Below are 137,564 nucleotides of genomic sequence, written 5' to 3' on the forward strand. Positions count from 1 at the left end.
AGACATAGCTTAACTGTTAGCAAGTATTCTTTTCGATATAATAATACCAATTTTGAACTACACAGCAAGGAGAGAGCAAAACAATGTATGTTGAACTTGATCATTAGCAAACTCCATTCCGAGTCTGCAAGCAACGATTGGGCTGAATGTCCTTCATGTTTGACGATCGATTTGGTTCCTATACGCTAAAGCTGTCAAACAGTTCCATGCCACCAAACAGTTCAATTAAGGATAACAATCTTCGTCTCTTTCAACGAAAAGGCAACGTTTTCATACGAACTTTTGCAAATTGAGGTGACAAATATTGATAGTGGAAAGAGAAATGGAAAGAAATTAATGAAAGTTTCTTTAAAACTTGTTCGATTTGAAGGAGAATAAATAAGTTGATGACGTAATTTAGTAATCGAATAATTAATTAAACAAACCCAAAATTAACAGCTAATTAATCCTTCTCCGTATGAGTCAAAATCGGTGGGATTTTCCATTCAAATGTACCCTGTCATGTGTCTGAAATCTGAATGCATGACGACATACTAGAGCATCAAATCGATGTCATATTAAGTAAGCCGAAGAAACATATCACACACAATAAATTTGACATTTTGGTTGTTGACAAAAAAGATTGTACGTCGATTAATAAGTTGAGTGTTAGCCAATACACTTGTCGCGTGGGGATTGTCTGGCTACCAGCATTGCCATTGGTGGCGCTGTCATCCACTATTAAATTCATTACCTTTCACATGACAGGGACCATGCATCAACCTGATCATGTACGTATTCTCTTCTTTCCCTTGGGTGCCAACTTACAATATTTTCCAACCGATCATCGTGTATTAGTGTTAGAAATGAAAAATTGACAATTCTATTTCCGCAAGGCAAACGCAACACGATTTAGAGAAGGAATCGAATTAATTTTCCGGGCTTTGAGACCATATTATATGTATCTGATAAGCTCAAACTTGCTTGCTTAGACAACTACTGACTGGTCATCCATGTCCAGCCGTGCTAATAAAACTGATATTCAAACTATGACCGATAATATTCCCACGTCTCCCCATTTCTTGTGAGTTGTGAGTAAAACTCTTGGAACAGGGTTGATGACTTTGTTTGAAAAAGATCGATGCCTATAAAAAACAAAGTTGAGTACTGGTACGAATGAGCATTTTGATTGTGTTGGAGTAGTGCGCATTAGGAAGCTAAGCATTTTATTTTTGCCTTTTTTTCTTTGCACGACAAGATAATCATACGGAATGGAAATGGTATTGCAGATGCATTGTTATTGGAAGGAGTAGTTGATGATGAAGCAGCAGTGTTTTATGGTGTGACAGGAACCGGGACAAGATGCTGAGATGCACTAAAGATACATGGAATCTCATACCTCAACACATGAAATAAGTAGTGATGCTTCACTTTAGTGCAACAATGACTAATTATTTTTGGCATGTCCACGGTTCTATTGCTTGGGATTTCAGTGGAGGCAGCTGGGGGCATACCCTTGGCAATGGACGTTCGCCCGCTGCCTCTTTTTATATTAATAGTGTCCTAATTGAAAGCATTTTCGCAAGCCCTGTCTACCTTCTTGGGTTTTTGTTTTTTTCCATTTGATATGTATGACAACTTTTGACTAAGATTAGTAGGATTAAACTGTTGGAACTTAATTTATATATAAGCTTTTATCACTTAATTTGTCTGATTTCCCCAACATAGAAGAGGGTAGAATATATATATATATATATAAAGCAAATGCTCGAACTTGATCACACTTTTAAAATAGGATAAGTTTGAACATATATAATAATAATAATGCGGTCTCACCAATAGCTAGGAACGTACTTGACTTTCAAGTTATGGAGCACTATATATCAACTTATTGTATTGGCAATTTATACTAAGAATTCCATTAAAATAAAACACTACTTACACAATCTTACTTCATCAAGCTCCATTCCCTAATGATCTCTTCATCTCCCCCAAAATTTGGCTGCAGAAGCCAAATGTGTCCTTCATGGATATTAAATTGTATGAACATAAACATGGAAAACACTAATAACATTGAGATCAAAATGAGGTCGCCACGCTACTCAAAGGAGACAAAAACCACAACAGATACCAAGTTAAAGAAGGCGTTTGCTCTGAATGGCCACTAAGATTTTTTTACCAAAAGCTGGAAACTTTCCAGGAAACAGTCAGAAACATTAGTGAAAGTAGGCAAAACAAGGTGATCAAATAAAGAAAGTAAGATTGCATCTTGCACTACTCTCTCTCCAAGTCTACGTATCCATGAATATTTTTTTTGCATTGCATTTGTGTCCTTCTCTCTGGTGATTAATTCCCCACTTGTCTTCTTTCCGAATACATGAATGATCCTACAATGGCACCACACATCTAAACCTGGTTGTTGCCAAATTTTGATGGAAAATCTCACTCTCCAGGAGGAAACTAAATCCATTCAAGAAGAGGTTTGTCTGGGTTTTTTTTTTTAAATTTTGTTCTCCTTTAGGAGTGGCCAAGACCATCCATATACTGCTAGTAATAGATATAGATTGAGGTGGCCAGCTATTGCCTTGTTGAAAATGACTGGGGGTAGACGCCAGCTCAAAGTGATGGGATGAGGTCAGACCTCAAGTTGTTGATAAACATTGAGAGAACATATCCACTTTTTACAGTCTCATCCAAGTTTCAAACATAAAATGCTCTTTGCTTTCATTGGCCTATCATCATCACCTAGCTTTTTTGGATGGCAATAGAAGCAGGCTGCGATTTAACATCTTCTCCTCATACCCACAATTAATTACTTATAAATTAATGATGGATGGTTCCTGGCCTTTGCTTTGCCTGAAACCTTCTTTATCGATTTACTTACTACTAGTACTATGTATGTTATTTCCTTGAACAAAGTCTTCTTTATGCACAATTTTTTATCCCTTTTATCAATTTTTTTATTTGTTTTTTCAACTTTTTCTTCTTGAAAAGTTATATACTATATTAATTGATTTTATATGTCGGCGGTGAAATATTTAAATTTTACGAACATATTTCACATTTAATATTAGAAATAAACATATGATCGAAATCACAAAAAGATGAATATGTACAATAATAATTATTTATGATATAAATAGAAATGGTTGATGCTAATTACAATATTCTAGTGGAAAAGATGACCTATTGCAAAATGCGAAAGTCATGATGCGCAGGAGACCCACAACTGCTGACTCCTACTATGGTACTCTTCTTTATTGGGATTTGTCTTGCCACGTGTAGTGATCAAATGGTGATTAGAATCTGGTCTCTACTTTAATTTATTTTTTCAAAGAGAAAATCTATATTAAGTAATTAAAACAATATAATTTATTGAGTTTTTGACAAAGAGCCTGGCACTTGACCACTTTAGATTCTTATGTAGTTGTTATAATCCAAGGCATGCAATTTTTGGTATTAAAATTAATACATCCTTGTTCTTGGACATATAATAATATATAGTTGTAAAATATTCATTAATTAGTTAATTAATCATGCTAATAGAATTAGAAAAATCCCATTGAGTAAAGAATCGAAGAATTAGGCCAATCAAACCAACAAGAGAAAAGAGATGATAATTTAATAAATGATATTTAATTAGCAAGGGGAGAAATGGAGATAATTGAGAAAAGCAAGGCACTAAGACAGTGTTAGTGGAGAGGTGTAAAAGTTGCAACGCGTCTTCCTTAATTTGATGGCAAAGTGGAAAACGATATAAAAAGGAGGAAGGGGTTGCTGCAAAGCAACGACACTTGGCAAATGTACAAGACCCTAATGGGGTGCCAGAGAATCAAATTTGCTGTGGTCTACAGTAAAAAGTTCAAAACATTAAAGTATACAAAGTGGGGAAAGATCATGTACTAGCTACAGCTACCAGATATTTGTATATAGAATCCAAAGTGTGCATGGGATTTGGGAGTAACCCTGGATTGTTTTTTAATTAGTGCATTAATAAAGGTGATTATTAGATATTCATCTAAGTAAGTGCTCTTAATTATTAATTTAATCAGTGACAGTTGTATATGTCTAATCTTGAACTGTTAAAAAGATTTTTTTTACAGTAGTCACAAGATTGGATGCATTGAAAAATATACATCGAGTCTTGATACCTAGAAACCTGCAAAAAAAAAGAAGAATATTCGAAGAAATTGTCACATAAAATCTTTTTGCCGTACAAGTTAATGAAGGGTTTACAATTGAAGATATACATCCATTAATGTTGACATGAAAATTTGAGTTGAATTTGGTATAAAGAAAAGTGGATGGTCATAGTTGGAAGGTGGAGATCAGAGTTGGGATTGAAAATGAGGATGTAAAGTAAGCATCTAAACTTGGCAATTGGAGAGTCTACGAGGATACCTGGCTGATTTTGAAGCAAACAGGAAAAGCAGAATGAATGAGGTTGGAATAGTTATGGAAAGAAATGAATATTTTTCTCAATGTCAAGGCTCTCCTGCAGGATGCTGATTTCATATCCGATATGTCCAAATTATTCCAGGAATTCCATCTATTTCCCTGAGCTGTATTCAAAACCATTGGTGCAGTTTGGTTTCTTTTGTCCATGTTCACCTTTTGTAGATGATGCAATGCAAAGGGAGCTATTGTATATAGCATAGCTAGTGCAGTAATTGAGGGTGAGGATGATCATATGACACGTGTGTTGTTGAGTGATTAGTGTTACATGAATAAGAGAGAGAAAAAGAAACCAAACAAAACAAAAACACAAACAAAAAATAAGATAGCATAGAGGTTTGGAGGATGTGGAGAGCTGACGGGTCGTTGAGGGAGGGAAGACAGCAAAAGTCGTCTTTTATAGGAAACACGACACGACACAATCTGGAGCACTACCTCTCTCTGTGAATGGGAGGCTGACACCTGCAAGCACCTCCGCTCTTTTTTCTCCTTGAATGAGCGCCCCAGAGCCACAGGAAAGAGAAAGGAGATAGATACCTCCCCCTGGCCCCTGTTCATTTCGTACTCCATGAAGTTGAAAGCTAACAAAAACCCAACAAGCAAAATAAAAAATAAAAACATAGGGTTGGGTGGTTGGCTGGTTGGGGTTCTATTATAGTCTATTTCACACCCAACACCTCACTTCATGATGATTAAAATCACCACCTACATTATCACACTGTTTTTGCTCTTCATATCAAAATAAATCTACTCTTTATATACTCTGATTTCTCTGCACTATTTATAGTTTTCTTTCAAACCTAGCAACTATTACTAGTCTTCTCTCTTTCTTTCTCATTTCGGATTTTAACTTGAAACTTGAAATCATCTCAATATAACTAGGAAATAACTTGAACTGTGAGTAAACCGATCCTAAAATAACTTAAATCTTGAATTGCTTCAACTTAAAACTTTCAAAAAAAAAAAAAGTAATCCAAATGTGTTTATTATGCGTCTATTTTATGGACGGAAAGGCAATTGATATTAAAACGAATCAATTGAACAACATCAAGCTATATAAACGTCCAAGTAATTTTATATGTATATGTACATGGATCTACGTTAACTCATTACATTTTACATTGCACATATCAATCACAAAACAATTTATTTCAATTAAAAATTTTATTTTTAAGAAATTATGAAATGTTTCATAAATTGATTTTTTTTATTCTTAAATTATGGGCGATGACGTGATTTGAGATGGAAGAAATGCTCTCCAAACACGTAGACAAGTGGAAAGGGCAGAGCAATCCACGAATACATCTCCCTTGGACCTCCCAAAACAAACCCTCTTGGCTTAGTATATAGTTTCCTCAGGCTTTGCCCTTACGCCATCAGCCATACCTCAGACTCTATTTCTCGTGTGCTTTCCTCACTTTATTAACTCACATGACTTGTTCTTGCATGTGAGTCGTGATCAGCCCTCTCCGATCCTCCTCCTACTCTTCACCTCTCCACCCAGCTCTCGATCGCCATTACTCTCCTCCTACCATCTTCTTAATTCCTCTAAAAAACCATGATGCCCCCTGAGCAAGAAACTAGCAATATCACCATCCATAATAGTCCGGCCAGCATCATCCTCACAAACAGGACCGAGAACAATGTTTCTGTCCATGCTGAACCATCCGCTTCATCCATCAACGTTGTCCCATGTTCTCAAGAGCCAATCCCTGCCCATCAACAACAAGAACAACAAACTCCACTTCGGATTTCAGTTCTACGCGAATCCTTACGTCCTGTAACTCTTAAGGTTCTGTACACTCTCTAGTCTCTTGCACATTTGGCTAAATATGTGTAACAGTGGCTAATTATGTGTTTACAACTTGTTAATCACATTGCAGTTTGAAGAAGTAGCCTACAGCATCTATTCGAATACCACAGCTAGAAGGTGTTTATCCTCGCAAGAGCCGAAACCCAGAAGAAGTGTACTCAACGGTGTTAGCGGTGTTGTTCGACCTGGTGAGCTACTGGCAATGCTTGGCCCGTCCGGTAGCGGTAAAACCACCCTCCTGACAGCCCTTGGAGGTCGTTTAACTGGAAAGCTATCCGGCACCATAACATACAATGGGCGGCCATTTTCTAGCTCCATGAAGCGCAAGACAGGCTTTGTCTCTCAAGATGACGTGTTGTATCCCCACCTCACAGTGTTAGAAACGCTGACTTATGCTGCTTTGTTGAAATTGCCAAAAGAGCTCACCAGGGAAGAGAAAATTGAGCAGGCTGAATTGATCATAGTGGAACTTGGCTTAGTAAGATGCAGGAACAATATAGTGGGTGGGCCTCTTCTTCGGGGGGTGTCGGGTGGGGAACGTAAACGTGTCAGTATTGGCCTGGAGATGTTAGTGAACCCGAGTCTGTTGTTGCTGGATGAGCCCACTTCAGGACTCGACTCCACCACAGCGCAGCGAATTGTAGCTACCTTACGCCGCTTAGCACGCGGTGGCCGGACCGTGATCACCACCATTCACCAGCCCTCAAGTAGGTTGTACAGGATGTTTGATAAGGTGTTGGTGCTATACGAAGGGTGTCCCATTTACTGCGGGCGTGCCGATCAGGCCATGGAGTATTTCAGTTCCATTGGTTTCACACCCGGTTTCAATTTCTTGAACCCTGCTGATTTTCTGCTTGATCTAGCTAATGGTAAGCAACTCTTCCAACTTAAAATTTCTTTTAATTGATAACAGAAATTGCAAAGTGGGGGAGGGATTAGAAGTTGGAATGACCAAACCCAGAACTTGAAAGAATGATTATCTGTCAACTTATTTAATTGATCATTCAATCCATTGCTGCAACCTTACATGCATATTTTATTTTATTTTCTTTTCTTTTTTAAGGTTATTGAATATATTAATTTAAGTTCAAACTAAATCCTTCTTCATATTTTATGGTTTCAATCACTGTCATGATGCTTATGTGCTGTTAATATCAGAAAAGAAAAATGCTAAAGCCCCAGCAACAAAAGTATCATATATAACATGAGATATGACAAAGACAACTCTAAGTTTAGATATCAATGTTGCGTTGGCTTGGGATTTAATCCATTTTCGACCACACGTACACACAACCAACCATTAAAGTAAATAACCTTTTAGCATTTATATGTGTAACTAGGAAATTAATGGTCCCTCTGGCTCAACGATTTTCAGCATTTCTGAACCTAAAGCTACCGTATTGGTGAGGTAACTAACTAAGATAGGTTTTTTTCCCCCTTTTGCAAGAGAAGCCAGCAGCATGTTAACCAGAATGCACTCTAATTGAATAATCAGTCATATATTTTAGCTTTGAGCAACGAAGGCTAATAATTTAAGTCAAAAAGGTTGTCAATTAATTATTTAATTCGGGGTATTTATTTTTGTTTCTTTATCTCTTATATCTTTCTTCTTCTTCTTCTTCTTTTTGACTGGGATTTGCTTATTGATAATTGAAGCTCTACCATTCACTTGATTTCTAATAATAACTTTTTCATCTTTTTGGCCCTTCCCCACTTTGCAATTATTTAGCTTTAGTTATATATATATATATATATATATATATATACATGGTGGATTTGAATAGTCTAAAAAGTCAACATAAGGACATTATTTTAGAAATGATTGTTCAATCAGAAAAATAATGAACACTAAGCTCTTTTGCTATGTGAAATAATTCATATGGAATGATCTAAAGATTTTTAGCTATTCAGAGGTCTAATAATTTATCTTATCTGATTCCTCTCTGTTTCCTGCTAATTACATGACTGTTTTGGACAAGCAGGTATAGCCCCCGACGTAAAACCGGATGAGCAGCTAGAGTTCCATGGCAGAGTAGACCACCATGATGATCAAAATTCCACTAAACACTACCTAATATTGTCTTACAAGAAGAATATATTCCCTGTATTGAAGGCTGATATTGACCGAAACTTGCATGATTCGTCTTTGTCAACAGTAATATCATCAAAATCAAGTAAGTAAAAAAATTATAGTCTGCCAACAGGTGCAGCTGTATGCGATTACCATCAGTGCTTGTGTCAAAATGTGAAAGTTCTCTGCTTGCATGCAGCTGCTTTGTATTTATTTGGCAGTGATCATTAGTTTTCTTACAGGGTGTGAGGTCCGATGGAACACCACCTGGTGGGAACAATTTAAGGTCTTACTGAGAAGGGGTTTACAGGAGAGGAAGCATGAATCCTACTCATGCCTAAGAATATTTCAGGTCATGTCAGTTTCGATTCTTTCAGGCCTTCTGTGGTGGCATTCTGATGTTTCACACATACAAGACCAGGTATCGATATCATGACCCTGAATTCTTTCCTTCAAGCTCTCCAAAGCATGAAATTTGGCTTGTGGGGGCCGTTTGGTACTGGTAGTAAAGTATATTCACTATTTTTCCAGTAACAGACCCTTGGAAATTTTACCTGGACGTTATGAAATTAAAGGATCTACTGAATTTATATTTTCAATTAGGCTGTGTATCACGATCAATAAACATTGATAACAAAATAAATATTTTTACAGGTGGGACTGCTGTTTTTCTTCTCAATATTCTGGGGTTTTTTCCCTCTGTTCAATGCCATATTCGCATTCCCTCAAGAGCGGCCAATGCTAATCAAAGAGCGAGCCTCGGGGATGTACCGTCTGTCCTCATATTACTTTGCCCGAACAGCCGGTGACTTGCCAATGGAGCTTGTTCTTCCAACAATATTTGTTACCGTCACATATTGGATGGGCGGCCTCAAGCCATCACTAGTCACATTTGTACTAACCCTCTTAATCGTACTGTTCAACGTGCTGGTCTCTCAAGGGCTAGGACTGGCACTGGGAGCCATTCTGATGGATGTAAAACAGGGTACAACCTTAGCTTCTGTGACAATGCTTGTGTTTTTATTAGCCGGTGGATACTACATTCAGCACATTCCTCTTTTCATAGCTTGGTTGAAGTACATTTCTTTTAGTCACTTCTGCTATAAGCTGCTGGTGGGGGTGCAGTACTCAGTAAATGAGGTGTACGAGTGTGACATTGGGATGCATTGCAAGATAATGGATTTTCCTGCAATCAAGTATCTTGGTCTTGACAATAAGTTGTGGGATGTCGCTGCTTTGACAATAATGTTAGTGGGATATAGGCTCCTGGCTTATGTGGCTCTAAGAATTGGGCAGCCTCACTGACCATGTCTATCTGTCAATGACTCCTCCAGCAATTTACTTGTTGAAAGTCGAGAAATTGATGAAGATGGTCTGCAATTTGATTGCATAATCATGAATTCTGACAGAATCTGTGATCATTCAAGACATCTCTTGTCACATTATTTTAAGATTCAGGTCATCCTAATGAATTAAAGATTAGCAATTTTGTTGTCTATTTACATGGAACTTGTGCTGGTAAAGTGGGTTAATTATTATAAGAATCTGCTTTCTTAAGCTTTTATCACGGTCTTAGACCAAATATGCCGCATTATCAGAGGAGAATTGGGTAATTAACGGTAAGACAGAAAACATTCTCTCAAAAGAGAGAGTTAAGTTAACCGGTGCTTGGATAACTCCCATCTCTGTAAGATTAAGCTCCCTAAAAGGGGTGAAGCATGCTAATTATTCACCAAAGTTGCTGCTTACTGTACTTGCAATAACTAATTTGATTCTTTGAATAATTTAATGAATGAAATAATTCTTTTCATAATGGAAAATGCGAAACAGCAGCAATTGGCCAAGATGGAATAGAATCAAGACACTTGATAACTATTTCTTTTAATACAAACTATAAATATTAGCTTAAAACAACTTTAAAAAAAAAAAATATTAGCTTAAAACCAGATAGCAGAACAGGCCATAGAAAAATCAGAAAGAAACAAAACAAAGACATCCCAAGGAATGATCGATTATAAGAGGCCTATCATGTCATCGAGCATGAGATTTTTGAGATGAGAAAAACTTGTCCCAGATTATTCTTGCTTCCCAATTCAATGAAGATTGACATTTATTAAGAAATACTACACATTAAGTTTTTGATCCTTAACTATACAGATTTTTTGTTTTTCTATTTCAAAAGCAAAAGATTAAAAAAAATTAAAAATGAGAAACAAAAAGAGCCTTAAAATTTTTATGATCATGCAGGTATCAATAAAAAATGCACAACAAATCTTAGTTAGTCATGTCAAGTAGATGGTTAAATGATGCCCTCACGTCCTGATTCAGAGCTTCTTGGCCTTGTTTTAGAAGTTAGAATAAGCATCCATTATTAATGAACAATGAGAGTGAAATATGCCAAAGCAAGGGTATCTGATACAAGCATGAGCATCTCCCCACACCTAGCTCTCCAGCACAAGGTTATTCTATTCTGTAAGCTCCCATCAATCCACCATGCCTCCACTAAGTTGAACTCACTCATCACTGATATTGGTTCCTAAATCTCAACTATAAATTTGAGTTTGTCTTGGTTAATTTGTGCAACAACTGGAGTCCAACAAATTAAGGTAGAGGCACCTCTGGTTAATTTCTGTGGTAGCTAGCAGGACAGGAAAGAGGAATGGCATCACTCAAGGCTGAAAAACCTGTTGGCACTCCATCCTCCGGGTCGGGGCAGGCCAAGAAGGAGCCCATCAAACCCAGCGGCAGTGCACCCAAAGCTCCGATCTCCAAGCCGGCCCCTAAGAAGACAGAGCAGAAGCCTCGGGAGCCTAAAAAGAAGGTACATATTATTCTGTTTATTCACTTCCCATAGCAAATTGATGTATCCACTTTTCCAAGCTTTTGGGAGCTTAGTTCCAATTAATGCACTTTTAATAATCAGTGGCAAGGGACACATGCGTTAATCAATAAATTTTCCACGGTTAATTGATACAAAATTTGTTGCTTTAATTATTATTTTTGTGTGACTGATGTGTCTTAACCTTTCCTTTGGATGAATTGGCAGGCATCGGGAGCAAAGTCAGCAGCTAAAGTAGCCAAGTAGGAATAGGAAGACAAGAGCTTCATGAACAGGGCATGGAGCAGGAACTTAAGTGGTCAGGATGGTGATCATTGTTGGAATTACAAAAAATATTGCAAAGCTCTTGCCTTGTAATTATTTTTATATATATGCATGAATATGTCTCTCTTTTTAAGCTTTACCTAATCAATAAAAAGTTATTCCATACATATATATATATGTAATTTCCAAAGGGTCTCATTGTTTCCTCTTTAATCATTATAGATTGAATTTGACATTCAATTTTATTAAAACTATAATTATTCATAACTAGAAAGATTTAATTGAATCATTGAAAATATCTACAAAAGCAATAAAAAACGTTCAATTTTATTAAAATTATAATTTTTTTAACTAGAAACATTTAATTGAATCATTGAAAATATCTATAAAGCAATCAAGAAAGTCTTGTTCTTTCTCATTGCCTTTCAAAAAAAAAAATAATGACAAAATAAACACTCCAACTATGTGGCATATATATATATATATATATATATATATATATATTTACATATTTTTAATTTTGAATTTGAAAAAAAAAAAGTTAAAACCTTACTTTTAAGAGAATATGTATCAACCAATTAACCAAATGTTATGATCCATTTATATATGAAATAATCAAAATTTAAATTATGATAAAATAATAATTAAAATTGAAAAAAAAAAGGGAAAAAACGAAACTTAAATGTCACACTCACGTTTGTCTCCCCACCAGCAGCGGGGCAGTGCTTGATTTGAGTACCTTGGACTAATATGATGTGGAGCTGAAGTTGGAACAAGATGGCTGGCTACTAGTAATAATTAACAATGCTATGACTGTTCTTTCTTTTTTGTTGAAAAACATGCCATGGTCTGTTCTAACGACAGAAATACAAGTTGAGAATGTGTTAGTTTCCATCTCTACGAAATTAAGCAATCAAAAGGCCTTGCTTGAAATTTAGCAAAACAAACAAATAAAGATCGATTTAAAGAAACAAACAAAGCCGAAGAAAAAGAAGAGGTGATGATGATGATGGAGAAAGACCCTAATTAATTAAGATATATAGCTACCTAGGCACGTAGGTCATTTTAACAGACACGAAAATCCCCCATTATTAATTGCTAGCTCCCCCTCCCGTCCTCTCCTCTCCCCGGCCGCCCAGGTAAACTTTTTATCACTAATAGGTCTACAAATAATAATAATAATAGCTTTAATCCCATCAACATTCATTTAAAATTTTGTATGCGTGCTTTTTGTTCTTGTCAATCGCTTCATCTTGATATTAACCTAATTATTCCTTTACAAATTATAATCTTTATATTCTTGCGTAGAATTGAGTTACGAGGACGCTATATATGCTAGTAATATCAGCCCAAAATTATTCTAAGCAAAGCATCTGATTCTGTAAAATAATAAGGCTTGAAGTTGCTGTCCAGGTCGGTTAATTATTCCATTTCTTGTCTTCAACTTCCACCATCCACTTATCACCTTCTGCTCAGCGATTCTAATTCCTTTGCCACACTTAAGCACAAGTCTTCTATATATACAGACCATAGAATTAGGGAAGAAAACAACAATATATATCTAGTTTGTTTCTTTTGCTACTTGTCTGGCAATGGCATCACTCAAGGCTGAGAAACCCGTTGGCACGCAACTCTTTGGCCAGGCCAAGAAGGAACCTGCCAAGGCCAGTGATGGTGCCTCCAAACCCGCAGCCAAAAAGGGCGTTGCTCAAAAGCCTCAGCAACCTAGTAAGAAGAAGAAGGTATATATATTATCAGGCCATAAAAAAAAAATACGCTTTTTTATTTTATACTATCTATCTCTTTTCATGAATGAATACCATTAATCATCCTATGCTTGATTTATGCTTCATCTGCAGGGCAAAGGTGGGAAAGCAGCAAGCAAGCACTAGCTGCCTGGCAACTCAAGTGCAGATTTTCTTATGATTAGAGATCCTGGATATCTAGATGTTATTTCTACTTATTTATGTTATGACTTATGAGCAGGGGAAGTTGATAATTTAGGGTTCTTGTAAGTTACAGTTTGACAAGATTGCGCTAATGAAATAATATAGCATCGGGAAGGGAATGAATTTATAGTAGCACCATCAACTTTTTTATTTTTTGGAACACCATCAACTAATTAAAGATTAAAATTTCAGTTAAAAAAATGATACTTAACCTATTTAAAAGGTCATTATGGAATTGTTTCAACATATACATGTCACGGACTTAAGTTTTCAATCTAAAAAACATGCTTAATAAGTTAAACAAGACTCATATTTATATACCTGAAATCCATTCCATCTTTTATTGATATATATGATTGGAACATTCATATAGCCTTTGATGCATGCCTCATGTCTCTCCGAGTACTTTCTGTCTCTCATCTTACTTCCATTTCATCAATTTTCAAGTTTCACCTTGTTGTTATATATATAAAGTTAAAACTGCAACAAAAAGAAAGAGACAAGCATATATAATAGGACGGCGTATCTACAATCTAACATATTATATTGTTAGTGGGATTCAGCTTGACACTTCTTCCTTGAGCAAAACAAGGAAGAAACAAATGTGCTGCTGGACCTTCTACAACTGTAGCCCCCAGCATGAGAGCCTCACCTTTAAAACAGAATATTAAATAGGGTACAGGCCTAGCCGAATATTACATACGGGCCTTCAAAACTATAGCAATGCAATGCAATGCAATGTTGAGTTTTCCACCATTTTAGCCCCAAATTTTTAAGAGATGGCTACCTGCCTACATTCTATGGTAATATACCCATTCTCCCACAATCCTCCCACAATTGATGCCAAGTAACCTCTTCACCAACGACACGAGAAAGAGGGGGAAAATAAGCATGGTAAAGATTATCTATAAAGTAAATATATTTCCATTGTGATATGCACATGTACATTTGGTAGTATATGCCTTTCGGGGCTGACAGATGAGCAATGGTCAAATGGCTAGAAAGGGCTGACACTATGAGCCAATTTCAACATGAATTCAGGTACAAGGCGTCTTCTTGGAGGAGCCACTGCATCTCTTGCAAGGGCATCTTCATCACCAGCATGTATGATGGCAACAAGGTCTTCAAACATCTCATCTCTGCCACCTCTCATGGGATCCTGAATAATATGTCGGCCAAATATATAACATGTAAATATTTCTCCTCAGTGAAAGTGACATATCAATGGCAAAAGATCCTGAGATCTGAGGCTTATGTGTATAGACAATTGCAAACTTAACAAGACAAGTTGGTGCTCAATAGAAGATAACATACAAATCATGCATTCCTTTCTGCTCTTAGGTCTAGGCTAAACAAGTCTTCCCCATCCTTAAAACCCTCATTCCTAAACTCCAGAACATTTTACTAGAAACTAAAGGACCTCAAACATTTTTTAAAACTAAACGGGCTCTTACTCAGTTTAAAGGACCAAACATATCAAGAGGATATACATCTAATGTCAGCAAAGTCTGCAGAGAAAGCGCACTGGTACATCTAACACACAAAGCATTGTTACATCTTCCATTACCTGAAGAAACAAATCCGTGTGAGTCTTTCCATCATACAATACGGATTCTGCTTTCCCTCCAAGTCTTTGAAGAGTATCAGCAAAATTTTTACTGCATGGGAAGCATGTTATAAGAAGTTTGTATAAATCACTTGGAACATTTGAATAAGTTAAGGCCTAACCATGCAACAATTATTACTCCAAAAGCATCTCAATACCGCTGAGAATGACAAAACAGTAACCTGATCTAACATTCATAATCCACAAAATTGACAATTAATTATGCAATCATGTAATTCATCAAAGAGGAGATTTAAACCTGGCATCTGAAGGAATGGAATAATCTCCAGTCCCATGAAAAAGAATGATAGGAGGAAGGAGAGAAACAGCATGCTTAATGTTCAAGTCCTGTACCAATACTTCAGGAGAGAATCGACGCATAGAATCTTCCCCCTCCATAATGCTATATGAAAATGCAAAGACATTTGTTCAAATTAGGGAAAAAGCAGATAATAGGGCAAAACAAGGTTTCGTGTATGTAACTTAAAATGAAAGTACTGACCTTAAAAAAATCGAACGGTATAAACCCCGACTATGGAAGTGATCTATAAGGTTAAAAAGATTGTACCTGTTGGGGAATGTTAATGATAATTGAGCATCACAGAATCAGCACAAAAAGGGAACTACTTTTATTACATAAAAATTTGCTTGAATATATATTAAGAGTGAAATTTTGAAACCAAAAACTATTCAATTTTTACTACTAAAGTTATATTCATCATCAACTTAAATTTCAGGAACATAAGGAAAAAAATTGAGCTGTATTGTTAGAATGCCCATGTCCATTACGTGCTGAAAAGAAAATTTCCAATGGCATGAAATTTTTAATAAATATTTACCCTCCAGACAAACCAAAATAAGCCTTTATCTGGGACACACTCCAAGAAACACTGTCGCCTTCACCAGCCTCTTTGATTGCCTGCTCAACAAGTGAACAAGCAGCGATATGTGCACCAGCTGACTGTCCCATAAGATAAATCCTGTTAAGACAAAGCATGAACAGAATACTAAATATAATGAACTGAATTAAAATGGAAATGTTACTAATCCCATGACCCATACCTGTTGGGATCACCTCCATATTCAGCAATATTATTGCAAACAAATGAGATACCTTGAGAAGCGTCCTTCACCATTTCACTTATTGTGCCTTGTGGAAAATTTCTGCATGCAGATTCCAATTATCAGAAGTAGGAAGGTTACACACTTGAAGCATAAATTCAAACAAAAATTAGCTACAGAGAGGTGTCATCCCAGAGCAGTATCAAGGGACTGATTCTTATAACATCCAAATATCATCACACCACATAAAGTGGTCATATTGTACTAATCCAACAGTAAAAAATTATTATCCAAGTAATTACATATTGTGCAATACATAAATTTTTAGTTCAAAATCCTTCATCAAAATATAACTTGCCAACTTTGATGAAAAATGGAGATTATAGTCATTTTAGAGATAAAAACACAAATGCTACTTATCATGAACAATAAAAAACAAATGCAGCCTTTTAAATGTGTTCAGAGTGCATCAAAATTCTTTCAGATGCCAATACCATTACAAAGTAAGTGTAACAGTTCCCAGTTAGATATTTTCCTTGCTAAACGGTACCCTAACCACCTTCAAGTTTTCAAAAGAAAGAAACTAGGAAAGAGCAAAGGGCCAAAGAAGGGGGAAAAGGAAAAGAAACGAAAGAAAAAAAACAGGCATATATTCTTTCAATTTTCAACAGACTTTCTCCAGATCCAATGAAATCCAATGATTCATATGAAGATGATAGCTGGTCAAGAAAAGTTAAATTCAAATTTGAGAACAAAAGATATTTGTAAAGGAAGACAAAAGGCAACAGTAAAGTCAATAAAAATGAATTACAGGTAAGGCATTCGCAAGAAGTTTGAGGGGGGACCAAGTGAAAATAAGATAATGAAATTGTATTATAAGATCATCGCATGCCCAAATAGACAAATAACTGCCCCACCAAGAACTTTAAAACTAAACAAACCAAGAAAAAATCAGTAAATAACATCTACTAAGACATGAGCCCCGCTGGTGATAAAAGATGAGAACAGGTTACATTTTGCAGTTACCAAATCACGAAGGTTTCTACATGTAATTGTTGAAATGCTTAAAAGGCTAGCTTATAACAGTAGTTATGATACAGTTATAAATTCTCTTTAGCATATGATATGGAGGTCAAAGTATAATTTATAACTTAATCAAGAATTATAATTAAGTATTAATCCAGCAAAGTACTGTCATGTTCTATGACAGAACGTTGCCTTAAAGGGATATATTTCACCTGTAGTCTATGCATGCCACCATGATGTCTCTTTCTGACAACTGTTGACCTAAAAGAGAACCCCATGCTTTATAGCTGCATCAAGAAAAAAAAAAAAAACTCCATGAAACAGATCAAGGATAGCAAGCACAAATCAAAAGAGGAGCCAAAAAGGGTATAAATATAACGACAGAAAGCGTAGACATAAAAGTGATCAGAATCTGCTTTGGAAACGGTAAAGAAAAAGGAGAAATGATTAGTATGTACTTCCCCATCTGTTTATGTCAATTACTTATCATCTACGAATAGTTCAGGTATCTTTCAGTCCGATCACACAACAAAATAGAAGCTTTAATCTTCCAATAAAATTAAAAGGGAGCTAGCTGCTGGTACATCAAAAATTTCTATGACATGTCCAAACATACAACGTCAAAATACAACAAATCACTCACCCAATTATCCAGGCTCCACCAGTTATGAAAGCTACCACTGGTTTTGGCCCTTGGCTGCCTTTAGGTAAATAAAGATCAAGCCTGCAAACAAAATTTAAGCTCTCATGACTGAAATTCTAATATAATTGCAATGATATACATATTAAATGCTTGGAATGCACAAGAAATTGACAAAGACCACCAACTTTACCTATTTCTTGGCTGTTCACCATATATTATGCTCCTACGGACCTGTCTGGAGAAGAAGTAGTAATAACCAACTGCAAAAGACGAATAGGCAGGTTATGCTTTTTCAGATCCATAAGTTAAATATAAACTGATGAGAGATGTCATACAAGACAGTGTCAAAAATTAAGACTTTGTTTGGTTGTTACTTTTGCTGCTTGCTTTTTGCCATTTTCCTTTTGCTTCCAAAAATATTGCTATAAAGCAAAATCATAATTGATGAGAAATGACCAAATGACTAAAATCAAACATTAATTCTAACATGATCATTCTATATATATGTAAAATCATGCATTCTTTATTCAAAATATTTACAATTTTAGTTTTTAATTCATCAAATATATTGTTTACTTTTGTGGGCAAATGAATTTTTTGCTTTTTACGACTAGAAGCAAAAAGCAAGTAGCAAAAGCAACAATCAAATGGCACTCAGTAATAGATGAATAGGAAATATATGGTTGACTTTTTCCAATGATCCAGTTAACAACATGGACCTTGAATAAAACCCGGCATGAGTAACAGTGCATAACAACCAAGGGCAAGAAATCTTGTGATCCATCTGTAGCCTACCCTGAAAATAATCAATGATCAGGAAAAATCTCGTAGAAAAGTTAAACGTAAAAGTGATATAAGCATCTCAAATAACAGTAGAATACAAAAAGAAAATTCTGAGTCCTTGAGCAACATATAGACAATAAAAAGATACTGATCTTAAAGTTTAAAGCCTCACAAATTGATACTTCTTCTCTTCTCTTTTTACTAACTCTAATTAATTGAGTTTGTTACATAATTATATCCTCTTAGGGAACTCATTAATATTCTTTTCAAATTAATCAAAATTCTATTTGCACTCCAGCACATACCTTGCACAGCCTACAACTCATGAATTTCTGTTCCTACATCTGCTCTAGTCAGCCAACAATTCATTTTTAGATATTCCCAATGAATTTACCATTAATACTATTTTAAGTTGAATTTCAGCTTATGGATCCCCATTCACTTTTGTCCTTGCTAAACATTACCGTACCAAAAGATAGATTCTTTTCTTTTGGGGGGGCAAGAAGACATTGATTTCCAATCTCTAACCATTTGTTTCATAATTCACTAGCAACATACACACGTATGTGTGTAAAAGGAAATGGAAAGTGTTTCTGAAAATATAAAATAAATTCTTTTTTTTAGAAAACAAAAAAGGAAACTAGTGAATGGGCAATTGTTGAGTAAGTGGGAGGTAAAATGAATATTATTCTGTAATTTTATTTATCAAATTAGTAGTATATACAAACATGATTCTTGCTGCATGCACAATTAGCTAAAGAATATAAGGTTTCTGTTAGATGAAGATGCTAAATTTATCATTGAAAACTTTGAATGGTTCTTAATTAATAAGGTAGATTTAAAGCTTCTTTAATAATCATTAGCTTTAGATTTCTCAACATAGGATAGTTGAATGCATCAGGAGCAAAACCAACTACAGAATTTTGTCTCAGGGTCATAGTACAGAAACCTCCACATAAATGGTCATCAATAAATATCATAAAATCTCACAGATGAGCTATTGACTCCTCATCCAATAAGTTACATCCTTTACTGCTCAAGGAATTGGCTGCAGCACATTCCCAACCCCAATTAGTCAGTAAAAGGAAAACAGCAACATAATCCAAGACAGTTATGAAAAGCAAGGGGGCCATTAAAACCGAATATTTGTTCCTTCTTTCCCCATTTTTAAGTCAAAATAGGAGTAGCAAAAGATTTTAGCACTATTCCCTATCATCAGATCATCCAATTCTTATTAATTTTTCAGACACCAACACAATGTACCACATTAAACCACTCTTATGAAAGCTAAAGATGGATCTCAGGGAACAATCCTTAAGCACAACAAAAAAGCATTTCCTGGAACATATGGAACAAACATCCGTGCCTCTCAATCAATCAAATATCAACTCTCCCAATATAAGAAAGATCAATCCACGAAAACAAGAAATACTACTTGACTGTCAATCCATCAAAACAACATTCTTTTAACATAAACATACAAGTAGTCCAAAGAAAAATGAAAAATATCATTAAAAAGAGAGCAATTTCACAACAAAAGAAGGGTACCCGAGATATCTTAGAAGTTTCAAACTTAAGCGAGTGATGAGAAACGTCTCGGCAGCAGCATGGCCGACTTCCCGGCTTATAGACTGGCGGGGACTCTCATCAGCTAGCAAAGCAAGCGAGCTATCGCTGGCAGTCCGGCGCCGCCTCTGCTGATAGTTGATGAAGGCATTAGAGTTGTTAACATTGCTTGTGCTGTTGTAACTTGAAGCTCTAGGTAGAAGAGGCTTAATGGGAATAGCCTTTTCAGTGTCGAATTGTGAAGAAATGAGGAGGCTCGTTGATGGGTCAGGATCGATCTCAGCTTTCAGCAGCATTGTGGCTGCCGATGCAGAGGACGGATGGTTTGATATGGGCAAGATTGGAGATGGCATTATATTTCTCCTTCTTGTTGGATTTTTGTTTCCTCACTTTGGTTTTTGGGAAGTTTGAGGATTAATCTTGGATTCGTTTCCGGTAGCGAACCTAGCGCTGTCTTTTGCTGTCCAATTCAAAATGTTTGTTGGTTTAATTGTTCATGAGGTTGTTACAAGAAGCAAAGACTTTGGTGTCCCGGAAAATTGGGAAAACATGGGATTCGACAATACTACCAGTACCAATCAAGATTGAAGAGGAGATATGTTGACCAAAACCCGGGCTGGGCAGGGCAGGGCCAGGCAGTCCCCCGGCGGAGAGAAATTGGTCGGAGGGAGGAATGATAAAAGGAGAGATGGAGGGGCACAGAGCAGGTGTGTTGCCGGTTTCAGGCTATAGGCTATAGCCCCATTCTGGTTTGCCACATGGACGCATCCATTATTAATAAATATTTTTATCAGCAGCAGTTTTTGGAATTTGATCTCGTACGATTTGAACATTTGGAAGTTGGAATTGGTCCTTGTCTTTATTTGCCCTTTTAGACTTCCACGCCCCAAACTCTTCCCTGTTAAATAAATTATTTTATTAAATAAAATTAAAATATTAAATATAATTATGACGAATATATTTACCTCTAAAATGTTTGTTAAATATATATAATAAATGAGTCATGAATGATAAGAATACACTATTAATTAAATAAATGTATTTTAAATAAGTTAAACAAATTAGATGTGAAATTTTTATGTCTAAATAATGTGGACAAGATTATTCTAAATTCAAACTTACTTTTTAACCTGATGTGGTGTACAAAATTACTAGTGGTTTGACAAAATGTGGTATACAAATAATTAGACGGCACCTATGCAGAGGCGGAGCCTCCGTATAGGATGGAGGGCCATTGCCCCCAAACATTTTTAAAATTTTTTATAAGTTTTCATAATGATTTCTTAAAATAATTTTTTATTTAATAATTAATATAAATAAATAATAATAAAATAATTTTATTTACTTGATTCAGTTTTAAAGTTTGCTTTATTTTTTAATTTATATTATTATTTATTTATTTTTATTTTATTTACTTATATATTCTAAATCTCTATAGATTTTTTTTTACAAATTTGTACAAACCATCAATCACATTCTTTTTTTTTCTTTTTTATTATGTCATATGTGGATTTCATATTTTATTTATCATTTTCTTCTTCTCTCTGTTATGTGAATTTTATTTTTTATGATTTTAATTTTTAAAATAAATAAATTATTATATAATTTTTAAATATAAATTGTAATGTTGCGCTGTTATTTAAAATTTTTAATATATCATTTTTTTATTTAGAATAATCAATTCATTCTAACATGTATATTATAAATTTTAAGTAATAAAAATATACATACAAATTGATAGAATGAAATACTTGTATTTCTTTTGTTACAATTTTATTTATTATATGTATTTTTAATGACTCTCAAAATAATTTTTTATTTAATAATTAGTTTTATTCTTCAAATTGTTTGATAAAATTAGAGTCATTATAATTAGCATATTGTTAGTTAAATCTAATAAATAAATTCTAAACTAATATATTAAGCCTATCAAATTTTAAAAAAAATAAAAGTCTACTAATCTAACCGATTAAATGTTAATATAAATATAAACTTATTATAACATATTATATCTTAACAATCCAACATAATAGTTTATCATAACATATTATATTTCAATAGTTAAATCCAATAACCTAAAATGTTAATTAGCAACTTAAGAAATAAATAAAAATAAGAAGAGAGGTAGAATACAAAAAGTAGAAAAAATAATTTATTTGAGTTTAAAAAATTATTTTTCCTTTCACTTTTGCTCATAAAGATGCAAAGAGCGAAAGAATTTTTTTTATACTTCCATTCAATCATATATATATATATATATATATATATATATATATATATATATATATATATATAAATGACATCATCATCATTATTAATGTATATTTTTTTATATATCAAATTTATTTAATTTTTTAAATTAATAATAATTAAATAATATATAAAACTTTTAAAAAATATTTGATATCTCTTTTTATTTGATCCTTTTCAAAATTGTTTTAGCTCCGCCTTGCACCTAAGGATTGGTTTGTCGGGAAATGATCATTTGCTGGAATGGGGTGGGGGGTTTCTTTGGATTTAGGAGCAAATAATGTGGGGATGGATTGTCCTTAATGTCGGGGTTCAATTTCTTAGGCCTCGTTGAAGTTGGGCTTGCTTACAGTGAGAAGGTTGTGGTGGAAAAAGGCCAATATTTACCGACGCATGAGCAAGGGTTGCTGATGGCTTCTGCTTCCACGCAAGTGAATGAATAAAGGGGATGTACAAGGTATCCAGACCTTCATCTCCCTTCATTTGTTTCTTTCCAAACTTGGCCTACACCCTTTTGCTGCTTTTGTTTGTTCATACTAACTTCTCCCATACTCCAAATCCCACCTTTTCTGTCGTATTAGAATCCCAACTTGAACTCAATATTTTTCTAAATTTTAAAATAAGATACTCTTAAACAAGATTAATTTAAATTATAATATAATATCTATCTCAATTGTATATAAAAATTGTTAATTTCGACACTCTTATTATTTTCATGTTTTTCATTTCTCTCAAAATGTTTATTAAATTAATGATAATTTCTGAGATAATTAAATATACACTCAAGTAATTAAACTGATGAAACTATTGTATGTGCTTGCCAAATTAATCCAGAGGATCATCAAGTAATTAAAATGTTGACAGCCATCCATGTGTTAATTACCTGTTGGGAGGGGAGATACGTTATTGGAGGAATTAGAAGAGAGAAAAGATAAGGTATATAAAATGAATTAATCATGGCATTGCCGTTGGGCTAATGCATGCTTAGTCTGCATGCCATTAAGCCATAAGATAAGGTTTGAAGTTCCTGCTATACCTTGCTTGTCCAATTTTCCACCCTCCTCTAGCAGTTCACGTTGAATGCCATTCTACGTATCTGATATGCAATGCTGTGTCGTAGAAAACTTTGTTTGATGATGGGAAACGTAGACTAAGCGATTACTTTAAATTAAAAACTTGTAATGATCAAATCCAGCTCATCATCCTCTGCTCTGCTTGTTTAGTATTCCTACACGAAACTAACTTTAAGTCACACCGATGTCAACGAGGAGGAGTAAATTGTATTATTTGTCAATGATTTTTTTATAATATTTCATTTTCATAGCGAAAAAAATAATAGTACTGCAATTACTCTACATATTGATGAGAATTAATTAACACTGTTGACCACCGTTGATGTTTATTGACCATAAAGAGATGAATAAAGGAAAGATTAGGCCATAAGTTATTCACATCTTGGGAGATAACCTTTAGGATTAAATATTGAACAAATGGAAAACGACCAAACATTAATTACTTGTTTCAATTCTTTTCCCATGTTTAGAGGATAGCTGAAATAACATACCATGGATCTTTTGCATAAATATTTTGCATCGTGCCATGGGAATGAGGTGCATGATTCTACGCAGGCAATGTTGAATCCTTACAGCCGAAGATTGCATACCGTAATGGTGTAGTATTATCTTTGTAATATGATAATAAAGAAGCTAATTTTTTAAAAAAATTAAATAATATATTCATCTAATTACAATTTGATTCAAGTATGATATTTTCAATTTCGAAAATAACAATACCTACATCAAGAAAAAAAAAAAAAACTATACAATTCACTGGTATTCACTTGCCTCCTTATTTCCTGCCAGTTGCCCTCCAAACAAAAACAGCCCCTTAACTTTCCAACAAACAAAAAAGAGCTAATTGAGACCACACAAAACAACTAATTGAAAGGAATCATATGTACATAGCAATAAACAGTATTAGATTAGATTTACCCATTTGTATCATAATATTCTTTTCAAGATTGCGATTCTTAGACATCTAAGTAAGAAGAATTTCAATCACTTACCATAAATGATCCGAAAATTAGAGAGTAATATATACTTGAATATGTTAATAAAAAATTCAAAGATCAACACTGGACATATCGAATTCATTCGTTTAGTTGCATATCATATATATACATTTGTATCAATCTTTTCCATCTATTTCTATTCCCTTTCCAAATCCTTGCACAGCATTTTTGGTTACCAACACGTTTGATAGAATTGGAATCAACCAGCCATTTCAAAACCAAGGGGATGACGATGGTGGAGGTGATTGTGTACATGAAAGATGCAAAGCAAGAGCATGTACTTGGCAAATATCCCGGGTGGCCTGGGTCTACTTTGTTGTACCAAGCGTGATTTGTGAAGGTGGAACAAAGGCTAGAATTTTTTATGATCTTTTAAAAGTATTGTTTCTCAAGTATATGCCCCCCCCATCAATGAATCATATGGAAGGGATAGGATATCAATCCAATTCTTGAAGTAGACAAGATGGGAATTTTCCGTTAAAAGTATAGGATATTCCCTAGCTAGCTCCTTTGTTCTTGCATTTACCACCAAAGTTAAGGTTGTTCTGGCGTAATAGTAGTCCAGAATCGTATGCTTGGAATCATCTTCACATGCTTTGGAAGGTTGAACCAAACATTGTACACTCAAATTAAAGGGGAAATGAAAAAACCAGAAAGAAAGAAAGAAAGAAAGCAGTTGGAGAATTAGCAGGTATATATTGAATGATGGATGCGTGGTAATCAGAGTGTATAATTCAAGACAGGCATCTCATTCTCGAAACCATATGCATGCAAAAGAAGCGATGATGGTTGAGGTTGTGCTCATGCAAACCTTATAGACTTTTAATTAGAATGAAATTAAGTAAATTAAGTTTCAAACTTAATTCCCTTTCCAAACAATTTAGACAAATTAAAAGAAAAGATGAAAAAAGAGAGGAGAGGAGTAACAACAAAAGTAAAAGCAATCGAAATCATTAACGTGGCTTTGAGGCCTTATGATTAAACACGGTCATTGGTCATAGATTGTGGGGTCAAAGGATTCTGTGCAACAGAGAAAATGAGATGATAATGTAATTAATATGAAGAGGAAAGGAGGGTGTGAGGTGGGCTTGGGTTGGGTAGCTGCAAGGGCGCACCCAAAAATGCTAATCTGAATCAGATCATCATTTTCATGGCTTGTCATTGGCTCGGTTGACCTTAAGGCTTTAGATTTCCTGTCTACCTTTTCTTTCCCCTTTTAACTCAATGTGTTGTAAAGTGAACATATGCATGCTTTTTTCTCATTTTAACCATGGAAGCTTTCTATTTTCACCAACATCAAACTTCCTTCATCTCCACATTCATGACTCGTGGGTTCAGTTCAAAATTCTGCTCAACCCTGACACAGCTTGTTTTCGGGCTGCTTTAGGAAAGAAAACGCGTGGTTTGAATGATTCTGTTGAATTAATATCAGGTGCAAAGGATTCTTAACGTGGCTTAGCCAAACTATTGTTGCTGCCTTATGGAAAACTAAGAATGTGTAAAGTGAAAACTTGAAAAGATGTATCAAAAGAAGAGAGAGATGGAATGGAGAAGCGTATCTTTGAGTCAGCCACCTTGGGCACGCTGTCAATTTTCCACAACTGCAGTGTTGATTTTGCAATCCATGTCTGCAAACAAAGAAAGTAAAGAGAGAGAAAGAAAGAGAGAGAAGAATGGCTTGAGATTCTGGAAATTGTAGTTTCTGGTGGGATGGGAGGTCTCATTTTGACAAGTTGTGCGGAGAATGGGAATAGAACAATGGAACCTTTCTTCTTCTTTCACAAGAACCACCAACTGCTGCTAGAATTAATAGCAGCCTGGCAATATCTAATTATGCCATACGCTTTTGGGTACATTATTTCTGCAATAATGTACGCAAAGGAATGTTATACACTCTCCTAGCTTCTCATAAGTACAACTTAAATGGGAATGATATCCATTTACTTTATCCTGAGGAATAGTCCCACCCAGAATTGAGATCACATAACCGCGTACGTAAAGTTGATTGGTTTCCGGTACTAGTTAATTAGAGCTAATTGATCACGATATCTGAAACACAAGCATCCTAAACCTGGAAATAAATTAACAAGCACTGCAGCTTAATCCAACTATAACCTTTCTTCCCAAACAATGATGTCGATGGAAAACGTCCTACCACGCTGTCTGTGTCTGGTATATCGTCACTGCTGCATCTTTACTGACAGAGCAAAAGAAAAAAAAAAAATAAAGGCATTGGCATTGCAGCAATAAGCCTACAAATCAAGCAGTCAAAGACTGACAGTGACATCTATATTGATCAGTAATCCATCAGTGACAGATTCGTTTGTATAAGTTTAATACATCCTAAGTTGTCTCAGTTTAATATTTCAGTCTGGAATCACCAATTTCTTATTCGAGTGGTGCCTGGAAATAATTGAAACTTTTGGTTATCCTGAATTAGTGGAAATCAGGTTGGTCTAATAAGAAGTCTCCTTTGTGTAAGCTTCATTTTTCACAAATGAGCAGTTCTTGACTTACCAAAGAGACCCTGATTCTTGTAAATGACAAATTATGGCTTGTTCAGGATCACTGTTCACGAATATTTTTGAATTCTGTATGGTCCCACTGCCATCCACTTTAACTTCCCACTCTGTCTATATCTTCATAAGAAGATGCTAGCCCAAGCAACAATTGATTTCATCTGGTGGCGGTTTGGTCATTTTCCGGCGAAGCTGACCACCCCTACATCTTTCAACCTACAATATCAAGTGGACGAGGCATAGGATATAAGGGCAAGGATATTTTAGAATGTGCTCTCAAGCATCGGTACGGGCACATCGATCATATTCCTTTTCCTCTCCATAAATAATGTCTTCAAGGGCTGCCATTAAACACTCACTCGGCTCCCTACATCTTCTGCCACCACTTTTTCTGCTCTCACAAGATTTGCTTCAAGAGAGAAAGATGGTCAAGTTCTCTAAGCAGTTCGAAGGGCAGCTTGTCCCCGAATGGAAGGAAGCTTTTGTTGATTACTGGCAACTCAAAATGGACCTCAAGAAAATCCATCTCCTTAACACCACTAACAGCAACACTGCCTCCAATACTCAAACTACTTCTTTAGCCAATAACCTCTTATCTTCCATAGGGAACTTCTCGTGTTTTGGTCGCCAACGTAGAGACCATGGTGTCATTCAAGTACTCTTTCCCTCCCTGATCTCTCTTTTCACATGACAGTTTCTGTTTCTTGTTTTCCTATCTTTTCAATGATAATAATCAAGCTGACAGGCGAGAATTAATTAACGTGGCGTTTCTCTGTGGACAGGTTCATAAAAGACTCGCAGCTTCCGCTAGCAAAGGAGATCTCTATGAGACAGAATTGCTAGAGCAGTTTGCTGATACTGATGCTGCGAAAGAATTCTTTGCATGTTTGGACATGCAGCTTAACAAAGTGAACCAGTTTTATAAAACAAAGGAGAAAGAGTTCCTGGAAAGAGGAGAGTCTTTGAAGAAACAAATGGAGATTCTCATTGAGCTCAAAACTATTCTCCAGCAACAGCAGCGCAGCAAAGGAGCTTCTGCACAGGACTCCAAGGAGGACGCCTCCATTTCATGCACTATCTCATGTGGTATGTCATATTTGACTCATTCTCTCTATTTCGATGCATCTGAAATGTAAAGCAAAATACTACTACCATGTACTTCAGCTTTGACCTGTTATACCAAAAAAATTCATTTGGCTCGAATGACTTTTGTTTATAAGAGAAACACATTTCCTTTTCCTCGCATCCATCCACGTAATACTGCATCTATTGGTTTCGCATGCTTTTTCATGAATGCTAGACTGTATGGAAAGGACAACAACAGAAAAAAGATCAAAGCTAGAAAACGTTTTCAAGTCCTACAATTTCTTTGAATCCTGTTTACAGAAATGATATGCAGTAAGTGAGTCACTTTAGGCAGGACTGAACCGATAAAAAAGCAGTGAAATTATTATTGATTCATGACCTTTTAAATGTACAACTCGTCTCTGTTTCCTTGTATGCAGAGGAGGATTCTGTTAAGGACAGAACAGACCAAGAACAATTGCAAGACAGCTGCACAGATGAATTGGATAGAAATGATGTGTCCTTTTCAGACTCTCCGAGATCAGATGAGATGGGAAAATCAATAAGAATGAAAAGAGAGGATGGAAAATTAAGAACACTCTCAGGTCGTGTTTTCAGTTGCCAGGGAAAGAACTTAAGAATAAACATTCCTCTGACAACACCATCTCGTACCTTCTCAGCTATCAGTTACGTACTTTGGGACGATTTAGTCAACCAGTCTTCAAAGAAATGTGGACCTGAAGGAACTAAGCTGCATATCAACAAGACAAAGTTGCATCATGCAGAGAAGATGATAAAAGGAGCTTTCGTAGAGCTCTATAAAGCATTGGGTTATCTCAAAACTTACAGGTATTATCATCAGAACTCAACATGTCGAAGACACTCCTATTGTATTACTGAGCTCAAAATGAGAACGAGATTCTTACGTTTTCTCTTTTGCAATTATGATTTTCAGGCACTTGAACATGCTTGCTTTCATAAAAATTCTGAAGAAGTTTGACAAAGTAAGTAAAGGACTTTTTAGAGTTCTGCAGATATTCCATTTCAATTTACGTAACTAAAGACGAATTCTCTTGTCTCCGAATGGCGCTTTCAGGTTACTGGAAAACAAGTTCTTCCCATTTATCTTAAAGTTGTTGAGAGTTCATATTTCAACAGCTCAGACAAGGTAAATAACTGAAGCAGAAAAACTACCAAGTAAAAGTATCAGATGCCTATTAGGCATAGGTCTGCTACGGAAAATATTCTCATGAATGTTTTGATGTTTGCCACTAGCTATCCGTTCATCTGATTATTTACCGACAATATTAAGTGGCTATTGATCCTGTAACGTGTGTCTATGCAAAGCATATCTGAGATTTATGTAAAATCAAACATGGATATGCTTGTCTGGCATTTATACCTGATCAGTAAAACTTTGTTCACCTGTTAAATTTGCTTATTGGTCTCGGAAATGACAGGTAATGAAATTAGCAGATGAAGTTGAGGATCTATTTATCAAACATTTTGCTGAGGAAGATCGCAGAAAGGGTATGAAATATCTTAGACCACGTCAACGTAAAGAATCACATGCTGTAACCTTCTTCATTGGTGAGTTCCTTGCAACTTCTGCAAAACTAGGATTAACAGCAAATAAAGTAGTTTCTCTGGAAAAAGGAAAATAACAAACAAAACTGTAAAGTGATATTTTCCATTAACCAATGCTTTTGGTGGAAAGCTTTCTAGCATGCTCACTTTGCGAAAATATAGGTTTTAGAGAAGCAAAAGCATGGCCATGGACCCATTAGGGCACTAGATACAAATGAAGGCAGTGTCACTTTTTTTGGGTGGACAAACATGCACAGTTTCATGCTAGACCATAATCATGCTTCAGACAAATTTGACCGTACAGGGATTCAACCTTTAAACGAGACCATTAACACCTGCAGCAAGCACTATTCAGTTTCCAGTGTGCCTAGCAATGTACATCGCATCTTGCTTGGACACTTCTAAATCTAGGACTGATCTCTATGATCATGTTGTGCACAACAGCTAGTCCCAAAAATATTTCATACTAAATTTGCCCTTTACTTTGTCCAGAAATCCATAAGGTTTCGACATCCATTTGCATGTTTATTGACAAGTGCTTTTCTTTGTGCATAAAGACTAGAATCTAGATGATATCTAGTATATTTCCACTATACCAGATCCAGACATCCCCGGTTACACTAAAGAGCTTAAATATCAATGGAACAAATTTTTTACGCTTTACGTTCTGTAGTTTTAATGCAACACTTCTTATCCCAGATTACCTAGGCTGAATTAGAATTGAATTAATGTGTTTAAACATACTCAGGACTCTTCACTGGGTGTTTCGTTGCCCTTCTTGCTGGATATATCCTTATGGCTCATCTCACCGGGATGTACAGAAGAAAACCAGATTCAATCTATATGGAAACAGCCTACCCTGTATTTAGGCAAGTAGCACTGAGTTTCATTCTGGGCAACATATTTTATGATATAGAGTTCTTATCACTCCCATAAACTGTACAACGGCAGTTCATCTGATCAATTCTCTCTCTGCAGCATGTTCAGCCTGTTGTTCCTACACTTCTTTCTGTATGGTTGCAACATTTTCTTGTGGAGAAAAGCTCGCATCAATTACAGCTTCATCTTTGAGCTAGCTCCCACCAAGGAGCTTAAGTATAGAGATGTTTTCTTAATCTGTACCACTTCATTGACAGCGGTTGTGGGAATCATGTTTGTTCACTTGTCACTGCTTACAAAAGGGTATTCATTCACCCAGGTTCAAGCAATCCCAGGTCTCCTGTTATTGGTAATTCCCAAACTTATGGCACTTCTTTGGAGGCCCATATGATGGGCCAGTCATGTTGCAGAAGTTTCTAACTTTCTTTTCTATGTGCAGATGTTCTTATTATTGCTAGTCTGCCCCTTCAATATCTTCTACCAATCAAGTCGATATTGTTTCCTTCGTGTGATACGGAACATAATTTTATCACCTCTCTACAAGGTACTTTGTTATTAGGGTAGTGAAACCAAACCGTTTCAAGTTTGAGAAATATGAAAATCTAACTCTTAATGTAAGGACAAAACTAGTTTCCTAACAAATTACAATTACTTGCCTGCAGGTTGTCATGTTGGATTTCTTCATGGCAGATCAGCTTTGTAGTCAGGTTGGTTTAACTGCTGATTAAGTAGTAATAAATACCCTTTTCTGTGAAAGGATAGAGAATCCTGATAACTAGCGAATCAGATACCTGAAATCTAACTGGATCACTTAATTAAAACTGCAGGTACCGATGCTTAGGAACCTCGAGTATGTGGCTTGTTACTACATAACTGGAAGCTTCAAAACGCAAGACTACGGATACTGCATGAGAGCCAAGCATTACAGAGATCTTGCTTATGCAGTGTCCTTTCTACCCTATTACTGGAGAGCAATGCAGGTATATTTTTGCTCCTCAGAACTTTGCATGTAGGTAGTACCAAGATTTCCTTTTCCATGGAAAGTTGTTTTATTTTTGGTTCAACTAAACGTACTGTTTTTTGAAATCAGTTTCATCTGACAAAAATGCCTTTTCATCGGCTTGCAGTGCGCTAGGCGGTGGTTTGATGAAGGACAGACAAATCACCTTGTCAATCTAGGTAAATATGTATCAGCAATGTTAGCAGCAGGGGCCAAAGTGGCCTATGAGAAAGAAAGGAATATCGGATGGCTGTGTCTGGTTGTGGTCATGTCAAGTGCTGCAACAGTGTACCAATTGTATTGGGACTTTGTAAAGGATTGGGGCTTGCTTCAAATGAATTCCAAAAACCCTTGGCTAAGGAATGAACTAATGCTACGTCGAAAGTACATTTACTACTTCTCCATGGTATATGTTATGGCGTCCTCTCACTCTCTCCCTGCTAGAAGAAAATTAATACCCCCTAGATTTATGGGGCATTGGCATACAACTGGCATACGAGCTAATATTACACTTAGTTTGATCGAGAATCAAACTGGTGGATGCAAGCACTAGTTTGCTGTTCTGATTAGACAGGCTCACAACCAACTTGTCCATTTTATATGATTAAGAATTCAAGATAAGTCAAAAGGAGGAGAACAAACATATTCTTAAAATAAATACTGATAATGCCGTTTCACGAACAAAAGTGAGATTCTTAGTCTCACTCTGAAAACAAAGCAATAGATGTTGCAGTTTTCTGATCGAAGAAACAGATATTGTCAGAATTAAAATGCACATAGTGAACAGAGCTCACTATCTTTTTGGATTAGAAATACAGATTATCTAAAATAATCTAACTTGTCTTGAACAAAATTTTGCATGACATGCAGGGATTGAACCTCTTCCTCAGGCTTGCTTGGCTGCAAACTGTTCTCCATTCAAGTTTTGGACATGTTGATTACAGAGTAACAGGCCTGTTTTTGGCGGCACTTGAAGTCATTAGAAGAGGATTGTGGAATTTTTTCAGGTAAAATACTGATTGGTCTTTAGTATTTCCTTAATTCTTGAACCTGTGCAAGTGTAGCTATTTATTCCCATCAACATGCGCACTTACTTTGAGCAGACCATAGCGTCTTCACTAGCTCTAATGAACAAATCTATCAATGGTCCAGGTTGGAGAATGAGCATCTAAATAATGCTGGCAAGTTCAGGGCAGTCAAGACAGTACCACTTCCCTTTCATGAAGTAGATGAGGAAGACTGATGCCCATTGGCAAAGGTTGCTCTCAGAATTCGATTCGGGTCAATGGAATTCTTTTATCGGTAGAAATTTGCCAGGTGGAACCATGTTGTTCTTGTTCTGGGTGACTAACAAGACATCAACTTGCTTGTTATTGTTCCAAGGACATTGGAAAACAGTTTATACTTGTATACAAATTCTTCAACAAGGAATAGAAATTGATGCAAATCACTTTCTGTTATCAACCTGTTAGCAGCTTATTAGATAAACTACTTAGGAAAACTCTTCCTCAGCGGCACGTTTGATCATTAATGTGCTACATAACAGAGTGGCTAGTTGATGCCATGTTACATACAAGTGTGAAGCAAACAGATACTATGTCTGTATACATAGATGCTAGATTGAATCTAAATTCCAACCAACTGGCAAATGAAAATGATCATTTCATTACCTTTTCCAAGAAAAGGGGAGGAATTGTTCTCCAGAGATGTTAAAATTAAAAAACAAAATCAACCTCATGGCTGCACGGTAAATAACAAAATAAGAATTAAAAACAATAAATAAATAAGAAAAGCAAAAACCTGGGTCTCCGACTATTAATTACGGTACATACTGGCACCGGGTAAGCTAATTCATACTTACTGCGAGTCCAACTCCAACAGCTACAGCTACACAATACCATGGCTTCAACAATGTGTAATATCTTCTTCTCTCTTTCCTGTCCAAAACTTACCTCTCACAATCACAAACCCATCGTTTCCCTTCCATACTCCAACTCCTTCAACCCAATTTCCAGGTAATCCTGTCTGGGTGTTTCTTTCTCTTCTCTCTCACCTTCAAATTTCATTCTTTTTATGTTACTTCGCCTTTTCTTTTCTGCTTTTCACAGCCCGAAAGTTGCACGTGCGTCGGCGGTGCCACCAAAGCGAGCATATCGGGTTTTGGCTTGTGATTCTACAATGGACCCGCATGAAAATATGAAAAATTCGAACTCGGTATGCCAATTTAAGTTTATGAGCTTAGCTTAATTTTTCTGTGGTCAATTTTTGAGCTTCCATATTCATGCTTGTCTTTTTCTTATATATATATATCTTGGAAATATATTATTGCTCTGGGTATGTGAATTTTTAAATAGGTAGACAAATTTCAGAAAGATTAATCTGTTTTGCAATTTGGAAAGTGAATTTGAAGTGAGGTGAATCGTTGAAAAATGATATCTTTTGAAAAGAGGGTACTTTTTAGGCGATTAAGTTTGGAATGGGGAGAATGTAGAAGAAGATAATTTTATTGATTTTACATTTACCACAACCATCTCACCTCATTCTTTTTTATGTAGAAACACAGCAGAGTAAATATGGAAACCAATAAATCCATAGAATAATTCCATACATAATCATCACAATCCCCTTGGGATAAACTCAATGTGATTCCCTCTCTTCAACTATAGTCTTTCATTCTCTTCAGTATTGCCTTATGGTATCTGGTTTTATCGTAATTTGCAATTTAAATTAGCAGAGGATCAGATTGTAGATGATAGGTTGCAGATGTTTGGACACAACGTATATAAAGTTTTAGGAATACAGTGTTGTGAATTCAAACATTTTTTACAATTCTTGGAATATTTGTGCTTGTTGAGAGTGGCAATTTTCTGTGGCAGAAGAGGAGTGGGATGTTTTCAAGTGGATTTTAAGATTCAAGAAAGCATGTTGTGCTAGTGTTCTCCTTGCAGGTGAATTAGGGTGGGTTTGTACATTATGTTGCTAGAGGTCAAGCAACATATACAATCCTAATTGTTCAACAGTGTTTGCTTTGTTATGTTTGATCTTTGTGCAGGATGCAACTATTGACATAAAACTGCCAAGAAGAAGTTTGTTAGTTCAGTTCACTTGTGGCGAATGTGGTGAAAGAACAGAAAGACTCATAAACCGCTTGGCATATGAACGGGGACTTGTTTATGTACAGGTACTTATTTCTTTCTCTTTTTGTTCTCTTTTTTCTTCGCAAAAGATTCTTGTTGTATGTTTCTGGATGATGAAAAAGATATTGAAATCTCCATCCAATTGAATTGTTTAAGTAGGATTTTTTATTGCTTAGATTGATTTTTGTTTATATTTTATAAAAAATTGAAGATTTGTATCAGTGTTAGGTTTGCATACATATATTTGATTTTTTTTTTTTACATCTAGTAAAGGGTTAACCTAGCACTTTCTGTGGGGAACCCTTAGGATTGAAACTGTCAAAATTGTCAGTATAACTTTATTTAGAAGACAGAAGACTTCCTATACCAGTATAAAGCATGGCGATGTAAGACTCATATTTGATTTGGTTTACATTATTATTCTCCATTGCAATATTAGGCTTTCAGTTTTGTTGTAGTTCAATTTGTTTTCCAATTTATAGGCTAGTATAATACTGGTTCCTGTTATGGTGCTTAGTGTGTTTGGCATGCCATTATTTCATCCCATAGTTGTTTTATTCTTTAACATGACTATTAGCAACACCTGATTTCTACTAGATCAAAGCTGTTACATACCTCAGTAAGAGTTAGGCAAAAAATTTAACAATTTACTTTGTCCTGCATTAACCTGTAAGTGTGGTGGCCTCCTATGTAGAAAACAAAGTTCAGATTTGACATTATGCAGTATGTCTAATCTTGAAATTGAATGCAGCATGTTAGGTGCTGCATTGATTTTTTGCATGTGCAAAATAGATACCTAACTTTTATCTAGATACCTCTAGAATTGATTTTAAGATTTTGCTTCATGAAAACAAAGCTTTTTGTTTAAGCACTTTAGGAGTGAAGTAATAATTGTGTTTGTTGGCAGAAGAATTGATCATAATTCTTTTAATTAAGAAAAATATTTTTGATGTGACCAAAAAGCAGTGCTTCTCATCAGTGTGCAGGATGTCTCCAATATCACAAATTAGCAGACAATCTTGGCCTTGTGGTTGAGTATGACTTAAGGGATGAAATGTAAAGACGGATCAAGTTCAACCAGCAACACTGAATGTATGTAGTCCACATTTTTTTCCTACTCAACCAGCATCATGACGGTTATGATTCAAATTAATCTTCATTGTCAATCAACCATGTAATAATAGGATAAGCAATTAAAAAATGCTACCAATATTTTGGTTTTTCAACTTTGGTCTTATTCATATCTATTCTATTAAAATTTCAGTTTATCTTACTTTTTGTTATACAAATGAAATAATATTCTCAGTCAGATATGACAGAGAAAAAGGAAATGAGAAAAAGGAAAAGTATGACAAGGAAACACGCCTCATTTTATAAGGTTCCTAGAAACTATAGCCTGTAATAGCAATCAAAATGGCAATTGTTAATCCTGTCCTTGCCCACAAAGACTTTCCTCCTGCCAGAAACAAAGAATCTCCTCCATTCTGTATGCCAGAAAAAAAAATGTTAGTCTCTGCTATAAAATCCTTGATTCATCCTTATCTTTTTACAATAAATAAGAAGAAAAGTAATTTTATTTATTGATAGAAGGCATTACCAAGTTGAGACTTGGTGATGGTGCTGGCGTTGTGTCATCTGTAGTTGGTACTGTTGGCGGTGCGGGGGGGCTTGGGACAGTTGGTGCTGGAGCTGGTGCATGGTGCCTCCTGTGCCTGTGCCTGTGCCTTCTCCTGTGCTTGCTAGGAGCTGGTGCTGGTGCTGGTGGCAAAATAATGGGTGCAAGTGCTGGTGGCAACTTTGCTGGTGCAGGCACTGGTGCTTCCTTGGCTGGTGCCGGTGCTGGTGGTGCTTGGGCCGGTGCAGGAGATACTCGTGGTGGTGATGCTGGTGGTGGTGGCACTGCTGGTGGTTGCACTGGAGCTGTGGTTGGAGGAGTTTGGGGTGGTTGTGGTGGTGGAATTTGAGGAGGTGGGACTGTTGGGCTTGTAGCTGGTGCAACTTTTGGAGCTGGGGTTGTTACAGGTGGGGGCGTGGTTGCAGGTGGCTGTGCTGGTGCTGTTGGTGTGGTAGAAGGTGGGGGTGTTGTGGTTGGTGGAGGTGTTGCAGTTGAAGGCGGAGGTGTTGCTGTTGGAGGTGGTGGTGAAGTTGAAGGTGGAGTTATGGTGGTTGGTGTAGTGGAAGGTGAGGCAGCCGGTCCCTGTGCATTTGTAATGGCTAGTTGAAAGCTGAGACAAGTCAAAATGAGTGCCCAAGACATTGGAGCCATTTTGTTTGAGATGGGAATTGCAGCAGAGAATAGGTTGTAATATATAAACAGAGAGGAATCAAAGGTTTGGACGCAGAAAATGTTAGGTGAAATGTCGGAGGGAGAGACGTAGTCTTCGTTTGAATGTTATGTCCCTTCTACTACCTGATTTGGCCAGATAATTGATTGCAAAATTTTGCAAAACAGGCTGGCAGCTTGGTTGGTCTAAATTCTTGCTTGCTATTATGGCTTTTCTGATTACCCGATGAGTAGGCAGGGATATAGATTTTGTTTTGCTTCATCAGTTATCATGGTTGGAAGCAGTCATCTGCTGCTCAAAAGACTGGTTTAATTTTTGTTGTTTTTTTTCTTTGAACAGCAAGTTTTTATGATTTAGGTGCGTGTGTTATTCTCTAATATCTATGATATGATGATTGGGAGATATCTGCGGAAAGTGTTCGCTAAGAAATGGAGTGAAATGAGAGGGAAAGGACGGAAATGGCAATCTTAACCAACCTGCACCTACCATTCATGGACCAGGAACCTAAACACTGGTCAGCTGTCTCCATCAAGTTTAAGTGCAGAGGCAAGGTTTAAGAGTCGAGAACTTTCCATTGGTATCTCTTGCTGTTTTATTTAGTTTGCACTTGAATTTTTACCCTGTTAATGAAGCAATGAGTGTTAAAGAAAAGCTTCCGAGAGGCATTGAGATTTGGGAGTACCTCATTTGTTGGAGGCCTCATTTTGATTAACATCAAGCTGGCCCGGCTAAGATTGCTAATGTTGACATGCAAGTGCAACACAACTGAACCATTTTGTTTTGATGCGAACACATTATCATTCACCAGGTTGGCATTGCATAGCTGCATCAGATCAGATTTATGGTCATCTGTCACGACGCTCAACTCTATAACATTTCTAACTCCTTAGTCATTACACCTTACAATTCCTGTCATCAACTTTCCTTATTTGCTCAATTAAATAAGAGGAATTGAATTTGATAAAAATTATTATTGTGAAGGAACTAAAGTAAACATGTGCCATAGTAGGACTCCTCCACAAAGTCAACCTTATTTTTTCCACTATCACAAGTCCCTGAAGGAAATATAAACATGTAAGAAGAGCCAATAATGATGCGGCTTTGCCAATTGCCCCGCTCCATGTTGAACACCTGAAACAGCAATGGCCAGAATAAACCTGCTCAGCCGTAATTATCAATTCTTTCAAACCCTCTTATCTGCCATGTTCATATAGCAGACGGCACCAGATCTTTGTGAAGCACACACTATTACTCAAATTTGGTTTGAGGGCAATTAGAATTAGAGTTTCCAAAATACTTCATACAACCTAAAAGAGTTCGTTGGTTTCCTACTCTCTTACAAACAGAACATCACATGGAAGATATCATGCATCTTGGTAATGATTTTTGATGGGTGGCTTGTAATGGGAAGACAAGATGGTGATGGCGGCCGCTCAGCATTCTTTTCCTTATTCTTTCTCCTAAGCTGGAAATATTGCTGCATTGTGTCTGCACATTCTGATGCCAATATCCCACGTCTGATTGTCATTTTCGGGTGGAATGGATGGACTGGAGCTGCTGGCTTGTCTGTCGGTTCTGAGCCATTTCCTCCTCCTCTCCCATCAGGAAAAAGCCTGCAAATATAGGGGAATTGCCTCAGAAAAATTCCTCTATTTCTCTAGCCGGCCTTCATATGAAGACCAAATATTACAATAAGCAGCACTTTTTTCCTTTTCTTTTTTATTGGAAAAATTGTTATGTTGCAATTAATTAAAATTAGGGATTAGGGAAAGCAGAAATCATATATAACAGCTTTATATGTGACAGTGACACATTACAAGGTATTCAGGCCATTTCTAGCTGGAAATATAGTGTCTTCATATTCTACTGACATGAGCAACACTCCATCCTTGATAAGTGATAAGTGAACTCTACTCCATTCTTGGTCCAAAAAAGAGAAACACTCTCCACAAGGCATAAAATGATATTGATAATAAGGCAGAATTATATTTGTTCTCATATGAGATTACACAACTCATGCTTCAAACATTCAGTCAGTATTCCAATAGAAAGGACCAATGATGCATCTTTTAGTTTTAAGGCACTGGCATTCACAACAGTGAAGCATTCAAAGACAAGAACTCTGCTGAAAAAAACAGTTGAATCTTACAGTTATAAAATTCACAGGGACTAGTAACAGGTAAAGAATTCATTGTCATACCTAATCCAGCTGCCATCTGCTCCTAGAAGCTTATTGGGAGCTCCCCACACGAGAGTATCGACTCTTGCCTGAAGTATTGCTCCAGCACACATAGGACATGGTTCAAGTGTGACATAAAGTGTTGTATCCTAGAGGAGCAAATGATTCAATTACAAAAATGCACCACCAAATGGCTTGACTCAGGAGTCAGGAGAATTAATAATTTCTAAGATACATATCAAGTGAACCTTCATGATAAATCATCATTTGCATTAAAATTGATGCACCCTTAGAAAATAGTAGCAGATATCGATTAGCAAGTTCATCAAACCTTCCCGCTATAACTACAAAGCTAACACTCTTTAGACAATTAAGTCCATTGTGAGTGAGGAGACTGCCTTGCTAATTACTGCACTCCAAGAGAAACGGGCAGGCACAAGCATTTTGCTAGGGCTATTTCTCTTTTGTCAATAAATCGTAGTTGAACATATGTAAATTATCATACATATAATCAGAGAATTTTAGGTGCACACATATTTTAGATGTTTTCCCACCCATTTCCTGGTTATAGGTGAATCTATGAATCATTGAGGAACCACATCTGTAGACATATTGGCATCCCCCTCCATAAAAAAAAGGGTTAATAGACTTAAGAGCAAAAAGAAGAAATAGTACCGCAAGCCTCCATGAACGTATTGTGCTTGAAGCTTCTCGTATGCAGATCATTTCTGCATGGGCAGTTGAATCCCGTAATTCCTCTACCCTGAAATAAAAATTGCATAAACAATGTTATAAAATAGTAAGCAGCAATCAAACAGCAAGCATGTCAGTTTATCAAACTCACAAGTTGCGCCCACGGGCAATTATCTTTCCGTGCTGCACTAGTACTGCCCCAACAGGCACCTCCCAAGAATCAGCAGCTTTCTTGGCTTCCAGCAGCGCTTCTTTCATAAACATTTCATCCATTTTTCGCTGCTCACGTTCAAGTGTATATGCTTCTTCCCATTCATCAAATTTATCTCTAGGGACTTGCTTGACCCGTTGAAGCTTTCTTTGTTTCAATTCCCCATCCTTAACCTGAGACCCTGATGCTTCAGTTAATCTTGCACCAAGAGGCCGTTCCATCACCCCAATTGAACCACTTCCAAGGATATCAGTTCTATCAGTTTCTGAAATCCCCTCTACAACAGGAGATCTTCTTATGCTTCTAGCTGGTAATGGTTGTATAGATGACTGTGCCATCTCCTTGCCTGAGGCTATCACAAAGCTACTTCCATCATGTTTTTCCTTCTGTGAAGTCAAGGAAGTACCTTCTGATGCAGACCCGGTGTCCAACATATTTGAGGATGGTGAAATATTCCCTTCAAGCTGTGTTATTTTGTCAGTTGACCTCTTTGAGTCAGAGACATCTCCTTCACCTTGAGTCCCTGGTCCCAGCTGATAAGTTATGACCTCTGAAGCCATGCTGCCTCTTTCCCTTCTCAGATTCTCTTCACTGTTTTCATCTGGTTCACGACCAGAAAACCATGTCTCACTGCCAGCAGACTCATTTGGTGAAGTCCTTCCTCCAGATCTTGCACCTGAGCTAGGGGTCTGAGCACGTGAACCCCATCGTAATCGAATGACGTCTGCCATAAGGCTCCACAAGGACCTGCCAGTTCTCTTCACGACAGCATGCTCTGATGTGGAAGTCTTTTGTAGGATTTCCACTTCAGGCAGATCCTGAACAGATGGATCTGTTACATCCCACATTTCATCAGAGGGCCCCTTTGCTCCAGAGCCCTTCGATGACTGTCTCGAGTCATGCTTTTTCATCTTAAGTTCTTCCTTGCTGTATTGACCTAAAATATCTTGCCCTTGCTTATCAGCGTTATATGCTGAATTAGAGTCAGAACTTCTGTTCCCCTGTTGCACCTCAGAAGTCAAGACATCATGCCTTGCCTTCTCAACAAACTCCCCAACAAACTGCAAGGATGATTCCTCCAATCGTTGAGCAGAACCCAGAGAATCTTCACACATTGTCAAGTTTATAGACTCCCCATAAGTCTCACTCATTTCTCTTTTACATGGTTCATGGGGTGCAAATGTAGTCCTTCCAGTTGAATGCAGATATGAGGAAGTAGAGCCACTTTCCGAAGTTTCAAAGGAAGCCTTCTGAGTGGAAATCCTAGTCATTGAGTCATCGCACTGGAGACCTCCAGCTATCACTTGAGACTCGGGAGGCATCAAAACTGCCTGTGTGCTTCTCTTTTCTGTTCCCATTACATCAACATCCAACTGTTGTTCTCGTGCTTCTGAAACTAAACTCAAAGATGATGGAAAGCTAGAGGCCTCTTCAGCTTCTTCCCAAGAACTTGATACACTTTTCCCATTCTCTTTTCTTGATTTTATTTGCTCAACTCTACCATTATGTCTTTCGCTTCTGTCACTAATCAATCCCAAACCTGATGTCAAATTACTTTCATGTTCAATCAATCTTTTTCCAGAACTTGTTTGAGAATTGGTAACCATCTCAATATTGTCAGCATGAATAACAGATATATTAGTAACAGCTTGCAATCCTTTCCCTGACTCAATTCTCTGAGGAGGTTTTTGATCCTTTCCCTGCTTCTTTGTTTCAGGATTAGAAGTGAAATATAAACTTGAAGTATCATCCTGTTTTTTCTTATGTGTTTCAGACTGTAATATTGAGGTCTTCTTGTTCTTGGCTTCATTAATTTCACTTAAGCATTCAGATTTTCTTCTCAATTCAAGTTGCCCAATGATCCTTTCACCTTTTTGCTGGTGTTGCTTTCTTGTCTGCTGGAATGAACTCTGAGCCATGGTTGTATCTTCCTCCCAAATCTTCTTTCTAGATTCAGACCGACTCTGAACCAGGGTTGTATCTTCTTCCTCGATCTTCATTCTAGATTCAGTCAGCCTCTGACTGTCTCGTATTTCTGACACTTTCACATTTGCTTCTCTGCCTGTGAACTGCAATTTTTGAGAAGTTGCCCCAGCATTACTAACATGGATCTTTGATATTTCTGCAACGTCCTGGCTTTTCTTTCTTGATTCAGACTGTCCAATAACTTGATTGTCCGTCTGAGAATGCTGCTTTCTTATTTCCCAGCCCTTGTCATCAAGTTGCTCATGGGAACTAGATCTTTTCTTATAGGCACTTTCATCATTCTTCACCCTTCTTGAATATTCTTGTGAGGATTTTGCTCCAGATTGTATTTCTTCAGTAGATACTTCAGCGAGCTTCTTCTCTGACTTCTTTCTCAAATCCCAATCAACAGTACTCCCTCCCACATTATCCTTCTTGAAGCCTTCTGCCACCCATCCCTCAGTTCTGCTATTCTCATTTCTTATTAATTCTGTCACATGCCCACTTAATGATTCTTCCACAAATTGCTCCTCCTGGTCTGGGAGATCAGTATCACTCTCTAAGTCCCCTGAAGATGACAAAGAGTAATAAGATGAACAACTAGAACTCTTTGTCCTTCCCCTACGATTCTCAGCTCTCAAAGCTGACGCTCTCTCTGTTTTCCTTTTACTCTCTTCCCTTGACTCAATAGTGATGGACTCATTTTCATGCTTAGAATCACTCCCTAACAAACCTGACCCAACATTTTCATTCTTCTCCCAATCATGTTTATTGACATGGCTCCCTCTCTCCTCCACTTGCATCCTTTTCTTATTTCCATTGTTGCATTGACTAACATAACTCCTTGTCTTCTCCACCTGTTCTCTTTCTTTCTTCTGGCTAGAGCACTCACTATCATAATTTTTTCTCTTCTCCACTTCCACTATCTTATATGAAGTCCTATTTTTCTCTGCAGAAAAACAATCTGCATCCACTTCCTCACTCAATAAGCTGATCATGCCCTCTGCGGCATCTACTCCACCTAACCAATGCCTAGCACTATTTTCCTCCGAAACCATACATCTAAACCTCCCCTTAGTTTTCCTCATAACAAAACTGGCAGTGGAAACCTCAGAAGGAGCATGATCAAAATCACAACTGGGAAACCGCAAAAAGTAGCGGCGTCGAGCAGGCAAGATGAGCCTCCTAGAAGGTGAGCACTGAACAAGGGCAGATTGCCTTAATCCATATAAAAAACTAGAGGAAATGGGTAGTGCATGGGTGGCAAATGTGGCACAGCAACAACCACAACATGAGCAACACGAAGAACAAGGTGATGTGGTTTTCTCAATTGATGAATTCAACAAGTTGGAAGAATAGTCATTGAATGAAAACGAAACAGACCCATTACTCCTAAATGACAACACACTTGAACTAATACTATAAGAGTTGTACATGTCTCCTTGATATCAAGCTTTTAAGATTTTACCTTTTACACCTTGATGAAATGGAATTCTGCATTTTGGAGCTGATGGAATTCAGACTAAATCTGGCCTGCATCCATTTTAGGCATGTAGAGATCAGATTCTCCTCATCACTCATTAGATTATACCAAAAATAAAATAAAAGAACGAAAAGAAAGGACTTTTATTTGATTAGAAAAGATTTCAAAGTTGGACCCAAATGGACTTAAGCGGATGGAGAAAGAAGGATGATGATGATAGATTTAGCGGCGCAAAATCGCTGAGTTGACCCATTTGTGTTGGCCAAACTCGGGAGACTGAGTTCCAGTAGGATTTTCGAAGTGTTTTTTTTTTTTTCATTTTGTGGGCTTAATGGCCTTGGCATTTGCCTGTTAGACCCAACTCAGACTTGAAAATGCAAGCTTGAAGTTGGGCTGTTGTCCAGCAAACCTGTGATTGGGCTGCCATTGAGGCCTTGGAAGCTCTGCACAGACTGTGCTTCCAAGCTTATAAATTACAACATGACAAATATTTAACGACGGAAGGAAGGAAGGAAGGAAGGGGTATAATTAAATAATTTTATTGAAAAATATTGATATTCGGCTAATAATTTAAAATGTCTTTAAGCATAGTCATTATCGATTTCAATATAAAAGAAAAAGTCAAAAATGATATTTTCTTGGAACAAGAGAGATCAGAAGAATGATTGAAATTGTAGTAGAATTTTTTATAAAAGAAACAAGAAAAAAAAAAAAAGAATAGAAATATCTGGTTCGATTGAAAATGAAGAAAGCAATAGGTTTGTTGGATTGTTTCAGCCCCAAGGGTGTTGACCAATCCAATGCTTGGTGTCTCTACTGTAAGGTGCGTGCGTGCGCTTCCAAAGCCAATCTATACATAGAGAGAGCCATTCAAACATACCACACTAATTACTACAAAGACGAAATGATGGCTGATGTTAACACGGAAAGGAAAAGCTCTATTGTTTTATTTTATATATATATATATATATATATATATATATATATATATGTTTACTTTGCATTTCTTCAACTCCCGATCCTCATTCCACCCTGTTTGCTGCTGCTTTGACTTACAGTTTTCATTTAGGTTTAAACATAGAAATTTTCAAAAACCTGACCAACTCTGAAACAAAATTATTAATTTCCTTGTATATTTATGAACCAATAAAAAATATGGAATTTTCTTTCAACGAATTTAGTTGAATTTCCATTTGCCATTAAAGAATAAGAAAAAACATTACCAAGTTTGTTGTTTTCGAATGCAAAATCATGACCGTATACTAATATACACCCATGTGGTTTTGATGGGCAACAACTAGCTGTCCATGTCCTACTAATTCTCTCCTCCAAGGAAATGTGCTTTCCAAAATCTCTGTTGCCTTTGATGACTGGGTTTTGTATATATATTTATGTTGATTGTCAACTCCTGTTGGGCATGATAATGTAATTGCATACGACATTCAAAGCTGATGAACCAGACCGCCATTGCATGCAATGATATCGATCCTTTCTCCATTCACCCCCTCTGTAACATGTCTTTGCGATTTGTCTGCTCTTGAATCTTGGTAACAAACTGTTGTTATTAATTAGTGGGGTTAGTTGGGGACGCTTATAAAACAAAGGTTTGAAATCTCGGTTGGGATAAGAACACTGATGAGTGATTAGGTCACCCAAGAATTCTCAAGTCCTTTGCCATCTTTAATTTCTCCTTTTCTTAGGTAAGCATTAACTTTTGTGGTGCTACTTGACCAAAATTAAATTAATTATTATATATTTTAACATGGCCTAAACTTCCAAGATTCATGACCACCTTTTAGAATAAAAAAAAAAAAAAACAACTAGAGTTACCATATATAGATAGCATATAAATAAAGTAGGATCCATCATTTCATACCTTGGTATATCTAATATAGGAGCAGCCTGATTCACGTTTTGGGACTGAATAATCATTTCCCACGTGTTTTAGAGATAAATCAGATCATGGAAAATGAAACTTTAATTATTCAAACAATTATATATACTTTTCAATTATCCAGAAGAAGAAAAAAATGGATCAGGAAATGTGTATCAAAATCAATCACATGCAGTACACACCTCCGAAATCTGATCAGAAAACGAGCTGATAAATTTGATTATAATGTGTTTTCCAAGCCACATGCACATGCACATGCATCACTTGGATTTTATATATACAAGTCGAACATAGAATTGATCACTTCATTAATTTCCTTGTCAGCAGGAGGAATAATCATTCTCATCAACCTGTAGAGGTTAAGGAAATTTCCTTTTCAATATTACAACAAACCAGGCAGAAACATACAGAAAGAGGCAGAGCCGCCCACCCACTTTGATAGCTACGCCCTCTCAAGTCTCCAATACTACTAACAAACAAAAGTCAACAATCGTTTCCCATAAATACACAATGCCATCTGCCCATCACCAACGTACAATCCGATGCCAAATATACCTATCTAGTGGCTGATCTTGTAAACATATCTCAGAAGGTACAATCCATATATATATGTACATTCGTGGATGTGACTTATAGGACAAAAAATTCCAAAAGAGTGACTCACGACTTACCATTGTGAAAATTTGATATCATGTATGTAATTATGTAGCTATCAAAGTGATGACCCCAGCCCCCGGCAGCAGGTTTGCCATTATTGTTGGAGCTGCTTGATTCACATGAATTTTTCAATATAAAAAAGATGTATGTATCCATCACTCACTGTTTCATCCTGATGGGCTTTTAATTTCATCCAAATTCCAAGGGGAAGATGAGGATGAATATATATCCATCGATATCTGTAAGCTATTTGATTGGTTTGGCATGCGTTGCATGGGAATCTTCCGGGCTAGCTAGGGATATTTTCATTCATTTCTTTCAGGGGTGTCCCACTCACACAATATTATATATTCGATGTGATGATGACAAAATTATATATATATATTATTCATCAAGGACCCTACGCTCCACCATCCAATCAAACACAACATACATTTTCAAAATTGTTACGTGTTACCAACCCAAATTATAGTTTTGATTAGTCAGAAAAAAATGTTTTGGTCTCAAAAGGCGACCATCTACTTAAGTACAGACAATATCGGTATCACCAAATTCATCAAATGTATATTAATCTATAACTGCATATTTGGTTGGAAATAATTGTTGATCCCCTCCGTTACACATAAACATTGAAAAAATTAAGCTAGGAACATGTCTTGCTCCAATTAATGCCAAATTTACTTATTTACTTTGCCAAACTTTATTTTGGCCCTAATTTGCTTACGTCTTGTCCAATTTGCCAACTGTTTCTCGTCTCAACCATGAGGTCTACAACTAATTCACTATATATATATATATATATAAAAGTTTTGATGAGACTCTACTATATGAATAGATCAGTAAGAGAGTATTGTAAGTAAAAAGAAACGATCAAGTTTTTCACATAAAACCATTAAAGGAAAATTGTTATGAGATTTGATTTTGGGCAAGCTGCATCACTAGTAACCTGAACGAGTGGTGAGTTACAATTGACAAGACTTGTCACTCAAGTCGAATTTTAGTATATATAAAAAGGGAGATAATACATAGGAAAATATGAGAGAAAGTACATGTTTATTTATTTATATATATATGTGCACACATTATTAAAATATTATAAAATTAAAGCACCTCATCTCTTGTATTTCTAAGATAAAGAAAATAATTTATGCGGTTGAAGATTGAAGCTGGGGAAGCCTAATTAAGACCCTTAATTATGAGAACCAAGATGAGCCATAACGATAACAACCTAAGCCTATCTTATAGGATTTGGTATCCTATTTAGGATATTGTAGTAATTTAATTACTAAAGTTTGATTCCATCGGCATTCACCAAGATGATCTCATTTATCATTAATGATTGAATCATTCTATATTAATGAATGGTTGGTGATCTAAAATTAGGACTCTTCAAAATTGGAATTGTGGGCCTAAATAAAAAGACGAGCAAGCAAGTAAGAGTTAAACGTACACAACAAATTTCAACTATATATAAGTATTGAAAGAAATATTTGTTGAGTAACGTCATTACAGTATTACTCAATCGAGTCTCGTATTAATTTATATTACCAATAAACTTACTTCTAAGACCATGGTAAATTTTGGGACGAAGAAATAAAAACACATAATTATTAAAAGAATATTTGACATATATAGATGTATATGTATTATGATTAAAATTAATTAACACAAAATTTCTATGAAACGTGATAATATAATCAAGACGAAGTTTGCGGAGGTGAGGTTACACCAAACACTAATTGAGACATGATAGCCATAGGCACATGCGGGTCTTTAAACTTGGATCTTGTTTCTAGAAGGAGAAGTACATCCATCTTTGTGTCTCATCTAACCCCCTAAACGGGCAAACCCCAAAAGTCTACTTTGAGGTACACGCTTGGTCCATGTCTTTGCACATTGCATTGCCTTGGCTTCTACACACCTTCGTTTGGTGAGCCCCAATCATTCTCCTCTTCTCAAAATGCTTATTTCATGAGATGACTAGAGTTATCTCATTTCTATAAACTTATTAAGAACTCGTTATGATATAAAATTGAAATATATTTTTTTAATTTTTTTGAAATATTTGACGAGATTATATGTAGCACATTTTGATTTTTAAATACAAATTAAAAATTCGTAATTATAATCAAACATAGTTATTTACTCTCAAAAAAATTACATAAGGCAATTAACAATTGAAAATTGAATAATGGGTTTTTTTAGAGAGAAAATAATGTGTTTGTTATTAATACAAAATATATAAGTTTTAAATAAAATAGTTGATATATAGTTATTTATGACATATGAGGTGACGGCATTGCAATTGTAATTTGGGACTGTTGAGCCATCCCCATCCCCATCCCCAGTCCTCAGTATCTTCTTCCACGGCGTCTTCTTAGAATTGGGACACCTGCCTCATGTGCTCAACTCCTTTGCTTTTTCTTAGTTTTTGTCTTACAAGTTACAAATCCAAACCTCCGCTGGTTTTGTCTTTTTATTGTCCAAAAAACTCACATATTTTGTGAACCAGTAACTCCTCTCTTACTGGTGAGGGAAAATTTGGATGCATGTGATCGAGTTGTGATGAGGCTTTGACCAATCACCCCTCCTACACGTTGCCTCCTTCCTTCTCCGCCACGACGACGACGGCGGCGCATCTCTTGTTCATTACCCTTTAATAATTATGTACAAAATTGGGGAGTATTATTACAATTTCTAGGAAACTTGTTAGAGAGAGAGAGAGAGAGAGAGAGAGGATAAGAAGAAGAAGACGACTAAATAAAAAACGGAAAGCAACGGTCACCGTTGGCATGGATGAATTTGTAAAAGGCAAAGGAAGTTTGCCCGCGACAATTTATGACATGTTGAGGGATGCCAAGTAATATTCTATAATCTCTCAATATCCCCATCTGTTTTTCTAAGAAAAATGAAAAACAGATGTTGGAAATGTAAAAGGGGCAATGCGCGTCCATAATCAAAAGTCAATCATTCCATCCAAGTCTTCGTTCAAAGCTTCGGCTAATCACAGCTATATCCTAGGAGCAGAGAAACCAAAAATAAACCAAAGAAATGTCATTTATCTGAATTTTCAAGACCCCCCCCCCCCCCTTTTTTTTTCTTCCAAGCTTCTTCAACCATTTTCTTCTCATATTATATATGGGAGAATCAAATGACATCCTTTCTTCCTATTAATTTGATTATACTAACTTGTAAAATTCTCCCTCTGTTTCTGAGTACTTTCTCTTTCAAAGCCAACCCTTTGCATATATATGTCCTCTGCTTTCCTCTCTCTGTCTGAAGTCTAAATTTTTTCATTCGCAAAAAAGTTTCATTTCTGGCTGCTAAATCCTATTTCTTTATTCATTCTCTGGGGTTTTGAGCTCCACACCTCAAACTTTATCTGGGTTTGTGTTTTTGTTTTTGTAAACTGGTATTCCTCTTATTTTATCATTTTCGTTCTGGGGCCTCTGCTTTTGTTTTTCCTTTCGAATATTTTGGGGTTTGTTGCCAGTTGTTGCCCTTAAACAAGCTCTGTTTTTTTTTTCTTCTTTTATATATCCAGTTGAATATACATACAGACTAGACTGTACATTTACACAGTATGTACATATATTGTTAAATGAGAAATTAAGATTCAGAGGAGAAGTGTTTGGGGGGAAAAGCTGCATTAATTTAGCAGCGAAGAATTAATTGTTGTTAGTTTTGATAAAGAGAGAAAGAAAGAGAATGGGTGGTGGTAGAAGGAGGAAGCTGGTGTTGAGCAAGATCTATGGATTTGCATGTGGTAAAGCATCATTCAAGGAAGACCATTCGCAGATTGGGGGGCCAGGATTCTCCAGGGAAGTTTTTTGCAACGAACCAGATTGCTCGGAAGCGGGAATCCGCAATTACTGTGATAATTATGTCAGGACTGCTAAGTATACAGTTGCTACGTTCTTGCCAAAGTCATTGTTCGAGCAATTCAGGAGGGTTGCTAACTTTTTCTTTTTGGTCACTGGTATACTCTCTCTCACTCCTCTCGCACCTTATTCCGCCATTAGTGCTATCGTCCCTCTCATCATCGTTATTGGCGCAACTATGGTCAAAGAAGGTGTCGAAGATTGGCGCCGAAATCAGCAGGTTTCACTCTTTTTTTTGCTTTCTACTTTTTCGCTTTATTATTTTCTCACTACTCGTTAGTTTCCTTTCCTTTCTTTTTCTTTTATTTTTTGGATTGTCGACTTCTGTTTAATTAGCTCTTCAGCTAGGAGATAATTATTAGTTCTAGAGGATTTTCAACGTTCCCCTTTGCACTGCACTTTTTTATTTTCTGATCTCATTTCTCTTTAATTTTTTATTTTATTTATAAATTTGGGCGAATTTTTGAAGAAGCCTCCTAATTTTTATAGGCGGGCAAGAGAACACAGTACAGGAATATGGGAATCGTTTCCTTTTAGTGGAGTACATTCAATTTATATTCCATATATAGAAAGGAAAAATTTGTAAAAATGTTTACTTGATTGGCAATGTTGGCATTTGCCTTGTGTTTTTGTTGTAGATGTAAAGGTCATTTTGGCTGTAAATAGGATCAGAACATCACATCATTGCTCAATTGCATCATCCTTTTGCTGTATGCATGGACCATCTTGATTGCCATAAAATACATCTGCTCTGCTTTCTCGGTATATCAAGTTGTTTTCAGCTGGACTGTATGTGTAATCAAAGAAATTGATTGAGTTTTATTAATACCTAAATGCTTGTACTTCTTTCATTGCGGGATTGTCTTGCTGCTAGTTAGCTCGAGGTCCAGATGCTTTCTAGAACTGCAAAATTTAAATTTCCATAACTTGGTTGTTTTTTTTATGTTCAACAATTGATGGTTCAATCCGCAATGTCTTCAGGATATTGAGGTGAACAACAGAAAGGTAAAAGTTCATCAACGTGATGGAAACTTTCAGTATTCTGAATGGAAGAATCTTAGAGTGGGAGACATTGTAAAGGTGCAAAAAGATGAATTTTTTCCAACAGACCTCATCTTGCTTGCATCCAGTTATGAGGATGCAGTCTGCTATGTTGAGACCATGAACCTTGATGGGGAAACCAATTTGAAATTGAAACAAGCACTAGAGGTAACTTCATCCTTACAGGAAGACTATAACTTTCTGGACTTTAAGGCTACTATTAAATGTGAGGACCCAAATGCAAATTTGTACTCTTTTGTTGGAAGTATGGAGTTTGAAGAGCAACAGTACCCCCTTTCTCCTCAACAACTTCTCCTACGAGACTCAAAACTCCGGAATACAGAATACATATATGGGGCTGTTGTCTTCACTGGTCATGACACCAAGGTCATGCAAAATTCTACAGACCCTCCTTCTAAAAGAAGCAAAATTGAGAAGAAGATGGATCGTATTATCTACTTAATGTTTTTTATTGTATTTATAATGGGGTTTGTTGGTTCCATTTTCTTTGGAGTTGCAACTAGAAAGGACCTGGAAAATGGAAGGATCAAAGACAGATGGTATCTTAGACCTGATAGTTCTGACATTTTCTTTGATCCTAAAAAAGCCCCAGCTGCAGCAATATATCACTTCCTAACGGCTCTTCTTCTTTATAGCTACTTCATCCCCATCTCCTTGTACGTGTCAATAGAAATTGTTAAAGTTCTTCAGAGCATCTTCATCAATCAAGATATTCACATGTATTATGAGGAGGCTGACAAACCAGCGCATGCCCGTACTTCTAATTTGATTGAAGAGCTTGGCCAAGTTGATACAATACTATCTGATAAGACAGGAACATTAACGTGCAATTCGATGGAGTTCATCAAGTGTTCTGTAGCTGGTACAGCTTATGGCCGTGGTGTTACAGAGGTTGAGAGGGCTATGGATAGAAAGAAAGGTTCACCCTTGGCTCATGAAAAACTAAACGGTCTGAATCATAATCATGGTTCTACTGATATAAAGCCAACCGTTAAAGGCTTTAACTTTAAGGATGAAAGGATCATGAATGGAAACTGGGTTAATGAGCCTTGTGCAGATGTCATCCAGAAGTTTTTTCGTCTATTAGCGATCTGTCATACTGCAATACCTGAAGTGGATGAAGATACAGGGAAAGTTATGTATGAGGCTGAATCACCTGATGAAGCAGCATTTGTGATTGCAGCAAGAGAACTCGGCTTTGAATTCTACAAAAGGACACAAACAAGCATCTCCATACTTGAGTTGGATCCTGTGTCTGGAAAGAAAGTTGACAGGTGAAAATATCTTTTCATGCCTTAACTAACTGCACATTATGTCGCTATAAAATCATCTTATGCTTATTTTATGCCATTGGCTAACGTTGTGGGAATATCTTGATGTCAAGTTCACCTGGCCCCTGAACCATTTATAAGCTTAATAGGAACATACTAGTCTGTTTAATCTCAGTAGAAAACAGATCAAACAAGAAATGAATGCTTTATAGCTTTCTTGTTTATCTTAGAGCATTATTTTTTAGGCAATGGACGCTGAAAGATGGATTCATTTTCTTTGAAATTAGAAACTTGATTGCATGGGGCTACTAAACTAAATATCAGCTTCATGGTCAGAAAGATCCAGTTGATCCTCTTAACTTGCTTTCACTGTTTTGTTTTCCCTCTAATATAGTTGGCTAATTAAAGAAAGAAAGAAGACAGAATGGTTTATATGTTACTCTTTGCATGTATGAGTATATACCCATCAGCATGCAGGGATATTGTCCTTAAAATGATGCTTCACTTGTTTAAGAATATTTTGAGTGAATAATTTCCATTTTGCAGGTTGTATACACTTGTGAATGTTCTAGAGTTTAACAGCTCCAGAAAACGGATGTCTGTAATTGTGAGAGATGAGGAGGGAAAACTTCTACTACTTTGCAAAGGTGCTGACAGGTTAGTATAAACTAAACCGAAATTTTGAGCACATCAATAACATTTATTTCCCTTTTAGTTGCACTACAATATCATCATGATGTTTTACCCTATGCAGTGTAATGTTTGAAAGGCTGGCCAAGAATGGTCGTGACTTTGAAGAGGATACTAGGGAGCACATTAACGAGTATGCAGATGCAGGCCTGAGGACACTACTACTGGCCTATCGTGAACTTTCTGAAAATGACTACAACGTGTTCAATGAGAAATTCACTGAGGCAAAAAACTCAGTTAGTGCAGATAGTGAAACATTAATTGATGAAGTTGCAGACAAAATTGAGAGGGAGCTAATTCTCTTAGGTGCTACAGCTGTTGAGGACAAACTTCAAAATGGGGTAGGGTGGAATATATAGAGTATAATTTAATCCTCTTGGAGGGATGTGGGGGACTGATATATTTCTTTTATTCTACTGAACAGGTTCCTGACTGCATTGACAAGCTTGCTCAAGCAGGGATTAAGCTATGGGTGTTGACTGGAGACAAGATGGAAACTGCCATCAATATTGGGTATGCTTTCTGGGTATGACTTTTTCTGTTTCTGCTAATGGTAAAATGTTCATTAATTTGCTCATTGTGATTGCTAACCTGAATTTATAAATTTGCAGCTATGCTTGTAGTTTGCTTAGACAAGGAATGAAGCAGATTATAATCAATTTAGACACTCCAGAAATCCAGTCATTGGAAAAAACTGGACAAAACAATGCCATCACCAAGGTAAAATGACTTAAAATTGTAGTTCTTAGAGCTTCTCTTATATCTATATGGCAATGACATGAGCAACTTCTTTTGTATGATATAATGCTGCAAAGCATGAGTAGTTAGCTTGCATAACTGTTGACATCATTCCCTCTAATGGACCTATTAGGCCTGTATATCTGTTGAATAATTAACAGCCATGCTTACTTTGGCTGCTTTTAAAGAAATTATTAGCTTTTCTTATAACTAGATTCTGCCGACAAGTTGAATTCTGAGGCTGCCTTTCAAACATAACTTGGTTAAATTGTACCAAGTGTCCAAGTGCTGGCTGTTTTTTATGTCCTTCTTTATAAAAAAATACAAGGAGATGGATTTGATAGACAGTGCTTACTAAATCTACAAGAATTGACAACTAAATTCAATTGATACATACATTTTAAAAGAAAAGAAAAAGTTTGTCTCTGCAAAACTACTGTGGTAGAGAAAGGACAATATACTATAGAGTGAAGGGGTTGTTGAATCAATGCCATCTCCTGAAAGAACAGAGCAAATTCTTATAATCCCCCATCCCATCTCACTCTCTTGGAAGATGGGTTAATTCTCATTAATCTCTGAATTTGTCATAAGAAGCAGGTCTAAAGAAAAGTAGGAATTTATACCATGACTGGTGTGTTGAGTATTATATGTTCGTCATGCTTCTGTTTATTTGTTTTTTCTCTATTATTGTTATTAATATTTTATGGTGCAGGGAAATTGTGAGGTGCTAATACTTTTTTATGAATTTTGTGCTTTGTGTGCCTGTATATGTGTGTATAATATATGTAATATATTAATAGGATGATTTTCTTTTAGGCTTCAAGGAAAAGCGTCCTTGAACAGATAATTCAAGGGAAGGCTCAGGTCACTGCATCAAGTGCAAGCTCTGAGGCTTTTGCTTTGATCATTGATGGGAAATCACTTGCTTATGCTCTAGAGGATGATATAAAGAATATATTTTTGGAGCTTGCCATTGGTTGTGCATCTGTAATTTGCTGCCGCTCTTCACCAAAACAGAAGGCACTGGTAGGATTACAACTTTTCTGTGATTTTACTGTTAACAAGTCAATTTTGAGTTCATTCTTCATTCCCCTTTCCTTTCATCAGTTGGTCTTTGCTTCAAGTAATTATATGTTTTTAATGACAAAACTGACATTCATAGGTTACAAGACTAGTTAAATCAGGAACTGGGAAAACAACGTTAGCTATCGGTGATGGTGCTAATGATGTGGGAATGCTTCAAGAAGCAGATATTGGAATTGGAATCAGTGGTGTGGAAGGAATGCAGGTATTTATAATTTAATATTCACTTTTAATTTGCCAGGGATGCTAAGAAAAATACTGAAAGCATTGTAATTTGTAACTGTTGAAGGATATTAGAATCTCTTAAATGATTTTTTGTGCTCACAAACTCCTTTTTTCTTATCATTTTATTTCTTCTAATGCAGGCAGTGATGTCAAGTGATGTTGCAATTGCTCAGTTTCGATATTTGGAACGCTTGCTACTTGTGCATGGACATTGGTGTTACAGGAGAATTTCATCAATGGTAATAATGCGTTCATTTGTTGCTTTAGTCACTAGTCATTCTTTAAATTATTAAAACAATTTAATAAAACTAGAGGTTATCGATTGACAGACTGCTTTGACTTGCATGAAAAGGTTACTCCTTCAAAGCCTGACTGGCTTTATTCTTCTGTTGCCAGATATGCTACTTTTTCTACAAGAATATTACATTCGGTTTCACAATCTTTTTATACGAGGCATACGCATCGTTTTCAGCGCAACCTGCCTACAATGATTGGTATTTGTCGCTGTATAATGTATTCTTCTCATCAATTCCAGTAATTGCTATGGGAGTTTTTGACCAGGATGTATCTGCACGCTTCTGTCTCAAGGTGGGTCTTTTATTTCTGTTTTCTGGGCTTTATTCACCATATTTGGGTTTCTTAGCAAATTATTATGAAACCTTTGTTAACTGTTTTGTGCTGTTTTATGGCAGTTTCCTCTGTTATACCAAGAAGGGGTGCAGAATGTTCTCTTCAGCTGGTGCCGCATAGTCAGCTGGATGTTTAATGGGTTTTACAGCGCCATAACCATTTTCTTCTTGTGCTCAAAAGCATTGGAGCACGAAGCATTCAATCATGCAGGAAAAACTGCTGGTAGAGAAATTTTAGGGGGAACAATGTACACATGCGTAGTCTGGGCTGTGAACCTGCAGATGGCCCTTTCAATTAGTTACTTCACCTTAATACAACATATTGTCATCTGGGGCTCAATCGCAGTCTGGTATCTGTTTCAGTTGGTATATGGTGCCTTGCCTCCCAGCTTTTCAACTAATGCTTACCAAGTCTTCATTGAAGCTCTTGCCCCAGCTCCTTCATACTGGCTCATCACACTTTTCGTTGTGATCGCAACCCTGATCCCATACTTCTTATACTCGGCAATTCAGATGCGCTTCTTTCCCATGTATCATGGAATGATACAGTGGATAAGGCATGAGGGGCGGTCAAATGATCCGGACTACTGTGAGATGGTGCGCCAAAGGTCCATTCGCCCAACAACTGTGGGTTTCACGGCACGTAGAGCAGCAAGCATGTGCCAAAGATAAGAATCACACGAACACAGATGATATTAGCTGTATGATTCCTGTGGATGGTGGAAATATGCCCAAACCTGAAATTCTGCCTGCAGGACATGAATTATACGATAGGGGGTTTCACGGCAAGTAGGATCAATCACAGGCAGACAATGTACAGAAGCAAAATTCAGTATTTTGCATGTGGATGGCAGAAACATAGAGCATCTGCATCCCGGATATTGTAAATTTTGAGTCTTTGCCGTGGGGGCAACTTACAATTTTCCCCCACTTTTTGTACCATAACTCTTGTATTTTAGACAAAATCGGAGGCATGGCATGAGTTAGAAGAGCGGTTATAGTTTTAGAGTTAGAAATAGTGCAGCTGTTTCAGGCTCAATTTTCATTCATATGTTTAATAAATCAATTCTTTTTGGCAACTAAATAAGTGTAAGGTTCTTTTTTCAATGAAAATTTGTCTCAAATTCGATTGTATTCTTCCATCTTTGTTGGTTTCTCAGAGATGCCGTCTGTATTACTATTCATTTTAGCAATTGCATTTAAAAAAGCATCCACCTTTTTTATTCAAGGATAAACATAAACAGTGTTGGATAATTTAATCCTGTTTTTTGTACATCAATTTAGACCAATTATATACTATACTACTCTCCCAAGCTGACAAAAAAACAAAAAATTGTTATATTATTATAGTAGCAAGTGGGCAATGGGTGGGTGGATAAAACCTAGTTTCACGGCCACATCTTGACAATGAAATACCCGAGACTTAAGTCAGACCAATAATTCCCATATTGCAACTTGTTTCTTTCTGTGATCAACCAGATATTTAATTTGAGACGATGACTCAACTCCCAAGTCCTCCTTCCTCGAAATCAATCATGTCTCATGTACATCACTGATGGTATATGTAATGATCAAAGAACAAAAAGCAAAAGAGAAAGAGAATATTAATATTGAAACTAATTTCAAGTCAATCGGGTTGGAAGAATCACGTACATCATCAAACCATGAACACAATTCCTATCCATCATCCTCGTTGATATAAGTAGCTACATGTATTCACAGGAGCAAAAAGATTAATGATGCAACATGGGATCCGGACGATGAATCAATTGACTTTAATGCCAAGAAAATCGGCAGCCGATTTTGCCATGATGTTTGCAAACTCGTTGAAACTTATGACGCCATCTCCATTGGTATCGGCCTCTCTCATCATCTCCGTAAGTTCACGGTACGTCAAGGGATGCCCCATCTTGGACATGGACCCTGCAAGCTCAGCCGCGGTAATGAATCCATTGCCGTCCCGGTCAAATGATCGGAAAACCTCCAACAACTGCGCCTGGTTGATCAAAACCTGCTCGCTCATGTCGGGCATTATGGCATTGACCAATTCATCGAACTCGACAAAGCCATTCCCGTTAGCATCCATGTTGTGTAGCAAAATGTGGAGTTGGTCACCGCTAGGTTTGAGGCCCAAGGAGCGCAAGAGAGCGGCGAGCTCAAGATGCGTGAGGCTGCCATCGGAATCCATGTCGAACCGCATGAATATGTCTTTGAGTTGCTTGAGTTGGTGCTGGGATTGGTTGGTGGTCATGGTGGGCATGAGGGTTAGAGATATTAGGGAGGGGACGAGAAGGAGAAATTATTAAGAGGAAGAGGAAGAAGAAGAAGAGGAGCAAAGACAAAAAGAAAGAGAGGAGGAGCGATATACATACGTGGTGGTTGGTTTGTTACGAGAAGGGGAAGACGTGGCGTTGGGTGGGGTGGGAAAAGTCCAATTTGGAATGGTTCAAAATGGAAAGCGCGTTTTTGTTTTGAAAGGACAAGGAAAGGGTAGGGTAGGGAAGGGAAGGGAAGGGAAGGGGATCCAATCCACACTCTTGCTGTCTGTTCTGTCTTAAAGTTCAACTGGTAAGACCACATGCGTGTGCTGGGACAATTATTGGACCCCACCTGCGTCTTTCTCTCAAACTTTAATGTCTTCCTTTAATTAATTTTATGGTCTCATAATCTTGTTTAATTATTTTATCACCCTTGCTTCTCAAACAATATGCAACATTAATTGTTCTACTTATGAATAACTTTAGTGCTAAAATATGTTTCATCGTGTCAAAAGATGAAGAAATGCTTTTATCTCATCTTACCTGATTAAGCCTGGTTAACCAAATTGCATCCTCAAGCGAGTGAAGGGGTACTGCTTGCTTGAGGTAAAATTGCATCCTCGAAACAGGTTTTTTGGTTTTTAGCACACACTGCTAGTATTACCCCAGGCCATGGCGCCGCACCTGAATCAAAATCTACAGCACATTTTCGGTCTCATGCACCCCAAATAACCATTTTCTGTTGATTCATCATCCTGTACAAAATTAATACTATCAATCAAATCCCTGATTGATTGATTGGCTACACATGATGAGGACATTCCCTGATGATGTCTCTCATCTGCCCCAAAAGCTTCCGAATGCAAACTCTCCTTTCTCAGACAACTCTTCCAACACCTTCTCAGCTTCCTCTATACAACATCGAAAGCCATGGCCTTCACCACCAGTACAGGCAAGACCTTCTAGTATTTCTATACGTATGGAACTCCTGTGTATTTCTACAGCCTCATCGTGGAATCCACCCTTTACCCTCTCAGTCCTCGTCCTCCCCTTTCTCCCCCGTCCAAGTTTCTTCTTAGCATATCCTTTCGTTTTCCGAATTAGTTTGCAAGGAAGTTTGAGCAAGACGAAGATGACCATTTGGAGAATCAAGCATTGGCTACAGCAACATATGACAATACAATCAGCTACCAGCATGTTGCAGTCCTCCATTGCTGTGAAAGGTGGAAGAATAAGGAAGAAGGTGGTGAAGGAAATAAGATGCCTGCACAAAGTAAGTCATGACTTGATAAGGAATCAGTTCCTTCTCCTCACGGGAGGTTTTATGAAAGGTAAAGCAAACAAAAAATGATGTGTGGCTGTGGCAAATTTAAAAAGGGAGGCAATCCGCCATGACTTAAGATTACATATTTTTGCATTACCAGAAGCATAGACAAGTTCTCAATCTCAAAGGAGGCAATCATCACTTTCCCAAAAAACAAGGAACAAGAAACCAACAATGACGCAATCAAATAAAATATGTAGAATATTAGACGTTAAGGAAACCATTGCTGTCCAAATCAAATTCCTTAAATTCTACTGCGAAGCTGTCATAAAGCTTGTCTTATAAAGAAAAGCGCTTTCGCTTGTTTCTGATACAACTAAAAGGGGCCTAAACTGCAATATCTGATATATGTCCTCCATTTCTTGTAATCATTAGTCAATTCAGTTTTTCCATGCTTCCTGTGAAATATGTATGTCTAATTGTCAGCAGACATACATGTATATGATCTCATTTATTGTAGCCAGGAAGGAGAAATTAAGCTTGGAGATAAGGGAATAGATGGGTTTACATGCTTTTTTCCCTCTTTTTTTTTTTTTTATTAGAAAGAGGATTTTACAAGAGATAAGGGAATACATGAACACAACACTATAACTAACTGCTCACAATGTTATCTGCTGGTATTTTGAGGGAAAATTTGAATACAAGCTTTATTATAACTCCAACGTCCATTGGTTGGAACAAAACTGGCATGGACTAATTACAAGCCAAAAGAATTTCAGTAGAATGGCTGAATGGGGGAGAAAATACATAAATGATACATGTTGAAAACTTTTGGAGGGTCTAAAAACTCTCTCATCTGGTGCTGTCAAATTCCAGAGATGGACAAATTAGTATGTTTCAGCCGAAAACCTCCGTACTTAGTTAATTTGAATTGAAGTCCAGCTCAGCTTGCAAACCCTCCGGGTTTAAGATGAAATGGCCTTTCAATATTTACCATGTTCTTCTTCAACTACCCCTACTAATCTCGCTAAAATAATCTGAACTGTAATTTTGACTACCAAAAGCCATCCTCTGAAACCATCTTATTTCTTCAGATTGCTGCGCAGAGTTATATACCTCGCTTTCACCCACTCTCATTCCATTGGTTAGATCTGATGTGGCCAAACTATCAAAAGCTCTCACAACCTGAGAAATATAACTAGAGTAAGAAATATTTGACACTGACAATAACTCCATATAGTTCTAATATTCAGACTCAGAGATGGGAAAAAGGAAAAGAGAAGAAAGACTATTCACTTGTTCAGTACCAAACTTTTACTACCTGTCCCATTCGTGGTCTTTTCGCAGCTGAATGCCGCACACAAGCTGCAGCAGCCTCAATCATCCGAAACATTTCACTTTCAACATAGTTTCTGCCAAGCTTTGGATCTGACAAACCATCAAATTCCTCACTATCCAGTGCATGATTCAGCAAAGGCCGGGCCTGAAGCATGAAGTAGATTTTTCATGAGCCAAGTTTTAGTTATTTCTTTAGCATACTCAGATGTCTTTCACTATTTTTCTTGTTCTCATGGCTATTACAAGCACGTATGTGTATATGCATCAAATTAGAATAAAAAGCAAACTTCAAGTAGAGAAATAGTGAACAACTCCATTTGTTATCCATGACTCTCTTAGTGAAAAGACAAATCTTTTGTTTCAACTACCCATGAATTATGAAAAGATTTTCTCTAGCATTTTGAGAATTCAGGAAAAGAGCTTCGGAATCAATTTGTTAGGATGGAGTAAAAAGGCACTTCAATTTCAAAAGCCCGCAACTAAGGTCTGAAAGAATCCACAGCATCATCCTTGTAAACAATAAAAAATAGAAGAAAATCTTTTCCTTTTGCCCTTCTTCTAGGTCATAAGAATCTATATAATGCAACACAAAAAAGAACCACATTCAAAATCAACCCCCTTAATCTGTTACTAGCGAAGTAACAAACTTTACCAAAAATAATTTGACACTCATTGATTTACACTAGAACGTATGATGAATTATTTTAGAATATTGGGACTGGACATTAATGAATGGTTAAATCAATAAATTACCCATTCAACTAGACTTTCATCTCCGAGGGGTTGAGATGCATCTACAGGCTTCCGTCCAGTAATTAGCTCCAAAAGCACGACTCCAAAAGAAAACACGTCGGATTTCTCAGTCAATTTACCACTTGATGCATATTCAGGGGCCATATATCTGAACAACCAATGTAAAAATGGTTGATGTATATATTGTCAATAAGAATGAAAAGTTATACCTTTGGCTACTATATCTCAAAAACTAGTTGAAATGACCTATGAGCCCTCCTTCAACATTAATATTGTCAATGGTTAAGAGCCTACCCGAAAGTTCCCATAACACGTGTAGTTACATGTGTATTTGCATCCAAAGCTAACTTGGCAAGTCCAAAGTCCGAAACCTGTAAGGTAGATTAGAAACTGTAAGACCATGACCTAAATTAAGGCAATAAGAGCTGAATGTAGCTTGAGATGACGAGGGAAAGAGAAAAACATCCATACCCGAGCTTCAAAGTTGTTATCTAAAAGAATGTTTGATGACTTGATATCCCTGTGAATAATACGAGGATGACCTGACATTGAACATGTGAAACAATATAAATAACAAACCTTGACAATTTAATCAACCAACAAAACATTTGACTGTTCATTTGGAAAACAAAGATTAGAAGGAGAAAAGAAAGATGTTTCTGCAAATGTTGAACAGGGTAAATTCTGTATATGCACTACTACAAAGAAAGTTCTGCGCTGCAAGGGACAGTTGGAAAGAGTACACTCTCCATCAAGGTTACATCATGGACTGCAAAAGAATCAAGGATGGATGACTGATCCTTCCTTTTCTAAACCAAGCCAAAAGAACATATCGTTTACTTAAAAGAAGAAGACGGTCGGTGATGAATTTGCCATCTACTTCTTACTTGGAATAAGTTAAAGAATAATTGCTTCCTTTTTTCTTTTTCTTTTGCTGTGTGATAAAAGCCTGTTTGATCTCACTATGTATAACAGATGCTGATCTGTGGCCAAACTAACATGCCATTACGTCAAGATACCATAGTGTATTCCCTCACAGAAATTTTTAGAGATTAAGTTAAAAAAAGCAGACATTAATCTGTTGCAAAATGATAAGTACATAATTCTGGAAAACTAGATATTCCCTTTTTAAGTATTTTGGAAGATTCCAGTGTCAAAGGTGATTATTTCTTGGCAATCAATCTGTGAAAGGAAATACTTACAGTCCTCATGGAGATAAGCTATCCCACGAGCAGCGCCTGCAGCAATTTTAACACGTGTTGCCCAATCCAGAACGGGCCTACCTTCCCCTGCTGAAATGAGGAGCAAGACATGTCAGATTAGCAGTCCAGTGCAGTGAATCAATTCTTGGAAGCTCAGTTATGGCCTTACCATGAAGATGGAAATAAAGGGTATTATTAGGGACATATTCATATATGAGCAATCTTCGATTCTCAGAGATGCAGTAACCCACAAGTGAAACCAAATGACGATGGTGTATGCGACTAATAATTTCAACCTCAGCTTTAAATTCTCGCTCGCCCTGCCCCCCACCAATTTTTAGCTGCTTTACTGCCACCTCTCTTCCATCTAGTAAGAACCCTTTATAAACAGCTCCAAATCCACCTTCACCCAAAAGATTTTGCTCTGAAAATCCATTTGTGGCCTTGGCTAATTCTTCATATGTATACAATGACCTTGAATTGCCTAAACTACCAGGTTCGGGCATCAGAGGCAATGAATGCACAAAATCACTTCCAGAACTACTTCCAATAAGAGGAGCTGAGGAGTGTGTCTTTGTAAAGAATGAATCTAAAAGCATGGTAATATCAACGATCAAAACATGAATTTAAGTTGATATGCTCAAATCTAAAATTTTAACAACAATAATCTAAGCAAATGAATAAATAAAAGGAGTATAAAAAAATAAGCAGTTAGATCCAATGCAACCTTTTTCTTATTTGTGCAATAAACTGGATAGTATCCTAGTGCCAAGTATCTTTCATGTTATTCAACATTCATCAAGTTAAAATCGTAACAAATCTATCATTTGCTGTATTCTTTTTCCCCTTTTTCCCTTTCTTTTCACACAATAAGCAGCATCTGAATTCGCACTTAGGAAATGGATATGGATTTATCATATTATGGATGGAGGGAATCAAAGCTTGAAGGATAACTGAAAGATCCCAAATTGAAGAGGAGGTTCAAAGTTTTAGAGGAGGGTAAGCAATAACATGCCAAGGAAACAACAACGCAGCTATTAAAAAACCTACCTGATCTGGGGGAAGAGCCTAGTGGGGACGGCATAACATAACCACCATTAAGTCGAGTAAGCTTCTTCTTCTTCTGCTTCGTCAAGCACCATACAGCCAGCCCAATGAGGCTAAGCACTATGATCCCTACAGCTACACCAATAGCAACTGCACCCCCCACACCAATGCCATCATTACCTGAGGAGTCTGAGCTTTCTGGCGCACTGGGACTGGGAGCATTTACAGTCGGATTATCGGATGGAGGAGGAGGAGGTGATAGTCTTAATACAGATGGTGGTGAAGATGATCTTGAAGTAGAATTTGAAGGTGAAGGTGTTGGTTGAGAACTGGCTGGTGTAAGCTTTGAGGGAGGAGGTATTGGAGTAGGAGATATAGAAGATGGTGGAGGTGAATTTGGATGTACTGTCGGTGGCGATTGAGATAGTGGTGGCGGTGAAATTTTGGGAGATTGTGATGGTGTTGGTGTATTAACAGGTGGTGGCGATGATGAATTCGTAGGTGGTGGAGGTGATGGTGGTTGTCGAGGTGGTGGTGGTGGTGGTGGTGATGGTTGTGGTGATGGTGAAGCGTCAGGTGGTTGAGTGGATGGCGGTGGTGATAAATTTTGTGGCGGTCCAGGTGATGGCCTGGGTGCAGGTGGTGGAGGACTACGTGGTGGAGTTGGTGGTGGTGATGCTGGCGGCGGAGAAGTAGAATTGGACGGAGGGGAAGTGGGTGAAACAGCAGGGCGAGGGGGGGGTGGGGCCAGTGGGGGTGGAGGTGAAGTTTCAGCAGGAGGTGGTGGTGACGAGGTGACTGGAGGCGACGCTGGGGGTTGAGGAGGTAGAGGTGGAGGTGGATTAGCATTGGACAGAGGAGGCGTGGCACGTGTAGAAGGTGCAGGAGGAGGAGAGTTTTGAGGTGGTGGAGCACTGGTAGAAGGTGGAGGAGTAGGAGTTCTTGGTGGAGGTGGTGGATTGGTAGCAGAAGCTGGTGACACAGCAGGAGGAGAGGAATTTGGAGGTGGTGATGTGGTTGCCATCAATCTAGTTACCAAATCAAAATGATGGTTCACTATCAATTCCTATAACTTCACATATACCAACATTCTTGTTCAATCTCATAGAAAAAAAGAATCCTGTAACGAAAGCTTCACAAGATATACATGATCCATATCTAACAAAAGAAAAAACAATAATTCCACTAATTGTCGCTGATCAAATTGAAATTCTAGGCAAATCCAAACTTCCCAACTTTCAAGTGCCAGCTTATTCAAGCACCAAACTTTACCAAACAGACCACTCTTGCTTCGAAACACAGAAAGCTTCCCGTAGACACAACAGGCTAACTGTTGATGATATGGGCTTCACCAGCACGATCACAGGAACACTGTTTTGAACTAAAACTCAGGTCAGAAAACACTTAGAAAGCAAAACCCAGATCCTTGATTGAGCAAATGCAGCAAAGCAAACTGGTTGCTTTGCAGAAGAAACACAAATCCCAGAATTCAAAGGGCCTTGCCTTTCTAGTTTCTATTCAGTAAGTGTTGGTCTCCGTGGTGAAATATGTTTGCAATGAGCACACCCCTGGGACACGGATTGTGGGTCACAAATCCTAAGCAAAATTGACAAACAAGACTGATCTAATCCGCTCGTTGCGTTTGGGTTTTTTTTTTTTTGTCTAATCATCATCTTTCAAGTTCATACTTGGGAGTACGTAGGACAAAGAGAATAAGGGTTTAAAAATCATCGAGATTTAATCTAAAATAATAATGATAATATGATGATTGATTCTAATGATATTCAACAATCCTTGCTTTTATTGTAACGTCAGATCACGTTAAGGTAATATTTTTCCTAATTTTTGACTTATTCAAAACCAAGTGCTGAACGTAAAAGCACAGCTGTTCTAACTTTTGTGATCTCTATTCTACAAAAAACCATGGACTTTTTCTTTCATTTTCCTTCTGCATGACATCATAAGAAAAATTTAGAATACCAACCAAACCCCAAAGTTTTATTTAAATAATCAAATCCCCATCTACTGCTAAAATGCTGATTTTGTCTGCAAACTCCCTTTGACACGATAAACTAATCCTGTAATTTTGACAGTGATGCTACAATTAATAAATCTAAAAGCATATAGAAATTGAATAATAATAATAATAATGTATAGACTAGACTAGATTAGATAAATCAAGGGTATTTTTTGTTGGAAAGAAATAAATACTGGTAGATGTATGATAATGCATAGAATGGAGGCTGTGAAGTGAGAGTAAGAAAGGCGTGTTGGTGGTGGTGGGCTGTGGGGCAAACTTGTCAAAATCATTGGCACAATCTAAGGTAACCCCAACCCGTGACATTGTACCATGCTTGCTCTGCTTAAAGTTTGCAGCTCATCATTATTATTGTTATTACTATTCATTCAAATTGAGTACTCTATTTAACAGTTAGACAAAATTTTAAGTTCAAACATTGCCTTCTATTTCTATTTCTTTTTATTGGTAAAGAGTACATCAATTAATGCAGTAGCTTTGTTATCTCTCCATAAAATTACTCAAGGTCAAGCCACATGAGCCGATCGTGTATCATTTGCCAATGCTCCAAGCCTAGCGTGCAAAGTTGAACTACATAAACTTTGTCTCTGCAGGAACTCTTCTTCCAGCCCAAATCTAAAGCATTCAGGGGTTGACTGCATCTGCAATAGACTTTATTTTAGCTTTTTTCCTCTTATAGGGTCAAAGAGAGGGGTCTAGGGTTTCTCACGCCCCGTCCAAGTCATCCAAGTTTATGTTTGCTGCATTAAATTCTACATAAAGCTTGGGGGTCCGGGGTAAGGGAATTTGAGCTTCAACCAAGTTATGATTTACGTGAATTTGATAGTGCCTTCGATTCTAATCAACACCCTTTATTTGGAATTTCATTAATTGATTTATGTAGTAAAACTGGAAGCAAAATATTTGCACGATTCATTACTTAAAAAAGTTGTTGACTCCGTCAACATTTCAGGGCCACACCACACGGTGCCCACGCTTCCATCTGTCTTCTCTCCATTCCAACTGCGGTTAGGACGAGAAAAAGGAAGCACCCTTCTCTCGCCTCATGTCTTCCTTAGTACAAGAAAAACAGGTTGTAATAAAATGACAATGACATGTTTGAGAGGTTCGACTTCTAGAACACAGCGCCACGACTTGACTTCTTTAGTCTCCACATTCTTCCTTTCATTTTAGTTTCAAAATCAAACGAGTGTGTTTGGATATTAGTAAAATGCAATACATGTTCAAAGAACGCAGCAGATTATAGGTTCCTCTGTCTATTTCTAGCATTGGTAAATGACTTTCCATTCTTACAACCAAAAACTTTCTGGTAACATGAGACACTACGCATCACAGGATACACTAACCATATTATGCTAGCCTTCCAGGTTCTGCAGCATCGGCGGTTATGTTAACAAATGACGAAGCCGTTTGCTTGCTTCCAGAGACAAGACAATTGGACATCCTCCTAAGGTGCCAGAGAAGAAGGTGGCTACACCAGGTGTATCCGGTTTAAATTTTGCCACATACCGTTTTCCATTCCAAAATGCTCCTCTCTAAGCAACTAAATAAAAATGAAAATTGATCCTAATCCATCAGATCAATTAGCTTTGTCTGCCAATTGTGAATTTCTCCTTGAATTAATCTCTGCAGCCCAACTCTTTCCTATTTCAGTCTGAAACTTTCCTGAAAATCAGAAGGAAGTAATGAGAAAAAGTAAATATCACTATCAGTTTAGGAGCAAGTAATATAAAAAGATGTCAATGGTTTCACTTATTTCATCCTGCTTGAAACAAATAATCTACTCTACCTGCAGTTGAAAGGAAAAACTCATCCAGCACCTTCCCATGTTCTGCCATGATATGATAATATCAAACAAAAGAACTTGGATAATTATATAAAAAAATTTAGGATAAAATACCTTACCCTCCTAAGTTTTGATAGGAATTACACCTAAGTTTATGAGTTTTTGAAATGAACACTCCGTCCCAAGATAATATTTTCCGCTGGACACGTAGGTCCAGCTGTTAATCAACCGTTAGTGTTTCTTTTAACTTGCTGACGTAGAAAGGGTAAGGACACAATTTCACCCTTAATTAATTTTTAAAATTACTATTTTATAATTTTATTATTTATTATTATTTTTTATTAATTAAAAAAAAAGTTCCCATTTGGAGAGCATCGGAGCTCCCCTGGGGAGCCCCGATCAAGCTCTCTATGGGAGCACCGGTGCTCCTCTCAGGGAGCCTGAGCACCGGCTAGTGCTCCCTATTTTTTTTAAATATAACAATAATTTTTTAAATTAATAAAGAAAGAAAGAGTATTTTAGTTTTTTTATAATCTCTGTTAATAGTGTTTGCACTTTTGGGGTAAAATGTCTATTTAGAAAACTAATGTTACTTTGTATAATTTCGATCAAAACTTAAAAGGTAAGGATATTTTACCCAAAAATTTAAATTCACAAACCCTTTCCCATTTTCAGCCATAAATACATAAAGACACTTACCCATTTCATATTCCAGTGCTTGCAGAATCATTTCAACCTGGATTGTGAAAGCACATAAACTCAATTGAAGCAAGGAAAAAGTAATACTTCTATATTTATCCAGGAGGGTGAGACAACAAATACAAATATTCTAGTGCAGGACTAACACAGAAAGTGAAAATCAGTAAATCACAATGAGTTTGCATTACAGAAACATTACAAGGTAATGTCAATATAATGATCTACGGAAAAGTCCTAGAGCCATGTATGATGTATCTACTGTTTTGCTAAACCCTGTACCCCCATTCTCCTTTATCCACAAGAAGGTTGTTGAAAACCAAACCCATCAATAATATATACAACAGAAGTTCTTTACAGCACAATACATTACTACGTTCCAAATGCTTCTTATCAGAAATATAGCATACAAAACTATGCCAAATATAAGTGAGAAAGAGAGAGAGGGCTACTTCATTGATGTAGAATAATTCAACCATGGTTACCACTTCTAACAACCAACAACCTAAGATATCTCATTTTCAATACAAAATGCTCTTCCAGGAGAAAAACCTTTATCTGCGTGTGTGTGTGAGAAAGCATGCACACACAAATGAATGCCATCACAGAACATACCTTGTCAAAATCTTTCACAAGATTAGCCTCCAGAGAAGCATTACTTTCATATTCTGCCCACAGTTCTTGGATCTCCTCAGCTGCAGATAACGAAATACCCAATTTAGACAAGTAGATGCAGTTAGTAAGCAATTTAACAATCCAAAATTTCCACATAAAACATGGTTTAAGAAGTACCCCTCATTCCTCCACCCAGAATTTTGCACATATCAGTTAACGCTGCTTGCTCACGTCTGCTTTTTTCTTCTTTAGGCACACCATCTGATGGTGTTATATCTCCAACAATAGCTGTCAAAATTCAATATCTGAACTCAAGACTCAAATTTGGCCCAAAAAGAAAACCTAAAGACTCAAACCATAAATTTCATGTTATCTATGTCAGTGCAGGTGACATGCACATCTAAATTTGAAGTACATTATCGATAATGTTTGAAAATAAGGACATAGAAAAGTACCTTCTGCAATATCATGGACAATTGCTATCTTAATACACCTGTAAAAGGTTAGATGCAAAAAGACATAAAACTTCCCTAAGTAACACCCAACAAAAGCACATAGGAAATAGAAGTTTTAAAAGAAAGAAAAAGTAAGCATAAAAAATCATATGCCTATCACTAAACTCGCCTCTAGCCTCCTTTCCAAGCTAAATCTAGTCAGAGAAAATAAGACAAGACATAAAGCTAACAGCTAACTCTCCCAAAATTTTCATCAATCACCATGAATGAAAAAAAAAAACAAATCAAATGAAAAACTTGGAAGTTGATATATTAATAAAGACAAAAGCCTTCATATGATATGACAAGAGTCAACCTTTCTCTATTCACATCAGGAAGGTCACCAGCAATCAAAGCCATCAAAGCCATGCGGTACATATGGTCAGCAATTGATTCAGGACCCTTTATCCCGTGATTGATCCAACCCTTCCTTTTTGTGGTCTACAAGATACAGAATGAAATCAATAATTACAATCTTTCCTTTCCAAGCCAGTTTATACAATAGTATATTAAAAAGGCACGATGCAATGCTAAAAATGAAATAAAACACGTATTTTTGGCAGTGAGGCTCACATTTCCTCAGTTGCGAAATTCAGCCGATAACTGTAGGAGAGAAAGATGGGTGGGGGATACTTACAGTTTAAACAAAGAGAAAACAACTCTAAAAAACAATTACCGTGTAAAATGCACACTTAGAATTATATGGAAATAAATTGAAAACAAAAACTAAAAACCAAATAAAATAGCAATAAATAAGAGCTACCATATCCTTCTAAAATCTGTAATTCTTCCAAGTCTTCCATGAATAATTAAAAACCCCTTTGTTAAGGTCAAAACTTGTTCTGCATGCTATGTCAATAATAAAATACACCTCCAAGCCTCCACAAATTTATGAAACCAAAATAAAGAAGTAGATCTCTAAAGCTCTTTTTTTTTTTTTTTTGAAAGTTAGATCTCTAAAGCTCTACCATAAGTTTTTCTGTTTCGACTTATCAGCCTAACTGACCAGAGAGATAAGTACAAGCTAGAGTATTGCTAACAAAATGAAAGTACATATACCTTATGCCCAATGTCTATACAAGGCAACATTGGCATAGGGTCTCATGCTGTAGATTGTCACACTACTACCGTTAAAGAAGTTGGGAATAGATTTTATGCATATAGGTTCAGATCTATGTCCCAATAAAGTAAATGGAAAAAGGTGCTTAAACTTTTGTGCAGTTATCCTTGTTGTGGAGTTCAAATACGCAGGTATAAGCTCATCTCATTATCTAACAAATTGTGGAATTCAAATACACCTGTATGACTTCATCTCATCCTCCAACTAAAGCTGAGCATTTTAATGGAATCAATCAGAATACTAGAATTCCCTGTTACATACCTTTTCTCACTTGAAGGTTGTCAATGAAAGTAAAAACAAAAATAACAAAAATGTAAAAGGAATCATCATGCTTGATAAAAATGACAAAATGGATAAATTATGCTTATTATTCATTCAAGTAAAGATCATTTCGTTTGCTATCCTTTTAATTCTTCGAGCATGCTGTTTACTTGGTATGTAAACAGCAAGATAGTGAGTATCTTTCAAAAATTTCATTGAAAACTCCTTTTATTAGTATAGTATTCACAAAGTCTTAAATTTAAGGAGTACTGGCCCCTCAATCTAAACAAAGAATTAGGGAAATACAAAGGAAGGAATTAACCTGAAAGTGTCTTTTATACCTTGAGACGATGGCACAGTGTGAGAAAATCAATAGCGGAGGCCGTCGACGAACTGGACAACCTGGAGGGAACACCGGTATTCGACATAATGGCCGAGCTCTCGGAGCCGGGTTTTTGAGAATGGACAGAGACGAGCCTCAAAGTGGCAGCTCCGGTAAAGCAAATCGGTCGAGAGGAGGAGGAAGAAGCGTGGCTGATGAAAGTGATCGGCAAGCGGCGACGTCTGAACCGATGCAATGGAGGCGCGCAGTTGATTGACGTATTAACCGCCATTTTGTACGCCGGAGATTGAGAAGTTTGCTTTCTTTTCTTGCCTTTTTTATGGGATGCGAGAAACGGGGGCACGATTTGGTTGGGCTGCCGATTAACTTTGGTCTTAACGGGAAAAAATCAGGCGTTTCTCGCTCTGCTACGTAATTCACCACATGACTTATTTTGTTGCTTTTTTTTTAACGAGTTAATGTATACAGGATTAAGGCTTAAGGTATGTTTCATAAATTATTAAAAATGATTCATGATTTAAAAATTTTAAAAAAATCTTTTCATCCATGAATCACTTATGTAAAATTAATTTATAAAAATTTAGATCATGAATAGAATCGTTCAATAATCTTAATATTGTTTTTATCTATATAAGATAAGATAAGATGATTTAAATTCTATTTATTAAAAATAAAATAATAAATTATGATCCCCTAACAATTTCGTCTGATCAAGGTAAGTTACAATAAATTTCAATTAAAATGATTTTTTGTTTAAAAATAAAACTAATATATGAGTAGGATGAACCGGGGCGGATATGGATCTAGGCCGGGCAGGAGCCCCTTAGTTTGTCGGGGCTGGGGCAGGGGGCCCAGGGGCCTACTGATCCTTTGCGTAAGCGATGCCTCATCATTGCTTAGGAAATTATGGCATCGACTCACAGCCTCAGGCTGCTGGGTGGAGAATGGAAATCTCCTGCCCCTGGTAAGTGTCCCATTGGTGCCTCTTTTCTAATTTAATGCCAGGTGTCCTCTAAATTTTAATTAAATGATAAAAGTTACGGTGTTAAAATTAAACCATGTTAAGCTAATTAATAGTAGTATAGAACCTTCGCTGCTTATTGTTGGGCTATTGGAGTATCTCAGGCTGGTCAAAGGAGCACTATTTTTACGATCAAAACTCCTCTTCGATGACAACATTGTTACTTACAGAAAATAAAGAAAATTCGGATTGTTGAAAGAGAGAATTCAAATTTGGTCATTTATGGAGATTGTTTTGCTCTATTACTATCGTTTTTTATTTATTTTCCTAGTAAAATTAACAATAAAAAATAAATTAAAAATTAAATACGAAAATTCAAATTCTATAGAGATTTTGACAATAAAATAAAAAGTTATTGTAAAGCGTGAGTCTTTAAAGGATTTTGAAAATTAACCAGATTTATTTGTTGGTCTTTAAACGTGGATCTCCAGCATATGATGCCACATCTTTTTTTTATTTTCTTTTTCATCAATTTTCTTGATATAATGAATATTATTTTAAATTATTTTCTTTTTTATTTTTTTAATGCTATAAAGGATCTGTTTCATTCCTCAATAACATGTTCTTGACCATGAGTGATGTATTGAACTCTCTATCTTAAGAACTTTTGGCAATTCTCTTCTGAACCAAGTATTTTATAAAGCATTTGCTTGTTCCTCAAAGCACCATATATGTTGTAATACAAACGGTGACCTTCCTTGTTTCTACTATTTCAGTAAGCCACCGTCTCAAAATCAGGACCCAAATTTTCTTCAAGGATTTCCGTCAACCTTAAATTCCTAGTGCCATAAACCAAGTCTAGATTCCCTCTTCCAACAATCCGATCTTCTTTGTTTTCTGTAAACAACAATGTTGTCATCAAGAGGAGTTTCCCGATCGTAAAAGCAATGCTTCTTTGGTCCACCCGAGGTATTCCTGTAGCATAGCAACAAGCGGTGAGGGTTTTATAACACTATTAGTTAACCTAGTTTTAACACCGTTATCCAACTTCTTTATTCAATTAAACAATTTGAAGGACATTTGGCATTAAATTAGAGAAGTGCCAGCAATGGGGCACTAACTAGGAGCAGGAGATTTCCATTCGTTAGGTAGCTAGATTATGGCCGAAGCAATTTAAATTCAAACCTAACTCTCCACTATTTAAAACCTAACTCTCCACTAGTTGCTGTATGACAAGCCAAAATCAATCAGAAATCTGTGTGTCTAAAGAGGGAGAGAAAATGAGTAAAGGTGAGAAGAGGGAGGCTGTGAATATTGTTGAGAGCAAAGAATGGTACTTAGCAGACTATGCACCTCAAGGCGTTCCAACCTCTGATCATCTGAAGCTCCGCAGTGTCCCACTTTCCCTTGCCCTTGATTCCATACCCCAAGCCCATGTTGCCATTCAACTCCTCTTCATCTCCATTGATCCTTATCTTCGTACCAGGATGAGCGGCCACGATGATGGTTTATATTTTCCGCAGTTCCTCCTTAACCAGGTTCGTTTCATGCTCTACTTGCGTACCTTCTTTTAAGCCAAGAATTACTAGTATCAATCGGTTTGTAATAATGCACTAGTTTACAAAATACCGTACAGGTGATAACTGCTTTTGGAATTGGAAGAGTAATCAGATCCAAGGATGATAAGTATAACGAGGGTGACATTGTGCTGAATGCTTTCTTCCCTGTAGCTGAATACTGTGTCGTGCCTTCCGATGTCCTGATAAGAAAGATTGATCCAGCGGCGGGAGTGCCCTTGCCAGAATATCTCAGTTGTCTTGGTGATTAATCATTTCAATTCTTGGAGTTTTGTGTTTGATTTAGTTTTCTCAGTACTGATATATAAATATGTATATGATCATGGTTACTACTACTAATGATGGGTGTATGTGCAATTAAAACACAGGGGTTCCTGGTTTTGCAGCATGGTTGGGGATACAAGTGCTGGGAGACCCAAAGCCAGGCTCAAACGTCTTCATATCAGCGGCTGCAGGTGGTGTAGGAATGTTTGCAGGACAATTGGCCAAGCTCAAGGGTTGTAAAGTCATTGGAAGCACCGGATCTGATGACAAGGTACGTAGTCCATGCAAAATATATAGAGGAAATTATAAAAAATAATTTTTTTGATAAGAACATTTCAAAAATAACTATTAAAATAAATTTAATTATTTTTAATCTTCTCAATGCTGAGTTTATTATATGGCTGAATCTTAAAGTAGCACAAAACTTTGGTTTGTATTTTATTGTCATTAAACAGGGTTATTTCTCGACAATAATGTCATATCAGCCGCTAATCTGTTGAAAACAACACCAGTTCCGTCATATATTTACCAGTGACAATCATTGACAAATTAATGTGTCATTTGTCAACAACCAATTATCACCGAATGCAATCGGAATGATGATGAGTTGATGACACAGGCTGTGTTCTTTGAAATGGGAGTTTGGCCATGGAATATAGAAGAAGGGTTGTATTGTAGTGGCGTACGTGGAATGCTTGTCCTACTTGAGATTGTCGGCCCGTAGCAGAGTCTTACTCTTTAGCTCTGATGGAAAAGGAAAAGCTCGTCGTCGTTTAGGGGAAAAATAAAAGAGAGGATAGGAGATATGCAAACATGATTTTGGTGTTAATTTTTTCTTCTTCTTCTTGTTTAGGCTACAGGGGGGTTGGAGAAGGTGATAGTGTTACTCTATATATATATCCTGAAGCAAGCAGACAAAACTTTGAAAACTTTTGTTTGAGATATTTGACGATATACCGAGGTGGGGGACTTGAGGGTGGAAGTGGAAATCATTGCATGTAAGGAGCATAATTATGAGTTGGGAAGCGGGAGACATTAATATTGTCAAAGGTTTAGCACTTTGCAATCCAAAGAAATTGGCACAAAGATGATAGATAATGAGAACGATCCAGTGATTCCATAGATATTTTACCTATCTTAGTGGTCGACTATTTATTTCATATATATAGAGAGAGAGGAAAGATATATCGGTAATTAAATTTTTAAGAAACAAACAAAGGTACTGTAGTTTAAAATTTTTTGATGCAATACTTTAAGCCACATTAACTTGAGATGCAATGACTTGTGTATAACAACCATTAGAGTAACCTAGCTATAAACGAATTTTTAGTTGGTCATTTGTGAATGTGCATGCAAGTAACTGAGTCAAGACAGAGGGCCTAATATCTTTTTGTTTTGTTTTATATATATTTTAAGGTAAGGCTCCTAATGGAGGAATTCGGGTATGACGACGCATTCAACTACAACAAAGAAACTGATCTTGATGCTGCTTTGAGCAAGTAATTGATTCATCTATATTACTTTATGCGTAGAGTTTTGAGAAATGAATAGACATCTCTCCTGTAGCAGTCTTGATCGATGGTATGCAGGTACTTTCCTAATGGCATTGACATTTACCTTGAAAATGTGGGCGGTAAGATGCTTGAGGCTGTCCTCAACCACGTGAACCTTCACGCAAGGATTCCAGTTTGCGGAATGATTTCTCAGTATAACCAGGTCTATATGTATATATGTTCATGTATGGATGGATTATGGTTGGAAGGTTGGTAAATACACTGATGAAAACTTTGATTTGCATGCATGCAGACTTGGACTGAGAGAGAGGGAGTCCGAAACCTGCTGAATGTTGTGGGTAAGGAGGTAAGAATGGAGGGGTATTTGGTGGCTTCGTATTTGGACAGATTTGCAGATTTTGCCAAGGAGATGGAGAGCTACATAAAACAAGGCAAAATAAGATCCAAACTCAAGATGTATCCAGGGATTGAGAGCTTTGCGGACAGCATAGGATCCCTTTTCTCAAGCTCAAATATTGGGAAAGTCATAATCCAAGTTACGCCCTAGATATATATGGCTTGTGTTTCCTTTTGTCCTTGCTCCTAATTCATGACCAGGAACAATATTGAATAAAAGAGGGATTGTTCTAAGAAATAAATAATACACATTGTGTGCTTGTCCTTTTCTTCTTTTGGGAAACATTAATGTGTTTAATGGTGTGGAAGAAAATTGGGAAAGGAAAGGAAGGAGATTGTTTTTAATTCCTTTCACCATTTCACTGCATGCCCTTATTGCCTATTCCACAAGGGATTAATTAGTGTTAATCTATCTACATACTATCGACTATAGCTAGCGATGGAGATTTTAAACTCTACAAATAAAGTTAATATGGTTTTTCATGTTCATTTTTCTAATCTCTTTTACAAAGTTTAAAAACTCAAAAGCATTGATGTATAAGATATATAATATATTTTTTACGATTAGCAATTTTAATATATATAAGTAGGTAAATAATTAAAGATTAAGTAAATAAATAATAATTAAAATTGATACATATATAGATGAATAATTTCTGAAATTAGTTTGATTCATGACTCCTTTTTTTTTTGTTTTCTAACTTACAATACAGAGGTTAGGTATTGGGATATGATTTGTTTCTTATATGTTAAGAAAATAATGAATAAAATTGTTTTGACAAAGATTATGTTAAAAAAAAGACACATGTAAATCATGTAAAAATGAATTAAAGAAGATATTTATAAAAAAGTAATTAGTATGAATCTGAAAAATAATTAAAATTTAAATTTTTAAATAAAAGATTTGCACAATTATTATTGTGTATATATTTAAGTATACATGTTATTGTGTACAATTATTTACAAAGTGGAGTCCTTTATATTATTATTATTGGTAGTAATATAAATAATAGAGAACACTTTCGGACTAACGAAAAAACTAAAATTATAAAAAAATTAAAAAAAAATTATGTGACTTACTCGAACTCTTTTATCCTTAAAAAAGAAAAAGAAATAATAATAAAGAGTGCTTGAGTGCGAACCTCACATTACATGAGGCCAAATATGTGGATCCTCTTAGCCGAGCCGGATTCAGAGCAAAGTGTGAGTGTATTGAAAGTAGAATCAAGTCAAGTCCCAATGACAACAAGGCAAAAGCAAGGAAGAGTGAGAGCTTGGAGCCGCAGAATTTGCGATTGATGGTATTGGCTCTTACTAGGATTTACACTCTGCTTCTTCTTCCTCTTCTTCTTCTTCTTCTTCTTTTAATTGTGGCCTTCCATTCGTAGCTGCTGACAAAAGTTTATACAGTACTGCTGCTATTTCCTGTTTTATTTGTTGGGCACCACTGTTGAAACGATTTTCGGTTTGCTAATTGGTCAGGGCCCGATGATTATAAAAGGACTCTTCAGAAGATATGAAAGATGGAACCCAGTGCATCCGACGTGCGGTGCCTTTTGGGGTATGGGAATAGGCATTGGATGTGGTGTCGGATGGGGTCCTGGGTTTGGCCCTGAGGTCATCGGTTATGTCGGAGCTGGCTGCGGGATTGGATTTAGTGTGGGCATAACGCTTGCTGGTATTGGCATTGGTCTTCCTGCAAATTTCCTCTTTCAAGTTCCTTACAGCGGTATACTCTCTTCTCTTACTATCTAACTGACTCTATCCTTTCTCTTTGCCTATAAAGACTATAGCAATCTTAATTTGTGTTGGTGTACTTCTCTTCCAAATTGACATGTTGCTTCTGTTCCAGCTTTTCTAGCAACCACAACTGGGGCACTGGATCTTGCCCGATCCAGCGGTCTTTCCTCTTCCAAAATTACACCTGGTCTTGGCTGGAAGACTTTTGCACCTTACGTCTCTGTCCTTCAAAGAGAAGCCACTGGAAGATTGTCAAGCATGTTGCGTCCCCACACTAGTTCTATTTGGGCTGGTTTTGAAAGATTTTACGGTCGGTTTTTCCACCCTCGCAAAGGTATCCTCAAAAGTTCCAACTTTGTAGAAAGTATGACCAAATTGCTGTAGATTATTATTAAAAGGGATAACAATTTGTGGCATGATCCTTCTCTCCAATTCTTTATATTGTTTGTTATAGCAATTTCTGCTGTTGTATATACTACTTCATTTCTCTGTTATACCATGTTTGCAAAGCTACTCTCTTTGACTTGATGCCACACAGTTTTAGACCGTCTCCCTTATTTATCTCATTCCCCTTGGTTTAAGTGTGAGTTTTTAACATGAAACTCATTTTAGTTTGCCACTTGATGCCAGCTAATTTTATTTTGTGCATGTCTACCGCCCAGAGTTACTATTCTGAATTTGGTATTCACTACACTAAACTGGAAATTCCTGTTTTAGGGGTGTTTTTGAAAATCATTACTAAATTGATGTAATTATCATGACATATCTAGGAACAGATCAATGCAAAGTTCTGCTGTTGTATACCTTTTGAGTCACATCTCTCTGTCTCATTCCATGACTAATGCTATTGATTTGGTTGGTCCTAGGCACTCTGCTTTGTTTTAGCAATTCAATGGCATTTTAGAGTTGCTGATTGAAGATGCTCTCTTAACTCACTAATTCTGCTCTAAAAGTTTAAACTCAAGCATGTCAAGCAACATAATAGCTATTGGATCAGGTTTAATAGTTCTGAGATGCTTACTAGGAAAACGAGCAAAGAAAGGTAATATTTCTTTGGACATATGGTTTAACTTCTCTGTTGCATGTAGGTTGAATCTCTTTACTAGGGCTAGACAGTTTTTTTATAGTACGCCAGAAATCTGAAACATTTCTTGAAAATTTTAGATTAAGGAGTCTTTGGGGTTGTAATTGAGCAAATACTAGTCATTTGTGGCTCCGTGAATGGGATAATTTCAATCTATGAATCAACAGAGAGAGAGAGAACAAAGCCTAAGCCTTTGTTCCTCAATGACCGAGATAATTTCAAGTTATGAATCAAATCCTACTGAAGCCAGAACAATAAGTAGTTACTTTGATTTTTTGACCATTCCTTATGTTGTAAGGGCTTTCCCCTATGATTTTGGACACCAATGTGAGTGTCATGCTTTGACATGTTTTGATTTGGACATAATGTGAGAGGGAGAATGAGCAAGTGAGCAAACTAAGCATTTGTGCCTCAATGATTGGTATAATTTCAAATTATGTATCAAATCTATTATCACCATCAGAGAAGTATTTATAGTGATTATTACCATATCTTGTTTTGCATATAGAATGTAAAAGTATATCATTTAAGATTCTTTTACATATTTTTTATCTTAAGTACCTTCACAGGCACAGGTAACAAATAATATCATCAGAAAACTCATGATGAAGAGTGACTAGTTCCAATAGAATGCATCGTCAGTAGATAGTGCAGTTGGAGCATGTATGAAGGGCCATTCTACTTCAAATGGAGAACCTTCAGGGCAATTCATACACACACTGCTTTCTCATAGGAAATCAACAGACCCATGAGCTATGCACAAAGGCAATATATAGGTGGTGGCAGTTAACTGACTTTTATGTTTCTTATACTTAGTGAATCTTACTGTGACATTACATTTTAGAGTAGCAGATAGTTAGTATCTTAAGTGCTGATTTTATGGAGTAAACACGGCTTACAGAAACTTGACCTTTGGATCTTTTTGCTCTCATCTCGCTGTCTAATGTATTGTTTGTTTACATGGACGAATATATCCATTCTATTGTCACAGTTGAATTTCTCTTATTGCTTTTGTAATATGCATATTTATATGTATGATTGATGATGATGGAACTAATTACTGATGCATTCTCACTTTCTTGCAGGTTTAAAAGATTAACTGCTATATAACCAATTGCAAATATGACTAAACGGTACCATGGCACAGTGCATTTTCCCCGTGGGATAGCATCTGCTACATGAAGGAAGACCAAGTTTGTAATGTACTAGCAATTGTTGCCGGAGATAAATGACGCTGGCTAAAGATTTTTTGTTATCTTTTTGGCTTTATATTAATGTGTTTTATCCCCTAGCAATCCCTTAATCATGTTTGCAATTCTTTACCTTTGGCAAGTTCGGGCTTTTTTATCTTTATTTCTGTAAGTTATTAGTATTTTCACACACTCGTATTCATCTTCGATTAGAAAGCCTTAAATGACAATTGAGATCATAAGAAAGGAAAGAAAAAAAAAAAGAAAAAGAAGAGGAGATACCCCACTAGTACATAACTTATTTACTTTATGAGATCATCACCAATAACAATAGTGGATTTATTAGACCAAATATTGTTAATATTTAGTTAAAACAAAAAACCTACAGCAAATGGTAGAAACAAATAAGAAATTCCTAACAAAGTCGACCAATCTTTCTTTAGTTATTTACAAATATGTTTTCCTTTTTTCTGTTGTAATTTTGGCAGCTACAGCTATCCATGTGATCACGATTAACAAGCAAAACTAATCTTCGGAGAAAAATGCATCGCATTGGGTAGAAAACTTGTGTGAAACTGGAGGGTAGAGTATTGATAGAAGTCTAGAAAATAAAACAAACTAGAATGTAGAAGCATATGATATGATCGATTTGAGCACAAAAGAAGGAATTAAATGATGAGGCTTGGGATGCGTGGGTGGTACTGGTGTGGGAAAATGTCTGCTATGGGTGCATGAAATACATGGACACATGTCATTGATGCTCGATGCATGCTTCTTCACTCATGCAAACCCTATGGATCCTAATCCCATCCTGGTTAAATTAATAATACACCTTTCCTTGAATTAAGAAACATCTCAACAAGGACCACCCTTTCATGATTTAGTTTGTTTATCTGATGATATATATCTGCCAATAAACGGATCATATTTGATTTATTTATATATATATTCTTAAGTTACAGTTGCTTATCAAGTATATTATGGTATTGGAATTGGAGTGGCAAAACAAGAGAAACATGTTTCCATTCACCCATCATCCAAGCAGGTCCGCTGCTGTTGGTGCAGGTGCCATACGAATCATTTTTATATTGCAAGTATTATGAGCTACATCAGAGGGAACTGGGCGATGATAAGGGAAAGATGGTATGCGTGAATCCTGTTTTTTCTCTCTGAAAATAGAGACGTACGTTTCAATACCCAAAATTAGATGATAAGGGAATTTGATCAGCTTTCCACATCCGCCATACCATCATTTCTTCTCTCTTTATTTAATCGCTTTAGTGAAGGAGACGACAATTCAATACATACATATCAAAGTTGCCTCCACGATTAGCAATTCTCGTTGCATGCTATACACTGCGTTAATTTAAGACTAAAGCAATGCATGGGCTACATGTCCAAGAATTTTACGTAAAAATTAATCACCAAAACATTCTGGAATATCTATCAATAAGCATTTCATATTCTAGTCTAATATATAATTCATACAGCCCGTACAATGAAACAAGTATATATATCATATATATATATATATATATATATATATACAACATTAGATGGCATGAACCAAGGATTACGTTTTTTAAGGGCTAAACCTGACAGTACACCACCTGCATAAGCCACACCCGAAAATATAGGAAGTAGGAATTCAACCACAAAAAAGACTGATTAAGATCATATTGTCAGCAACTAGCTATGCATGGCCTAACTACATCAATCAACATTCAACACCGGTGCTAATTAATTAACTTTCTAGTCCTTTTAAGTATAACTGATAGTCCCATATATATTTCCTTGCTAATTAGTAATCCAATGGATTAATTTAGCAAATGCCAGGCATATTTTTCCAACTGCAAGAACCCAAGGACCAATCAAGGTCAGCCGTTGTAGCTACGGCTGGTGAAACGTTTTGCTGAGCGTCCAGCGCCATATTACCAGACGGTGACCCGTTATTAGATATACGAGTGCTCTTGGTGTACCACTCCGGCAGTGGCGTCGATGAGGGGAAATTGTTGAGTAAGCTGTGCAAGTCATCGTCCATGGCATTCATCTCTTCTATGCTTTCATCTCCTGATTTCAGCCCTGCCGTCCATGTGAATGGTATTTGAGAAAATTGAATGAATTATCTCGTGATCATATAGAAATATACTATCTATCTACCTATATATATAGATCACTTGCACAAATTAATTGATCAATGCCTTTATACATTTCACTTCAAATGCAACTTTAAGTATAGTATCTTTTAGAATCATTTGATTCATGAATAAATCAATTAATTCGCAAACAAAAAATTATAAATCAGAGCAGTAAATTATTATTATTATAGCATATGGTATAGACATGACAAAAATATTTAAACAAATAATATTCACCTATAATCTTAGATGTAGCCAAAACCAAAGAATGATGACTTACCTATTGACGATGGACAGGAGCTAAAGTCATCGCGGTGGGTTTCAACAACGCACTCATTGGCGTCAACTTCCTCTTCCTCGTTCTCCACATTAGCTGCATCCATAACGCCTTTCTCTTTATCAATCACTTGTGGAAATTCTTCACCATTTTTTTGTCTCTCATTGCGAGACAAAGATCGAGACTCCACCAAAAGAGCATCCAACAAGCCACTACTGCCCTTGAGTCCACAGTAATTGATTGTGTTGCCAGACGGTGCAACCAGACAAACACCACCACTGCTTGTGTAAGAAGAAGCAGGAGTTGTTGGTCGTGGTGGTGTTTGGGATGAACCAAGGTCTGCTTTCAATCCTGGAACAAAGTCGATTGGCTCAGTTTGAGCTCCCATTAGCAATGAACTGAAGCTTAAAGTGTTGTCAAGACTTCCGGAATCGATGAACTGGAATGATGGTGCTGACAATTGGGCAGTTATGTTTTCGTTATACAAATCTGAGGATGAGGGTAGAAATGGAGAATTCGGGGATAGAGGAAGAGCAAAATCAATGTTATTGCCAGTGTTATTATAGAGCTTGAACTGGTGGCTGAGGTTGGAGTAACATGAAGAGATGGCTTGATTCTGTCCAGCTGATGAGAGATTCATGGAATCTAAGAAGGAGAAAGATGAAATATAATCGTGCTTTCTACCCTGAGAAGAGGAAAGGAAAGATGATAGTGAAGAAGAGTTAGGTCGCTTTCGTCCTTGATATTGTTGAATTTGCTGTTCTTGTTCTTGCTGCTGTTGGAGAAGAATCCCAGCGACATCATCTCCTACTTCTTGAGGGTAAATGGGCAGCCCTGCTCTTTGGCGTCTCTTCATTCTCGTATTCCAGTAATTCTTGATCTCATTGTCAGTTCTACCGGGCAACTTTGGGAAACCAAAAGATGAATTAGAAAAGGGGGGGTAGGGAGAGAATGAGGAAAAGCACAGCAAAGGAATTCAAAGGCTAGAGGTGGGCCTAAAGAACTATTAGCAGAAAAGGAAAATCTGATGATGTGTATGAATGAATGATCTCGAAATCTGGTGACTCCATATTAAAGGTAACAACCAACATAGAGAAAGAAAAAACAGAAAAGGAAAATCTGATGATGTGTATGAATGAATGATCTCGAAATCTGGTAACTCCATATTAAAGGTAACAACCAACATAGAGAAAGAAAAAACAGAAAAGGAAAATCTGATGATGTTTATGAATGAACTATTAACAGAGAAGGAAAACCCTCCCAATTTTTTGTAGGGGGTGATCGAGTTGTACATACTATGAAAGATGAATGCTGGGATGAGTCTTTTGCAGAACGCTGGTGACTTATCTGAGCATATGGCTCTTTCATCGTTTAATCAAAAGAAAAGAAAAGGAAAATCTGATGATGTGTATGTATGAATGAATGAATGATCTCAAAATCTTGTAACTCCATATTAAAGGTAACAATCAACATCAAATGATACTATAAAGAATTTAAAGGATGGAGGGGAGAAATAAAAGAGATGCAAAAACAATGGAAAACATATACTAGTATATATAGAAAAGTGCATGCAAATATATATTTATATATACACACAGACATATATGCAATGATATAAATACCTGGGCGGCCATACGAGCCCATTTGTTGCCAAGTTTAGCGTGAAGTTCGATGATGATCCTCTCTTCTTCAGGAGAAAAGGAACCTTTCTTGAGATTAGGCCTCAAATGATTAGCCCACCTCAACCTGCAACTCTTCCCACACCTCATCAACCCGGAATTCTTCTGCACAGCATTCCAATTCCCTTCTCCGTGCTTCTTCACGTACTCCATCAAGATTGCATCCTCCGCAGCCGTCCATGGGCCCTTTTTGAGGCCATGGCTGATCATCCTATCAGACCCCACACCGCTGTTGCTCTTCATGGGGATTGGTAAAACAAGTATCAAGCTATCGGCCACCACCAAGCCAATAAGCTAATAAAACTCCTATGCTTATATTAGTTACTGCCTATTTCTGTTGGCTTGGTTTGGTTTGGAAGTTTAAAGCTTTTAAACTTTAAAATAGAAGAGGAAATGTTGATTAGGAGGGATGGAGTCTGCAGTTGTTTTACGTAATAAGTGTATGTTGTTTTGAGATTTGATCCAGCTTTTTCTTCAAGAAATTGAAGCATAGAGTAGGGGAAGAGCTTTGTTTGCACGTTTGAGAGTTCTCTCCTCTCTCAAGGCGAGAGAAATGCATGAAAGAGAGGAGAGAGGGGGGGACGGTGGGGGGAAGAAAGCTCTTGTCTTTGTCTGTTGTTGTATGTAGTAACACTTTGTTTCTTACTAGTTTTGTGTTTTTAATACATTGTAGTGTTGGGAGAAACTAAGAAAAAAGAAAGTGTAGATTTAGAGAGAGAAAGAGAGAGATGTAGAGAGAGAGAGAGAGAGAGGTGTGGGGGCCAGAAAAGAAGAGCTTATGAGAGCCTACACCCCACACCCAGAGGAACAGAAAGCAAAGGGCTTTGGCTTTGGGTTTGGCACACAACAGAAAACACAACTTCAATTGGTGTGAGCTTTGATTTCGCTCCGCTTTGCATGCTTCGTCCTACGTCCTTGGACGCGTTTTCTATTTCTATCACAATTCTGCTTATTACTAATTAGTTTGCTTTTCTTGTTTTCTTTTGTATTATATATAAATATATTCAACACTGATTTCAAAAGCCATTTACCAAACTCTGCTCTAAGCCATCAAATTCTCCTGTTATTCAACATTAAATGACTGATCTTTTGGGATAAATCCTTAATTCCCCCTCCATTGTCCAATATATAATTTAATGACTTTCCATTTTCTCTATTATTCACTTTGACCAAATTAAGTTTCATCTTAATCTTTTATTTATTCACTTTGACCATACAATTCCAGAGTCTTTTTATGGAATGGAGAAAGAAGAGATAACCTGCAGTAATTTTCCTTCTCTAATCTCTACCAGAGTCCACGGAAAATCATAAAACAGGAAAAGAAATTCATTTCATCATTACCACAAAAAGCGCATCAACAGCGATTCATCTAAATAGATGCCCTCCTCTTTTTCATTATTACCACCACTGAACTTGCCTTCAACAGTAGGTATCAATTCTCCCAGTAGAAGCAGAGAGCTTCCTGGACCTGGCTTCCAATCCTAAGCATCAATCTTTTATGCTTGCCCCAGGAAAGAAACAAAGGTGGATAGTTGATAGTTATAACTAGGAAATCAAAAAGTGGGTGCAAACTAGCCTAAAACAGACTAGTCAAAGAGCTCCCTCATTCCATATGCTGGCATCACATAAAAAGGAAGTTGGTGAAACATGAGCATATCTTCCTCCTTTAACTCAAATGAGCAGCAGTCAATAGCACACACAATATGTCAACTAAGACCAAATGCCTACTCATAACATGCAATTATAATAGAATGTCATTGTGATATTATGCATTGAAAACAAGGTATTCAAATCCACTACCCATTTTCTATCACTATCTTCAAAGAATTGGTAGTTTACAACAGTACGAGGAACACAGAAATCTGGATGGAACAGAACCAGACCAACAAGTTACAAGCACCTGCAATCTAGCATCTTTTTTTGAACCAAGTAATCAGGCAAGCGTCTCATAAACCAAATTCATCTCCTTTACAAGACATCATAGGCATGCATCAGATTCATCTGATTCCATCTTTATAAGAAAGTTTTTTAATTCCACATCGCATCCAAACTTCAAAGGCATTGAGAATTTTCATAACATATCTTTAATGAACTCAAGGTTAAGTGTGTCTCTGACAATAAGAAACAACCCAAGGAGTATAACAAACATGATCCCAGATGACATAATCAGCTGCTCCAGTTCTAGAGGAAGCTTCCTTCCACCTCTAGCTGCTTCTAAAAGTATCAGAGCCAATGAACCCCCATCCAGAGCAGGTAAAGGGAGAAGGTTTATCACCGCAAGATTAAGATTTAGGAGAGCTGCAAACTCATAAAGCCCATCCACAGTTGACCTTGCAACTTCTGCCCCAACAGCAATAATAGCTACAGGACCTGAAACTTTGCTAGCTGATTGTGAGAAATTCATAAAAGTCTGCCTCAAGCTATCCACAACATTATATGAGAGACCCCAGAACTCTTTTCCCGCATAATTGAAGGCCTCAAAGATATCATTTGGTCTCACTTTAGTTATCTTTACATTTGGTGATAACTGAACTCCAATTTTTCCTGTTCCATCAAGATTCTCATCTGGAGTGACCCCTATTTCAAAATCCTGCTTTCCCCTCTCAACCTTTAGGAACACGTTTCTTTTGGGATTTTGCTTTATAATCTCCACAACTTGAGAAACTACACCAGGCCCAGTTTTTGGCAATTCAATACCATTAATGGCAAGGATAACATCACCGGGAAGAAGACCATCCCGGGAAGCAGCTGAAAAGGCTCTAACTTCAGGAACGAGCACCCCGGAGAATGCCTCCTGCACTGGTAACCCGACTGACAAGACTTGAGTAAATATTATTGCGTAGGCAAACATAATATTGGCGACAACACCAGCTGAAATGACAATAACCCTGTCTAATATGGGTCTGTTCTTAAGCAAATTCTCATCGTCATCAGGAATATCACTATTGGGATCATTATCAGGGAACCCCACAAATCCACCTAATGGAAAAGCTCGAATAGAATATTCTACATTGTTGGCATTGAACTTTGCTAAAATTGGACCAAAACCAACAGCAAATTTACTTACATGGATTCCCTGGAGAGAAGCAGCAAGGAAGTGACCGCTCTCATGAACAACAATGATGGCAGTCAACAGAGCAGCTGCCTCCAACACAGATTCAACACTCCCAAGATCAAATCCAGGAAGAGCCCATGACCTGAAATCAACCCTTGTGGCAGGCGAATACAAAAACTTGGTCTTGCTTGAGGGGGAAGAAGAGTAAGAAACAGAAGGAGAAAGAGATTTAAAGAGGTGTGTTCTGGATCTTAAGGGGAACTCCAAGTAAGGTGGCTTCGAATTGGATAATCTGCCGAGGAAATAAGAGGAAGAAGAAGAAGAGAAAGGCGGACAAGTACAAGAAGAAGAGAAGTTAATGAGCATGGTTTGTTGGCCTCAAAGAAGAGTTGGGATTAAAGAGAAAAGTGAAGAAAATATCGTGTGGCGAAAGACAGAAGCAGAGTAGGATAACTCATAGTTGTTGGGTTCGGGGTCTGTGTGGGGGGAAATGCCCCACTCAGTAAGCCGAAATGCCACCCTCTCGTTTTCGCAAGTGGTCTGATTGTTCCGTCTGGACTTGTTCATAGATTGAGTTTATTTAGTGAAAATAATCATTAAATGAAAAAAAAATATCTCAACTATCCTTCATAAAGTCTATGACCACCCGTTAATTATGATATAAACTCAATCATTAACACAAAAGTTTGTGACACCAACCATGCAAAACCAAAATACAGAAATAACTTAAAATAGTTTGTACTACTAGTATTAAATATTATATATATATATATATATAAAAGAAATCCATATTGGTAATTTAAATGGAGCACGGTGAAGAGTTGACGAATTCCTTTGCCAACAAAGACAAGAAGAGCGTGTCATCCGGTCCGGCTTTCCATTCCCAACAACATTTGCAGAGTAATGAAAGTGAGTAACAACCGATACACATACCCACCTAGTCACCTACTAATGATCTTTCAATTGAATTTCTGGTGGCGAAACTCCTCGACCAACCAACCAAACCAACCCACAACGCGTCCGAACCAGTGCTTCTTGTTCTGATAAGATAACCTACTTAAAGTTCAAACAACTCAGAGATTGATGGCTTTGAAATGTGTTGCTTTGTTGGGGTGGAGTCAATATGAATTTCCCAGTTGGAATCAGTCCTCTAACCGGGCACCCGTTACCGTTGGATGGTTTTCAGGTCACAGGTCAGTAAGCTCCTCCGTTCAAGTTGGCAAAGCATCTGCTACTCATAACCAAGGAAGGAAATTCCACAAGGATTTGACTTCTCTCCCAAGTCGGTGTTTATCTTTCTCTTTCTTAATTGTTTTTGTTGAATTCTTCTCTGAGCTAATTGCTAGAATTCTTATTGCAATTTGTACAAGTTTCATTTTCTACTAAAACCAAACTTTAGTAGGTTCATCTGTTTTAAGGCTCTTTGATTGTTTTCGGGGAGTGGGATCTCGGTCAATTTAACTAGCCTTAAATGAATGTTTGTGCGCTGGTATATTACCTGCTTCTACGTTTAACTAGGAAATGAAATAGCTTTCCCTGTCTGTCTCTATCATAGTATCATTCGCCCCCAAGATCCAATTTGAGAGTTAAGGTTTGTCTAAATAATAATTTCTGTGAGTGTTACTTTGGTTTCTCCAATATTAGCTTGGTCAGATTCCCATCTACTGTCCAATTCCGTGCAATATCCTCTTTTGAATTTTTCCCACTTATTGCAGAGCCATTAACTGTTGCTGATTTATCAGCCACTCCTGATGATTCTTCAAAGGTGCGGATATCATTTAAGGTATGATGAGAATCACTTGCTTCTACTTCCCGGAAAAGGATAAATGGGAATTGCCACACAAAGAACCTTTTTTTTTTTTTTTCACTTTGATTAAATTATTGGTGCAGGGGACACTAGGTTCTTACAATGAGGATGCTGCACTCAAAGCCTACCCTAAATGTAAAACAGTACCCTGTGATGAGTTTGAAGATGCATTTAAGGTTCGTTATCTGGTTGTTGTACTAGTATGTAAAGGAAAAGAGGATTCTTTACAGAAGCCTAATTCTGTCATGTCTTCATGTTTAAAAATCTAATTGTCACCATAACATGTAATCTCAGCTTTTACTTTAATTGCTCTGATTGTCTGCCATTGACTCAAATCCTCAATAATGAATTCTTTTAGCAACTGTTTGGTGTCCAAACACCTAAAAGAGAAAAATATTTCTGACATGCAAATCTATGCTTCTTTCTTTATTTTATTCTGATAAAGAGACATACATATGGGCAGGCAGTTGAATTATGGCTAGCTGAAAAGGCAGTTCTTCCAATTGAGAATTCTTCTGGCGGTAGCATCCATCGCAACTATGATTTACTCCTTCGTCATAGGCTTCATATTGTTGGTGAGGTGCAGCTGCCTGTCAATTTCTGTCTACTAGCTCTGCCAGGGGTCAGAATTGAGCAGTTGAAACGAGTGCTAAGTCATCCCCAGGTTAGTCTTTTCTCACCAAATCTCCTTTCATTTTGTTTCTCTATATTTTTTAGTTTCAATAGGCATACATAGGACTTGCCTCATTCGCATAGCACAGTCAATCAGTCTGCAGCTCAATCCTCCTTTTGTGCACAACAACTGATCTTTTATGATCACATTATTCTGGTGCTCAAAGAGTAGTATATGTTGGTAATAGAACACTGCCTCATTCAATATGTCCAACAAAAAGTTTAACTTTTAACTTATACAAGTTATGTTCTTACATGCAGGCACTTGCCCTGAGTGACATTTTCCTGAGTAAGTTGGGTGTAGCCAGGGAAAATGTTGATGATACAGCTAGTGCTGCTCAGGTATTTCTTTTAGAGTCCCTTTGATTTCTTAACTTGAATCTTGATACGCCAACATCTATCAGGTTGCTTGAGACAGAATGTCTCTTCTTCCTGGATTAACCTAACAGAGTATTAAATTTAAATCACTTTGCTTTAGTACGTAGCCTCAAATGGCCTGAGGGATGCTGCTGTTGTTGCAAGTATTAGAGCTGCACAAGTCTATGGACTTAATGTACTTGCTGAGAAAATTCAGGTATCTTTCTGGCTGATTTGATCATCTTACCTTTATTTGTTTACCTTGAAATTTTATGATTTTATTGTAATATTTAGGTAATGTAGAAAACAAACTATTCAACCTAAGAATGTGAAAGTGCAATATTTACAATCATTTCTTGAAGTTCGGGTGGAAGTTCATATCTTTTGGATAAGCAAATTTTGGTGGAAGTTGACGTTCATTTGATGTTATTTGATATGTCTCAGCTTATGATTTTGTCAATTGTCCATTTGTGCTCAATTATACCGAGAATTACTGTGATTAATCTGAAATGCTACTTTCTTTGCTAAAATTTTGCGTTGTGCAGGATGACCCTGACAATATCACTCGGTTTCTGGTACTTGCTAGGGATCCAATAATTTCAAGGACTGATAAGCCCTTCAAGGTAAACTTTGTTCATCCTTTTAACTTATAATTATTTTATGTTCACTCAAGAGTTTTCCAGTTTCGAATATAATAGTTCCTCAATCCAGACAAGTATTGTATTTACTTTGGAAGAAGGGCCTGGGATATTGTTTAAAGCATTGGCAGTGTTTGCACTGAGAGACATAAATTTGACAAAGGTATCTTAAAGGTTGTTTGTCTAGTTTACTCTGTCAGAGAGCCTTTGTTTCTTACTCTTTCTTCTCTGCACAATTTTAGATTGAAAGTCGGCCCCAGAGAAAACGGCCATTAAGAGTAGTTGATGACTCCAACACTGGGGCGGCCAAGTGAGTATAATCTTTTAAGATTCAGTTCAACGACCCTTAAAAGTTTAAAACCTTTCTAGTGCTGGTGGATGTTCTGACAGGATAAGTAAAAGAACTATAAGTTGAACACAGAACAGGCATTTTCTTTTTTTCTTTCTTTCTTTTTCTTTTCTATTTTGGAAAACGTGGAAAAAACTTGTGTATGTGCATAATTCTCTATATCCCCCAACTATGCCATAGTAACAACTCCATATTTAGAGCTGAGTCATTTAAAATCACATAGTCTTACGATTATACCTTTATTCAAATTAAAATGATCACTAATAAGTAGAAGCAGCTTGTTGGGAGCCAGCCAATCATGTATATGAGGTTATAATGTTAACTAATTAACTTTTAAAGATGCCACCAACAGAACTGAACCAAGTTCATTTTGCATTCACGAGCAGAGTGATGCTTGGATCAAATGATCATTGAGCACTTTTGTCATTGTGTTGTAGAATTTTATCAGAAAAAATACCAGAGATACAGAAGAGACAGTTGCAATGAACATACAGTTGTGTAAATATGTGTACAACCTCATCTAGTTTGTTGTTTGACAGACCAGTTTACGGTTTCAGGTACTTTGATTATCTTTTCTATATTGATTTTGAAGCTTCTATGGCTGAGCCTCGTGCACAAAATGCTTTGGGGCATTTGCAGGTTTGGTTTCTCATTTTTAACCATGCATATTATGGCTTTTTTTGTGCCTGCTGACTTCTAAATTATCAAATTCTGCATACGATTCTAGTACAAACTTTTCCTTCCTTCTGTCAATTTGTCTATTATATTGTAATGTTTCTCCTACAGTATATGATTATTGCTTGAGAAAGTACTCCCTAATTCCTGCCATATCTCTTTTGGAGCTTACCGGGCTTCCTGATTAGATTCTTTTTTTTAGGGGTCAAGAATATTGCATCAAAGCTTGCTTTACATGTTTTAGGAAATTCTGAAGTTAGATGGTCTACGCATAAGTGAAAATGAAAATTGTTTGACTGATTATTTGTTATTGGTTTTTCTTTCGATTTTATTTGATTGTTTATGGGTAAAAATTTTGTAGTTCATCATACATTTAATTGCTTCACGTCTTTATTCGTGAGTTTGGCAACAAATTATATAACTCATATTTCCTTGCAGAAGAATTATGAAATTGTTTACCTATCACTAACCTGCTCAAAGTCATGGTTTTGTCCTCTGTTGCTGTCTTGCTGGGGATGTCATGCAGTCATCTTTGAGCTTAGATAGTTGCTTTATGACATGTTTAACAATTGCGATATATCATTATCGTACGATATGGTAGTTCTTGGTCTTGGAGTCCTTTGGGGCATTACAATTTAATATTGCACTGCAGGAATTTGCAACATTTCTTAGAGTACTTGGTTGCTATCCCATGGACACGACTTTGTAGCTGTCTCGTATGCACTCTTTTCATATCCATGTCCTATTTGAGTTAGCAGTAAGAAGTTCTTGTAAACCTTTGGGCATTACCTCTCACAATATAGTGGATTAGAACTCAAGTTTACAGGTGGTGATAGGGGATGCATTTTGAAGAGAGGTCCCAAGGGGAACATATAAAATGCTTTGAAGTCAGATTCAAGGTAGGATTCGATACATCAATTGAAGATCATAGCACGAGATCTACAGGGAAATTATCCTAATCAGTTAGAAAGTTCAAACCAAGCTACATGGTGTAGCATACTCTGCAACAGGATGACACAGTTAATCCACATTTATAATAGGTACTTTTTTCTTTGTTAATTTTTTACCCGGATATTCCATAACGTGTAAAAACCCTCCAACTTAGATTGTACTAGAGATTTGGGGATCAATAGTTGTTATGCTAACACTAATTCAGCGTCATGTATTATTTTCGTTGTTATAGCCAGAGAAAACCGTCTGTTGAGCAATATCATATCATATGCAGTAAACAAAATGTTTGGTGACTGAAAAGAATTCATCAAAAGCCCTCTCATTCCGTCTAGAGGGAAATAGTGGCAACGGCTGATCAGTGTTTCTGGATAAATATATATATTTGAATTGTGGGACAGTGACATTCACCACATTAAGTGTCGATCGATATATAGAACAAAAAAATTATGTCTTCCTTTTTCCTTAATTTATTCAACATAGAATTAATTGCATAAAGCATGGCCCAGAAGATGAAAAAATCAAGAAAATTCTGAAGCTCAAGGGGGAACTCTTCATTGACGCAAAATCACAATACACATAACATATTTAACTTTTTCATTCGGCAAAGGGGTATTTAATCTTTTGAATACTGAATAGAGATGCATAACCTAATACTCGAGTACCGAAACATAATTAATATATATTGTGTACTCAAGAAAACCAGAAAACAATGTTGGTGTTTACCCCGTATTACCATCCTCGATGACAAGTTCCAAAAGGAAATAGCCCCGGACCCGGCGGAGGGTCTGGGCAAGCACAAGTGTTGATCATTTTACAGTCTGGGCTGGAATTAAAACTGAAGTCTTAAAGGGGAACTCCGATGAAAGAAGTAGAATCTGTGTCGTGTCGAGCGCTTTGCACGCTAGGATGGAATTGGAATCGGAAATCAGTAGGTGGGAGCTACGTACCATAGGTCCATTTGTATATGTGCCTGCCTTGATATTCTCCCTCTTAATTTGTCTAAGCCAAACTCCTTGGCTTTGGCATCAACCTTCCTCCCATCTCCGTTTCCTCTCATGCTTCTAGGGCATGAATTAATGACCTCATACGCGATGCATATACCTGAAAATGGAAGGTAGTAGCAAGAACATACATATTAAGTTCCAAGAAAGAAATGGTATGACCTTATAGGAAATACACAATAATATTGGTTCTCAAATACTTGATATAGATCTGACAAGTGTAGTGACTCCTTCCTTCTTTAATTGAGAATAATTACGTCTGCTACTCAGCAACTATATACATTATACAAGTTACGATGATAGCACCCTAATTTGTCTACAATTTGCTGAAAATTTATTAACAAACTAAGACCCCAGCTGTAAAGTACACACGTAATCTTATTATATAAGTTTTTTTTTTTTTGAATTAAGAAAGAGATTCGAATCCTATTTTTAAATTATATTTTAAACAAAAAATCATATACCAACTAATTAGTAAACAAATCAATAGATATACCAACTGTTTTGGATCTTCCTCATCAAAGTTTTCAATTTTCACCGATTAAATAAATATATATAAAAGATCCGATTGGGCTTCAATAAACTACTTTTCTGTTGGTTTTTTTTATTCCTTTCTGGTTTTTCTTTCTAAAACATAAAAGCTGGTCATTCGAACGAAAAATAATCGAAAAAGATGTATGAACACTAGAATTCACATTGATTTAACTTCTAGGCAAAATAAAAAAAACCGAAAGAAGTACAACGATACGTACAATAGAAAGACCCTGAAAGTGCAGCTTGTGCTACTCGAAGCTTGAAAGCCAAAACTAAGGCAGGCACCAGAGAAACCTCGAATTCTTCCTAGCCAGAAACAACAGAGAAAAGGGAAAGAAAGAAAGAAAGAAAGACACAAACTCCCTACATTATTCTACGTTTCTTCTAGGAAACCTATGGGATGATACTATGAAGAGAACAAGGGGTGGGCGGCTCTAAGGATAGATATACACCAGCACAAAGACCAAGTACTAGTATAGTTTGGATTTTGAGGTTCATTGAACCTGGACAATTTGGTGAACAATCCTTTAAAGTTACGTGTTAATTTCTTTTTTAATATAAAAATGGAAAGAAATTACAAAAAAAAAAGGCACGACAGAAATGGATGGTCAGCATGCCTTTTAAGCTCCGAGTACAACCTTCCTTTGCAAGCAGTTATTATGTTTAATAAGTTGTGGTTCACTTTGGTTTTCATCTTCTGCTTCTCTCAAACACTCGAATTAAAATGAACAATTAATTTTACAAAATTTTATATGCCTGGACCAGGAGATGAAAGATAAGAAATCAAATACGATAAACAATGAACAATACATGACGGAATTACGTACCATGCATGCATGCATTGAAATCTAACGTATATTTACTTTTTTATTTTTTATATACTTTTAATTTTTGAATGATAATAAATTAACTCCATCTTTTTATTATTCAACAAAAAAAGAAAAAGATTCTTTAGTTTATTATATACTATATAGAGATTTAGATGAAGGAAAATTATGACCATTTAATGTTGGATTGGACATATATATATATATATATATATATATATATATATATATATATATATATATATATATATATATATATATATATATATATATGAATGAATGAAAGGAATATCGAGATACTCTGGATTGTGAACGACATTGCCTACATATAATTTTAGTCTAAGCCAGAGACTTGGTTCCCAATAAAAGTGAAAAGGAAAAATAAAATAACAACATTTAATTAAATTTTTTAGCTCTTATCTTGTTTTGGGATTTCTTTTCCACCTTTAACAACGTTAATAAACCCATTATATATTATTCGCACCTCAAGAATACTAACTCATACGACCTTAAAACTGACAAGATTGAATAATTTGAATAATTTTTGTTGTATAAATATTCTAATTCACAATCAAAATATATATATAGAGCAGTACATATTTATCTACATTTTTAAAAGAATCTTAAATATAAGAAAAGGCTATTACAAGATAAACTCTTAGGAGATAAAATAGTAATCAAATTGTTGAGGTTGTTGTAACAAGAGCAAGAGAGATTTGTGGAGAGATTAAATTTGTTGGTAAGGCTGAGTACGTTGACTAACTATTTGATCTTCCATAATTTTTGAATTTCCTGCTGATAGGAGTTTATCTTATGGACATTCTCTAATAGCCCCCCGCAAGACGGTGCTCCCATTGGAGATACCGATCTTGGATCGCAGTTGACGAAAAATGATGGATGATAAGGGCTTTGTAAGAGCATCAGCAAGTTGATCTTTTAACGAGATGTGGGACACAATAAAGGACCCACGAACCACATGATCACGAACAAAATGGTAATCAATGGAAATATGTTTCATGTGAGAGTGAAACACAGGATTAACAGAGAGATATGTTGCTCCTATGTTATCACAGAAAATTTGTGGAGATGATAAATACTTAACTTGCAACTCACGAAGTAAGTTTTGAATCCAAAGAACCTCAACAGCACAAGAGGCAAGAGCCTGATATTCCACTTCTGTTGACGAACGAGTAACAGACTTTTGCTTCTTAGAACACCAAGAAATTGCATTACCACCCAAATAAATAATGTACGTAGATGTGGATGTGCGATCATCACGATTGCCTGCCCAGTCTGCATCTGTGAAGGCATTGACACAAAGTTGTTGATGGCGTTGAAGAAAGAGACCATGATAAATTGTGTATTTTAAGTAACGCAGGATTCGCTTAGCTACAGACCAATGAGTCTCAGTAGGGGAATGCATGAACTGAGCCAGCTTGTTAACTGCATAAGAGGCATCAAGCCGAGTGAGTGATAAGTATTGGAAGGCGCCAATTACTTGACGAAACTTAGTTGCGTTTACTGGTGGAGAGCCATCATGAAGTTGAAAGGACTGACTAAAAGACATAGGCATGGTACATTCCTTGGCTCCAACCATGTTTGTGCGTTCTAGTAAGTCACGGATGTACTTGTGTTGAGTGAGAAGAAGACCAGACTTAGTCGAAAGTACCTCAATACCAAGGAAATAATGAAGGTCACCAAGATCTTTGACAGAAAATCGAGTGGCCAAAGCTTGCGAGAAACAATGAAGAAATTTGTTGTCATTGCTGGTGATAATTAAATCATCTACATAGACCAAAAAATATAGTGTAATAGCATTGTTATGATAAATGAAGAGTGAGGCGTCACTTCGTAAGTTAACAAAACCATAAGATAGTAAAAACCCTTTTAACTCAGTGTACCAAACTCATGGTGCCTGTTTAAGTTCTTAAATTGCCTTTCGTAATTTACAAATGAAAGCTGGATTATTCTGATCAACAAAACCCCGGTGGTTGCTGCATATAAACTTCTTCAGACAATGTACCATGTAGAAAAGCATTATTGACATCCAACTAACGGAGTGGCCAATTATTGGATAATGCAAAGGCAAGAATAAGTCGAATTGTTGTTGGCTTAACAACTGGACTGAAAGTGTCATGAAAATCAATACCAGGGCATTGGTGAAAGCCTTTGGCAACAAGACGTGCTTTGTACCTGGAGCTTGAACCATCGGGATTACGTTTGTTTCGAAAAACCGATTTGCATCCAATGACATTTTGAGAGGACGAAGGAGGAACGAGTTCCCATGTTCCATTTCGAAGAAGTGCTGTAATTTCATCTAACATGGCTTGCCTCCATTCAACCTGTTTAATTACCTGTGTGACACATGTAGGTTCAATAGAATCAAGAAGAGGATGTTTAGTAGATGTTTGATAAAGATGTTTGGGTTTGAAAATGTTATTTTTAGAGCGAGTAATCATGGTGTGAGATGGAGGTTTTGGAATTGAAGAAGTTGAAAAATGAGGTATTGAAGGTGCGACTGAAGGATGAGTAACATTTGTTCCAAAAGAATTAGAGAGAGGAAGTGAAGAAGAGATATTAGTTAAAGGAAAAGAATTAGTAATAGAGGTACTTGACCCAACAGAAAAAGACAGCAATGAAGCTGTGAGTGGCTACGACAAAGTATGCAACGGAGCTATCGTGGCTGTTATTGCTGATGTTTGAGACATAGTGGTGGATAGGGACGGTTTTTGTGATGGAAAGACATTGACAGGAGGATACCAAGTATGTGCATAGATATTATAAGAATCAGTGGCAAAAGTTTTAGACAAAGGAAATTCAGTTTCAATAAATCGAACATGACAAGAAGTGTATATCTTGTTTGTTGTGATATCCAAACAAGGGTATGCACTTTGATTAAGTGAATAGCCAAGAAAAAGACACGAAGAAGACTTGGGTTCGAGTTTATTGGAATTATATGGTTTCAATAGGGAAAGCACAAACACCCAAAAACTCTTAATTTGTTGTAATTGGGTTTTCTGTGAAACAATTTTTCATAAGGAGAAGAAAAATTAATGATAGGAGTAGGAAGGTGATTGTAAGTAGACAGCTATTTGAAAAGCATAAGACCAATATTTAGAAGGTAGTTTAGCTTGATAAAGAAGAGTTAATCCAGTGTCCACTATGTGTTTATGGCGTCTTTCAGCAGTCCCATTATGTTGAGGTGTGTGAGGTGGTGTTTTGAGGTGTTGAATACCCATTGTGCATAAGAAATCTTTTAAAGCAGTATATTCTCCACCACCATTTGAGTAAACAGAGATAATGGAATGTTTAAAAAAATTTTCAACCACAGCCTTATATTGACGAAAGATAGAAACACATCAGACTTTAGGCGCAAGGGACATAACCAAACATACTTTGTAAAGTGATCAACAAAGATGACATTATAGTAGAATCCATCAACAGATTGAATAGGAAAAGGTCCCCAAACATCATTGTAGATTAAATCAAGGGGCCCATTGCTTTCTAAGGTTGATTCACCAAAAGGAAGATGTTGGCTTTTATTACATAAACAGGGGTCACATAAAAGGTTTTAGGGCAGAGGTGTTGAAAGTGAAACTAAACCAGAATGAACAAGAGATTTAATTGTTTTTAAAGATGGATGTCCAAGACACCCATGCCAAATCACTAGAGATGTTGAAGGAGTGGTGTCAAACCCTGTTCTATAAAATAATTATGACGTCATTTACATGCTCAATCAAATGTTTGCATATTTAGAAACTTCGAGAAATCGTTAAAAGACGATATTGCCCCTAATAGTACCATTAAGTCGATTAAGCCTCGAACTAATTCAAATAGGAATTTTAAGGTGAAATTAAGAGTTTCACAGTTCAGGGATAACTCAAAATGGTAATTCGGAGTTCGAGCATCAATTCGGAGTTAAACCGAAATTTTCACTATTTATGAGCAAAATGGTCATTTACCACTTGGGGACAAAATGAGAATTTTTAAAAGAGATTTTTTTTTTGCCCCATTTAACTTATTGGAGTATGATTTGAGTATTGGAGTATAATTCGAGGGTTTGGTAGTGAAAAAGTTTAATTCCGGTGATTTCTGGAGTGCAGGGGCAAAATCGTAATTTTTCCCCCCGTGGACAAAATTTGAGATTTTGAGAAAATTTAGATTACATTTGACAAATTGGATAATGGTATGAGTATAAGGGATGAAAAATATGTCTATGGGCAATTTTTCAATTTTTGGGGAAAAAATGTAATTTTTAACTTTTATAAGCGCAAAAATGTAAATTTCAAAAATTACTCCACCAAGACTTTGGATAAGTCTGAGAATTTTATCTAAGCTATGGATATGTGGGAAAAATGTATGGTGAAAATTTGGAAACAAATGGATGGCTAGAATTTAAGAAATTAATAAAATAATATTATATTATTTTAGCCTTTAAAAAGGTCAAAATTTCCAGAATTCTCACCTTCTTCAAGCTGTCCAAACCAGGAGAAAAAAGGGGGAAAAGATATAAGAACCCTAGCTGAAAATTTTGAGAAAAATCAAGAGAAATCAAGAATTCAAGCATTAAAAAGGTAAATTTCATTGATTTTCCTTGTGATTTTCACTATCCATGTATTTTTTTCTCATTTCCATGCAAAATTAGAAAGTGCGTATAGACACCCATACTGGCCAAACCTCCATGGATGAGTTTTGAGCTTGAGTTTTGGTTGATTTTAATTGAATTAAGTGATTTTAGTTAGGTTATATTGAAATATAGCAAAAATAAGCTAGAGAAATAACTTTCTCCCATTGAAACCCATTATGCCGAATTTTCTAGGGGAATATTGGCTGTTGATCTTGATGTTTATTTGAGAAATTATAATGAATAATGATGAATTATGAATCTAGAAAAATAATAAGAATTTTCGAAGTAAAAATACGAATTTTTACCCACTAGGGGTATTTTCGTAAGTTGCTACTGGGACTGATAATTTACACCACACTGAGGGACATTAAGTCAATTTGGGTGCAATTGAGGTATAGAAACTGAAAAAATTAATTTGGAGTTTAAACGGATGCGTATATCGATTTATCGAGTAAAAGACCGAAATAGACTAACATCGCGTTTTGACAAAATTTAGACATTTTGCACTTCATATCATGCATTAATAGTATAAATTAGTTTATTTTGGTTTAGTACCAAAGTAGTAAACCTCTTAATTGTGTAATTTATCAAGGTGACGAATTCTCTGACAATGGCAAAGAAATCGCACCCGAGGAGTAATAGTTGGAGTACCCGAATTTAGTTTTTGAAAACTGTAAGTGAACTTATTATCGTCTTAATTATCTAGAGTAGTTTTATACAATTGTGTGATTTTATGAAAAATGGGTTTAAATGGTAAATTGCTATGTTTTAGAAGAAATTGTGATTTTATAAAATGATTTTATAAATTTTCTGAAAAATCGAATACTGGTTTTGAAAATAGAATAATTGGAGACTGCCTACTTGTGTTGTAAAATTATGATTTGAATTAAATGGCTTGTGATAAATTGGCATGATTGGCTGAATTTATATTTGTGTTGAAAAATATGAACTGTCTGTTTTGCCTTGATAAATTGGTTAGTAATGTAATTGTCATGCTATGCCATTGAGATTTGATCAATTGGTGGATTAAAGATTAGCTACTGCAGTGGTGGGAGGTTTCGTGGACCAGCCTATTAGAGGGGCACGGTAAACTCCTTTATATTCTCACCTCGGTCGTAGAGGCGCGTAGGGTATCTCCTGAGGTGGGCTTTTTGAGTGCACTTCACATTAACCACCACGTGAGAGTGAGACTCAGCCAATGCCAAGGAACGGCTGTGATGTTCAATGAAAAATGTGTTTTATGCGAGATATGAATTTTTAACAACCTTGGCGGTCTGAGTGGGATATCTTGACGAAGGTACCCGCGAGAATAATTTTGGCAGGAGCAAAGTTTTGTGAGATATATAAGCCATATTGATTAATTGAGTAATCTGAATATTCATATTATGAAACATATATTGGAAAAGAATATTTTAATTCGCCTCCATTTACTCGCCTTTAGATAGTTTAGATGGTATCTGTTTACTCACTGGGATTTTTGAATCTCATCACTCTCAAATCCCCACATTTCAGGCTCGATATAGCCGGTAGATAGCCGATTGCATCAAGGACTTCAGTTAACCTTGTATCGACAAAATTGTAGGTTCATAGACTCGCATCTTATTGGTTAGTTGGGGGCCCACGTGTCATTGTAAAAGTAATTTTATACTTTAGTTATTTGATTTAAAGTATGTATGAACATATTTATCTTTTACACCATGTTTTTGGCGAGTTTTGGTGTTTTCGAAGAAAAATGACGAAAATACCCCTGTGAGCCAAAAAATAATATTTTATTATTTTCATTTGGAAAAGACTTATGATTTTTTGAAATGCGAGATTTAATAACTATCGCTCACCGGGGAGATGCGAAAACTGATGCTAAGCTTTGTAGGGTTGCGATCGGCATTCGGGGTAATAAGTGCCTATCAGGACGTCGCGACGGTTGTCACGGGCCCGATGGGAAGTTTCGGGGCGTGACAAATGGTGCCAGTAGAAAGAGCCACTACTAAATTTTTAATTGCACCTTCTGTAGTCAGCCACTCATAGAGATCATGCCAATTCTTTCCGCGAAGTAGAGGTGTCCTCGTACAAAGATCCTTGACAAGAAAATAAGGAAAAAATTCAATAGAGGTTTGATTAGTTCAACAAAATTTAGCAACAGATATTACGTTTTGTTTAATAAATGGGACACACAAAACATTAGATAAATTGAAAGAGGAAGGAAAGTAAACTGAGCCTGTGTGAGTTATTTTTAAACCTGAACCATCCCCAATTTGAATGTCATCTGGACCCTCATAAGGTTGATGAAGAGAAAGATTAGACATATTCGAGGTAACATGATGAGATGCACCAGAATCGACTATCCATTGAGTAGGAGCTGAGGAAGAAGTGATAACATGATTAGTAAAAAGACGCTGTGATCGAAGCTGAGGAAACAATTTAAAACATCTTTTGGCATCATGACTAGGCTTACTGCAAAATTGACAAACAACTGAGTTTGAATTGGAATTATAAGAGTTGGTGGGTTTATATTGTTTATTTGCAGAAATAGGATTGGGAAGTAAACCAGGTGCAGAGGAAGGAGATAAAGACTTAGTAGGACAGTATGAGGAAGAAGATGTTTTGGCTAGATTTGTAGTTGGTGGAGTAGGATCAGGATATTGTTTTTCATTATGAAGAAAGAAAGTTTCATGATCAATGATTTTATCAAATAATTCTTTGAATGGAACAACAGTGTCTCGAGTCCTCATGGCAGTGATAAGTTCCTTGTAGGCAAGACCAAGACCACGAGTGGTGTAAACAAGAAGGTCAGCATCACTTGGTGGATCACCAAGAACAGTTAGTTCGTCTGTAATCTGTTTAATGGAAATAAAAAAGTCAGTGACAAAAAGAGATCCACGAGTAATTGAAGTAAGCTTGTCCTTGAGATGAATAATATGAGTAGTCAATCTCTTGGAATAGAGACAGGAGAGACGGGTCCAAGCTTCTTGGCTGGTTTTGGTAGAGGAAACAAGTGGAATGACCCCCTCACTTAGAGAGGCAAAGATTGCATGTAAAAGCAGTTGATCTTGACGACGCCATGGAAGATAATCTAGATTTGAAACTGTTTTACCATTCTAAACCACTGTTGTAGAAGGATAGGGAAAGTTGCCATCAAGATACCCAAGAAGATCCAAGCCAAACAAAAAAGCATTAAATTGAGCCTTCCATGAGACATAATTAAGTGACGTGAGTTTGAGAGGCAATTGAGCGATAGCATTAATTGTTATTAAATTTTTGGTAGGATTGGAAGAATCAGCAACAATTGATGAGCTATCAGTAGACGAATCATAAGCCATTTTAGTCAAAAAAAAAAAAAAAGCTCGTTAGAGATGAGGCTTTGATACCATGACAAGATTGAATAATTTGAATAATTTTTGTTGTATATATATATATATATATAAAGTAGTACAGGTTTATCTGCATTTTTAAAAGAGTCCTAAATATAAGAAAAGGCTATTACAAGATAAAATAGTAATAAAATTGTGGAGGTTGTTGTAACAAGAGCAAAAGAGATTCGTGGAGAGATTAAACTTGCTGGCAAGGCTGAGTACGTTGACTAACTATTTGATCTTCCATAATTTTTGAATTTCCTACTGATAGGAGTTTATCTTATGGACATTCTCTAACAAAAACAAACTAAGTTGTATACATGCCATGAAGACATCTTTTTGCTTTGCAATACAAACGTAATTTATATTTCCAAAGAAAAAAACTCTCATGTTCTGCCACCACCACCTCCACTGCTACCAGAACCAATGCTTGAGCCTTGGCCAGCGCCAGCGCCAGCACCAACACCAACTCTAACTCCAACTCCAACACCAATTCCAATTCCAACTCCGAATCCTCCACCATGACTGCCTACGCCTCGATCACCATTTGCACCACCACCAACTCCAAAACCTCCACCATGACCAGACCCACCACTTAGCCCACCGCCACCACCACTACCTCCTCTTCCTCCTCCTCTTCCACCACCTCCTGCAGCCCCACCTCCTATTCCACCACCTGTTCCAAATTCACCTCCGTGGCCAGAGGCTCCACCTACTCCACCCCCGCCTCCTCTTCCTCCTCCCCCACTTCCACCTCCTTCAGCAGAACCACCAATTCTGCCACTTACCCCTCCACCAACTCCAAAGCCCCCACCATGGCCTGAACCACCACCACCACCCTCCTCCAACTCCAAAGCCCCCACCATGGCCTGAACCACCACCACCACCACCACCACCACCTTCTCATCCTCCTCCTGCCCCTCCTCCAACTCCAACAGCTCCTGCTGCTCCACCACCTACTCCACCTCTAGCTCCAAAACCTCCACCATGCCTTGAACCACCCCCAACACCTCCACCTCCACCACCACTAAAACCGCCTTCAGCACCAACTCCTACTCCACCTCCTACTCCAAATCCCCCACCATGACCTGAACAACCTCCAATCCCACCACCACCACCTCCTCCATGTCCACCACCAAACGATGGCCCACGACCACTAAATCGACCACCACAACGCCTTGGACCCCATCTACAATTATCATCTCGAAATCTAACTTTGTCAACCTTGTCATCACCAAAAGCAATTGCACTTATATGAAGCACAATGCAGAATGAAAGGAGAATGAAAGCAAACCATTTTTCTTTTTTCCTATCTGTTTGAGACTGATCTGCTAATCCCTCAGCTTGCTCTCGCTTGTTTAAAAAGTGAGCTTATATAAGGTTCATCCACTAGACAAGTTGCAGTGCCCCACAAGCAGGCAGTAATGGGTGCATTTTTGTGACACGTTGGAGCCGTTGGGGGACTGGCTAGAACATTAATGTCAAAACCAAAGTCAAAGAGACTACTTGAATGGTCAGATAGAGCCGACTGGAGGTCGTCTAGCATCGCAATTGCATACATAATATCTAGGTCTTGTAACTTTTGAGCACAATTATTCATGTTTTCAGGGTTTTACACCACGACGCCACCATAAATGTTGAAGCAAAAACTCATAAATTATCTGCTAAAAGATAGTTTAAGCATTTTCATAGTTATTATTAGCTACTGATTACTAATAACATCACATCTCTCTCTCTCTCTCTCTCTCTCTCTCTCTCTCTATATATATATATATATATATACATATATATCAGTTTTTTGTTGATTCTCTTTGGGAAGAAATTTAGCCATGCACGCATGCGTGTAGGTGGAAATGCATTGCAAGCAATATCCAGTGATTAAGTATAAGGAGGCCTTGCCCATTCAGATATGTCCAAGTGCCAGCTAGTCAACTCCGCCAACATTTAAAAACTACCAGCATTTATGCAGTCGTACCTAGAATTTAGGTTTTCGCACTGCAAGTGAGTGCACATTGGAATTCAGAACCATTTTTTTCCAATTTAATTAGTTGATGCAGAGGATGGTGATTGATAATGTGGTGACTTTATCAAAGTTATCAAAATCATACCCGACAATGACTTATTCAAGATTTCGAGTTAATAGTTCAACAATATTTTGATCATTCAATTTAATTAACATTGAAATAATAAAAAATATTTTAAATGTTTGACTCGTGAAAGCAATATTTAACTCAGTGGACCGAATAATATATATATATATATTTCCAACGACTCCAAGCATAACTCTGCCTAACAATGACCAATATTAATGAAGTGAAAATGTAGCTTATCATTCATATTTGTCATATGGATGGTATATTGAGTTTTTCCTCAAGTCTGTATTTAACTCAACGTGATTGCTGAGAAGGGGGAAAATCGAATATGCATGGCTGCAAACAATTCTGTGCACCGAGCGAACAAACAGGAGTTTCCTCGGTTGAAATAGTGACATATAAACCAACATAGCAAATAGCAGACAGTTGGTTTTTCTGCTATATATGTATCGACACCCCAAATCTTACATTAAGAATGCATGATGATCCGCAATGAATATTTATAGATGTGTACAATACTCTTGAGATTTTTTAGATGAAAACGGACAACATGAAGCAAGTTAAATCGAGGAATAAATAAAGCACTACTCTGACTAAGTTATAGAACTCAGGTTGTTTTAAATTCACATAACAAAAAGGATGATCATTTCTGTAATGACAACAATCCCCTAATGCGAAACAAAAAACTGAACCAGTCAAGTATAAGATGAAGGTGCATGGCTCGAGTTAAGCCTTGCCTAATTGTTAGAGCACCGTTAACGATACAATACAATACAATACAGTCTACAGATATATCTTGTCTCCTCCGGCCGAGCCACTGCGGAATCATGAGTTGTGACAGTTCCTCTTCAATCAATCATTTTTGCTTCACGTGCGTTGTCCTACCGCCCGACCACATAGAAGAGCATTCCTTGGGATTGGATATTCATCCCTCCATGATTTTGCAGGGGAGTAGACGCGGAGATAGAATTGCTGGCCTAGGTATTGGCGAGCCCAATTCTCTGATCTTACGTTCCACATCCCCACATTATCCAAAGGCATATAAACTGCAGTCCATGACTTTGGATACACCTGTGTTTACATGGAAGAACTTGAGAATGCTTCTTTATATATATATATATCTTGACAAGATCCAAACATTGTCAACATTTATAAAATACTGTTTAGAAGTCAGAAGAGAATGCTGAAGAATGATGGTAAAGTTGCATGTTACAAGATAATAGATGAGGAAACTATCTTGACAAGATTCGAAGATTGAGAACAAATTTAAGGTGTTACTTAGCTTCCGAAGAGAATGCTGAACAATGAGAAATTAAAAAGGTGTGTTACTTGATAATAGATTAGGAGGCTGCAATATCAATTATACTGTTGGCTTCTGCTAGATGGTTTTTTCTTGCGTTTACGTTTTGATGCAAAAGAAGTAAAAACCAATGGAGCCTTACTGAAACTAATAGCTCTTATCTTGAATTTTCGATCCCCTAGGTGAAAGGGAAAAAAAAATCCGATAAAGGAAACAGTGGTTGTCATATATTTATAGCAAAAAGAAACTGATGGATGCTGTTCCAATTCTATTTTCTAAAGTCACCGAAATGAAATTGCAAGTATAGTTTATGTGCTTTTAAAAGTTAATTTAACATTCCTTACTTTACCTGAACAGTGCAACGCGAAATTGTGTCTCTCAAGTTGTAAGTTAACCTGCTTGCAGGCGTCCACTGACCCCCATCCATCCTGCATGACTCAAAATGTAAAAAATTATAGGTTCTGTAAAATAGAGATGATCTTACCCCTCACTACAGTTCAAAACAAGTTTGTTTGGAGAATATGTCTATTGCATGGATGGAGCAAAATCAGCAGTTCACTGAAGCAAAATCGCAATTATTGAGCTTGACACACTTACCCCACAACAAAGAAGTTGTGACCATCAATGTGCCATGATTGCAGAGTGTCTTCTGGATTCTCAAAAACAATCTCAGTATAACCTCTAAAATCAGCAGCCATGACAGAAGTTTGGAGGTAAGCGCCACCTCCAGTCGGACCAACTGGAATGCTTCCAAGGGAAAATACTCCAGAGATGTTGAAGTAGTCAGCAAGTTTAAGTGGGGTGTCAGCTGGGATGAAGGAAACACTGTTGACAGCATACCTCTGCTTGCCATTGATAATAGAAGCAGAGCTTGCAAGTCTAATTGTACGTGTGGTGTTGATCAGTCCATAGTGGTATGAGCCTTGAGGATTCGGTCTTGGTCCACTAGCTGTGAGGTTCCGCCTAGTTTGATATATGCCATAACAAAATTAATGAGAACTTCTGATCACTGATCAGCTTAAACAAGTACTAATAGATGGATTTGCTATCCTACCAAGACTGAAGAAATCGTATGGTTTTATTATAATGGCACGGTATCCAGAAGAATGGATAATTTTGGCTTACTCATTCCAGGAACTCAATAGTAACAGAGGAATTGCCAGCAAGGGAGAGACGAGCAACTCTAATACTTTATTGCCTGGATGCAATGCAATGGTTGATAGAAAACAAAAAAATTGAAGTTGTTCAAAACCTGATAGAACGGGCTTGTTCAAGAGACCAATCAATTTGAGTAGTAGGGCCCCCGGGAAGAGGACCAGAAACGGTTCCTGCTGAGTTACTATAATGAAGAACTGCTGTTGTGGCAAGCACCTGGGAGGTGAAACGGGTTGAGGCAACAATGTAGTAATCTTGTGCCGGTTGATCAGCAGTAACCAACACAGAGTAGGATTGCCCCAAGTGAATATCAAGGGAATCATAAGTGTTTTGTAGTGTGTGAGTTCCTTCAACCTCTACTAACAGCAATTTGTGCCCCTGGATTCTGAAATTGATGGATGTTGTAAGCCCAACATTGGATATGCGAAACCTGTAAGTCTTGCCTGCTCACAAGTTCAGAGGATCATTCTATAAGTTTTAGGACTATGTGAAGAATAATGAACTTAAAGAACTGTCATGATCGCTTACCTTGATCAACAGTAAATGTGTATCCATTTGCACCACGACCATTGATAAGTAGACCATCAGGGAAGGGAAGATCACTACCGCTATCTAAAATTGCTTTCAAGTCCTGTAGAATTCCAAGCAAAGCAACTAATTAAGATTATAAGCATGACATTCATCGTTTATGTTTTGTGCATGTTCTTACTAGACTAGTTATGAATGCACAATGTCAAATCGTGAAAAGAGCAATAGAATTTAAACTTACAGTATGGTTTTTCTTGTACCAGTCACCTGCCAAAATGGTGTAATCAGCAGCAGGAGGTGGGAAAGGAACAGGAATAACAGAGCGGCTAAGAATTCTGAAGCCACCATATCCTCCTGCTGCCTTATGCAAGGCAAGAGATGGGAAGTAAAAGTAGCTGCCTATCTGATCCTTCACTTGAAGAGTGTAGGTGAAGTTCCCCCCAGGAGGGATGGGACAGTTGGTACCGTACACTCCGTCCTGCCATGAATTTCTTCTTTGTTGCACGCCATTCCTGAACAAGAATTGTAGGGCATCAAGCTCAATCTTACAGTTGAATCTGTGTTACAAACATGGTTCACCTAATAGCAATGCAGTCAAAAGCAGTTAAAGCATCCATTTCCGTTCACATACACGATTCAAAACAGTCATAAAATAAAGAAAAACTATGAGAAAAGAAATCGGGGATGGGCCAGGCTGAATCATGGTCCAACCCAACCCCATGGGCTAATCTGTCAGAATAAACCTGGGCACCTTACCCCCAGAAGTTTGGTTGCCTAATATACCCCCAGTTAAGAAAAAAGAGTTAATATATCACTAAATAGTAATGCACTCTTCGCATGCTAGCATCTTGGTCAATATCCTTTTACAAGAGATTGGAATTTCTTTCTCTTAAATAGAAAAACGAAAAAAAGAGTGATGTCCTATACCTGTGACAGAGGAAAAAACACAAAAGAAAAGTAAGGAACAAGTCGCATTGTTGTGTAGTGCAATAGATCTAGCAAACCAACCAAGAGAACAGAAAGGGTCGAGAGAGATGGATTTGAGTTTCCTTCTCCCTAAATCAAATAAAGAAAATGTGATGTGCTGTACTTGTCGTTCACGACAGAGGAAAAAAAAAAAAGTAAAGGAGCCAGCACCATTGTTGTGCAGTGCAACATTGCCTGCACAAAATAAAATAGATCTAGGAAACCAACCAAGAGATTAGAAAGGGTTGATCCAAGCTATTGAAAACATTAATGATCAAGTTCTCGTTGGTCACGGATTCAATTTGTGGCCCCGGAAATTGGCCGTTTATCAGAATCCCCTGCCATCACATGTATCCCAACTTCAGTATACAAATTTGAGAAATAGAAATTAACAATAAGAAAAAGTAAAAGGATAAACAGAACCTGTTGTTTCACTCCAAGAGGGTAGATATCACCATAGGTGACATTCCAAGTAAAGAACCTGTATGCGTCTTCTCCATTGGTGCAGCTTACAAGCAGCATCACCAACATAAAACAAGATACTCTTACTCCCCTATAATCTCCCATTTCTATTCCCTTTGCCAGCAAGTTCAGTGGGATTGATTTTTGAGAAGGAGGAGAAAATGGCAGGAAAAGAACACTCCCTACCTTGTTCCTGTAAGGAAGGCTTTATTTATTATCTATATTTTATGTACTACTGGTATCTATCTGTCTGTCTGAACTTTAGTTGTTCTCTTTTTCTCTTTTGCTTTAGTGTTGAAGCTTTGTCGGTGGGCATAGAGAAGATCCAAGATAGAGTTGAAAGGATTCTTGCAAGGAAATTCTTTTTGGTACTACTGTAGAACCTCCACCCACCCTGTTAAAAGATGCTGGTGAGATGAGTGAAACTGAGTTTAATGACCCTTTATCTAAGCAGAAGCCATTGGTGTATGAGCTGTACTGCTTCTGCGCAGCTGCAGTGTCTTTGAAAAAATGTGTCCTGTCCTCACTCCAATACCGCGTCCCTTGAGCTATGTGACGCGAGGATTACCAAGTGAACCTCGTTCCGTTCCAATATTCATTACCAACTTGCGGCGGCCAGGTCAAGATAATGAATAAAAAACTAAAGTATATTTTTACTATTTTATATTTTTTAATTTGATTCAGAATATTTTTGACAATATCTATTTATATTATTTATATCTAAATTTGATATAAATTAGATTAGATTAAGATTTAATCTATTTAATTCTAATGTGTTATTTTTATTTTAAGATTATTTGCCTATAAATAGATTTTAGTTTATTTGTAAATACACACTTCAATAAAAAAAATTCTATTTCTAAATACTTTATTTTTTCTCTTCAATTATTCTTTCAATGTATCTTTATTTGTTCTTTTAAGTTATATTTTCATAAGACGTCAGCTCGATTTTCTAATCACTCAAATTTTTGTATTATTTTGTTTTCATTATTTTCAAGCTTTAAAAAGATTTCAATAATTGGGTTTTGATTTCTAATTTTAGTAACTCAAATAAGTGTCGGTATTATTTTGTTTTCATCATTTCCACATTTTAAAAGGATTTCAATGGATTAGTTTTTAATTTTTGATTATAACAAATCAAATAAGTGACTTAATATCTCTTTTATTATTTTATTTCTTAAAAATCAACCTTAATATGAATATCATGTAGTATATATTATATTTTGTCTCTTGACTGGAAAGTAAATTTGCTATTATATCAATGAAAAATCATGAATGTGACAAACGAGCTACTAATAAAAAATTATAAATTTGTCCATTCCCTAAAATAAATGCAACTTCATTTAATAATTATGGTTATGGTCATGAATCCATCCATTCCCTGAAATAAATATAATATCATTTAATAATTATAATTATGGATATGGAAGAGGTTGTCATAATAATTATATCTTTTTTTATTAAAGAAAAATATGGATATTCTTATTATTAGATCCAAGATCTATAATGTAAATATATATCTAGCAGACATTGCTATAGCACACATATTATTTAAAGATAAAAAATATTTTTTAACTTGACAATAGAAGAAACTAATCTCAATACAATATCTAGTAGTACAAGAGTAATTGAAAGCTCCGGAAGAGCCAATATTTTACTACCTAAAAGAACAAAGTTTATAATAAAAAATATATTATTTTCTACTAAATCTCAAAGAAACTTATTAAGTTTTAAAGATATTCGTTTGAATGGATATCATATTAAGACAACGAATGAAAAAGATACTGAATACCTTTATATTACATCTATTATATTGGGTAAAAAGTGTGTATTGAAAAAATTATTTGCTTTATCCTTTGGAATGTATTACACAAAAATTAAGATAATTGAAACTTATGTTATATTAAACCAGAAGTTTACTAATGATTTTAATGTTTAGTATAATCGGTTAGACCATCCTAGATCAATAATAATGCAAAAAATTATTAATAATTAATATGATCATTTATTGAAAAATCAAAAGATTTTTCAATCTAATAAAATCGTCATGTGTTTTTTGCTCTCAAGATAAATAAATTATAAGGCTATCACCAGTTAAAGTTGAGATTGAATTCTTTACGTTTTTGAAACATATTTAGGGTTATATGTGAATTCATACATCCATCATGAACCATTTAGATATTTTATAGTTTTAATCGATGCATTTACAAAATAGTCATATGTGTGCTTATTATCAACTTGCAATTTGACATTTGCTTGATTACTTACACAAATAATTCGTTTGCAAGCACATTTTTCTAATTTTGCAATCAAGATAATTCTTATTAACAATGTTGGTGAATTTACATCTCAAGTTTTTAATGAATATTGTATGTTAATTGGAATAAATGTTGAACAATCTGTTGGTCATGTTCATACACAAAACGATCTAGTAGAATTGTTTATCAAACGTTTTAAACTGATTGCAAGGTCATTACTTATGAAATCCAAACTTCCAATTTCTATTTAGAGACATGCCATTTTGCATGCAGCAGCACTTGTATGCATCAAACCAACAAGTTCTCATAAATTCTCCATTATACAATTAGTTTATGGTGAGGAACCAAATATTTCCTATTTAAGAATTTTTTGATGTGAGGTATATGTTCCAATTGCTCCACCACAATGCATAAAAATGGGTCTTCAAAGGAGGTTATGAATATATATTATATATGAATCTCCATTTATAATTAAATATTTAAATCCTTTACAGGAGATTAATTCATTGCAAGGTTTGTTAATTGTCATTTTGATAAAATAATTTTTTCAACATTAGGGGGAGAAAATAAGCAGTTGAAAAGGAAAATATCTTAAAATACATTATCATTATCTACTTTTGATCTTCACACAAATTAATGTGAACAAAAAATTCTAAAAATAATTCATTTGTAAAATATAGAAAATCAGTTGCCAGATGCATTTTCTAACCCAAAAAAAGTAACTAAATCTCATATTCCAATTGCAAATGCTCCAATCAGAATTAATGTAGGATAATTTGCTATTGCTAATTAGTTTAAGACACCAAAAACATGGGAGACCAATTAGTTCTAAAGATAAAAATCCTCTTAAAAAAAGAAGCAAATATTCAAGATGGTTAAAAAAAGAAAACAAAAACTCTAGAAGTGACATAATGTTAGAAAAAATTCAAGTACATGAAATCAATGAAAATGAAAAAATCTCAATAAATTATGTCATGATGGGAAAAAGATGGAACCATAAAAAAATGAGTTGCTTGAAGTACAAAATTTGAATTCCTGAGAGATTTATTCGATTAAATTAAATAAATTTTTATATGGATTAAAATAATTTAAACATATGTGGTATAATTGTCCTAGTGAATATTTATTGAAAGAAGGTTATAAAAATAATCCTATATGCCCATGTATTTTTATAAAAAGATTCGGATCTGAATTTGTGATAATTGTTGTTTGTGTTGATGATCTAAATATTATTGGAACTTCTAAAGAGTTATCAAAAATTGTGAATTAGTTAAAAAAATAATTTGAGATGAAAGATTTTGAAAAAATAAAATTTTGTTTGGGTCTTCAGATTAAACAATTGATAAATAGAATTTTTGTCCATCAATCTAATTATATAGCAAAAGTGCTAAAACTATTTTAGGTGGACAAAGCACATCCATTGGAATGGAATTAAACATATATTTTGAAATTTCTGAGGAATAATGGATTTAAGTTTATATTATTCAAATGCATTAAAATCATATTTAATTGGTTATGCAGATACAGGATATTTATCAGATCCACACAAAGCTCGATCCTAGACAAGTTACTTATTCACATAGAGAGGTACGACTATTTCATGGCGTTTTATAAAACAAATTATAGTTGTTACTTCTTCTAACCATGCAAAAATTTTAGCAATTCATGTGACAAGTCGTGAATGTATCTAGTTAAGATTTGTAACTTAACATATTCAAGAAACGTGTGGTTTGTCAACCAAGAAAGAAATTCCAACAACATTATATGAGGATAATACTACTTGCATAGTACAGTTAAAAGAATGATACATTAAAGGCAATTGAACAAAACATATTTCACCAAAATTCTTCTTCACTTATGATCTCTAAGAAAATGGTGATATTAGAGTTCAACAAATTCATTCAAATGACAATCTAGCAAATTTGTTTACTAAAGTCTTTCATATTGCAACATTTGAGAAGTTAGTACAACAAATCGGAATGCGTCGTTTTAAAGATCTTAAATAATGTAGTATTTAGGGGCAGTAAAATACACACTGTACTTTTTTCCTTCATCAAAGTTTTTCTTACTGGGTTTTTCTTGATAAGGTTTTTAATGATATAGTATTTCAAAAGCGTATTTTTGAAAAGAATTATGTACTCTTTTTCTTTCGTTCGGATTTTTTTCCTATTAAGTTTTTTCCTTATAAAGTTTTAACGAAACATATTCTTAATATAATGGACATTCAAGAGGGAGTTTTATGAATATTCATTTATTTTATTTATATCTAGATTTAATGTAAATTAGATTGTATTAGGATTTAATTCATCTAATCCTTAAGTGTTATTTTCATCTTATAAATTTTATTGAGATAAGAGAGTTATTTACTTATAAATAGGCTTTATCAGTTCATTTGTAAACACACATTTCAATAAGATCTCTTCTCTCTCTCTCTCTCTAAATACTTTCTTTCTTTCCTTTAATTGTTTTTTCAAGTTATCTTTATTTTTTCTTTTAAGTTATATTCTCATAATAATTTAAAATAATTTTATCTTTTTTTTAATATAATTATTTTATGTTTATTTTATTATATAAATTAATTGTATTTTAATACACGTGCAATGCATGGGATCAAAAATTAAAAATAAAAAGGGATGTTGATTAAAATTTTGTTTAATCGTACTAGTATTGAATAATTTATAAATTAATATTACAAAGTTTCAAAATTTATATATTAAAAACATATATATTTATTATTTAATATAAATAAAAATAAGTATTCATGTGAAAAAAAATAGTACTTGGTTGGAACATTTCAAAGGCAAATCTTTCAATTATTAAATCACGATAAAAATTTACGTTACATCTATCATTTCTATAATATTTTGTAAGATTTTGCATCATTAAGAAATGTGATTAGTTAATTATAATTGTAAAAAATAAAAATTTAACTATTTATATTTAATAAATTTTTCATATGATTATAATTAACTAATTACAGTAAAACTTTTATAAATTAAAATTTGATAAATTAATAATTTTGATTAAATAATATTTTTGCTCAGTCCCAACTTAAGACTAATATGGTAAATTAATAATTCGTTAAGTTTATGAGATAATATATTTTTAAAAAAACATATAAGTTTCATTTGATATATAAACTAATAATCTCCTTATACATCAAAATTATATATATATATGACTCAATTAGGAGGTTTTTTTAAAATATGATTCTAAGGTTATTTGTTTCTTTTTTAAATTCATCCTTAAATCTCATCTCTATTTTTTCTTAGTATATTAAGAAGTTTTAGTGTAATGTTCTCGTATTACAAGAGAAAATTATATAATATAATTATTGCTTTTGGATGCAATTTGAATTTTTTATATTGTACTCACATAATACGTTATACATGTCATCCGTCATTATTGATTTCTTTACAGCTTTGATACAATCAATTTAGTTTTACCACTTGTGATACTGAATGTGTTTTTTATAGATTTTTTATATGACTTAATGTTTATAAAGTATATTAATTAAATATACATTGAATCTAATTTTAGTTTGTCTTAAAAACAAATAGATTTATGATTTTTATATAATAAGATTAATTACATTCATAAATTTATTTTTTGTTAAACAAATACATAAAATAATAATAATTCGTAATTTTGATAATTAAGTAATATTTATATAATCACAATATATAATATATGTGTTAAATTTAATATTTAAAAAATATAAAAAATATTTTTATAAATTAATAAATTTTTATAATGCCAAAATATTAAGTTATAAAGGTTTTAGTCACTAGCGTGGAAGCTCCCTTCGTGGCAAATGCAAAGAAAAGAGAGAAAGAAAAAAGATGCGAGGGTGACTAGGACCAGGGCTTTCCCGCCGTTTGGCTATTATGCTAACGACAGGCCACTTTCCCGCCGCCCAATCCCAAACGCTCCCTAAGTATACAAACAAAATATCGAAGAGTAAAGATCAAATTTCTTGATCGACTCCAGTCAGATCCTTCCCTTGCTCTTGCACTTGCACTTTCAATTCCCTGCAAGTTGCAAAATGCAGCTTCGACCGCGTAAAAGGACCTCCAATCCCGCTAGCAATGGTAAAGCAACTGCACTCGACTTTTTCTTTTCCCTTTGTTAGGGTTGCTGGAAAACTCAATTCTGCTTTTGCACACTTTAATGATTTCTATCTTTAATAATTTTTCTCATCTTTGCTTCTGAAATCGATGGTGAAGATAAAATTTTCAACACTTTCTTTCAAATTCTTTTAGGGTTTGCCGATTCATTTTGGTTTCTTGGGCCTAACATCTTTTATATTAATTGTTATTATTATTTGATAAGTTTGTTAATTTTGAAACAGAAGAACCCAGTGATAGCTCTGACAAAGCCGATGATTTTATCCAGTTGGACGATCTCTCTGACCAAGAAATCTATGTGCCTTCTTCCGACTCTGATCAAGGTACTTACTTTGCCCGATAATCAGATAAGAAATCTTTTTTCCTTTTGGTTGTTTTTGTAGTCAATTGTATTTGTGAAATACGATCAAACGAGTACATTTTGTAGGAGAAGTGGAGATTTTTGACTTAAATCATAAGCCAATGACAGCCACTGCCGTCTCGCATCTGGCATTTGCTCCTATCACCGTTTCTGATTTTGCCGAGCCTTCAACAAACAGAAGCAATGCAGAACAGCAATCGACCGAGCAAAATGAAGGCGATTATGACTTTTATGTGTCAAGCAGAAAAAAGAGAAATAATGTAAAAAGGAAAAAGAAGAAGGCAAGGTCTGGGCCACTGTTAATGTGGGAAGTTTGGGAACAAGAACACGAAAAATGGATTGATGAGAATTTGACGGCTGATGTTGATTTGGATCAACAGAATGCAGTAATAACTGAGACTTCGGAGGCATCACCTGATTTAATTATTCCTTTGTTGAGGTACCAAAAGGAATGGTTGGCCTGGGCTCTGAAACAGGAAGACTCTGCTACCAAAGGGGGAATCCTTGCAGATGAGATGGGAATGGGGAAGACCATTCAAGCGATAGCGCTTGTCCTTGCCAAACGGGAACTCCTTCGTACAATCGCTGAACCCAATGGATCATCACTAACCCCAAGTTCATCAACAGATTTGCCCATGATTCGAGGCACCCTTGTTATTTGTCCCGTGGTTGCTGTGAGTCAGTGGGTAAGTGAGATTGATCGGTTTACTTCAAGGGGAAGCACCAAGGTGCTGGTTTACCATGGCACCAATAGAGGGAAAAATATTAAACAGTTCTTAGATTATGATTTTGTTATAACAACATATTCTATTGTTGAGGCTGAGTATAGGAAATACATGATGCCTCCTAAGGAGAAATGCCCATACTGTGGGAAGTCATTTTATCAAAAGAAGCTGTCAGTTCACCTGAAATATTATTGTGGGCCTGATGCTGTGAAAACAGAAAAGCAGTCTAAGCAAGAGAGGAAGAAATCGAAATCTGTGTTTAAGTCAGATAGAGAACATACTAGTAATTATGAGACTGATATGAGAAAGGGAGCTGGCAAGAAGAAGTCCAAGCATAATGAGGAAGACAAAGACTTAGACTTTGAGTTTGATGACACTTTTGCAGGCGTAGAACATAGCTTGCCTCAAGGAAAATCACTTCTCCACTCTGTGAAGTGGGAACGCATCATCTTGGATGAGGTGAGTTGACACGAGTCATGGAGAGATTCTGTCTAAATTGAATTGAACTACACAGTCATTATAGCATAATTATCTATTTATTATTAGGAATATATTTAATCTTTTTCTTCATTTCTTCATTAGACTTTGTTTAACATTTTGAAATCAAATAATGGGAGTTTCATCTCAAGATTAATAATCCACCTGAATTCCTGACATATCAGATCCCTTTTTTTTTGTGGATTTACCTACCTCATGAAATGGGTGACACACTTCTTCTGCTGGTTGATATCAATTGCAGCTTTCCATTAAGGGAAGAAAATTTTAATTTTAGCATTAATGTTGTTAATTAACAACTATTCTTAATTTTTCCCACATAGGCTCATTTTGTGAAAGATAGACGTTGTAATACTGCAAAGGCTGTTCTTACTTTGGAGTCCTTATACAAATGGGCTTTGAGTGGCACTCCACTTCAGAACCGTGTTGGAGAACTGTACTCTCTGGTAAGTAACATTTGTCTAGAAATTGAATTGTAATGTCAAGTTTCTGTTTTGAGTCTTATATGTTTTCTATTGCATTTCCACAGGTTCGCTTCTTGCAAATAGTTCCATACTCCTATTACTTGTGCAAAGATTGTGACTGCAGAACTCTTGATTATAGGTATGGTGAATGGAATCCTTAGCTTTAAAGTAGCTTCCTCCAAACTCAAATCCACGACAGTGATATTTCTCCTAATACCCTTCAGCCCAAGGGAAAATATGAGGACTTGTGTTGGACAAAAACCAGTATCAATGCCAGAATATCACTAACAGTGGGCATAGGTTAGGAGAAGAAAGGAAGGGAGGTAGAAAGTTTGGAAAGAAAAGATGTTCAAAGCTTGCTGGAAAAGTTAAGAAAAACAAAGAGAGAAACACCGAAGAAAAAGCAAAACAAGCGGTTCCTAACCTGACGTCGATGCTGATATGGGATCCACTTCAGCATTCTATCAATGGATTTTAATGGTGATTGATGGAGTGACCAAAGTTGATACAATCTTTTAGTTAGATTATGTGATTGGTACAAATTAAAAATTGGTGACCCTAGTGGGAATTGACTATAACTTTGGTGACCTTTTAATATGGTGCATGATTGATTGATTGAATTGGCTATATATGAGATATAATTGTGTTTTGGTAATTCTGAAACGATTGAAGTGGTGACACTTTTGGCTAAATATGTACGTTTGACTATTTCTTGCTTTCTTCTTCTAACATGTAGCTTTTTTAAACCAGCAGTATAAGAATTGTACATATAGTCCATTTTCTAATACTAGGATCTGGTGCTATAGAGGTTGATTGTCATTGTACAGATTGTCCTTTTAGTAGTTGCTGGGATGTTTTTTACATATCATTTCTTTGCGGCATTTCACATTCAGTTTAGGTACCTACTTAGGTAAGCCAACATAAGTGATTCTCATGTATGATGGTTCCTTTTTGATGCATCTTGGGTAGTAGTGCCACTTTGGTTGGCTTGTATCTATTTTCCCTTGGTTATGCAATTTCAGTTTTGCAATGGGAACGCTTAAATTCTTTATATTGTTATTTACAATATTAAGAATCTGATGACATTTTTACAGTTCTTCAACACAATGTTCGAACTGCCCCCATAATTCTGTGAGGCACTTTTGTTGGTGGAATAAGGTGAGCTCTGCAACTCTTTACATTATCATATAGTGTTGGTTGTGATAATTTCTTACAGGCATTTTTACTCTGAAATATCTTTAAATCTGCTTAGTATGTGGCTACGCCAATACAACAATGCGGCAATGGTGAGATTGGAAAAAGAGCTATGATATTGCTAAAACACAAAATTTTGAAAAACATTGTCTTAAGACGTACCAAGAAAGGCAGGGCTGCTGATCTGGCTCTTCCTCCAAGAATTGTAAGTGTTCTTTATACATGCATGCTCTCACATGTGAATTGCAATAATACACACCCAAACACACGCATCTGATGAAGTTCTGTTTGTTCTTAAAATTGTTGATATTGTTCTGCTGCCAATGCCCTCTTCCTGCAGGTTTCATTGAGGCGGGATACCATGGATATTAAAGAAACTGACTATTATGAATCCTTGTACAGTGAGAGTCAGGCACAATTTAACACGTGAGTTCCTTATTACTCTTTAGCTTTTGATTATTGAATTGGTTGAAGGAAGTACCTACATAAGTACCTTTTACAAAACTCTTAGTTGAAAAAAATAGATATTGAATTCTCAGAAATACTTGAAATGCTGTTGAAAAGATAAGATAAAGGAACCCTAATTAACTAGGATTGGGTTGCTCATATAACCACTGAACTTTGTTGTCTACTGATACCTTTACTTTCCAAGGTTTTGACTACTAACTCATTCTTTTTTCTCTAAAGGGAGGGAGGGGTACAAATAATTTGGATTTGTTAGCTTATTTACTATAGCTAGCTAGCTTTTTGCTGAACCATTTCTGTCCATCTTTTATTGTACTGTGCCTTATGTTGTGATAGGTGTTTTTCGTTTGGATGTTGGAAGTTTGATTTGCTTTAATTTTGACTATTTTGTTAAGGTATCATCTATCTATTCAAGACATTGGTCATTGCTGTTAAATTTCCCATTACCTCAAAATTGGGCCAGTTCATGTTTTTATTAATGATATGAAAAATCTAGTTTAAGCTACACTTTTAATGTTGTTTTAGGTATTTAAGCATTGGAATGTGGCTTTCTTTGTATGGTATTATATTTTGTGCTTTGCATTTTACATTTTGCTAGCAACTCAAGAAGTTGCTGATCTTTCTTAAAAATGGCTGTATTTTTTTCTGCCGCTTCTTTGCAGATATGTTCAAGCAGGAACTGTAATGAATAATTATGCTCATATTTTTGACCTCCTCACTCGCTTGCGGCAGGTGAACATATTTGTATCACTTCAATAGACGAAATATTCTTTCTTGTACTGTGTATATTTTCAATTCAATTTTTTTGTGGTGTTAATGAAACAATTATTCATATTGAATCAACTTGAAACTTGGTATGATCACCAACAAGAATAGAATATTGGATCTGATAGTCTAATAAAATGTGCATAATAACATGTATATATATATATATATATATAACAAATAATTAAATGTACAACATATATATTTATTTGTATTCTCCCTAAATATTTTTGTGTTTATGTATATTGTGTGTGTCTGTATGTGTGAATATTAAGAGATATTTTTATTGTATATCAAAAAATAAACATTATAATCATATTTATTAAGCTGTAGTAGTTTTATTTATTTTATAATTATATATTTAATTATTGATATAATAAGATAAATTTTGTCTAACAATTATTATGAAGGGATGATATTATATCAATGATGTTTTTGAAGGTGTTATGGTCACCCTTTCAAGGAGTGATACTGTTGAAAGGGGTGATGGAGGTTCATTAGCTAGTTATTATCACTTAAGACAATACCAAACTGATGATCCTATCACTGCTAGTTGCATCACTCCTATCACCCTTATTACCCATAGCAAAATCCCCTAAGAGAATAGGACTTCATTTTTAGAAAATGATAGAGAAAAAGGAAAACAACAGTCAGAATTGTATACTGATCTTTCCAATTGATGTTTATAATATCTTGTGCAAAATTATAGGCTGTTGATCATCCTTACCTTGTGGTATATTCGAGTACTGCTTCACAAAGGGCTGGAAGCATAGTAAACAGTGATAAGAATAATGATGAACAAGTATGTGGCATTTGCCATGACCCTACAGAAGAGCCAGTGGTGAGTTGCACTTTCTGTTTGTTCTTTTTAGTACTTTTATTCCTGTAGTTCTTCTTCTTGGCTTTAAAAGCATGTAACTTTTATACAAGCTCAAAACAGTTATACTAATTGACTCATCCATGGTCATGTTTGAGCAAGTCGTAAGAATGAGAAGTCACTTTAAAGGATAGGAACAAAATAATTGCTACAGATTGATTCTATTTCTATAAAACTGATTTATACACTCTCCATCTCTGTGATACTTTTGAACATCCAATTAAGTGAAAAAGTTGGCAGAAGATGTATCTTTCCTTTACTTTTGGTTTGAAGTGCCTAGTTCTAATTGTTTCAGGTTACTGCATGTGCACATGTCTTTTGCAAGGCTTGTCTGATTGATTTTTCTGCCTCCTTGGGACAAGTCTCATGCCCATCGTGCTCAAGATTACTCACTGTTGATCTGACCACAAAAGCAGATGCTGGAGGGCAGTCTAGCAGAACAACACTGAAGGGGTTTAAATCCTCAAGTATTCTAAACAGAATACAACTAAATGATTTTCAGACAAGCACAAAAATAGAGGCTTTGGTATGTTTTATTGGAATTCTCTTGAATTGAAAAAGAAGTTGCTAGAATTCTACTCTATGTTGCTCAACCATCAGTTTGCATTATCTAGAAGAGTTGTTTATGGCTATTTTATATCTGTCATTTATCATTTTTTGGCATGACTTTACTGATTGGTTAAGAGTTTAAAAAAAAAAAAATCCTTTTAAGGCCTTTCAACAGTAGGTTTGGAGTTCCCATTTGGCTTGTGTTTTTGAAATTCAAAATTCTTCTGCAAATTCTAATTTCCAGTGGCTTTATGTGTAAACTATGTTTTGATTGAAATTGCAAAGCTAGTATTTGAGCATCAATCTGGTCTGTCTTGTCATGCTTCAGTAATTCTATATATCGCTTATAAATTCACTGCAATGTTATGTGCTACTCGTTCTAGAAACTAGAAGCAGCTGAATTCTTATGTCAAGGTGAATGGATGATAACAATGAGAAAGATACATGAAAGGAATAGGTAATACCATATTCAATGGCATGAATGAAGCAGCTATAATAGTAAAGTGTCTTGGTCTGATCATGTAAACTGATTTAGGTCACTGCATTTAGAAGACATGCTTTTCGAATTATTATTGTTGTTGTCATTGTTATTACTTTTAGTTTGACTGTGATCATTACCATGAGCGGACTGGAAATTTGCCTCTGTATTGTATGGCATATCCATATTGTTTATAGTTCCATCTCTTGATTCTCTCTGCTGACTGGGTTTGCTTGATTTTAGAGGGAAGAAATTAGTTTGATGGTGGAGAGGGATGGTTCTGCCAAAGGAATTGTTTTCAGCCAATTCACGTCTTTCTTGGATCTCATAAATTACTCCCTCCATAAGGTTTCTAAAATGAGAATGGAAAAAACTCTATTTTAGTTCTTTCTGTAGATTAAAAAGATGTAATTGTGATATAGTGGCCTGTTTTGCAGTCTGGCATAAACTGTGTTCAATTAGTAGGGAGCATGTCCATGGCTGCAAGAGATGCTGCAATAAAGAGATTTACTGAGGATCCAGATTGCAAGATTTTTCTCATGAGTTTGAAAGCTGGAGGTGTCGCCCTCAATCTTACAGTGGCATCACATGTAAGCAATATCCTCTCTTTAGGTCATCCAATTATATCTCTGATATTTGGTGGGATCCATTTGCAAAAGCAATTTATTTCATTTCCTTCTCTTAGCTGGAATTGCATTTTTTGCAGTTAATAATTTCCTACTTTCAGATTCTTGACTATGGTCAAAAATGAATACTAAAGTAGTATTGCTTGAAATTCTATTAAGTTGCATAGGCTCCATTTCTTTGCTGATTAAAACTCAAATTTTTAGTTGGTTTTTGGTTCTCTTTATAAGTTATCATCTCAAACCTTCATTAATCCTCATATTAACACCCTTTCTTCCATACAAGTCATCTTCCACCATCTATGAATAAGGAGAAAATTGACTAGGGCACTTTTCTGTCCAAATTTATTTGACACAGATATTTCTGTTATTTGATTTATTTAAATTTGTCTTGGTTTCTACTTCATTCTCGTCTGGAGGTATGTATGTAGTTTATCTTATTGATTGGGAAAAAGGTAGGAAAGGGCAGCCGAGGGCTGGGGAAGGTGGTTTGGAATGGTATTCGGTTGTAAACATTTTCTATGTTCTTAGAATGGCGTCATCTTTGAACCTGTTTAGGTTTTCTTGATGGACCCTTGGTGGAACCCAGCTGTGGAGCGTCAAGCACAAGATAGAATTCACCGAATTGGCCAGTGTAAACCAATAAGGTTGAGCTTCTCCCCTTTGGTCCTCAAAGATTCTATGGAATTATTAGCTAGGTTCATTTCTCTTTTGTGTTAATGGGACTAACGCATCCTTCTGGTATAGGATTGTGAGATTTGTTATTGAGAACACAATAGAGGAGAGGATTTTAAAGCTGCAAGAGAAGAAGGAATTAGTATTTGAAGGGTATGAATCAATTTAAATTTGAAGCAAACTTTACTTGTCAAACTGATATAGAACATTTTGGCAATTTGATCAATGCTATTCTTTTGTTTCTAATGGTTATAGGACTGTGGGTGGCTCTACAGAGGCTCTAGGAAAATTGACAGAGGCAGACATGAGATTTCTATTTGTGACTTGAGCTGGGATGAAGCAAAGTTGTGTTGTTGCAGCTGTAAACTTGTAACTCTTGTTCAAGTGGTGATGTGAATATTGCTTGTCAAGTGTTGGTTTTCTGAGGTGGATTGTTTGTTTAAAAGTAAAAGTAGCAGATGTCAGAATTTCAGTTTCTGGTGACTATGTATGTAGCAAGTAAAACTAGTGGTTTTCTTTGTGTAAAGATAAGATTTAAGACTAGATTGAAGAGGCAAAATATCTCCGGGTGTCCTTGGTTCTTTCATTTTGTTTTTATATTATGAGTTAATGTAGTACTGCAGGAGAGTCGAATTGTTACAAGTGATGTGACGGTTATGATTTTGCTCTTAATCTGTCAAGGGTTGGACGAAAAAGAGCAAAAAGAAAAGGAAAATTTTTGTTTTTGTTTTTGTAAATACATGCCTTGTTTGGTAATTATGTTTCCCAAACCCAAAAACTAAAAACAGAATTTGAAAAAGAAAATATAAAATCAAGTCGAATGCTAAGCTGTTTTTCAACTACGTTGGTAGTGTGAAGGCAACAGGCGAATAACTCAGAGATGTTACATCACAATTAACAAATCGATTATTACTATTTTGACGTTCAATCGTCCACGCCCTACCAAAGGGCAAAGGGGACGTGGAAAAGCATGATTGCTTTACTTGCCCGGCAATGCAATAAATAGATTTTCGTCGGTGGAAACATACACCCCAAGTATCTGTTCCACTTCAATTCAACCCTCCAGAGCAAAAAACTCAAAGCAACACAAACTCAAACTCCTTTCCTTTGAGCTTTGAGCATGATTCAGCTACTCTACTCTGTGATAATGCTTCAGGTGGGTTTCATAATCACCCTGCTCTTCAAGACCCCTTTCAGAAAGCTCCTAATAATGGCGTTGGATCGGGTCAAGCGAGGAAGGGGCCCCGTCGTCCTCACGACCGTCGCCGCCACTCTCATGGTGGTGCTTGCATCCACCCTTTACAGCATGCTCAAGATCCAGCGCCGCACCATCGACGCTGCTGCCCTCAATCCCACCGACCAGGTTCTTATGTCCAAGCATATGCTTGAAGCTTCTCTCATGGGTATTTCTCTGTTCTATTTTATTTTAAAGCTTTCCCCTTTGTTCTATTGTTTCTTTTGCTTTCAAAATTTCTGATTGCATTGGTTTCCTATGGTTGGATTATGTTAGTTAATTATCTCAGTGATGCCGTAGTTAATTTGATTTTTACCGCTCCAGTCCAGTTGCCTGGTCTGGTTGGTGGTTAATAAAATCCGCTGTTGGTAGCAACATATGAGAAATGCAAATTTTATCCATTCATCTTTCAATTTCCAAACAAGAGCATGTACAAGCATAGCACATTTAGTTATGCATGGCATTCCACATTCTTATTTCACCTTCTGTATGTATCATTTTCATTTAAGCGCTAGTAAGTCCCAATAAGTAGTATTATGCTGCTAGCTGATAATCACCATTCTGTAACGTAGTTTGAACTTTCCATTAAGGAGCTGATGTTTTTATGCCATTTATATAAATGGCCTGCAAAAATTTAGAATATGCAAATATATGATATATTTGTGTTTGTAAACCTCTTAAATAGCATTACCTCAGAATCAGTGTTGCCTAATTCTTGGCTTGTAGATGCCTAGTCAGTAACTTTTTTTTTTTGATAGCTAATAGAGAAAAAGTAAATTCAAGTCTGTTCCTTGGTGCATTAACTAATGATATTCTTTAAAACTTGCTTATAAGTCTGAATTGACTGAACTAGATACATGTATTCAGTTTTAATGCCTGAAACTATGTTGACTTCTGAAGAACTAGTAATTTTCATTATGTTTTCATTTGCTTCCATGTCCCTCTTGGTTTTACATCCCTATCTGAAATACTTGGTATATTATTTCTTGAATGGCTGCTTTCTTCTGCAGGAGAGGGTTTGATAGAAATATAGGTTAGACATGATGAAAGCTGACAGTTTCTTTTGTTTTTCTTTGAGTTGAGTGGATTTTTGTAATAATTCTATGATCTGGTTATTTAAAATTAACATACGACGTAGCTTACTTTACTTACTTCATGCTTGTTGATTCAGTGGCTTGTTACTTATCCCATTGAAACAATGTTTTGGTGCCATGGTAATGCTTTAGCCCTTAAAAGTTTTAGCAAGGTAGGCTACAGTTTAGTTGGCTTCTGATAGTCTGTGTGGTGAGGAGATCCTCTTGCTAGTTTTCTGTGCTATAAGCATATGCATCACGTAATATATTTATTTCTTAATAAATAATTACTAGGAATTGATTTCTATGAAAATTTTCTTGCCCAAATATCTGGGAGCTTTTGTATTAATGTTGTTTTCGTGAGTTACATGGAACTAATTGTAAAGATTGAGTTGTATGTGTTATTGTCTAGATTGCTTGGTTGCTAAATGGCTCAAAACTTTGAAGTTTTCAGACACCATAGTATATACTCATCTCTCTTACCTTCTGCTATGCGTTCTAATTGGATATAGATATCAGGAGTGTCATTTTCTTGTTGCTTTTCTTTTGAATGTATACTTTATTTGCAGGTTTCGTGTTATTCCTTGCACTGATGATTGATAGATTGCACCATTACATAAGAGAACTTAGGTTCCTCAGGAAAAGCATGGAAACTGCGAAAAAACAAAGCCAAGGCTACGAGGACAGGAAAAACGCAGGGGAGCTTAAAGCCTTGGGGGAAGAGACTGTTATATTGAAGACCAAGATCAAGAAGTTAGAATCTGAATGTGAGACAAAATCGAAGGAGGTCGAGGCTGCACAAGCTGAAGCAGAGGCGCTTAGGAAACAATCTGAAGGATTGCTTTTAGAGTATGATCGTTTGCTGGAGGACAATCAGAATCTTCAAAATCAGTTGGAGTCAATTGAGCAAAGTTTGTCAGAACCGGGTGCAAAGAAAAACATGTAAATTGCTCTTTAATGCGGATGTTAGAGATTTTAGTGGGCAGAGGAGCTGGCACCTGGCGGTGGTTGTCACTAGATATAAAAATAAATAATATGAAACTGAGAAAGCTTTGTGCCGCCATAAATGGGATAAGTTGTGTGTTTAAGGCTTGGAAAAGGCCCAATGCCAATGCCCCAGCAACTGACTTTACATCCGAAAGATGTAGTTGTAGGAGTAGTAGTAAATAGTAACATTTTGTGTGTAAAAGAAAACAGAGGCGCTTGGGCTCTAAAGCCGGCCTAGCAGTGGCGCTCTTACCCAAGTACCGTGGGTCGTGATTATTGGAACGACAATTCAATAATCAACAAGATAAGCCTAAGTGAGTAAATAGTTTCACAGTAACTATTGAATATCCATTGTTTCTCTTGTCAACTTATTTTTGTTTGTTTATAATTTAGTTTATTTCCAAGACAAATAAGATTAAAAAAGAAAAAGGACAGAGATTTTTGGTACTTATAATTAAGTGACTGTCGACTAACATCATTGGATGGGCCAAGTCCAAGTCCAGAGCAGTTAGTTTGAAACCACAGGGGCTTAGTGAACTGTAGATTAAAAAAAACTTGAGGGGGTTTTTGTCTTTTTTGTCTTTGCTATGTTGCTGTTGCTATGCCATTGATTACAAAGATACCTGAAGGTCTCCCATGTCTATCTTCCTCCCTAGTCCCTTAACAAGTGCATCTGACTCCTGTCTCAGTCATTGCCGTGGCGCAGGAACCACCTTTTCGTTTCCTTTTTGTTATTTATTTATTTTCCTCCTCCTTTTCAACTCTCTTCTCTAAGCCGCGGTTTCCGTCTCTCTCCTGAGTGTGTGTGATTGTGAGAGAGATACCGGTTAACGTCTCAGGTTTCTGTTGTTTGGTACGTTTACTTACATCTTTGGGGTTTGTTGCAATTGGCGTTTCCCGTTTGTAGGGGGAATGAGCGGTGCCTTTAGTCTATTTGAGTCATGGCATATCCCTTGTACCAGATTTCTTTCAAGAACCTTCCAGTTTTCAAGAGGTTAAGACGCTTCCTTTTTATCTGCTTCTTGTTAAAGATAAATAAATTCCATTATTCCCATCTTTGCTCTCCAAATGCAGGCTCCTACGATATGCAGAGGCCTATCAAGCGTCAGGCCTTGTGCTTCTGTAGAAACATGCAGACTGTAACTTGTGAGATCGTCGATGCAAGCTATGTACCCGCTCCCCAAAATAAACCCAAGGTTCTTTTATGTTTCTGGTGGATTAAGCATTTTTTTTCTAAATTTGTTTTATAATAAGCAAAGCAGCGTAAGCCTGCTTTTTTCTCTTAAGCTACCAAAGGCTTGTAATTTTTAGAAAGTTGTTGGAGCAAGATACTGTCTTTGGTAAAGTCTAAACGTTGGTAAATTCATATACTATAAGATTGTGATCTTCGTTTCTTTCTTGCTGGCACAAAATGTACTAATGGCTCATACAGTCTTGTGTCTTCTATTTTAAGGACTAAATATGTATCTGCATGGATGGTGTTGGAAATTCTTCAAGAGATGAGACATTAGTCTGTGAATGATTATTCTCATGTCTATATGACCGTTTATCACTAACCATTGAGTTTCACAGGCCAAGTGACCATTTATCATTTTCATGACCGTTGCTTCATTCTATATGTAGACTTATGTGGTATGACCAAGTCCATATCTTTACTCAGTGAGTCAATGCAAAGGGTTCTTTCTTAATGATATGATATATTATTATTCTCATGTCTATAAGTTATGCACATCACATATGATTATTCATTAACCTGAAAAAATGGATTTTATGATGGTTTTTGTTTGATTCTAAGGATAAACGATCACCACAAGTGGAAACTATTGGTGCATTTCAAAAGCTGCCCATGGTGATGCCATCAGTTGATATTTTCCATTCTGCGATGAGGAAGGCAAAGAGGGTCTTACCTACAAAAGGTAATTGAATAAATTCATTCATCTGGTCAATCTTAAATTCAATTGCAACATGTCAGATTGTTGGTCTAGCATGACATTCTGTTTCCTCCCTAGGGATTGCCAACATTGCAAGGAGAGAAAGAAACAGAGGTGCAAAGCAACTTGATGCACTGATGAAAGTATGATATTATTCCAGTGTCTATTGATTCGTTTAGAGTAGAAGACAACTTCTACTTTGTACTAATGAATATATTGCTTGAATATAACATTTTTTTTATTTGCTTCATCTTCAGGAATTAGCAGTTCCATTAAGAGGGTACATAGAAAACTTCCCCAAAAGAACGTACTTGCATCCTTATGAACGGTCTCTTATTGAGTTGACACTTGGGGATGGAAATTATGAAGAGGTAACACTCATGAATGGCTCAGTCTTGATATTCAAGCGTTCTTAATTGAATAGATTGGACCTATATATATATATATATAAAATTATGATGCTTTTATCTGTTCAATCTGTGAGCACTTCTGTTCCCCTCCCTCTTGATGAGTGGCTTTTGGATGCGAATGTTGAACTTAAGTGCTGTCCCTATGGAATAGCATCTTATAAGTAAGCAAAATGGTATCCTTGTAAGTTTTATTACTGTACGTGGAAGGTTCATTCACCCTTTGGTCCTTTCTTTCAGTGCCATATTAAAACATAATAATTGTCGTACCCTTGTGTGCTTTTTGGAATTACAGTATTCAGAAGGTTCATTCACCTTTCCCTCTTTTCTTTCAGTGCCATATTAAAATATAATTAGTCTCAACAGGTCTTGAGAAAGGTAGATGCTCTAAGGAAGAAGGTTGTATCTGTTGGAAAGGAACATGCTTCTCTCTGTGCCAAGGTTATATTCTTCCCTTCAAACTATATTTAAAGGAATTTTTTTGAAGGAGATGGTCCTTAACACCTATTCTCTTTTATTTGATGTGGCAGTGACATTCAAACACAAATTGAATTTAACAATTGACAGTATAATATAAGCTATGTGAATCCGCTAACTTTTTGTATGTTTTAATTTACATCATAAGGCATGGGAAATCTTGATGATTTTGACTTTAGCTGGACTAAAATTGAGAAAGATTTGATAATCCCCTTATTTTATGCAGTCTGAAATTCGTAATAACTTGACATTTATGTAGCATGAATTTGTTCCTCGTAAGTCAATTATCTACTGATTTTCTCCTTTGCAGTCTTTATCGAAAAGGGAAGCAGAGGAACGACTGACTGAGGTAAGTAATTGTCTGCTTTCAATACAGATCTTTATTGATATTCATTAGTATTATTAATTTAGTATATTTTCTGTTTAGTTCAGGGTTTGGAGAAACTTCAAGAAATCTTCAAACGTGAAGGGCAGGCTGTTGATAACTTATTGTACATTGCCAAGGTATATAAGTAGAAATCTTTTAAAAGTATCTATTTTATCAGAAAGCAATAATTAACTCAAAGTGTAGAACTAAAAATGTAGAATAATAACCTTTTCAGTATGGAAGCAGGAATTAAAAATGTCTATTTTGGCATAAGGAATAACTAAAAATAGAACAATATATGTTGCTCGGACTGTTTATTTTTCCTAAAGAACTCATGTCATGTATCCAATAACTCAAAGTGCAGTTGGATTTGAGGGTATGAGCCTCCAAATATGAGGAAAATTTTACGAAGAGGACAGTATAGGGATGCATACCCATATCCTACATTTATACCAGAGTTTGAACAATAGCTCTTAAACTTAGCTTGACTTCAAAGAATACTATAAATTCCGAGTTTCTTGTTATTTAATCTTGAATTTTCTTGACATGTGTTTTCCGTAATTGATGTGTTCTTTTGCTAATACAGGCATGTAGATGGGCACATTTATATAGATTTGCACGTGCATTGGTGTTGCCTGTGTTTTTGCATGTGTACATGTATTGTTTCATGTGTAGCATCGTTTAGCAGCTGGAAAACCATGTCACCAGTAAACTACAGATGCATCATCCTAGAAAATGAATTTCTTTGCTGCCATATAGCAATTTACTGGAAGAGAATCATGCAAAATTTAGCTTAAGGATAGTTTTTGTTACATTCAAAGTACATACAATAATATGCATCTGCTAAGGTAAGGATGGACTTCTTCAATGTACAATGACTCTAAATTGAGTTTGTAGAATATGCACCAAAGCTTATCTTAAACATCCAGAATCATGATCTTAAACCTTAGTTTAAGTGATGATTCATGGAAGTCAATGCTGCCATTTGACATTTTTTTTTGGATGTTTAGGAATAACAACACTTTGCCTTTGAAGTTTGGAACATTGGAACATTAATTTGCTATTTGTCTAAGGTCAAGTCTTCTCATTGTTTTGTTCTATTTGTCAAAGTAAATACCTCTCATTGTTTTATTGTGTTGTATGAATGGGCTTATGCTTTATTGAAGTTGTAGCATTGTATGCTGTTTCAGTTTATTTGTAATGGCTTATGCTTAAATATCGTTAATTTTAAACTCGTAATTAATTGCAAGTTATCTTCAAATTATATGGTTTCCAGACTTTGCGGGCCATGCCAGTTGTGGATCTAGAAATGCCAACTTTGTGTCTTGTTGGAGCGCCAAATGTGGGGAAGTCATCATTGGTTCGTATGCTCTCAACAGGAAAGCCTGAGGTCTGCACAACTACTTTCCACTTTGCTTTCTATTCAAACTATTAGTCTTGTCTGAATAAATTATTATACGTGAGCGATATAAAACAGTTTAACTGGAGAAAAAGAATGGTGAATAGGAAATAAATTGGAGGAAAATCTGTGAAAAATAATAGAGCTTACTAGGAAAAGGATTATTAGGGGGAAAAACTTTTATCAAAGCATAAACGGAAGACTGTTAGTGAGAAATACTTTGAGAAAGTTGCAAGCCTGAAAGATTAAAAGCAAGTTTCAAGCTTTTGAAAGGTTCTGGTGCAATCACTTTTGGGGCATATTTCAAGAAGAAAAAGTTTTCTTTCTTATCTCATTCATCATCAAATGAAGAGCCAGATGTCCAGAGAAAAATAAAAAATTACTATATTGGCTTTGGTCCACCATATTTGCCTATTCTGGTATAGGCTTTGGTCCACCATTAATACTGAAACGCTATTAGCAAATTTGCTTTTAATCTCTTTTTGTTGACAGTTTCTCTTTTATGTCTCTCTTAGGTGTGCAACTATCCTTTTACAACAAGAGGAATTCTGATGGGTCATATTACTATAAACTACCAGCATTTTCAGGTTACTTTTTCTATAAGATTTTGGGTGATATCAACTTGTTATTACCTTTTATGATATGCTTACTGAAAACCCGACTACAGGTGACTGACACCCCTGGGCTGTTGAAGAGATGTGATGGTAAGGAATTTTTGAAATCTGTTTGGTAGTTTTTGCTAATTTATTGATTTTATACATTCTGAAGAATTATTTTTGCCGGCATCTCTCTCTCTCTCTATATATCTTGCTATCATTGTGCATGTAGGTACAAGTGTTCATGCAAGGGGATTTCGAATGGTTCTTTTACTTTTTTTTTGTTTTTTTTTCCCCTGAATTTGACCACATTTTCTTAGATTTGAAAATGCTTCAATGTTGACCTTGATTGCCAAAGTTCACATTGACTTGATGGACTTAGATATGAAATTTTGAGTCAATAGAGGGGTAGTGGTTGTCAAAGTTGAGAAAGAAAAGGAGCATGAACAGTTTGTGGGGAGCCAAACTAGCTATATTATAATTATATATTGGTTTTGATTCATCATTGTTCAAAATTCATGTATTCATGGCCCTATTTGAAGGCTATTTCCCTATAAAATTTGATTTGATTAAAGTGTTTTCAGGACACCCAACACTTTTCTTAGCTGTTAGTTGACAGCTAAACAGGTTGAGTCCTGTCTTTTAAGCTCAAGTTCTGATATTGTCATCAGCATAATGTCAACAGTTCTTTTGCACTCCCTCACCCCCATTGCAGAAGACAGGAATAATTTGGAAAAGTTAACACTTGCTGTGCTCTCGCATTTGCCAACAGCAATTCTTTATGTTCATGATCTATCAGGAGAGTGTGGAATGTCTCCGTCTGATCAGGTAACACATGATCTATTTTAGCAGAAAAGAAGGTCTGCCAGTTGTCTGAGATTTACTATATCTGGAGCATATGTAAACCCATTACCTCATGCATGTATCAGAATTTATGTTTGCTGGTGGGACAGTGTCAACAAGTGTCCACCTCCTAAGTATCTATAATTTGGACAGTAGTTGGGTTGCATGATTTGGATTTTAGCCTGTGGTAATTTTCTTTTATTTATCTAGATTCTGGTTTTTTGATAAGCAATATGAGATCTGGTCACTTTGTTTCCCATGTAAAAGGCCAGATCTTTTTCTCTAAAGATGAAAATTATGATTATTTCTCGTACACTTTTTCCATTGAAAAATTTCTTACATCACTGTACACTTTATGTTGGATTATGCAGTTCGTGATATACAAAGAGATTAGGGAAAGGTTTGACAATCATCTGTGGCTTGATGTTGTCTCAAAATGCGATCTTCTGCAAGAATCTTCTGTGGTCTTCATCACAGAAGATGGAGAAACCAATCATCTTGAATTGGCGAAGTATTTGAAAATAGGCCCCAAAGGTGCGATACATGTATCAGTAAAAAGTGAAGAGGGACTCAATGAGGTTAGTCAATTTTCCTCAAATCGTCATTTAATTTTCATTCACAGTACTGCATATACAATTTTTAGGAGTACAGACAGATAGGGATGAATCTCCCCATCTCTGCCCTCTCCATAGCATGTCCTTGTTGGGCATAGGTGCATAATAAAAAGCATTCCTTGTTATATATCCTACAGTTCCATTTGAAAATGTTATGGATCATAAGCAAACATTTTGAGCTAAGGTGACAATGGGATGAGATATTTTGAAAAGTCCTTAGAACAAATATCCTAATACGAAGAATATGTAGCCAGTTCATCAACTCTAATATTCTATGATTGTCAATATTTTAGGTAGGTTGTCAAATGATTTAAGCAAAAAGTGTCTTTGAAGATTTGTGCTGGTTATTCTCATTGATTTGCTTTCAAATTGCTTTGTGTTCCCCTGCAGCTGACAAATAATGTGCATGAGGTATTGATGGCTCAGATGGGCAGGATCAGAAGTTCAAAGATCCCAGAAAACATTGAAGTTGCTTAGATAGAGGGTTACTTCTATCTCCACCAATGTCCTGCTTATGTTGAGCTTTTGTAATCTGATTCTGATGGTATATGGGTGGTTACTTGCTCAACTTGAAGAAAGCAAAATGAGCTGGATGGTCAATGTGTTAAAAGAATTCTAAGTCAAATTGGCGTTTTCCTTGAGTTCGTTTGTGTGCATATGGAATGGATGATTATTCTCTAAACCTACCATTCGGTTAATCTCTCAAATTAAAATGTCGCCATCGCTAGCAATAGCCACTCCTTGCTTGATGCTTTTGCATGTCGGGCTTGGAATGGTCAGGTTGGCTGGTGGGTGGTAAAACACGCCCCACCATTGGCATTCACCTAGTTGTGAAGTGGCAATGCTTGAGCTGTTGAGCCAAAAACTGGTTGCTTGCCGAATCAATTTCCAAGAGTTGTGTGTATGTTCATTTAAAGAGTTACTGGTTTTGGTGTGATCAATTCATATATATTCATACTCTGCGCGCGAGTCTTTTTCGTTTTCAATTTCTAAACTAGAATACAAGCTTATATTACAGGGGAGGGGACGGTGGCAGATGAGCTCATCCTGATTTTCATCTAACAAGCAAAAGCTACGAGTGTCATCACGTCAATTGGGACCAGAAATGCCTTGCTCAATCGCTCAGGCAGGAGGGAGAGCTTGAATAAGTAAACTACCATAGCCCACAAACAAATTGGTTATTACATACATAAACAAAGATCTACAAAAGAATAAATGTCACCATCTATATGAACAGCTTGCACCAGAAATAATGGAGCAAGGCTTACAACATTATCAGAGTTCTGAGAGAATCGCAGGGATGTAATGAGATAGCTCTGCTGTGAGAGACTGAAATCCATTCACTAGTTGTGTGTGGAAATCCTGGTCTTCTTCTCCAATCAATCTGAAGTGTACTCGAATTGCACGCTTGCAAACAGCCATAAATTCAAGGAGTGCAGCAATGAGCTGCTGTAGCTCCTGAGAACGCAACCTTGTGGCAGGTTCACCTGACAAGAAGGCTGTGCACACACTCAGAACGCCACTATTCACCTGCATATATGCCGAATTTGTTTAGGCGGATGATACGAAAGGTACAAAAGCTTAATCACACAAACACTGTTGAACAACGGTATTAAGTATGGATTTCTGGCAAATCCCTCCTAGATAATTGCTTTAAAGCGAAAACAATAATGAACAAGAAATTGAAAGGCAAATAGAAAATTTGATGAGCTCACTTGAACTGCGACACTGCCTTGAAGAATTCTCTGCAGACTCTGGAGACGTGGCAATTGATCTCCTTCAGAACTACGAGGCTCTTCAAGCTCATTTCGTAAGGCAGCTGTTCGAGTTTCAATCATTCCAATTGCATTCTCTACTGGGGAAAATTCAAGTGATTCAGATTTTATGACCAAGAGCCTATTGACCAGTGCAGGGAATGAGCCTTCAGTCTGAAGAACAGTCCTCCTCTTCCATTGGTCTTCCAATCCACCTTGGGTCTTGCCGTTTTTTGTGAATGGAGTATCAAACAAGAAGCGGTCGAAGACACGTGCACGGACAGTTCCAGTCGAAAGAGAAAAGATTCTCTCCCTTCTGCTTCCCAAATCTTCATCTTCCATGACTGGATCAACAGCCGTTATTTGCAGGTAACAGACTCCAGGCTGCAACTCCTCTGCCTTCACTTGTCTTGAATCAGGGATAATGTGCAAAGTATGATTACCATCCATCCTAGATTCATATATATGACTAAGTTTTTCCATTATGTCACCCAAGCGTACATCACGAGGTTCTCGGTAAACATATTCCTTCCGGTCCAGCTTGCCAAATCTCTCCCCGTAGAATCCAACCCTATAATAAGTAGCATCAGTGAATGGAATAGGGCTTGACTCCTGCTCAAGGATTGATTCGTAGATATTTGTGAGCAATGTATGACATTTAGCCAGCTGTCCGTATGCCCTTCTGCTCTTATAAACTGGAATTACAAGTTCCAAAATGCTTGCACAGAAATGATAGAGCTCAGCTTGAGAGAAAAGCTTATTTGCAAGCTGTAGGTACTTAACAGCAGAGTCAACAGTGAGCTTGGAAGCACCATATCCCTCAACCTCAGCAGCTGATGCCTCAGATGTTATTTCACTGCTGACCATAGGACAAATTTTACGTAGAGCTGTCACATGATCCTTGCTCCAAACACCATCATTTCTAGCAACAAGGGCCTACAACAGAAAAACTCATAGATGATGGCAAAATATGGACAAATTTGCAATTAATTAGCAGTCTTCTTTCTTCCTTTTTTTTTATTTCTAATTTCTTGGCAGCCTTTTTTCCTCTTTATCTGTTTGCCTTGGAGCAAGGCCTTTATGTCCATTTAGCAGGTGAGCCTTCCATTTTAAAAAAATACCGAAAAATAGTCAGTTCCTGCTTTTGGTTCATGACATTCCACTTCCATAACATGTTAATTCATGATTTCTGAAATATAAGAACATGACAACAAATACTTGGAAGTAAGAAAATGGCCAAAATTTGATAGTCATGTTGTTCTCGGCCAAAAAATAGAAAGACTAATGGTCCTTAGAAATCTTATGAAGGTTGCAGGCAAACAAATGTCTCGAACTGACTTACCTGCATTACAACACCAGCAACAGCCACAGCACACTGTGCAGCTTCAGCCCAAGACTGCATTTCTTGATGTGCATCACACAAATGCAGCAACCACATTATGTGAAGATCTGGGACAGGGGCAAATGCCATTGCAAGCTTGTAAAAGCTTTCTGCCGCTGCATATCTATCCATTGACATCACAGAGGCCTGCGAAAAAAAAAGCAGTCAATATTGAGATGTTAGTACGACAGCATTTATTCATCCAGATCACAAGCCAGAAAAAGAAAACAGAACCATTACCACTTCCTGCTGTCAAAACTCACAAATTTTAGCCATGAACAAGCATCTTCGTCATTTGATCTTAAACTAAATTAGCTTAATCATTTAAAGGGAGTGGTTGCATTAGGCAAGCCAAAGCCCATCTCTGAATGAGTTCACGTTTAAACAACCAAATCCTCAATGGCTATAGTCCCATCCCTCCAGGTCACTTAAAGATCAAATTAGGTCTCTGTTGCCACCGTAAGGTGCGGCATGGTCCTGTCATGATGCTTAACTGCATATTCTGCAGAATTCCTTGACTATTTGTGTTACGAACATAGCACTTATTGGACAGTTGAATTGTACTTTTTAAGAGACATATTTCTAATGCCATAACGGTTGCATGAAGACCATACAGGAAACTACCTCACAAAAAAAAAAGAACTAAAAAATGTTCGTAAAATCAGTCTGACCAAAATCTGACAGATCTTTTGGACTTACCAACAGTGCATGCTCCAGACTAGCATCAAGGGCCAGAAGAAGACTGCCAGAGAGAGATTTCACTTCTGACCAGGACCATCGATTCTCTTCAAAATTTTCTGGAGTCACCAATAGAGAATTCTCAGGAAGTCCACACTCATTCAATAGGCCAGAGCTCTTGACCTCATCTGACATTTCCTCCAAAGATTTTCGAAGCCGCCGTGCTTCACCGCTTTCTTCAAGTGTCCCATCAGACTTCATCTGAGTCACCTGCATGTCAGACATTAGCTCGGATAATGTAATAGTCAGCATGACCCTCAACCTCGCAGTCTGCATGAAGTAGAAAGAACTCTGCAAAAATGAAAGAAATAATTGATGTCAGATTGAACAAAAGGAGCCAGCCCAATGGACATCTATCTTAAAATGCCAAAGGGCCTACCTTCACAAGTATTTGAAGCCCAATAACCGCTCTTTTCCTAATATTATCATTTCGGAAGACTGCAAGCCGAAGAAGATGAAAAGCAACTTGCTTTAAGAATCGATCATTGTCCCTAGCCATTAGGGTTGCCCCATGAAGATCAAAGACATGGTTGAAAACAGGTAAGAAAGCTTTCCAGAAAGCCAGTGGCTGATTTCGGGAAAAGAAGCTCATAATTATAGATGATAAACAATCAAGTTTTCCATAATCTGTAGCAATGCTATGGGATGCTGCCATCACAGAAAATTTCTCAGACATTTCCAAAACCTGAAGACTAACAGCAGCACTCAAGTTTTCTTCCCAAAGCTCCTGAAACAAACATAAAAATCAAGAGCAACCTAAATCAATTTCAGAACAAGACCAAATAAGTAACTTTGAAAACACTTTTATTTTTTTG

The 137,564-nt window shown here is 36.3% G+C and overlaps 20 protein-coding genes, 1 long non-coding RNA gene and 2 pseudogenes across 30 annotated transcripts in view; 10 read left to right on the forward strand and 13 right to left on the reverse strand.

Annotated features, from left to right (window-relative positions):
* Positions 1-5,697: 5,697 nt before the first annotated feature.
* ABCG21 (ABC-2 type transporter family protein) lies at positions 5,698-9,885 on the forward strand. Its single transcript, XM_007046291.3, has 5 exons — positions 5,698-6,226; positions 6,318-7,116; positions 8,230-8,421; positions 8,561-8,739; positions 8,973-9,885. The coding sequence occupies exons 1-5, from the start codon at positions 5,993-5,995 to the stop codon at positions 9,621-9,623; spliced, it is 2,055 nt and encodes a 684-aa protein (XP_007046353.3). The 5' UTR covers positions 5,698-5,992; the 3' UTR covers positions 9,624-9,885.
* Positions 9,886-13,876: 3,991 nt separating this feature from the next.
* Positions 13,877-20,825, reverse strand: LOC18610569 (putative isoprenylcysteine alpha-carbonyl methylesterase ICMEL1). 2 transcript variants are annotated; one of them, XM_007046294.3, is made up of 11 exons: positions 20,039-20,825; positions 18,427-18,503; positions 17,898-17,967; positions 17,708-17,788; positions 17,277-17,351; positions 16,039-16,140; positions 15,816-15,956; positions 15,479-15,544; positions 15,236-15,379; positions 14,938-15,028; positions 13,877-14,529 (listed from the first exon to the last, which is right to left on the reverse strand). In XM_007046294.3, the coding sequence occupies exons 1-11, from the start codon at positions 20,407-20,409 to the stop codon at positions 14,368-14,370; spliced, it is 1,380 nt and encodes a 459-aa protein (XP_007046356.3). In that variant the 5' UTR covers positions 20,410-20,825; the 3' UTR covers positions 13,877-14,367. The 2 variants fall into 2 exon arrangements, with proteins under 2 accessions (XP_007046356.3, XP_088659751.1); XM_088803625.1 differs by having other exon boundaries at positions 18,427-18,498; positions 20,039-20,179.
* A 6,298-nt stretch (positions 20,826-27,123) lies between these two features.
* PHO1;H1 (EXS (ERD1/XPR1/SYG1) family protein) lies at positions 27,124-33,003 on the forward strand. The gene is made up of 14 exons (XM_007046295.3): positions 27,124-27,551; positions 27,679-27,982; positions 28,402-28,810; positions 28,917-28,965; positions 29,058-29,129; positions 29,422-29,551; positions 30,297-30,417; positions 30,527-30,776; positions 30,867-30,971; positions 31,090-31,134; positions 31,255-31,407; positions 31,555-31,833; positions 32,298-32,434; positions 32,580-33,003. The coding sequence occupies exons 1-14, from the start codon at positions 27,225-27,227 to the stop codon at positions 32,668-32,670; spliced, it is 2,472 nt and encodes an 823-aa protein (XP_007046357.3). The 5' UTR covers positions 27,124-27,224; the 3' UTR covers positions 32,671-33,003.
* Positions 33,004-33,226: 223 nt separating this feature from the next.
* On the forward strand, positions 33,227-35,790 carry LOC18610571 (Zim17-type zinc finger protein). Its single transcript, XM_088803978.1, has 4 exons — positions 33,227-33,442; positions 33,536-33,641; positions 34,480-34,608; positions 35,544-35,790. Exons 1-4 carry the CDS (start codon positions 33,327-33,329, stop codon positions 35,622-35,624), a joined length of 432 nt encoding a protein of 143 aa, XP_088660104.1. The 5' UTR covers positions 33,227-33,326; the 3' UTR covers positions 35,625-35,790.
* On the reverse strand, positions 35,777-36,830 carry AGP19 (arabinogalactan protein 19). Its single transcript, XM_007046298.3, has 2 exons — positions 36,162-36,830; positions 35,777-36,048 (listed from the first exon to the last, which is right to left on the reverse strand). Exons 1-2 carry the CDS (start codon positions 36,828-36,830, stop codon positions 35,947-35,949), a joined length of 771 nt encoding a protein of 256 aa, XP_007046360.1. The 3' UTR covers positions 35,777-35,946.
* Positions 36,831-38,079: 1,249 nt separating this feature from the next.
* TADA (tRNA arginine adenosine deaminase) lies at positions 38,080-43,835 on the reverse strand. Of its 2 annotated transcripts, XM_088803977.1 has the most exons (5): positions 43,366-43,832; positions 39,873-43,096; positions 39,704-39,791; positions 39,050-39,177; positions 38,080-38,462 (listed from the first exon to the last, which is right to left on the reverse strand). In XM_088803977.1, exons 2-5 carry the CDS (start codon positions 42,983-42,985, stop codon positions 38,186-38,188), a joined length of 3,606 nt encoding a protein of 1,201 aa, XP_088660103.1. In that variant the 5' UTR covers positions 42,986-43,096; positions 43,366-43,832; the 3' UTR covers positions 38,080-38,185. The 2 variants fall into 2 exon arrangements, with proteins under 2 accessions (XP_088660103.1, XP_007046361.3); XM_007046299.3 differs by having other exon boundaries at positions 39,873-43,835.
* Positions 43,836-48,490: 4,655 nt separating this feature from the next.
* Positions 48,491-56,644, forward strand: LOC18610574 (putative phospholipid-transporting ATPase 9). The gene is made up of 11 exons (XM_007046302.3): positions 48,491-50,032; positions 50,794-52,148; positions 52,692-52,802; positions 52,900-53,176; positions 53,260-53,348; positions 53,447-53,555; positions 54,390-54,599; positions 54,736-54,861; positions 55,022-55,120; positions 55,278-55,469; positions 55,574-56,644. Exons 1-11 carry the CDS (start codon positions 49,640-49,642, stop codon positions 56,180-56,182), a joined length of 3,570 nt encoding a protein of 1,189 aa, XP_007046364.3. The 5' UTR covers positions 48,491-49,639; the 3' UTR covers positions 56,183-56,644.
* Positions 56,645-56,825: 181 nt separating this feature from the next.
* On the reverse strand, positions 56,826-57,924 carry LOC108660932 (putative calcium-binding protein CML15 pseudogene; annotated as a pseudogene).
* A 139-nt stretch (positions 57,925-58,063) lies between these two features.
* On the reverse strand, positions 58,064-59,111 carry LOC18610576 (uncharacterized). Its single transcript, XM_018115409.2, has one exon. It carries the CDS (start codon positions 58,978-58,980, stop codon positions 58,606-58,608), a length of 375 nt encoding a protein of 124 aa, XP_017970898.1. The 5' UTR covers positions 58,981-59,111; the 3' UTR covers positions 58,064-58,605.
* A 468-nt stretch (positions 59,112-59,579) lies between these two features.
* PERK9 (Protein kinase superfamily protein) lies at positions 59,580-65,143 on the reverse strand. The gene is made up of 8 exons (XM_007046306.3): positions 63,376-65,143; positions 62,495-62,914; positions 62,326-62,415; positions 61,595-61,665; positions 61,418-61,494; positions 61,124-61,271; positions 60,354-60,515; positions 59,580-60,217 (listed from the first exon to the last, which is right to left on the reverse strand). The coding sequence occupies exons 1-8, from the start codon at positions 64,394-64,396 to the stop codon at positions 60,038-60,040; spliced, it is 2,169 nt and encodes a 722-aa protein (XP_007046368.3). The 5' UTR covers positions 64,397-65,143; the 3' UTR covers positions 59,580-60,037.
* Positions 65,144-66,650: 1,507 nt separating this feature from the next.
* LOC18610578 (Metal-dependent phosphohydrolase) lies at positions 66,651-71,191 on the reverse strand. 2 transcript variants are annotated; one of them, XM_007046307.3, is made up of 8 exons: positions 70,724-71,187; positions 69,318-69,442; positions 68,963-69,000; positions 68,685-68,795; positions 68,508-68,587; positions 67,896-67,932; positions 67,200-67,241; positions 66,651-67,075 (listed from the first exon to the last, which is right to left on the reverse strand). In XM_007046307.3, exons 1-8 carry the CDS (start codon positions 70,994-70,996, stop codon positions 66,990-66,992), a joined length of 792 nt encoding a protein of 263 aa, XP_007046369.1. In that variant the 5' UTR covers positions 70,997-71,187; the 3' UTR covers positions 66,651-66,989. The 2 variants fall into 2 exon arrangements, with proteins under 2 accessions (XP_007046369.1, XP_007046370.1); XM_007046308.3 differs by lacking the exon at positions 67,200-67,241 and having other exon boundaries at positions 70,724-71,191.
* A 1,601-nt stretch (positions 71,192-72,792) lies between these two features.
* On the forward strand, positions 72,793-75,697 carry LOC18610579 (2-alkenal reductase (NADP(+)-dependent)-like). The gene is made up of 6 exons (XM_018114544.2): positions 72,793-73,224; positions 73,323-73,506; positions 73,632-73,798; positions 74,944-75,026; positions 75,117-75,243; positions 75,334-75,697. Exons 1-6 carry the CDS (start codon positions 72,916-72,918, stop codon positions 75,586-75,588), a joined length of 1,125 nt encoding a protein of 374 aa, XP_017970033.2. The 5' UTR covers positions 72,793-72,915; the 3' UTR covers positions 75,589-75,697.
* Positions 75,698-76,600: 903 nt separating this feature from the next.
* On the forward strand, positions 76,601-79,564 carry LOC108660558 (Putative membrane lipoprotein). Of its 3 annotated transcripts, none has more exons than XR_001926301.2 (5): positions 76,601-76,738; positions 76,920-77,166; positions 77,290-77,511; positions 78,820-79,037; positions 79,347-79,564. XR_001926301.2 is itself a non-coding variant. In XM_018114489.2 (4 exons), exons 1-4 carry the CDS (start codon positions 76,736-76,738, stop codon positions 79,358-79,360), a joined length of 486 nt encoding a protein of 161 aa, XP_017969978.2. In that variant the 5' UTR covers positions 76,601-76,735; the 3' UTR covers positions 79,361-79,564. The 3 variants fall into 3 exon arrangements, 1 of the variants encoding a protein (XP_017969978.2); XR_001926302.2 differs by having other exon boundaries at positions 78,831-79,037; XM_018114489.2 differs by lacking the exon at positions 78,820-79,037.
* A 1,304-nt stretch (positions 79,565-80,868) lies between these two features.
* On the reverse strand, positions 80,869-84,400 carry MYB101 (myb domain protein 101). Its single transcript, XM_007046312.3, has 3 exons — positions 83,489-84,400; positions 81,870-82,770; positions 80,869-81,533 (listed from the first exon to the last, which is right to left on the reverse strand). The coding sequence occupies exons 1-3, from the start codon at positions 83,786-83,788 to the stop codon at positions 81,274-81,276; spliced, it is 1,461 nt and encodes a 486-aa protein (XP_007046374.3). The 5' UTR covers positions 83,789-84,400; the 3' UTR covers positions 80,869-81,273.
* Positions 84,401-85,182: 782 nt separating this feature from the next.
* Positions 85,183-87,063, reverse strand: LOC18610581 (putative membrane metalloprotease ARASP2, chloroplastic). The gene has a single exon (XM_007046313.3). The coding sequence runs from the start codon at positions 86,964-86,966 to the stop codon at positions 85,617-85,619; it is 1,350 nt and encodes a 449-aa protein (XP_007046375.1). The 5' UTR covers positions 86,967-87,063; the 3' UTR covers positions 85,183-85,616.
* A 307-nt stretch (positions 87,064-87,370) lies between these two features.
* Positions 87,371-92,306, forward strand: LOC18610582 (arogenate dehydratase/prephenate dehydratase 1, chloroplastic-like). The gene is made up of 12 exons (XM_018116100.2): positions 87,371-87,509; positions 87,787-87,882; positions 88,316-88,383; positions 88,491-88,583; positions 88,871-89,071; positions 89,341-89,421; positions 89,558-89,653; positions 89,982-90,059; positions 90,148-90,237; positions 90,317-90,384; positions 90,981-91,062; positions 91,751-92,306. Exons 1-12 carry the CDS (start codon positions 87,404-87,406, stop codon positions 91,805-91,807), a joined length of 1,116 nt encoding a protein of 371 aa, XP_017971589.2. The 5' UTR covers positions 87,371-87,403; the 3' UTR covers positions 91,808-92,306.
* A 270-nt stretch (positions 92,307-92,576) lies between these two features.
* LOC18610583 (uncharacterized) lies at positions 92,577-94,091 on the reverse strand. Its single transcript, XR_001926763.2, has 2 exons — positions 93,803-94,091; positions 92,577-93,150 (listed from the first exon to the last, which is right to left on the reverse strand). It is a non-coding gene; the product is annotated as an uncharacterized LOC18610583 (long non-coding RNA).
* Positions 94,092-102,664: 8,573 nt separating this feature from the next.
* On the reverse strand, positions 102,665-103,988 carry LOC108660733 (uncharacterized; annotated as a pseudogene).
* A 1,091-nt stretch (positions 103,989-105,079) lies between these two features.
* LOC18610586 (L-ascorbate oxidase homolog) lies at positions 105,080-109,366 on the reverse strand. The gene is made up of 8 exons (XM_018116602.2): positions 108,854-109,366; positions 108,659-108,768; positions 107,706-107,976; positions 107,465-107,567; positions 107,034-107,379; positions 106,379-106,744; positions 106,131-106,209; positions 105,080-105,552 (listed from the first exon to the last, which is right to left on the reverse strand). The coding sequence occupies exons 1-8, from the start codon at positions 108,995-108,997 to the stop codon at positions 105,349-105,351; spliced, it is 1,623 nt and encodes a 540-aa protein (XP_017972091.2). The 5' UTR covers positions 108,998-109,366; the 3' UTR covers positions 105,080-105,348.
* A 5,586-nt stretch (positions 109,367-114,952) lies between these two features.
* Positions 114,953-123,685, forward strand: LOC18610587 (Helicase protein with RING/U-box domain-containing protein). Of its 2 annotated transcripts, none has more exons than XM_018116116.2 (16): positions 114,953-115,241; positions 115,502-115,600; positions 115,705-116,822; positions 117,182-117,304; positions 117,388-117,461; positions 118,417-118,480; positions 118,575-118,721; positions 118,857-118,942; positions 119,644-119,713; positions 120,456-120,587; positions 120,919-121,149; positions 121,894-121,998; positions 122,088-122,240; positions 122,832-122,920; positions 123,021-123,101; positions 123,204-123,685. In XM_018116116.2, the coding sequence occupies exons 1-16, from the start codon at positions 115,196-115,198 to the stop codon at positions 123,274-123,276; spliced, it is 2,691 nt and encodes an 896-aa protein (XP_017971605.1). In that variant the 5' UTR covers positions 114,953-115,195; the 3' UTR covers positions 123,277-123,685. The 2 variants fall into 2 exon arrangements, with proteins under 2 accessions (XP_017971605.1, XP_017971606.1); XM_018116117.2 differs by having other exon boundaries at positions 115,505-115,600.
* Positions 123,686-123,855: 170 nt separating this feature from the next.
* Positions 123,856-126,609, forward strand: LOC18610588 (B-cell receptor-associated 31-like protein). Its single transcript, XM_007046328.3, has 2 exons — positions 123,856-124,351; positions 125,825-126,609. Exons 1-2 carry the CDS (start codon positions 124,069-124,071, stop codon positions 126,199-126,201), a joined length of 660 nt encoding a protein of 219 aa, XP_007046390.1. The 5' UTR covers positions 123,856-124,068; the 3' UTR covers positions 126,202-126,609.
* A 211-nt stretch (positions 126,610-126,820) lies between these two features.
* PDE318 (P-loop containing nucleoside triphosphate hydrolases superfamily protein) lies at positions 126,821-133,558 on the forward strand. Its single transcript, XM_088803147.1, is given in 16 exon segments — positions 126,821-127,236; positions 127,317-127,438; positions 128,038-128,158; positions 128,252-128,316; positions 128,431-128,544; positions 128,947-129,021; positions 129,368-129,406; positions 129,485-129,561; positions 130,435-130,462; positions 130,465-130,497; positions 130,701-130,814; positions 131,339-131,410; positions 131,491-131,527; positions 132,135-132,247; positions 132,634-132,840; positions 133,267-133,558. Coding segments are annotated over 16 exon segments (1,386 nt in total). The 5' UTR covers positions 126,821-127,154; the 3' UTR covers positions 133,354-133,558.
* A 479-nt stretch (positions 133,559-134,037) lies between these two features.
* The window catches only part of SPK1 (guanyl-nucleotide exchange factor), a 24,064-nt gene continuing 20,537 nt past the window's right edge, over positions 134,038-137,564 (reverse strand). For all 4 annotated transcript variants that reach the window (XM_018115339.2, XM_018115340.2, XM_018115341.2 and 1 more), the window contains 5 exons: positions 137,129-137,476; positions 136,711-137,040; positions 135,973-136,158; positions 134,592-135,566; positions 134,038-134,406 (listed from right to left, as the gene is read on the reverse strand). In XM_018115339.2, coding sequence (XP_017970828.2) covers positions 134,152-134,406; positions 134,592-135,566; positions 135,973-136,158; positions 136,711-137,040; positions 137,129-137,476 — 2,094 coding nt within the window. In that variant the 3' untranslated portion in view covers positions 134,038-134,151. The remainder of the gene's footprint in view (positions 134,407-134,591; positions 135,567-135,972; positions 136,159-136,710; positions 137,041-137,128; positions 137,477-137,564) is intronic.

The sequence above is a fragment of the Theobroma cacao genome, chromosome 2 (assembly GCF_053813885.1).
Source record: "Theobroma cacao isolate CCN51 chromosome 2, ASM5381388v1, whole genome shotgun sequence".
NCBI classification, from domain to species: domain Eukaryota; kingdom Viridiplantae; phylum Streptophyta; class Magnoliopsida; order Malvales; family Malvaceae; genus Theobroma; species Theobroma cacao.

Excerpts from the sequence above, each read along its gene's own strand:
- MYB101 (XM_007046312.3), bottom strand. The coding sequence starts at position 83,788 with ATGAAGAGCAACAGCGGTGTGGGGTCTGATAGGATGATCAGCCATGGC. Across the intron at positions 82,771-83,488 it reads GGGCTCGTATGGCCGCCCAG|TTGCCCGGTAGAACTGACAA; the intron begins GTATTTATATCA and ends GGTTTCCCAAAG. Across the intron at positions 81,534-81,869 it reads CTCCTGTCCATCGTCAATAG|GGCTGAAATCAGGAGATGAA; the intron begins GTAAGTCATCAT and ends CATGGACGGCAG.
- LOC18610588 (XM_007046328.3), top strand. The coding sequence starts at position 124,069 with ATGATTCAGCTACTCTACTCTGTGATAATGCTTCAGGTGGGTTTCATA. Across the intron at positions 124,352-125,824 it reads GCTTGAAGCTTCTCTCATGG|GTTTCGTGTTATTCCTTGCA; the intron begins GTATTTCTCTGT and ends CTTTATTTGCAG.
- LOC18610586 (XM_018116602.2), bottom strand. The coding sequence starts at position 108,997 with ATGGGAGATTATAGGGGAGTAAGAGTATCTTGTTTTATGTTGGTGATG. Across the intron at positions 107,568-107,705 it reads GGTACAAGAAAAACCATACT|GACTTGAAAGCAATTTTAGA; the intron begins GTAAGTTTAAAT and ends GGAATTCTACAG. Across the intron at positions 105,553-106,130 it reads TTTCGCGTTGCACTGTTCAG|GTGTATCCAAAGTCATGGAC; the intron begins GTAAAGTAAGGA and ends ATGTAAACACAG.
- LOC18610579 (XM_018114544.2), top strand. The coding sequence starts at position 72,916 with ATGACAAGCCAAAATCAATCAGAAATCTGTGTGTCTAAAGAGGGAGAG. Across the intron at positions 75,027-75,116 it reads CTTGATGCTGCTTTGAGCAA|GTACTTTCCTAATGGCATTG; the intron begins GTAATTGATTCA and ends GATGGTATGCAG. Across the intron at positions 75,244-75,333 it reads TGATTTCTCAGTATAACCAG|ACTTGGACTGAGAGAGAGGG; the intron begins GTCTATATGTAT and ends GCATGCATGCAG.
- LOC18610569 (XM_007046294.3), bottom strand. The coding sequence starts at position 20,409 with ATGCCATCTCCAATCTTGCCCATATCAAACCATCCGTCCTCTGCATCG. Across the intron at positions 15,957-16,038 it reads TATGGAGGTGATCCCAACAG|GATTTATCTTATGGGACAGT; the intron begins GTATGGGTCATG and ends TTGTCTTAACAG. Across the intron at positions 15,029-15,235 it reads TCCATTCCTTCAGATGCCAG|TAAAAATTTTGCTGATACTC; the intron begins GTTTAAATCTCC and ends CTTCCCATGCAG.
- LOC18610581 (XM_007046313.3), bottom strand. The coding sequence starts at position 86,966 with ATGCTCATTAACTTCTCTTCTTCTTGTACTTGTCCGCCTTTCTCTTCT.
- PERK9 (XM_007046306.3), bottom strand. The coding sequence starts at position 64,396 with ATGGCAACCACATCACCACCTCCAAATTCCTCTCCTCCTGCTGTGTCA. Across the intron at positions 62,915-63,375 it reads AGGCTCTTCCCCCAGATCAG|ATTCATTCTTTACAAAGACA; the intron begins GTAGGTTTTTTA and ends CCATGCTTTTAG. Across the intron at positions 62,416-62,494 it reads CCTTTATTTCCATCTTCATG|CAGGGGAAGGTAGGCCCGTT; the intron begins GTAAGGCCATAA and ends TCCTCATTTCAG.
- ABCG21 (XM_007046291.3), top strand. The coding sequence starts at position 5,993 with ATGATGCCCCCTGAGCAAGAAACTAGCAATATCACCATCCATAATAGT. Across the intron at positions 8,422-8,560 it reads AGTAATATCATCAAAATCAA|GGTGTGAGGTCCGATGGAAC; the intron begins GTAAGTAAAAAA and ends GTTTTCTTACAG. Across the intron at positions 8,740-8,972 it reads TTTCACACATACAAGACCAG|GTGGGACTGCTGTTTTTCTT; the intron begins GTATCGATATCA and ends ATATTTTTACAG.
- LOC18610571 (XM_088803978.1), top strand. The coding sequence starts at position 33,327 with ATGGCTTCAACAATGTGTAATATCTTCTTCTCTCTTTCCTGTCCAAAA. Across the intron at positions 33,642-34,479 it reads ATATGAAAAATTCGAACTCG|GATGCAACTATTGACATAAA; the intron begins GTATGCCAATTT and ends ATCTTTGTGCAG. Across the intron at positions 34,609-35,543 it reads GGGGACTTGTTTATGTACAG|TGTGCAGGATGTCTCCAATA; the intron begins GTACTTATTTCT and ends GCTTCTCATCAG.
- LOC18610582 (XM_018116100.2), top strand. The coding sequence starts at position 87,404 with ATGGAGCACGGTGAAGAGTTGACGAATTCCTTTGCCAACAAAGACAAG. Across the intron at positions 88,384-88,490 it reads AGGTGCGGATATCATTTAAG|GGGACACTAGGTTCTTACAA; the intron begins GTATGATGAGAA and ends TTATTGGTGCAG. Across the intron at positions 89,654-89,981 it reads TACTTGCTGAGAAAATTCAG|GATGACCCTGACAATATCAC; the intron begins GTATCTTTCTGG and ends TGCGTTGTGCAG.
- LOC18610576 (XM_018115409.2), bottom strand. The coding sequence starts at position 58,980 with ATGGAGGACTGCAACATGCTGGTAGCTGATTGTATTGTCATATGTTGC.
- LOC18610587 (XM_018116116.2), top strand. The coding sequence starts at position 115,196 with ATGCAGCTTCGACCGCGTAAAAGGACCTCCAATCCCGCTAGCAATG. Across the intron at positions 118,943-119,643 it reads AGTCAGGCACAATTTAACAC|ATATGTTCAAGCAGGAACTG; the intron begins GTGAGTTCCTTA and ends GCTTCTTTGCAG. Across the intron at positions 121,999-122,087 it reads TAAATTACTCCCTCCATAAG|TCTGGCATAAACTGTGTTCA; the intron begins GTTTCTAAAATG and ends CCTGTTTTGCAG.
- AGP19 (XM_007046298.3), bottom strand. The coding sequence starts at position 36,830 with ATGGCTCCAATGTCTTGGGCACTCATTTTGACTTGTCTCAGCTTTCAA. Across the intron at positions 36,049-36,161 it reads CATCACCAAGTCTCAACTTG|AATGGAGGAGATTCTTTGTT; the intron begins GTAATGCCTTCT and ends TCTGGCATACAG.
- LOC18610574 (XM_007046302.3), top strand. The coding sequence starts at position 49,640 with ATGGGTGGTGGTAGAAGGAGGAAGCTGGTGTTGAGCAAGATCTATGGA. Across the intron at positions 54,862-55,021 it reads GTGGTGTGGAAGGAATGCAG|GCAGTGATGTCAAGTGATGT; the intron begins GTATTTATAATT and ends CTTCTAATGCAG. Across the intron at positions 55,121-55,277 it reads ACAGGAGAATTTCATCAATG|ATATGCTACTTTTTCTACAA; the intron begins GTAATAATGCGT and ends TTCTGTTGCCAG.
- LOC108660558 (XM_018114489.2), top strand. Across the intron at positions 77,167-77,289 it reads CTTTCAAGTTCCTTACAGCG|CTTTTCTAGCAACCACAACT; the intron begins GTATACTCTCTT and ends CTTCTGTTCCAG.
- TADA (XM_007046299.3), bottom strand. The coding sequence starts at position 43,333 with ATGTACAACTCTTATAGTATTAGTTCAAGTGTGTTGTCATTTAGGAGT. Across the intron at positions 39,178-39,703 it reads TACGTTCATGGAGGCTTGCG|GATACAACACTTTATGTCAC; the intron begins GTACTATTTCTT and ends TTGCTCCTCTAG. Across the intron at positions 38,463-39,049 it reads GCAGATGGCAGCTGGATTAG|GCTTTTTCCTGATGGGAGAG; the intron begins GTATGACAATGA and ends CTATATTTGCAG.
- LOC18610578 (XM_007046307.3), bottom strand. The coding sequence starts at position 70,996 with ATGGCGGTTAATACGTCAATCAACTGCGCGCCTCCATTGCATCGGTTC. Across the intron at positions 69,443-70,723 it reads CACTGTGCCATCGTCTCAAG|ACCACAAAAAGGAAGGGTTG; the intron begins GTATAAAAGACA and ends TGTATCTTGTAG. Across the intron at positions 67,933-68,507 it reads TTGTGAAAGATTTTGACAAG|GTTGAAATGATTCTGCAAGC; the intron begins GTATGTTCTGTG and ends TTCACAATCCAG.